At 42.3% G+C, this 144,179-nt stretch overlaps 4 protein-coding genes across 6 annotated transcripts in view; 2 read left to right on the forward strand and 2 right to left on the reverse strand.

The window, feature by feature from the left end:
- Window positions 1–244: 244 nt before the first annotated feature.
- NKRF (NFKB repressing factor) lies at window positions 245–17,400 on the forward strand. Its single transcript, XM_056808946.1, has 3 exons — window positions 245–1,172; window positions 7,692–7,822; window positions 15,087–17,400. The coding sequence occupies exons 1-3, from the start codon at window positions 934–936 to the stop codon at window positions 17,012–17,014; spliced, it is 2,298 nt and encodes a 765-aa protein (XP_056664924.1). The 5' UTR covers window positions 245–933; the 3' UTR covers window positions 17,015–17,400.
- A 4,154-nt stretch (window positions 17,401–21,554) lies between these two features.
- On the reverse strand, window positions 21,555–31,251 carry UBE2A (ubiquitin conjugating enzyme E2 A). Its single transcript, XM_001363047.5, has 6 exons — window positions 30,863–31,251; window positions 30,670–30,750; window positions 30,224–30,249; window positions 23,425–23,514; window positions 22,259–22,347; window positions 21,555–21,913 (listed from the first exon to the last, which is right to left on the reverse strand). Exons 1-6 carry the CDS (start codon window positions 30,904–30,906, stop codon window positions 21,785–21,787), a joined length of 459 nt encoding a protein of 152 aa, XP_001363084.1. The 5' UTR covers window positions 30,907–31,251; the 3' UTR covers window positions 21,555–21,784.
- Window positions 31,252–40,604: 9,353 nt separating this feature from the next.
- Window positions 40,605–66,804, forward strand: STEEP1 (STING1 ER exit protein 1). Of its 2 annotated transcripts, none has more exons than XM_001362876.5 (7): window positions 40,605–40,962; window positions 50,971–51,088; window positions 52,181–52,222; window positions 52,722–52,860; window positions 54,958–55,047; window positions 56,484–56,576; window positions 57,283–57,690. In XM_001362876.5, exons 1-7 carry the CDS (start codon window positions 40,839–40,841, stop codon window positions 57,343–57,345), a joined length of 669 nt encoding a protein of 222 aa, XP_001362913.1. In that variant the 5' UTR covers window positions 40,605–40,838; the 3' UTR covers window positions 57,346–57,690. The 2 variants fall into 2 exon arrangements, with proteins under 2 accessions (XP_001362913.1, XP_007507188.1); XM_007507126.3 differs by lacking the exon at window positions 57,283–57,690 and adding an exon at window positions 66,616–66,804 and having other exon boundaries at window positions 40,758–40,962.
- A 46,660-nt stretch (window positions 66,805–113,464) lies between these two features.
- SLC25A43 (solute carrier family 25 member 43) overlaps window positions 113,465–144,179 on the reverse strand; it is a 44,642-nt gene continuing 13,927 nt past the window's right edge. The window contains exons 3-5 of one of the 2 annotated variants that reach the window (XM_001362791.4): window positions 142,969–143,141; window positions 122,420–122,554; window positions 113,465–114,881 (exon numbers count right to left, since the gene is read on the reverse strand). In XM_001362791.4, coding sequence (XP_001362828.1) covers window positions 114,681–114,881; window positions 122,420–122,554; window positions 142,969–143,141 — 509 coding nt within the window. In that variant the 3' untranslated portion in view covers window positions 113,465–114,680. The remainder of the gene's footprint in view (window positions 114,882–122,419; window positions 122,555–142,968; window positions 143,142–144,179) is intronic. The other variant, XM_056809871.1, reaches the window with a different exon arrangement.

Raw genomic sequence — 144,179 nt, forward strand, 5'->3', positions numbered from 1 at the left:
TATATGAGTTCCTTAGCAATCCTCGGCTCCTCCTATAAATCTGTAAAAAATACCAAAAAAAAAAATCTGTAAAACGGGGCTCAGAATCCTTGCCTTAGCACCTCCTCCCTGGGGTGGTTGGGGGCGGGGAAGAAATCAAGGAGGTAAAGGTCTCTCAGTGTGTCGCATTTCGCAATACACACTGCGGCAAGTGTCAAAACGAAGCTGGAGGGTTTTAAGCCCCGCCCCACTGAAGGGCCAAGCCACCCACGTGATTGCAGAGATCTGGGGAGCTCGCGCCCTTGGACGGCCGCGACCACCGCCACCAATCCTATCGGTTGCAGGAAGACCCCCACACCAGATGACTCTTTTCCACAGGACAGGGGGCTCCCTTCTAGAACAGTCTCCCAAGTTTCTCGAGCCCCACTGTTTGCAGTACAGAGGTATCACAGCACTCAGTCGCATTGGAGTCCCCCCCAAGTAGTGTCGCGAGACTCTTGGACGAGAGTTTGGAAAACTGGGGAGGGAGGCACGCGTGCGCACAGGGACTTTCGGTCCGCATGCTGAGGAATAGAGGAAAGCGGATGGTCTCGCGCAGTGTGTGAGTTTGCGTGAGGCTGGGGGGAGGGGGGAGCTGAAGCCCAGTCTTCCCTCTTCCGGCGCACGCGTGTCTTCTCCCCGACTCCCCAGCGCCCTGCCCCTTTTTCCCCCGCCCCCTTCTCCCAAGCTGCCCTGCTCTCCGTCTCCCCACAGCCTGGCTCCTCTCCCCATGTGCCAGAGCCGTCGTCTCGCTCTGCGACCTCGGCTCGCTGGCCTCTGCTCCCCTCCCTGAGAGAGTGGTCTCTGGGGACCACCCCAGCGTCGCAGCCCTCGAGCCCCGCCTTCCATCCAGCCACCCACTCCCGCTTCGGTCGCTGGCTGTTGCGCGGGTGGCCGCGGAGACCCAAGTTGGAGATGGCGCAGGGTGGCGATGGGCTGCTGCGGGAGGGCGACTTGTTGCCGCCGCCCTCTTCCTCAGTGATGCCGCCCGAGGCCGTGGTGAGCCAGTGGCGATACAGCCATGAGAGCGATTGGCAGTGGGGGCTGCGGCGCACTTTCATCTGCCGCCACCTGCACAAGTACCCTGGGGCCGCACTCGATCAGCTGCTGGCACTCTCATCCGCGTGGACCAACCACATCTTCCTGGGCTGCAGGTGAGCGGGGACCGGGGCCGGAGCCCGTTGGGGGGGACGGGGGCACTCGTGCTTTCCTTCTCCCTCACTCTCTCCTTGGCTCCCCCGTCCCCCCATCCCTGGATTGTCCCCCCCCCCCGTCTCTCCCCAGCTCCCCTACTACGTCTCTCCCCTGCTCCCTCTCCTCCCCTCCCCCTTTCTCGCCCCTTAGGTCTCCCCCCTTTCACCCTCTCTCTGTCTCGCTCCTTACGTCGTTCCCTCTCTTCCCCCTCCCCCGCCTCCTTGGCTCACCCCTTCCTTCTTTCCCCCGCTCCCCCTCCTCCTGGCTCCTTGGCTCGCCCTCTCCTCCATTCCCCGCTCCCCCTCCCCTTCCCCCCTCGGCTCGCCCCCTCCTCCCTCCCCCATCTCTGGTTCGGCCCCCCTCCTTGTCCCCTCTCTTCCCTCACCCCTCCCATTTTCTTTCCACCTCCATCCTCCTTTCTTCCATTTTCCACTCTTCTTTCACTTCTCTCTCTTTCCTTCCATTTCTATCTTTCTCCTCTCCTTTTTTCCTTACACCTCCCATTTTCACCCCTCCCATTTTTCTTCTATTCCCATCCATCCCCCTCCTTTTTTCCCTACCACCCCCATCCATCCCCTCTCCTTTTTTGCTTCTATCTTCCTTTCCCATTTTCACCCCTCCCATTTTCCTTCCTCTCCTTTCACCCCTCCCATTTTCCTTCCTCTCCTTTCACCCCTCCCATTTTCCTTCCATTCCTATCCAGCCTTTCTCCTTTTTTCCTTCCATCTTCCTCTCCCATTTTCACCCCTCCCATTTTCCTTCCTCTCCCATTTTCACCCCTCCCATTTTCCTTCCTTCCTCTCCTTTCACCCCTTCCATTTTTCTTCCATTCCCATCCATCTTTTCTTCTTTTTTCCTTCCATCTTCCTCTCCCATTTCACCCCTCCCATTTTCCTTCCATTCCCATATATCCCCTCTCCTATTTTTCTTCCATCTTCCTCTCCCATTTTCACCCCTCCCATTTCCCTACCACTCCCATCCATCTCCTCTCCTTTTTTCCTTCCATCTTCCTCTCATTTTTACTCCTCACATTTCCCTACCACTCCCATCCATCCCCTCTCCTTTTTTCCTTTCATCTTCCTCTCCCATTTCACCTCTCCCATTTTTCTTCCTCCTGCCTTCTTTCACTCCTCCCATTTTTCTTTCACTCCTATCCATCCCTCTCCTTTTTTCCTTCCAGTTTTCTCTTCCTTTCTTTCTCAATTCCCATCTTTTTTCTTTTTCTTTCCTTGAGTTTCATTCTCTTTTCCCTGCCCTCCTGGTGGGCCTAGGGCCCTGGCTCTGACTTCATGCCCCCAGACCCCCCCACCCCTTTCCAGGGACCTTGGTCTCCAGCCACTCTTCTGGGCCTCTGTGGCCCTCCCTGGGGTATCCATGGCCCTGTCTTCCATTTGGGAGGGGGAATATATCTCTCCTTGCACTGCTTGGCCCACGTTCCTTTGCTTCTCTTGACTTTCAGTATTTAGGTAGGCTCTTTCTTTCCTCAGTATCCTGGGCCACAGTACTCCTTGCTTTTGCCAGTGAACCTGGCTGAGGAACTGGAAAGGTCTACTGTAGAAAAGGATTTCTTTCATTTTTGCCCCAAGTGAGCTTGGGTATCAGTAGCATTCTGCTTGGAGATTGGGATTTTGGGGTTTTTTTCCCTCACCTCCTTCCTTTTGGGACTTCCAGATTGAGGTATTTTGACCATTCTGTTCAATCCAATGGAAACTGCCATGTGGCATTTCATAAGTAGAGCTTTTCTTTAAACCAGCCATGGGCTATCCCCTCAAAATACTAAAACCCAATCTGTTCTAAATTGATCATTTTTCTGACTGAAATTTGACCTCCAGTTTCCTCAATGGAACTTTTTTTTTCCTATCGAAACACTGAGTGAATGAGGCATAGTTGTAACAAAGCTTCAGCTATCTTGGGTTAATGCTAGTGAAGTTTACCATTCTCCATGGTCTTTGATGGGGTTTCAATTTGCTTCTACCTTCACAAATCATTTCTTTTTTTTCCTGCTGTCCAATATAATTTCTGCCTTCAAGGGATAATCCAGATGAGAAACATAAACCAGATTTGCATGTATTCCATGTAGAAAATTTTACTGGATTTTTCTTTCCTCCACTTAGCTATCTGGCATCAGGGGTTCAGAGCTTCACAAATGTAGAGCCATATGGAACCTAGGAGGCCGTCTAGTCCAACCCCTTCATTTTGAAGAAGAGGAACCTGAGGTCCAGGGATACCAAGTTCCCACAAGGAATAAGGAGCAAAGGCGGGGCTCAAAACCCCATTCTCAGACTCAAGATCCATTGCCAGTGTACTTTATTGCCTCATATAAATAAATAGCTCTTCATAGGCTTGATTAACCTCCTAGCAACAATGAAGAGGGAATTCTTTTCCTTTCCTTATGAAGCACATCTTTGATTAAGAGTCCATTCCCCATGCATTTTACAGACATATATTTCAAATTTATTTATGAAAAATGAAGTTGGAAGTACCCCAGTGACATTCAAGGAGGCAGTAAGGTATATATTTTAAGTCCCCTCTCTGATTTATAGGTCTTACTAGTTTCCTTTGAATTTATCCTAAAAAGAAGCAAAAAGTTTTTTGTCTGATTTTTGACCCCTAATCTTCAAACCTGTATGGCTCATGCCAGATTTCATGGAATCTTTCAGCACAATTATGGTTTAAACGATTTAACACTCAAACTCCCATTCATGCAGAATCTGAACCACCAGGAAATTCAAATAATTGGAGCTTTCTCTCTGTATTCTCTTCTTTATGAAAGAGAAACAATTTACTCTAGATTTACTCTGGGAATCCCAATGTCTTGGTATGTTTCATTGCATTTGATTACTTTTGTATCAGCTTTATCTATAGCAATTGTGGTGCTGTGGAGAAAGCACTGATTCCAGAATCAAGACCAGGGTTCACCACATTTCTGACCTTGAACCAGTTCCTTCCCCATTCTTGGCCTCAGTTTCCCCCTCTGTAAAATGAGAAGGTCAGACCAGCTGGCCTCTGAGGTCCTTTCCAGCTTTAGATCTAAGATACTCTGAATGATCATTGGTGTTTATCTAATAAAACTCTTTGGAATCATGAGAGTAACAGTTGTGTTTAGTATAGTTTTAGTGTCATTTGGATTTTGGTTATATCCTCTGACTTTGAAAAATAGTATTTCTGTATGGGAACTCTTTTTCCCTGATCATTCAGTTAGCCAGAAGTTTGTTTTCCCCAGCATTATTGTTACATGCTCTCTAGGTACCAAGATGTCCTTTTTGGCCAGTAATTGTAAGAGATTTCTTGATATTGTGAAAGGATCTTAAAATGAAATTAAGTAGACTCTCCTGCCTTGGTTATTTCCCTTCTGCCTTAAGCTGAGACTGGTCCAAGGATGGTCTATGCTAGGGATAGGTTGTGAATTGAACAGTTGTTCTAGTGGGTGCATAAGTCACCTGCTAATAAAGTAAGTAAGGTTGGGGGGGGAGCTTTGGAAAGGATTTTTCCCATTTTGAATCTGGGGTTTCTTGATAATTGCAGGAAAAGGTTTAGGTTTATGATTTAAAAGACTTTCTGAATAACTCCAATGCCATTTAGAAGGTATTTGAAATTTCTGTCAACTCTTATCTTAGTAACAGTAGCTTGGCTACATCTGGTTCTGGCAGAAGTCTGAAAATAGTTCTGAACAAGTAATTTTGTAACTGCAAATCCTAACCTCTGCTTAATTTTCAAGTGCCAACTCTCATTTACTTGGTTGGATCTAATGGAGCAATTTAATCCTTTCTGCATTTCTTTGGTAAGCCATTACTAGTCACAGTGTTGGATCCTATATGCATCTTGTTTGTACCCTCATTTTTGCTTATGCCATTGACTATCAAAAGGACTAAATTCCAAGCACAATGTCAACTGCTAGGGTTGTTGAGTTTTGAACAATTTAACCATGATTTTAAAAAAAACCTCTTACCTTCTGTCTTAGAATTAATACTTAGTATTGGTTCCAAGGCAGAAGAGTGATATAGGCAATGGGGGTTAAGTGACTTACCCAGGGTCATATAGCGAGGTACTATCTGAGGCCAGATTTGAACTCCACAATTTAAAAAATGACAGTAGATTCTGTTTTTTCCCCAGAATCTCTCTCACCTTTCTTTTACTTTTACTGGCTTGTAAATACTGCCAATTGTGTGTGTCTTCCAGGTCCCAGAATGGGTGCTGCTTCAGGGCAAATGTCCCAGCTCAGCCAGAAAACTTCTCTACGTGTGTTTGTTTAGATGTGTGTCCCTTATTTGACTTAACAGTGCCTGGCAAATCTCCTTTTAAGACTGAGCTAAGGCCTTCATGGAGGTTTTTAGTTTGTTTTAAAGAAAAAGGGTTTCTATCCTGGTTTGAAAGTACTCTGACACAAACCAAGTAGAGTCACACTACTTGTTAGCAATACCTAGAGGTGACGTCACCAAGTACTTGAGTGAATGCTGAGGCATCATGGACAATAGAGTGGACCATAGCTTTTAGCACTAGCCCCACAGTTATTTTTGTAGGCACAGTGATTTGGTTTCCTGCGAAATTAAAAATAAGTTGCAGTGAGTTCTGGGATATTGTCATCTAAGAGGATGTGTGCAGTCTTCTTGAAATGATAAAGTTTGAAGGATATTATGCCAAGTGGTACTCTTGGGAAAAGTTTTGATTGGGCTCAGTTTCATTGGTAAGTAGTTTCAGAGGGAGCTGCTGGGGAAGGTGCTTTCTAATTTGGATGGATGAGCAGTTTGGGCACAGTTGCAACCACCCCCCTCAGTTATCTTCCACCCCCTACATACACACACACACACACACACACACACACACACACACACACTCCTCTATCAGCCTTGTAAATCAAGATTAACTGCATTCAACTCTGCAAATAAGGATGTGAACATAGTGCAAAAAGTATTTGAGAGGCAATCATTTGAGCTCTAAGGGCAGGGATTTGTTCCTTTCCCTCCTTTGATAGCTAGCTAACTGTTCTTGCCAAAACTTGGTAAGCTTTTAAATGCTATGTTTATTGAACTCTTTTGTTTTTACATCACCTTTGCTTCTAAATATATCCTCTACTCCCCAGGTTGTAACAGAATATAAAAGAAAAGGGTTGGGGCAAGACAAGCAGTTCTTTCAAATTATACAATCTTTGCTGTGTTCAATACTCAGAGTTCTCTCCCTCCCCTGTCCTGCAGAAAAGAGAGGGAAGCTCATTTTCCCCTCTCTTTCAGGCCAATTTTGATTATTCTCATTTCCATGTGTTAAACTCTAAGTAGCTTCCCATTAAAGGATGAAGAAACTGACTATAACTATCCTACACCAAGGTATCTTTTTATCTGATTAGAATGGTTTCAGGGCAGAGTGAATCAATTGGATTATCCTTGCTGGAAAAAAATACTAAATGGACGAACGTGTGTGGATGTTCCTATAATGAGCATGTGTGCGTTATTTATGGATGTTACACGTGGAATTGATAATTACATCCTATGTCTGGAATTAGACCTAAAGATCGGTTGTGAGGTTGTGTCTATTTAAGGCCCCGAGTTCTGATAGTGAATGTAAGTATAATAAATGTATTTCCTAGCCTTTTCAATATCCTCATTTGCTTTCCTCAGACCTTGAAAATTGGACACTAAAGTATCTAATCTGTTATTGATTCCACCATAACTTGGGGTGATTTCCCAAGTTCAGATTGAATAAGTGTCTTATCTTACATTTCTTGCTAGATGTGGGTAGTGAAGTAACAGTAGGTATAGAAGTGTGCCACCACCCCCACCATGGCCAACAGTAAGCAGTGCTGCTGGGTTTGCATCAAAACATTTTTTTCTAAATGCCAGAAACATTAATTAATATGGGGAGGGGGTATGCAAAGACTGGCATGAGGAAACCGAACAGCCTAATACAAGGGATGGGCTTTGCCAGTTTGGGAGCTCTGAGGTGTAGGCAGTAATGTTTGGACAGATCAGGGAGAGGACTTGGACACATAAAAGTGGTATTCCTTTGAACTTCAGGAAGAACTATTCAGAAAGAGTACATTGATGTGTGCTCTGATGGACAATTGCAGGCTTATCTGGTTACTGACTTCTCTGCTTTGCTTAGAAAAGGGGCTGTTGGGTCTGAGGAGCATACTATGTCAGGAATGAAAAGTTCTCACCCTCATTCAAATTTTGCACCTTCACTTGCCATCCATTAAAAAACTCCCCACATGGCAGCATTGGTTCCATGATCAATCGTAGGACCCCAAGGTAAGAGTGGGAAGCAAATTTGTATCATTTGTTCTTAAGTCATCAGGGTTATTTTTCATCAGTAAACTGACTGAACCAACACAGGCTTAGCCTTTTCTAAGAACTACTTCTTACGTAGTAAGACCCTCTTCATACCTGGAGTACAGCAGCTTATAACAGGAATAGCCTGTTTAGGAATTTTGGCGCTTGTTGAATTCACGCATGTTTTAACATCATCTTTTATTACTTCAAACATAGGTATAGCCCACAATTGATGGAAAAAATTTTCAAGATGGCTGAAGGTATTGATATTGGGGAGATGCCTTCACATGAACTGGTATTGCCTAATGCTCCCAAAGCTCAAAAACGTCCCCCCTCGCCTTGTGCTGGTGAGTATATTTCCTTTTCCTCGATGTGTGATCTGAAGAAACCTGAGGTGTCTGCTTCATTTGGTAAAATGAGGGTGATACTTAATTCTTATAAGTATAAACAATGGCTACTTTCAAATGTAGGACTTGTTAGTTGTGTTAACCTTTCATTTGCTAGATGAACAGTTTTATGGAGAACAGGCACTTAATAGAACTTTAAAAAAGTTATCATAGACATCACTAAGACCCCTGGCATGGGATCTGCCTTTAAAATGAAAATCCTGATGCCATACTCAAACCAGATCCCCCAAGATGGAGCTTGCTCAAGATGGCACACACACACACTCTGTTGATGCTCTTGAATTGTAGTGAGCGACCAGGACCCTCATACAGGCCCTAGTCTGGGCAGAGCACTGTGCAGGACAGGGCTGGGCAGGGCAGGGCAGGGCTGGGCTGGGCTAGGCTGGGCTAGGGAATACCAAGTTTTTAGGTATGGCAGAGTTTCTGGCTTCAGAGGGCTTCCCCACTGCTGTTGCCTTAGATCAAGACCCCATTACTTCCTGCCTAGATAATTGCAGCAGCTTTCTCCTGACCTCTCTCTGTGCCTTACCCCCTTCAGTCCAGCCTATCCATCACTGCCAGATTCATCCTCCTAATGTATAGCTCTAATCACTTAACTACTCCAAGACCTTCTGCCTGTCCAGTTTGAGTCCAACCTCTTTAGCCTGGCATTTACAATCCTCTGAATGGACCTGACCCCAGGCTCTTTTTCCAGCCTTATCTCTCTGTACTCCCCTCTTGTGCAAATTACTTCTCACATCTTTGGTTCTATTCAAGCTGAACTATTGCCCACTTTCCAAATAGGCATGCCCCATGATGCTCCTTTCCACATAGGCCCACCTGCCAGCCCCCTCAGGTGCCCGCTTGATGCTTGCCCTGCTCTGATCTGCCCAGCCTGATGCCTGTCACAGCTCCTGTCTCTGGACTTGAAGAGCATTTGCTTTCCACCTTTTTCATGCACTTAGCTTCTTAAAATGATCTCTCTACATGTGTAGGCTGTCTCCCTCACTCAATGCTCCTTTCCTTGAAGGCGGGTCTGGCTTGGCTTTTTTTGTATCTTCATATACTCAGCCCCTGACCCAGCACAGTGCCTTGCACAGACAAGGTAATTAGGATTTGTGCACAAAATGTAACATGTAATATGCTCTGTATCTATATCTATCTATCTATATATATGTATATAGATAGATCTTAGCAAATTCTTCTGGAGTTATAACTTTGGCACCCTCATTTTCCTAATCCAGTCATATTATTCTTTTTTCTCCTAGAATAAAGTGGATTCTGTTCATGTATGATGGCTCAGGAGCCAAGACCATTCCTCAAAGCAGACTTTGAGACAAGGGTTGGAAATTGGCAGTTTTCTCTTAAGAATTCTATTAGGAAAAAGATTTTCTTCATTCCAATGAATGATAAGTGATAACAGAGACTACTGCTCCTCACTTTTTCCATTTAAGTGGACCTTTGATCTCACTGATTTGGTGCTGCCCCCCAACAAAAAATACCGATTGTAACCTCTTCCCATGTAATTCTCCCAGGAGATAACTGAGAAGAGGACTGAGCCAATATACTCAACAGGAAGCCATCTTCTGGTTCTCTTACTATCTGAAAGGTACCAAGGTAGCTCTTGGGCTCTCTACATCTATTGTGTCTCATTCTCCTTAAACTGGCCCACATCTTCGAGACATATATATCCTTGATGTTGTTTTGTATACTACTTGTATAAGTCATTGTTGCAAATATTGCTGCAGCTTGCTTTCAACCTATTCTATTTAAAAATCAGCAGTTAAATGAAATTACAGTCTGTATGTAACGTTAGAATGCTTAAAATTCTTAGAAGACTGGCTGAGTGACTGATTAAAGGACAAAAACAATTCTTCTTGATCTCTAAAAAACAATTTAAATAGACAAACTTAGCAACTCTCGATGACTGATCCTGCTGATTTTTAAAAGATAACAGCCTAGAGTTCTTAAAAATGAATCTACTTCTTCAGCCCACAGGTTTCAGGCTGTGAAAATACAGACCTATATAGGGTCTCTGGATGGGAAATTGGTCCCTAACTAACAAACCCTTATTACTTACCTAGCCCTGGAATAGGAGAATTAGGCCAAATGTATTCACCGCAAATTCTAACTCAAGAACATTTTGAAGAAGGAAAGAACATTTTGATCTTCTTGGCTTCCTTTACCAGCTGCTTTGTGTTGTACTGATCGGCTTATCACCCCAGTAGACTCTGGGCTCCTTGAGAACTGGGACTTTGGCCTCTTCCAATATCTTGCATATTATAGGAGCTTAACTGACACTTGAATGGAAAGAACCAGAGCCAAGACTAGCTGTGTGGCCTTGGGGGAGCTCTGTGACCTTTCTGGGCTGAAAATTTCTTCATCTGTGAAAATGAAGGGATCTCTTTTCCAGCTCTTTAAACAATACCACAGATTGATTCTTTACCTTTCACATGTTGGTGAATTAGTCGTGAACAGAAAGAACAGAGCTGGAAGGCTTTGAACTTGGACATTGGAACTACTAGACATTATAGGAACTTGACAAAAGTATGTCTGTAAAAGTTGCTTTGTTAAATACTGGAAAAACTTCAGGCATATTTTCCCCATTGCTATTTGACTTAAGATTGCTTGTTTTTTCTTGGTGAAATTGGGAAATGTAGGTATTCTACTGCTACCATCCTGCCCAGACCCTAGACCAATAAGATAGAGAACAGGGTCCCAAGGTCTCAAATATTACAACTTCTCTACTTTGGAAAAATGCAGATACATTTTCAAATGGGGATCTGGATCTTTTTGCCCAAGCCAAATAAAATTAGTTTAATAGCTCATCTTAACCATTTAATCCTACCCTGTTAGATGATGAATTCCCAGGTGCTAGGCAAATGGTTGTCAGTTTTTTAGGTAGCAACAACCTGCATTTAAGAAACCATTTGAATATTGAAGGCTGAGTCTGTCCCTTTTAAGTTTTCTTAGTGTGCGGGACAGTGGCTCCTTGATTTGTGTGTGTGCACTGTATCTAGTTGTATCCAGATTTTCTTGTTGCCTATTAGAGATGTCCCCAGTCAAAAACAATCTCACCCTCTTCTTATCCACCATGGCATTTTCATTGGATGGCTGTGATGATATATGATTCCATTGGCATTATAGCTATCTGTGCATCTCTTCTCTTCTCTGGCAAGTTCCTTGAGGGTAGGATTTGACAGATAAAATTTGTTAAGCTCTTTCTGTGTCACTGGGAATACAGAAATGAAATTTTTCTTGCCCTCAAGTGGCTCCCAAAAGAAAGATGTATACAGATAAGTAAATATGAAAAACTACAGATCAAATAACAAAATAATTGGGGGAAAGGGATAGCCAACAACTATAGGAATCCAAAAAAGCCTTGAAGTTGCCAAGAGGTGGAGGTGAGGAAGGAGGAGAGCATTCCAAGAATAGAGGCATGCAACAGAGTGTCATTTGTGTGCATGGAACAATAAGTAGGCCAGTATGGCCAGAATGTAGTGTATGCCAACGGGGGAGTAATATTGAATCATCTGGAAAGATAGTTTGGAGCCAGATTAGGAAGGGCTTTAAATATTGATCAGAGGAATTTGTATTTTCTTCTTGAGGGCAGAGGGAGCCATCTAAGCTTCTTGAGCAAGTCACATGGTCAGAACTGTGATCTAGGGATATATTAGTTGGGTAGCCACTTTGGAGAATCACTTGGAATGGGGAAGGTCTGGAGGCCATTACAGTAATGCATGCAGAGGGAATTTGGGGGCCTGAACTAGGGTGGTGGCCATGCAAGTGGACAGATGTGGAAGGAGAATCTGATTCAGGGGAAATTGGGTGTGTGTGCTAATGAAGTGAGAAGGGGAATGACAACTCAAGAGTTGAAGATTCCCTTTCCCTCCCTCCCTCCCGCCTTCCCTTCCTCCCTTCCTCCCTTTCCCTTCCCTCCTTTTCCCCTCCCCCTCCCCCCAATCAGCTTGCCCCAGCACTTCTCCAGGACATGCTACTAGCAAGAAGGAGAAAGAACTGAGGATCTCACTGCCATCGAGCACCCAGCAAGAATGAAGAATAGGGAGAATTTTGCAGTGACCTGCATAGGGTATATATGATGTTTGTATTTCTGTCACAGCCAAGTGACTATGTCTGGTTTTTTGTGTCCCCATTAGTACCTGGCACAATACTGTGCTCTTAGTAGGTGATGTATCTTTGTGAAGTTAGACTGCCATTCACCAGTGAGGCTCCTGGCAGTCCTGCTTGGGCCCCTGCCCAAGGTCTTCCCTCCTTTTGGTTTTCTAGCTGCTAAAGGGCTTGTGGGCCCTGGAGAACATAGATTGTAAAGCCGGGTGGGGGTGGGGGCGGGGGTGCTGCTAGCACAACTATCAAGGTGGGGGCCATTATGAAGAGAACCCAGACCAAGAGTGGTGAAAGAGAGGAGGGCCAAAAAGATGGTAACAACCAGAGCCAACATTCCTAGATCACTCTTGAGGTGCATAAAGCACTTGCCATATGTTACCACATTTCACTTATACAGCCATCCCGTGAGGTAGGTACTACAGGCCTTTCTGACACATTTTAATATCCTTTACCATAAACACCCAAATTCCCCAACAAAGGATAGCTGATAAATCACACATCACTGCACATTTCCGTAGCTGTTGACAGAAAGGGTGTATCCTCTAACTTTGATAGTATGAAATCAATATTGTCTGTTAACATTTGATCCAAGGTGGTGGTTTGGTTTTGCTTTTTAATACTGGCTTTTCCATTACATTGGGTGATATTCTTCCCATTTTACAGGTGAGAAAACTGAGGCTTAGAGAGGCTAGTGACTTGCCCAAGGTCACACAGCTAGTAAGTGTCAGAGGCAGGATTGAAATCCAGTTCTCTTCTGATTCCTAAGGCCAACGTTCTTTCCACTCCACCAAGCTGCCTCTCTACTGGACTCTGAATTATCAGCATCCTCGAGTCTTCAGCAGAGGCAAAAGGGAATGATTCAAGTTGGGGAGAAGAGGGGGCCCACCTGATGGAACTGTGCTCAGGTTGGGCCAAGCTGAACGTGATGGAGCCATGCTACTCAGCTTCCAGCAGCTCCAAGGAATAGGCTTCCAGTAACTGTAGCACATGCAGACCCTTCCCCTGTGATTTTAAGAAATGCATTGGGTGATTTCTCAGGAGTAGGGGAAGAGAGAAGCCAAGGAAAAGCTGCCACTGAGGGGTGGGGCATGAGAAGGGTCAGCACACCCTTGAACAGAAACCAAGGATACTGGATGCCAGATTTTTGCCTAAAGGTTAGTCAGATGAAACTGTACATAGAGAGCTAAGTTTTCCTGTTTGGACCCACCCAGTGGTTCAGATAATCTGATTGAGTCTCGGGACAATTAGGCAGTTAAAAATCAACAAGTTTGTTCCAGATGTGTGTAAAATGCACAGGTAAAAATATGGTCATGGAAAAGAATGAGAGCAATTAAGATAAAACATTAAGTGGTGGACGTCTGTGTATCCAATGTTCCTCTCTGGAGGAGTTGGGCAAAAACCAGGATGAGAAAACAGGAAGGGGCTATGGTCTAAATTGCCCAGAGGAGAACTCCAACTAAGGAAACCATGGAGCCTTTGGAGTCATTTTGAAGGCACCTAGACTTCCTGTATATGGGTTTATACCAAGTAATAGTCCTTTATCAACCTTATCATCCCAGAGATCAAACATGGAAAATGAATGCTTTTCCTTATAAAAATGACCTGAAATCCATCCTTTTGTGTTAAATAACTTGTACCTCCACCTGAATTTATTTATTTTTTAATTTTTTATTTTTAAGGCAATGGGGGCTAAGGGACTTGCCCAGGGTCACACAGCTGGGACATGTCTGAGGTCAGATTTGAACCCAGGACCTCCTGTCTCTTAGGCCTGGCTCTCAATCCACTGAGCCACTCGGTTGCCCCCCCCCCTTGAATTTAAAGCCATCTAGCTCTTGGGGACAGGAGCTGGGGGTGGTGTTCACCTCATTCCTCTCAGCCCAGGCAGATGAAAGAGTCTCACAAGTTAACTTTTTTAGTCCAAAGAATGTTGCCTCTAGGCCTAAATGAATGGCCTTCCCTTCTGAGGTGACATTGCCTTCCTAGGCCAGAGATCCAGCATCTCCTGTATTTTACATTATAATTCTTTATACCAGTGAATAACCACTGGGTGTCTCCTTTCTTAATGCTTTACCATTTCTTCCCCTCTGTCAAGCCATGATTGGGTGCATGGTACACCATTGTCCTTTTACTTATTTCATTGGCTTCTGGTGGTATCAGATTAAGACCCGTTGTGATTATATCTCACATAGACAAATGTTCCATATATATGTATACTTTTTAGTTCATTAGTCATAGTGCCTCTTTTGTTACTATTCCACACCCAGACTGCATTAATGTTGGCCTCATCCAGGCTTCACCACTAAATTCTTATATATCAAATTATAGCAGTCAATAGAATGGAAAGGCCCTTAGAAACCACCTAGTCCAACTCTCTCATTTGCCCAATTAGGGTTCTGCTGTTAATAATGGCAACACTCTCGACCAGAATCCAGAACTCTTAACAACATTGAGTCTTTTCCTTTCATCGCTTTCCTTGGTCAGGACTCTTAATTGGAACATTTGGTGGTCTGGATTCTGGACTGGAGTGCAGCAGGCTTCAATTTCAGTGATGAGTTTTTTAAGATCAAGCAGGATTTGGATATTGGATCTTTTGTATTTTGCCACCGCTGTCATAAAATACAAAGCAGAAATTAGGTGATCCGTGGATGGAAATGCAGAAGAGATGTGGGTTGGTACAGGGTTTCTCCCAGCTTGTGATATTCTATGTATCTTAGTACTACTGCCTGGGCTGAGATGATAGAAATGGTCTCTTTAAGAACTGGGGTGTGTATATTGAGATTTTCTTTTAACTTGGCTCTACATTTTCATTCTGTTTTAATACGGAGTAGTGCCTTTTTAGATCAGCGTGTTGTTTTCTTGTTGAATTACCCCCTATAACTTGATAAATGCAACCCTGTTTCCCTGGAGTATTTTCAGCCATAAAAGTAAAGACTTTTTTATTCCAAATGATCTCTTAAGGAAACATCCATCTCCCAAATATGTTAAAAGTGAAAAGACCTGAACTATTGACAATTCAATTTTGAATCACAGTATGATGTTTGGGGAATGATATTTGAAATTCTAATTTTCTTTAACATTGTCACTGTCGCTCATTCTGTAGGTCAAATCCCTCCCAAAAAGCAAGCTGCTTCCAGACTCCAGGTGAAACCTCGTTTTGAACCTGTACACTTTGTAGCTAGTAGTAATAAAGATGAAAGAATGGAAGACCCTTCAGACACTCAAACACAGCCAGCAGACTCTACCATCCTGCCGTTAGACACCTACCACGATGATGATGTTAACAACAGTTCCCAAGATCAAAAGTCTCAGTATTCCGAAACAAGTCGTGCTCTCATTAATAACCAGACTGCAACAACCAGCATGTTATCAGATAGTGTGAACCCTGCCCTAAGTGGTACATCCTATCCTCCTCCATCCTCTCAGTTAGCTACTGTGTCTTCCCCATCGGTCAAATTTTCTGAGTCAGAGGTAGCTGGGAAGCAACAGTTTATTGAAAGACTTTCTGCAGTTATTTGCAAGAGCCTTTCAGGGATGAATCTTGGAGCTGATAAAATTAATTATACGTATATGTTAACACGTTGCATTCAGGCATGTAAGACAAATCCCGAGTATATATATGCTTCTTTAAAAGAAATCCCCCCTATTGACATCCCCAGAAGTAAAAAACTTTTAATTGATGGCTTTGCTTGTGAAGTTAGATGCCAGAGTATCTATCTGACCACAGGCTATGCTGGCAGCAAAAATGGTTCTAGGGACCGAGCTACTGAGCAGGCCATAAAGCTCTTGCAAAAATCTGTTGAAGTTCGAGTTGTTAGGAGGAAATTCAAACATATTTACCAAGATGACCTCGTGGTGTGTCAGATTGGTGTGTCCTATGATTTTCCTCCAGCCCTAAAAGCCCCAGAAGATCTCTCTGCCAAAAACGGGGCTGAGCAGTCGGACTCCGGCGCCAGCTCCAAACATTGGACTGATTTTATCCTCATTGAAAATGCAAATGATGCCATTGGAATCCTAAACAATTCTGCCTCATTCAACAAAATGACAATTGAATACAAGCATGAGATGATGCCAAATCGCACATGGCGCTGCCAGGTGTTTTTGCAAGGGCACTGCTTAGCTGAAGGTTATGGAAGCAAAAAAGTAAGCAAACATGCAGCTGCTTCTAAAGCTTTGAAAATTCTTCAACAAAACCAATCTGACTCCCCAGTTGTCAGGGCTACACAGGTTCAAACAGTAGGCTATTCACCTAAGGGATCTGGAAACAAAGATTTAAAGGATCTTGTCATTTATGAGAACTCTTCAAACCCTGTATGCACGCTCAATGACACAGCTCAGTTCAACAAAATGACTGTCCAGTACGTGTTCGAAAGGCTGACAGACTCTCGGTGGAAATGCAAGGTGATTCTGGAGGATGAATTCATTACCGAAGCAGTTGGGGTAAAAAAGTTTGTCAAGCATGCAGCTGCAGAAGAAGCTGTGAAAATCCTTAAGAAGACTCAGCCAACTGTCATCAACAACCTGAAGAAAGGTACCATCGAGGATGTGATCTCAAGAAATGAGATTCGAGGTCGCTCAGCAGAAGAAGCTTATAAACAAGAGATCAAAGAGGATAACATTGGGAATCGGCTCTTAAGAAAAATGGGTTGGACTGGGGGGGGCTTAGGGAAATGCGGTGAGGGTATCCGTGAGCCCATCTCAGTCAAAGAGCAGCATAAACGGGAGGGGCTTGGGCTAGATGTGGAGAGAGGAAATAAAATTGCCAAGAAAGATATCGAACAGATCATCAGAAATTATGCGCAGTCAGAGAGTCACACTGATTTAACTTTTTCTACAGAGCTTACCAATGATGAACGTAAGCAAATACATCAGATTGCCCAGAAGTATGGTCTTAGGAGCAAATCTCACGGAATAGGCCGTGAAAGATACTTGGTGGTAGGTAGAAAAAGGCGTAAGGAAGATTTATTAGATCAGCTCAAACAGGAAGGCCATGTTGGACATTATGAACTTGTTATGCCTCAAGCAAATTGAGACCAAAATGATCATGTAAACACTTGCTAACATTTTGTGACATGAATTAGAAAGAAACATTGCATTTTTCTGGTTGTAGAAAATACTCATTCTAAAGTGTTGTAAAACTTTGCTCTTCTTATCTTATGCTTTTGTAGGAAGGCTCCTGTCGAGTTGTACTAGTATAGTCCAGAAGACAAAATTGTCCTTGATGTCATTGATGTTACTAGTTATTTTATATTGTGATGTGATAATGTGATAAAATTACACCCAAATGTACCCTTTCCCTTTAAAATATACCTTGTATTTTGCCTTCAAAGAATTTTTAATTTGTTTAAAGAGCAAAGCCATTTGGAGTAAATGTGTTAATGATATCAACTACAATAAAACTACAACTGTCAACATCATTTTGGGTTTTCGTTCTTATTTTGTACTAGAGTACTTTTCATTTTTAAATTTCCTTAAAAGAGTAAATTCACACTTTATGTATGAAAAAGTATCATCAGCCGATAATCCATATCATTTAATCTAGTCACCACGTTGTCTAGAATGAGGCAGTCACCGCATCCTCTAAGTGTACAAATAAGTGAGGCTTTGAAAACTGACCCTTTTTTTGGGGGGGGGTAAGTGACTTGCCCAGGGTCACATACCTAGGAAGTGGTGTCTGACACCACATTTGAACCCAGGGCTTCCTGGCTCTAGGCCTGGCTATATCCACTGTGCCACCTCACTGCCCTTCATAGAAAAGATTTTTAAGTATCCTAAAATCAAAGTTCAAGAAAGGAAACTTGAATTATTTTATCTTACATATCCATAGATAGCCGTGAAGCAGATGGACAATTCTGGTAATTCTGGTTACAAGAACCGCTTCCTGGAAAAAAACCAACTTTGTGCCATCTCGCCCCCCCATTATTTTCCCACAGAGATGAAGTACCATTTAGGACAATTAGGTGTCAATGTAAGATACGTAATGGTCTGTAGTACTGCATGTACCTACTTCATGCTTCATCAGAAGTTGCTTATCCATTCTAGGGTGTTATCTCCTGCCTTGTTATCAATTCTAGAAGAGCGACGGGCTAGGCAATGTGACTTGCCTGGGATCACAGAGCTAGGATGAGCCTAAGACCAGATTTGAACCTAGGTCCCCCTTTCTCCAGGCCTGGCTCTCTCCACTGCTACCTAGCTGCCCTTGAAGGGTGTTTTTTTAAAAAAAACTTTTTTTTGCAGATGAATTTATTCAGTTGCTTTTCATACCTACTACATCCTGTGTGGGCTTTGCCTCCTACTAACTGCTCTCCTTCCAGAGGACCTGGCTGCTCTCCCTAATTTCCTTTCTGATAAGAAGAAAAAAATGAGTTTCATTGTTTGCTAAGGGCTGGTATTGCAGAAAGCAGGTGACTTGATCCTTTCTTAAAAAAAACCTCTTACTTTCTGTCTTAGAATCAATACTGTGTATTGGTTCCAAGGCAGAAGAGTGGTAAGGGCTAGGCAATGGGGGTCAAGTGACTTGCCCAGAGTCACTTTTGAACCCAGGTCCTCCTGTCTCTAGGCCTGGCCCTCAATCCACTGAGCCACTCAGCTGCCCCAGACTGGTGTTACTCTTTACCGCATGGCTTAGAATCTTGGAAGGCATCTTGTCTTTTTGTATGAAAAAGTATCAGCTTATAATAAAGGGGAATGAGGGTTCATTTAGTAAAAGTGCAACAAGCTTCTCTTTTTTACTTTTTGCTAAGATGTTGCATTTCTGAATCAAAGTTGCTAGGAATTTAGAAGAAACAACTTTTGAGTTTTTCCTTCCTACCCCAATGTTCTGAATATGGGACAGAAAGGGAGTCCCAAGTTGTAGCACTGAGTTTTGTTTCTAGGAATTGGGAACAGGAAGATCCTGGCAATTATTCAAAGTGTGCTTTTAAGTTAAATGAAACATTTTCTTGGTTTGTTTACCTCTTACCCCTCTTCTCTGATTGGTGCAATAGAAGCCATTCAGCAAATATTTATTAAGTGCCTATCATGTTCGAGGCACTGTGCTAAATGGCTGGGGCTACAAAAAGAAGCAAAAGATAGCCTCTATCCTTATGGAGCTCAGTCTAATGAGCTCCAGGCCTGCAATTGGAGGAACTGATTCAAATGTCCTGTAACTTCTGAATTAGTTTGTTCCTCTCCAGAATGGAGAGGAAAATCATCTCACACCTTCCCTCCCTCCCTCCTTCCCTCAGAAGAACACACCATATGAATGAGAGAAATTATTTGCAATGAGGAGGGGCCTAACTTTCCCCCAAAGCGGAATGCCAGCAGCAGCTCCCAGAGTTCACATAGAGATTCATCTGCCCATTTCGAAAGCATACTTGCTACTGACTTCATTTGTAACATGGCAACACTGTACGCCACCCTACATCACACCAAGCTTTGTCCAAGTCGGACCACCAGCCCATCCTTATTAGACATTTCTCTTTCTCCTAGTTTTTTTATGGGGAAAAACTTTTGCAAGAGAACATTTGGAAGAGTTTGGGGCTGTGAAGCTGCTGATTGATTGCTCCTGGTTCTTCAGTGTGGCAAAGGCAGTAAAAGACCAACTGCTTCCTTAATTTTACTTCCCTTTTATTTTCCATTGAAGTATTTGAAATAAAGTGAGAAGCAAGCTTCTGTTGCAACAGTATAATCAATCCTTTCACGTGTGCTATGAAGGATTTCACACTAGTGTGGCGTGGAACCCCTATAGGGTAGACCTTTGGAACAATAGCCTTTCTTGTTTATGGGGCTTTTTAGAGGTGCTGGGGCCTTGGCTTATGGTTTCCCGAGAAATCTGCAGACCTATTTCACTCAAGTGATGCCACTTATGATTGTGAAAATAAAATACAGTGAATTCAACTATTGAAGCTTAAAACTGCATGAAGCCTTTGGACACAGTCTGTATTTTTTTTACCTATTCTTTTTAACAACTCTAAGACAGAAGGGCGAGGGCTAAGTAAACAGGGTCAACCTAGGACTTGTCCAGGGTCACACAGCTAGGAAATGTCTAAAATCAGATTTGAACCCATGTTTACCTGGCTCTATCCACTGGGCCATTTAGCCTCCCTGCTCCGCCCCATGTCTTTTAATGTCAGTGTCCACGAAAAAGTCGCAAGATAAACAATGAGGAAAAGGTCTCCTTTCCTGGAATGATGTTCCTGTTGTCCCAGCTGTATGTAAGAATTCAAGTTTGCCTGTATTCTTAGCCTAGTAGATGGATTTCGCACACCCTCTCCCCACCTCCTGATATATTTGTTCTGCTGACATTTTATATTTCTTAAGATTCCCTTGTCCACATTTTAAAAAAATTGCTTTTACTTCTGCTCACATTACTTTTCTTTTCCAAGAGAACGCATTGCATTTTGATGTTGGTATTGATTTTAAGCAACAACTGGGCTCTTGGGAAGGTAACAAGTCTGCTAACTTTCTGATCCACTATTGGGTCCACTAATAGGTCAGAGTTAGCTAAAAAGGCAGGGCTGGGAGAGCTGGCCTGTAAATTTAAGATTACTTTTTATTTACAATTTCTAGAAAAATGTACACTTTTTTTTAAGCCCTTACCTTCCATCTTGGAGTCAATACTGTGTATTGGCTCCAAGGCAGAAGAGTGGTAAGGGCTAGGCAATGGGTGTCAAGTGACTTGCCCAGGGTCACACAGCTGGGAAGTGGCTGAGGCCAGATTTGAACCTAGGACCTCCCGTCTCTAGGCCTGGTTCTCAATCCACTGAGCTACCCAGCTGCCCCCAAATGTACCCTTTTTTACATGGACTACTTGTGCCAAATTACCTGAACAGCCTGAGCTGCACCAAAGCTGACAATGGATGTAAACAGAACATCTCTTTCTAAGCTGTGTTGGTCCCGCAGTATCATAGGCAAGGCATCACTTATCTTAGCCTGAAGAGTGTCTGGCCTTTGAACCAAAAAGCAGGGCTGAAAGCATACTTAGTGCTTGGTACCTGTACCAAGGACTGGGGGCACGTGAAGGGCCAAGGTGCTTTCTGCTGAGAGGCAAAGACCAAGGAAAGATCTCTCATTTTCCCTAACATAAAAACCAGAGTGGCAGTTTCTCTACCTCCCCACCTCCACACTGAGAGCTGTCATATCTGGTTCCCAGATCCCAGCTGTCGCCCTAGTTGATTCCTTTGAATGAGTAGGTATGGTCTGTTTGTCTTTTAAAAGCAATGCTTCTATTAAAGAACACTTTTCTTCCTGTCATTAACCTCCCATCTCCCAGGAACAGCCCAGACTTGCTTTCTGTATGGATACTTTCCCTAGGATCAAGTTTTCCATTCTAAGTGGGAAAATTCTGGAGGTGTATAGTAAGTGCTTCAAATTCACACGCACCCAAGAGCAGCCTGGATGGATGCATTCGCCGTCGCTTTAATCAGTGCCGCTTTTTTTTTTGAATGTGCATAGGTGAATCAAAACATGTTCTCAAGCTACATAAGTGAGCATCCCGTGTAGAACCATTATCAGTTCAAAAGCGGGGTGGAAAGTCCACTTCCTATATGATTCTATCCTAAATTGGAGATAAAATACCACAGAAAAGGAATTCGATATTAGTAATTCTTTTACAAGTAATCCAAGTACAATACATTTGACTTTGTAGTAGGTGTTCTCAGATGTCAGAAGGGGAGGGAGGAAAGAAAGCTTCAGCAAGGAAGGGTGGCAACAGCCCAAAAGCTGTTGTTTTCAACAAAATAAATGTAATGATGCTAATAGGAAGAGAAGGCAAGGGACAGACAGAATTCTTTCCAGATTGTTCGTTTGTATCGTCCTGGGTCAACAATCACGCCAGCTCTGTTCTACAATGGCCGAAACTCGCTTTTCATATTCTCGCTTGTTCTCCTGGTATAGCTGGGCAGCCTGGCTGTTTGCTGGACTGTTGGGATTAGGCTCATCCAATAAAGACTGGAAAACACGAAAAAGAAAAGTTCAACTGGACAAAGTTTAAAAAATTCAAAATAAAGCTGAACTAGTACCCACTTCTATTTAACTACAGGAAATGTATTAGTCTTGTCATAATTCTAGTAGAATATTTCCTAGTGGCCCGGGCCTTAATTTCATTTACAAACATCAGTAAAATTAAACAAGGAAAACTCAGCTATGGCTCCCCCTTCCCTTTTTTTTAACCCTTACTTTCTGTCATAAGACAAAAGGGCAAGTGACTTACTCAGGGTCCCCTTCCCTTATAACATTAAGCTAAATTATTTATGCAAATGCTCAACAGGCTTTAGTGAAACTAGGAAAATTCACCTGTATGGATGTCAAAATGGAGGAAACATCATAGGTTGGGCTCCAACGATTTTGAAGTATATCCAGGCATATACTGCCATCTGCATAGACTAAAAGCATAGCTGTATCAGTGTACAGACCGTGGACCCACTCCTATGATGACTGACAGTGTTCCTAAAGTTGGGGGGGCAGCTCTTCAGTAGACCATGTTTACAGGCACTCAGCCATGTGGTCTTGTCTTGGTCAACAAGCTGAGCAGTCTATCCTAGTGGCTATTCTACTCAGGGATTCTAGGAGGCCTCTGGAAGTTGTTTGCCAGTGATGATGAACCTTTTAGAGGGGCAGGTGATGTCCTCAAGCCCTCATGGAGAAGGGGAGGGGAGCAGCCCAGCCCCTCATCCCTCTGGCTTTCAAGTAATGAATTCTGTGTTGGAGTGATGGCATGTGTGCCCACAGAGAGGACCCCGAGTGCTCCTTCTGGCACATGTGCTATAGGTTCATCACTATGGGTCGAGGCTGTGTGACACTGGCCACATAAGAGAAAATATCTCGCCTCTATCTCTAGTTATCAAGAAGGTATCATCTAGCTTACTTGGAAAAATAAAAAGCCAGAAGCACAAGTGATGATACTCCATTATACCATCCGATAATTCAGATCCAAACAGAATGTTGTCAGAACAAAGAAGTTACAAGATGTCCTTAAAGGATCATCAAAATGAAAAAAAAAACTTTCTTAAAAGCGAAAAGAAATGGCTTTAGGTCAAGCTGGCTGTGCTTCAGAGGGGCTCTGAAAAAGAAGGGTTTGCTCTAAGCCATTTAAGGCCTTTTCCCAATTAAGTCCTCCCTCCACCCTGCACCCTGCCCATATAACACGCCCTCAGTTTATAGAGAACTACCGATCCTACTGTGCCCAAGAGGGAGCTTGCCCACTACTGGGGAGGCCTCATTTGTGAGTCATTTCACTGTTCTTCCTTTGGAGACCATCCCAACAGGTGATATGAACCTGCCCAGCACAGTCACAGGGCCTTTAGGGCGAGTTTGGATCCAAGATTGCTGGTCCGGGGAGGAATTTCACTACCCCCCCCATCCTGCCCCCAACAAAATACTTGACTAAACTGGCAGCAAGCTAAACCAATTCATAAGTACCCTCTCCCAAGAAAGACACGTGAAAGGATAAAGACACTTACCATTTGGATGAAACATTTTAGAGACAAATCTTACTGTAGGTGGTTTGTTTGGATATTCTTCTGTGAATTCTATTGTAAGTTTAAATGTACCTGTAGACAGAAAAGTTTAAACCACCACATTTACAAGCATTTCAGCTCCAGACTGATTTGCTTATTCTTAATAATGTACATTTGCATTCAGCTTTAGGAGCTGCAAAGCTCTATCCTTGCAGCAGTGTGGAGGTAATGAGTACAAAAGTCACGAGAAAATCAGACCCAGAGAGGTGAACAGATTTCCTAATATTCCTGGGGACATACAAATGATGCAGATGTGTCCAGGGGCATTATGGGGAGGAAGGGGTGTGTGTGTGTACGTGCGCATACATACATACATGCGGAGAGGGGAAAGGCTAGGCAAGAGGAGAGCCCAACATGAGACCCGTTTCCAAATGTACAATTTGGGTGACATCCCCCTTACAACCGTGTGTATTTTATTACTGTAAATGTTGGACTTGCTTAACCTGCTTTATTCAAACTTCAGAACAGTCCACAGTGGGCTCAGAATCACCGACTTTGGAATAACTAGCTGTAGCAAATGGAAGCTAAGACAAGTAGACTTTCCTTGAGCTGGCATTCATGGCCCACCCACCACAAAATGGCTGTTCTTCCTCCTTCCCCTAGAGGCACTCTGAGGAGTGAGGCCCGGTCATGAAGTTCCAGGTGTCTCTGGCAATTTTAGCAGAAAACCCCACTTCATTCTGCTCAGTCTTTCCTTCATGATCCAAAGCGCCCCAAACCTTAATGAGGGGGACAGGCCCTACCAGGCTCCCTTTTCTCCAACAGAGCCCATGCTATTCCCTCTTCCTGTGATGGCTCCCCTCCCCTTTCAACTTGTCACTCTAGCCACCCTTCTAGGCTGGGCTCCAATGGCCTTTGAACTGAAGCATCTTCTAATCGAACAATTTTCTAATTTTCTCATCTGAGAAGCTGACTAATAGCACACATCTGTCACCTTCAGGGCCAGGATGCTAGTTATACTGGCCTCTCCCCCCTTGTCTGAACAGTCTATGGTACACGCCGAATCCTTGACGTTTCTCTTTTTTCAACCAAAAGGAGGGAACAAAGACTGAGAGTCCTAAAAGTCCTTTAAAGTAGGAGTATCAAACCCAAACTGAAAATGGAGGGGCGGGACCAAGAAACTGTACATAAGGATCCCTGCAGGCTTCATATTAACTTAGAAAACCACACATTAATATTATCTATGCTTTATTTTGCCGTTGTTAAACATGTCCTAATGACTTTTGCTCTGGCTCAAGCTGCCCTGGGGAGTGTTGTGGGCAACTTGTTTTAACAGCTCGGCTTTAAAAGAGATAGCAGCCAGACTTGAGATTCATTTCAACTAAATAATAATAATAATAATAATAATAATACGACTCTCCGTTTTAAACCCTACTTTTCCAATAAGGAAGATTGGTTAAACAGTGCCCACTGGAAGTACAATTCCCCAAACAATTAAGCTTCCAGAAAACAATATCCTATTCCCAGTCTGGGGGATGGTCCATGGATAAACATGGACGGTAGGGGAAGCTATGAATATGCCCCCAAATTGACAATCAGGCTTGAACAAAGAACTAGTAAAAGGCACGGGCTATTACTAGTAGTTAGGCTCTACAATGAATTTTTTAAAAAATCCCAGCTCATCAGAGAATGTTGACAACAAACACATCACCAATTCTGATGACACGGTGCTTTTTGTAATTCTCTGTCCAAAACATGTAAATTGCAAAGTTGGAATTCTGTCCCCAGATTTTTCAGAGAAAAAAAATCCTTACCTAAACATTCAGCATCAACTAAGTGGTTTTCTTACACGTCAGTAAGGTGGAATTCCATGATAAGTACCATCGTTGGCAGAATTTAACTGGACACAGGTCAGGAAACTACCTGCCCCTTGTACATCCCCCACAAGTCAGTATCACACTGTCCTCAGCATTCAAATAGCCACTCAACAGTTGCCTTAGTTGTTCACACTAATGAGGGGATTGGTGGCAGAGGTCATCTAGAAATCATTCCTATTTGGTTCTGGAAGGCTCCATATGATTCCAACAGATGTATCTTCCTAATTATGTTTTCTTTAGGCCAATACACAATTGAATTGGCATTTGGCGGGCACTCACAGTAGAGAAGGCAACCCTTAATCAGGGACTTTGCCTGATTCTTCAAAAATTGGGAATCAATGATAGAAAGATTGGGTTCTGTTTATCAGGCAAGGATAAAGGCCTGCAAGTGTTGGGATTTGGAAAAGTAGTTCTAATAACCATTAAAAAAAGAAATTCAACAATACATGGATAACCCAGTGGAATTGCTTTTCGGCTCTGGGAGGGAGAGAACATGAATCATGTAACCTTGGAAAAATACTTTAAAATAAATAAGTTTAATAAATAAATCCAAGAAGCTTATCTTGGACCAAAATTCTTTTTTTCCCCAAAATTATGTTTTTTTCCACCAAGAAAAACCAATCACAAGCCGCATCAAAGCCTTCAGTGGTTCCCAAGTGCCTTGGATAAACTAAAATCTGCTCGGTCTGGCATTTAGAGTCTGACTCCAACCCATCTTCCTAGCCTCGTTTTATATTATTTCTTCATTACTATTTTAATACTAGTCATCCAAATCCTCATCATGCTCTGGAGATAACCCTGGCCTCCCAAAGGATATGCTCAGGCCCTCTACCACACTGGATGGACTTGGAGTATTCCACGATGGTCGATAGTTGATGAATTTTTCTTCTGCAACTCTTGTCAGCCATTTAAGCCATATACTATGTCAGAGAAAGAAAGAAGTGGAGTATGCACCCCTTGAAATGATGGATATTGGAAGGGGTTTTTCCTTAGACAAAGGAAACCAGATGTCACAGAATAAACTATTACCTTTCTTCTTACCACCTGGTCACAAATCATCTTTGAGATCTTTCTACATCTAGAGGATGTGGAAAAAACAGGTTTACACTCTTCTTCATTAACCAGAAATGTTATTAAGGCCCGAAAAATCGGAAGTGCTCAAGGAGGAGTTCTCCCTTCCGAAACATTACATGAATCCGATTTCAGAAATGAATTAAATTTCAATTATCTAAGATCCTCAAGCATGGATCTGACTATGTCACATTCAGAGGCACATTTTAATCAGAAATTCTGAAGGGCTCAGATGAAATTTTATAACCTCTTTTCCAGCCCCACTGGTTAGAAAGGGAATTTAACACTGAGGTTCTTTCTCTGATGACACTAAAAATTCCAGCTTTTTTGCAAAGAGATGACTGGGTGCTCATAAAATCACCTTAAACAGAGCTACCTCCCCAAAACTCAGCCTGCTAGGCGACCTACTCTATGTGACTGAAGCTGAGAGAGTTCAAAATGTCTTCAAAGACTCTGGGCAAGGATGTGCAGTGGAAAGCACTCAACTTAGGAGTCAGGAAAGCCCTGGGTTCAAATCCCATATGATGGGTAACCTTGGTCCGCCACTATAACTTGTCTGAGATTCCATTTCCTTTACATCCAGAAATCCTTAGCACCTAACAGCCAGAATTACTGCAACGCTCAATTTGGGTAATATGAGGCAAGCATTTCTATGTCAGCACTCCTTTAGATAGAATCTCACAAATTTAGCTTGTTTAAGCTTTAAAAAACTCTTGGACAACTAAAGCCATAGTTTGATCTAATCTACACTGCTTTGGCCTTCCAAAAGGTTCCAGAGAAAGCACCAATTAAGGCCCTGACAGAAAGGCTCTGTACCTGCTTTGGAGAAAGCTGATAACTAAAAATCCAAAGGAGGCAAACTGACAATCTTCGCTTTAAAGACGAGGACTGCAAGTTCCTCGAACCTGAGAACTCCCTGAGTACATCTGGAGTGGTCACATTTTAAAAAAAGGTTTTGTATAGGAACTTTGGAGGAACACATCCCTAAAATAAGAATGAGGGTTTTTTTCCCTTTCTAGGAAAGGTGAGATATAAGACTGCTGCTGGGCTGCTGCCTAAAAAGCTGCATGGATTCTGGGAGCGAGGCTCACCCTGGGAGGAAGGGTGATTTAAAAAAATGAGGAGGCAGCTGGGTGGCTCAGTGAATTGAGAACCAGGCCTAAAGATGAGAGGTCCTAGGTTCAAATATGACCCCAGACAGTTCCTAGCTGTGTGACCCTGGGCAAGTCACTTGACCCCCATTGCCTAGTCCTTACTGCTCTTCTGCCTTAGAACCAATACAGTATTGATTCTAAGATGGAAGGTAAGGAGTTAAAAAAATGGTTACAACCCTGGGCTGATCTCCTAAATTAGAGCTCAGTTACAATTTGCACAAGTAGGGGAACTGCCAGAGCCACAATGATGAGATAAGAGAGCCTCGATTTACTAAAGCTACTCTTGAGGAGTAGCTGAAGAGCTGATGTGGAGAGAGACACAATGGCATAGCAGATAGAACATGGAGGCATACAGAGCCAGGAGCTCCAGGTTCAAATCATGCCTAAAGATGCTTAGCTTTGTGGCCCTTTTAGCAGAGCCTCAGTTCCTTCAGCTGTAAAATGGTGATAATATCACTTAAACTACCTTCCTCACAGGATAGTTGTGCGGAAAGTACTTTGTGACCTTAAAGCACTCTACAAACATGAGCTTCAATTACTAAGGGTCCCTTGAAATTAGGATACTAGACAATCATTTCAAAATGCAGGCAAAATATCAAGGTTTCTAGTACTGGTCTTTTTTGATCTAAGGTATGGTCTCAGCTTTTGGGTTCTCTTCAACAATGAGGCATGGCCTCCCCATGTTTCATCTAAGCTCTTCACCTCTTTCCTTCAAAATAACTTCAACTGGTCTCAGATGCTTCCTAGCTGGGTGATTCTGGGTAAATCAACCAGTTGCTTAGTCCTTGCCCCTCTTTTGTCAAAACAAAAAGAACAAACAAACCCCCAAACTCCTTCAGTCTCTGTCTTCTGTTCCCTTTCCTTAGGGACTAGTGGTTCCAGAAACCTCTAAAGACAGATTTGTAAGGGTGGATTGTCCACTCAGAATAGTTGCTGACATTTCCTTGTTTTCCTAATATATTTGAAAGGGCCCAGGGTGACCCTGCACGTTGGCCGGGCTTTTCCACGTAAATCTTTTTGCCCCATAAGTGAGTATCCACAAAAGATTGCCTGCATAGCTAGTTAGCCACATGTGGTTAGTATCCTAAATACCCGAGGAAGTGCAGTATCTCCACAAGGAGAGACTGATTAAGCAGGGAAAACCAAACCAACCAGAGCTGTATGCCCAGCATGGGCAGTGCCGTCCTTTGGGCCCTCACAATGAGGTCAATATGCACTTAGGCCATCATCACAGACGCAGCTATTATTAAGGGAAGGTCCCCAGGTAGGTAAGACATTCATTCTTTCAACCCTCCCCCTTCCCCAAGTCAGACACAGTTGTGAAATAGCTAACCAATAGCCAACAATTATTCCAGTGCTTGCTGTCCAATAAAGCTGTGCCCAGCAGAAAGCTTTTGGAGTAAAATGATATGAGAAGCCAACCCAAACAAATCCACTCTGCTCATGTGCACATGGAGCTGAAGTTTCAAGAACTAGACACAAATCTACTAGAGAAAAAGGGAATCTCGGTACAGGGAACAACCCCTGTGGTTCTAGAATGAATAATTCAATGGATATTGCAGATCTGTGACTTTACTGGCAGAGGCAACTCAGGATGAAGAAACTACTTTCTACCAGTGCAGATCTGCAACTGATAAGATAGTTGCCTGGGGTGAAGTGAGGTGATGTGATTTATCCAGGTTTACCCACTTCAACTGGGGCCCTCTAGTCTCTTATCTATCCATTTAACCTTACCTGGGCAAACTGCCTTCTTAGGCTCTATCAGTGCTTTTTATTTAGTACTTTTATTTCACTGTACAGCCCGTGAAGAAGGATGGAGGCAGAGAAAGGAGAATCTCAGGATAGTCGGGTGGCCATTTACATATATATATATAGAGAGAGAGGGGGGGGGTACCACAATGGTGGATTCCACTAATTGGAAATTATTTTTGATGTTTAAGAAACCAAAGCTTTAATCACAAAAGCTTCAATAGTTTCAAACTGCCAGAAGCCTTCTGGGGCCATTAAAGGGCACTGCTGCACTATGTTTCCTTTTAGTCTGGCAAAAATCACAGAATTTAGTTGGAAGGAACCTGGGATTCCGTATAATCCAACCCCTACCCCTACCAAGAACCCCCTCTATAATCTTCTCCACTGAGGAGGAGAAAGCCTCCTAACCCTGTAAATGGCAAAAAGCTGGCCCACAAACCCACTCTAAATGTGGCCTTTCTAAAGTGTACCCTCTTTCTCTAGACGATCTTTCAGATACTTGCCTCCCCCCAAAGGTATCCCCTTTACTCCCTGCGAATTCGGCTGTTAGAAATGCCAGTCCTTTAAAGAGAGGTGAAGACAGAGAGAAGGGTCTGGGTTTGGCTCTTGCATTAGTGGGAGCACGAATTAGGATACACGGCCTTTATGGTCCCCAGTATCTTTCCCGATTCTACTTTAGGACTTCATTAGTGACAGAAGTGGAAAGGTCGCAAACTACCCAAAGAAACAGTTGTGATCAGTGCTCTAGTGCCCCCTTGACAAGCCCCGAGAACAGGTACCAAGCTGGAGTCAGGTGGTCAGCAGCCAGTACAACCTGCCATACAAGGGCAGCTTCTTCTCGCCCGCAGGAGGTAGAGAAGAAAGAGGGGGACTGGGCTGGCTGAATAGGGACCCACTCCTTGCCCAGCTCAACAGCCGGCTCTGAAAGGGAGGAAGGAGAGCGCTTCTTACCATCTTCGAACGGGGTCCCCTCGGGCCTGCGAGAGACAGGGGAAGGAAGAAGCAAGGCGTAGTCAGTGCCGGCTTGGCTGCCCCCGCATCGCGGGCTCCTAAGAGGGCGCGCGCGGCGGCCACTGTCGCTGTCCTCGCCCCCCCCCCCCCCACACACACACACACCCGCCTTCCTGGTCGCCCGCCCCCTAGACGGGAGGCCCCTGCTGCTGGCATCGCCCGGCGCGGGCCTCGCGCTCCGTGCGCGCAGCTCCGGCTTCCTTCCCGGTCCCGCAGGCAGCGGCTACTCTAGCCCCTGGCTCGGGTCGGCCCTGAGGCCGGCGGGCTGCCAGTCTCGATCTGTCCCACTCCAGCAAGGCACCTGGGCCCCCTTCTTCTCCCCTGCCAGACTGGCCTGGCCGCTGCCCTCGCCCGTGCCCGCCCCAGGGCTCCCCCGGCGGACTCACCCGAAAATGACCGCGTTCCACACCATAATGTTGTTCTCCGACGGGGCTCCGCTCACCCCTGCAGGGGGGTCCTCTTGCAGCCTGAAGAGGGAGCGCGAGCAGGCTCAGGCGGGCCCAGCCCAGCCAGTGCCCCAGGCTGGGACCCCACCCCTCGCCCCGCGCCCCTCAGCCGGCATCCACGGCCCCTCCTTACCTCTTGAAGTCCCGCATGAGGCGCCGCCGGGCCGGGGTGGACATGTCGTGGACTGCTGCGGACTCAGGGGTGGGGCATAGACCAGCGACCGAGCAGGAGAAGGAGAAGGAGGCGGTGGCTGTAAAGGAGGAGGAGAAGGAGGGGCGGAGGGGAGGAGAGGGAGGATCTGGAAGAAGAGGAGGAGGAGGAGAAGGAGAAAAAGGAGGAGGAGGAGGAAGAGGAGAATAAGCACCGAGTGCAGACGCAACCGGAGCAGAGTCGGAATCGAACTAGAAAGCTTGAGCCCCCGGCCCAGAGGAGGGTGGGCCGATACCAACCGAATGGCCCCAGAGGGGAGACAGGGGCGGAGGAGGCTGCACCACTGCTGAGGCGCGGGGGAGGACGGGCGGAAGACAGCGACCAGAGCTACGTGAAGTCACCAGAAGGGGCGGGGGGAGCGAGCTCCCGAGAGCAATAATCACCCATGCAACTCCCGGGAAAGGGAAAGAGGGCCAATACCGGGTGCTTTTAGGAAAAAATGCTTTCGGTTCTATACCAATCCCCCTTTCCTTCCCCGCCGTTGCCTCCAACCTCCTGCTCTGGGGCGCTCCCACAGATACACTGGGGCTGTACCATTCAGCGAAAGGCGTTCTCAGAGGGGAATGAGCCGCCCTGCCAGGCGAGCCTGGAGCTCTCCTTACACCCACTTGAGCCTAGAGGAGGGTTGTACCATCGACATCAAGGGGGACCGAGGAGAAGGGACGAACCCTGTCCCAGAATCCTAGTGGATCTACTGATCCAGCCCCCCGGGGTGAGGGATATTAAATGTACCCAGCAGTCCTAAGTATGGGGAGCCTAGGTGGGTGACCCTGTGAAATGATCTTAGATGGGGACAGGGAGGGCCAGGAACCATTCGGTCCCAGCCCAGTGACTCTGCAGCCACGTTTACAAACACCGGTAACCAGGAGAAACACCCTGGGCCCACACTCAGTAAGAGGAGTTATTGTCTTGTCCAAGATACAGAGGGATGCCTGAAGAGCAGCAGTCGGGGAGGCTAGCATTTATGGGGCAGAATTGTCTATAAAGGACCTTTTCTCACCACCTCTCCTTTTTAATTATTTTTATTTTCCTCCCTCCCTCCTTCCTTCCCTCCTTCCCTCCCTCCCTCCTTCCTTCCTTCCTTCCTTCCTTCCTTCCTTTCTTCCTTCCTTCCTTCTTTCCTTCCTTCCTTCCTTCCTTCCTTCCTTCCTTCCTTCCTTCCTTCCTTCCTTCCTTCCTTCCTTCCTTCCTGTCCATTTCTTTATTTCTCATGGCACAATAACATTCAATGACACAAATATACTACAATTTGTTTAGCCATTCTCCAGGAAGAGGGCACCCCTTTGGTTTCCAACATTTTTAGTACATATAGATCCTTCTTCAATTTCTTTGGAGTGCAGGCTTAGTAGAATCATCCCTGGGTCAAAGGGCATGCACAATTCGATAACTCAGGACATACTTCCAAATTGCATTCCAGAATGGCTGGACTGATTCACACCTCCACCAGCAAAGCATTAGAGTACCTGTTTTCCCACCTCCCCTCCAGCATTTGTCATTTTCCTCTTTGGTCATCTTTTCCAGGTAGAGCCTCAAAGTTACTTTCATTTGCATATCTCTAATTATTAATGATTAGTGAGTAGCACTTTTTCATATGGATTTTATTCATTAAGGAATGGCTCTTAAGCTTAGAAATTTGAATCAACAACCAAAAGGAGATTTTAAGCGAAAGTAAAACAAGGGATGAGTTACCCATTAAAAAAAAAAGAAGCTGCCTATGCAGAGGTAACAGTCAATTACACCAAGTAATTAACATTTCTAAGGGGCTTTCTGGTTTGCAAAGGGCTTGCACACACCCATCTCCTTTGATCTGACAGCAATCAATAAACATTTTATTGGACTCTAATTAGGCTTAAGGGATTAAAAAACAAAAGTGAAACAATCTGTGTCTTCAAGGGGCTTACATTCTAATGATCCTCAAAGACCTGGTGAGGTAGGTGCTATTATTATTCCCATTTTACAAATGGAAACATGGTTGGGGAGAGAAAGGGATAACTGCCTAGAGTTACACAACTCTGCAGGGTGCCTGAAAAGGTTAAAAAACAAAACAAAATAATTCAGTTACAATTTATCCAAAAGGGACCTGGAAGGTATCTTTTCTTTTCTCATAAATTACTTTTTCAGGAAATCTTACAGAAGAAAGGCTAAAAAGAGTTTGCTTGAGCTCAGTTTTAACTTTGTTAAAAGTTAAAAAGCTATTTGTAACTAGCAATGAACTATGGTGGCCAGCTCTTTGGGCTGGGAGGGGAAATGGATGTTTGGAAACGAAAGTGATTTCTGAACAAAAGCTACCAGCAAATAGGAAAAAGAAAAAGTTTTCTACAACCATTATCTCTTCAGCCTTCTTTCTCAACCGCTAGAAATCTGGCTCCTCTCTCTCTCTCCTTAACCAAACCCTCTCTAGCGAAATTGCTCTTTCTTTCAAACACAGGAAGACTTGGCTGGACTGAAAGAGATGGAAATAAGCAGAACCAGTAGAAGAATATAAGCGGTGATTAAAATAACTAAATTATATGTTAGAAATAATTAAGATAAACAAAAAGAACCAAGCCAGCAAAGGTCAGTCAGCCCTGGAAATGAGGTGAAGAAGAAACACCTCACTCCATATAGGAAGGGGATGGGGGTGGGTTTGAGTATGAGGAACCACTATGGATGTTGGGATGTTGCATACAGTCACCCCGGTGGTTGGTTTTCCTTGATTTTTTTTTAACCCTTACCTTCTTTTGCCTTAGCATCAATTTTAAGACAGAAGAATTGTAAGGGCTAGGCAATTGGGATTAAGTGACTTACCCAGGGTCATACAACTTGGAAGCAGCTGAGTTCAGATTTGAACCCTGTGGCACTCTAACCACTGTGCAATGGAGCTGTGTCTCCCCCCCCCCCCTTAAATGTTTTAATATCTTTCTTGGTAACATCATCAATTTAATGATGAGGTTTTAATGATTAATTTAATGATTTCAGTATGTACTGAAATGACTGTGATGTAAAAAAGAAAAATTATAATAAAACTAAATTTTTATTTATTTATTAAATACCTTAAAATATTATTTCTTTATTATTTTAATTTATTTTTAAATCATTACTTTCCATCTTAGACTCAGTACTGTGTATTGGTTCTAAGATAGAAGAGTGGTAGGGCTAGGTAATGGGGGTTAAGTGACTTGCCCAGGATCACACAGCTAGGAAGTGTCTGAAGCCAGTGTTGAACCTAGGACCTCCTGTCTCTAGGGCTAGCTCTCAATCTACTGAGCCACCCAACTGCCCAATAAAACTAATTTTAAAAATAAAAGAAAATTAATTTATTCTCAAAGGTCACTGCTGAGTTCCCAAAACTGATGACATTCTTCTTAATCTCTCTGCAGCATTTGATACCCCTTCCCCCTTCCTTTTTCAGCATGGATCCTACATCTAGAAATGGAATGGTCCTCAGAAACCATCTAGTCCAATCGTCTCATTTTACAGAAGGGGAAACTGAAGTCCAAGGAGTAGAAGCCAGTAAGGGCAGAGCCTAGATTCAAACTGAAGTCTTCTGATTCCAAAACCAACCTTTTCCTCATTCTGCCTATGTCAAAGTATCTTCCATGTGCCCAATTCTGTCGTCAATGCTGAGCATTCAAAGCCCCAAACGAAACAGTTCATGCCTTAAAGGGGCTTCCAGTTTTCATGCTGTCTCCTCCCTAGAGATCTCGGTGGCTCCTAAACCCTTTGGGCTCTTCAATTCTTCTTGCTCTCTTTTGCACTTTAATTTCCCCCAAAGAACAAAAATCACTTTTCTCTCCCTCTCAACTCTCCCCACTCCCCTTGTGAAGAAAGAAAATCAAACCCCTGGGAATGACTATGTAAAGGCCAGCCCGACACATTCCGGAACTGGCCCTGGCCAAAAAGACTGTCTCGGCCCGCCTGCTGAGTCTGGCGCTGGGGCAGATTTTAGCCCAAGTCCTCTGGAACAGGGGCCAGCCATGGAGGCGGGTAGAGATCTAAAGGCTGTCAAGGGTTTTTAGCTTTCTATTGTTATGGTGCCTGTTCTGCTCTCTTCTCCCAGCATCCCCTCATACCAGACCTGTGAGCGTCCTGGGATTTTCTCAGAATTGCTCTTTCTTCTACCCATATTACTGCAGCTCCATTGAAGTCATCATACTTGTCCTTGGACATCCGATTCCAATGTCCTCTTCTCCAATTAACCTTCCTTCCTTCCCTTTTTTCTTCCACCCTTCCTTCTTTCCTTCCCTCCCTCCTTTCTTCCATCCTTCCCTCTCTCTTCCTTCATCCCCCCTTCCACCCCTCCCTTCTTCTCTTCCTTTCTCCCTCTCTCCTTCCTTTCTTCTTCCTTCCTTCCTTCCTCTTTTTTCATTCCCTCCTTCATTCCTCTCTTCCCTTCCTACCTCCTTCTCTCCCTCCCTCCCTCCCTTCTTCTTTCCTCCCACCTTTTTTCTTTAATCAATCAATGGACATTTATTTTTTAAAATAATATTTTCCCCAATTACAGGTAAAAATAATTTTAAAAATTTCCCTCAATTTTGAGCTCCAAATTCTCTCTTCCTCCCTGCTTCATGAGCCTCTAAGCCACCTGATGGAGATTTTACAGAAGCATTCATGTAAAACACTTTTTCTGCATCAGCCTATTTGTGGAAGAGATCTTGAACGAAAAACAAGTTAACTGTAGTGTATTTGGGTTTGCATCCAGGCTCGACAGGCATGTAGTCAATGTGTGCTAGTACCTGGTTTAGGGCCTGAATATACAAATTAAACAACAACAAAAGCAAGCCCTGCCTGCAAGGAGTTTTCGTTTTCTTGGGGAGAAACAACATATATACATAGATACACAGAGCATACACATGTCTATTATGCACATATGTGTATGCTACAGTCCTTTTTGGATCCCTGCTGGGGTAAATGGTTTCTTCCTTCATCTTCACTTCATACTTTTGACCTTTTTTGAGGGAAATGATGCATTGGGACCTGAGATTTTATTTGTATTAGGGAGGGAACTTAAGACCCGGTCTTAAGAGAGTAGCTAGAGAGCAGTTAGAAGTTAAGTGACTTGCCCAGGGCCCCACAACCAATATGAAAGAGAAGCTGGACCCAAATGGTTTGCACTCTGAGATGGGTTCTCTATCCTCTTGGCCATGTGACCTGTTGTACATTTTTCTCATTGGCTCTGCAGTAGAAGAGAGAACTGGAATTCAAGTCCTGCCTATGATACCACCTGCTGAGTGGCTCCCTTAGCCTAGCTTCCAGGTCTCAGAGAGAGTTAGATCAGAGGGCCTCCAAAGCTTCCCACTGTGTGGGAATGTGACCTTGGGCAAGTCACTGCAACTCCCTGGACTTGTTTCCTGACCTGTAAAATAAGAGTCCTGGATTCAGCTCTGAAAGTCGGTCTCTCTTAGGCTTGGCCATAGCCCTGTGATCTTTACTTGTCCTCCACGAAGACAGAGCTGAGTCTGATATCTCCCCTGGCATCTTCTAAGGAGCATTTCACATTGCAGGTGGGGAATACAGATCTGCTGAAATAAACACTGAGGGAGAGTATCATTGGGGAAGGTTTCCTAAGCCAGGTATTGGTTAGAGTTCTCAAAAAGTGAGGGCCAGGGGTAGCTAGATAGAACAGTGGAGAGGGGACCAGGCCTGGAGTCAGGAGGACCTGGGTTCAGATTCAGCCTCAGCCATTTCCTAGCTGGGTGACCTGGGCAACTCAGTTAACCGCTGTTGCCTAGCCCTTCCCTTTCTGTCTTAGAGGTGTTTCTAAGACAGGAAATAAGGGTTAAAAAATAAAAGAAAGATAAGTGATGGATGCTGATGAATAGAAGAAAAAAAGACAATCCAGTTGAGGAACATGGCTTATACAGGGGAATACAAGGAAGATTGGCCTGACAGGGCCAGGAGAACATCCTTGGGGAGAAATGAGAGTTGGACTTTGAAAAGTACCTGGAAGGAGAATAGAGTTAGGGAAGGTATGCGGATGGTTGGGAATAGGCCTTAGAATGCTAGGCTGCGAATTTTGGCTGCAATAGGGAGCCACTGCAGGTCTTTGGAAACAAGGATGAGTGCCATGACAAAAATAGGATGTTGAGGATGGACTGGGGTAAGGGGGGGTGCCAAGAAATCGTGGAGGCCTAGTGCCTGGCTAATAATAGTGCAGAGTGATTTGCATGTTTGTCATTTCTGGTGTTTCACCTGTGTCTTTGTGAGCCTGGTCCATGGTTACTAAATGCGATTTAGTGATCGACTCTTGTCCATGGTGCATTTTTTCCTTCCTCCCTCAGACTACCTGACAAGCTCCCCCCAACCCCCAACTCAGAGACATCAGCTAAAGTTGTTCCCAAAGCCTCTGTGTGTGGCCTTTCTGTGTGTGTGTGTGTGTGTGTGTGTGTGTGTGTGTGTGTGGCCAGCAGAGCAGGATTTACACAAAAGGACTGTGCCTCAGGAAGACTGTGCCCCCACGCTCCTCCCCAGAAGCAGGGTTGCCATAGTGAATGGGCCCATGGCAGAACTCTCTCAGGCAGACAATCGCCAGGCGGGAACAACCTAACTATAGTTCTGTTGGCTGCGAAGCCCCTACCACCCCCATCCCACCTTGACATCTCTGTGCCCATCCAAACAGCCTCTTGTGGGTGCCCCCTCCTTTGGAGGGGGCTGGGGAATGACATCATTTTCCATTCTAAAAGCATCCCTGTCATTTCCTCTATAGCTTCCAACAGGCCCCTGGCAGACACCCAGGCCGGGGCCGACTCCAAATCGTCTTTCAGTCCCCAACATTAAGCTTCTCTGAGGGGCCTTTCTCAGGTTTAGAGTGAATGCTCAGGCCAAGATGTGAGATGCAGCTTTGTCCTAAGTCTTCCGCTCAAACCTGATCTGAACACGAAAGTGAGGATTTTGAAATGTGGCTGCAGATAACTGTGGGAGCCTGGGGGATTTCTTAAATTTAGGGTAGAGTCTAATCTTCACTGGGCCTGGCTCATAAGTACCCAACTGGTTCTTGGATGGCATTAGGCAGCAGAGAGAACAGAATAATTTTAGGATATTATCATTGAGTATCCTCTAAGTCTGTGATTTTGTGATTCTGTAGGCTAGGAATTCACCAGCCATTTAGATCTTCAGAAGATGTGGACAGAAAGAAGATGGAAACAAGAGCAGATAAGAGATGAATTCAAGAGTGTATTCCAGGGGGCAGCTGGGTGGCTCAGTGGATTGAGAGCCAGGCCCAGAGATGGAAGGTGCTGGGTTCAAATCTGCCCTCAGACACTCCCTAACTGTATGACCCCATGGGCAAGTCACTTGACCCCTATTGCCTAGCCCTTCCCACTCTTCTGTCTTACAACCAATACTCAGAGGGGGCAGATAAGTGGCTCAATGGATTGAGAGTCAGGCCTAGAGATGGAAGGTCCTAGGTTCAAATCTGGCCTCAGACACTTCCCAGCTGTGCGACCCTGGGCAAGTCACTTGATCCCCATTGCCCAGCCCTTCACACTCTTCTGCCTTGGAGCCAATCCACAGTATTGACTCCAAGATGGAAGGTAAGGGTTTAAAAAAGTATTTATAGAGAGGGCAGCTAGGTAATAGAGTGGTTAGAATATCAGGTCTCTTGTGATAATAAGGGCATGAACTGAGATGGTAGCTGTGTGATCTTGGCTAAGTCACTTAGCCCCCATTGCCTAGCCCTTGTTGTTCTTCTGTATTAAAACCAACACTAAGCCAGAAGGTAAAGGTTTAAAAGAATGAAAGTATCAGTAACAAGCAACTTTGAAAGATGTACAGAATCTGAGCAATATGCTAACCAACTACAATTCCAGAAGGCTCATGGTGAAGCATTTTATTCACCTTCAGAAAGGAGGTGATAGGCCAAGAGTAAAAATGGAAGCACATTTCATTTTAGTTTTGAAATGGCTAATGTGGGAATTTCTTTTAACTGTGCATGTTTGTAATGGTTTTGAAGGTTTTTTGCTCTTCACAATGCAGGTGGGGAAGGGGAGGTGAGAGGGAGAGAAGGGGAACTGAAAAGAAAATTGAAAAATAATAAATAAAAGTGATATGCCAAATATCAGTGTCAGTCTGTCAGGAGTGAAGTTCCCATAGAGTCCACACTGACAAGGATTGTCCTTGTTGGACAGCAAAAATGGTTTGTTTTTCCCCAGGGAGGACCCACTCAAGCGCTTGGGATGGTTGGGTAAATCAGACATTACTTTAATGGGATATGGGATTTCACAGATGTGAGTACTCCCTCCATTCAGGCAGACTGCAACCCTTCTTTGATCTGGGAAATGGTCTTTGGGAGTTGCTGCTGTCAGATCATCTTGTATGTAGTGGGTCTGATGGTGAGCTGCTCCCTCTTAGCTAGCTGGGCTCTCTGGTTTCAGACTAAAGACAAATATAGTACTCAGAAGAGGTAGGACCCCTCTCCTCTTCTGGTTTCTCTATGGAGTAGAACAAATTATCTTTGGCCTGGAAAGACCAGGACCAAAGCTAAAAGGGAACTGAAACAAAGGAGAGGAGAAAAAAGCACTGGGCTGCCCTGGAGGAACTCCAGTTGTCAGACCCAGAGAAACATCCTGCTAAAGAACTGGCAGGTGTGGTTGCCCAAGCTTTGAAAAACTGGAATCAATAAGAGTAGTTGCCGCTAGTACTTATATAGGGCTTCCAAATTTGCAACGAGCTTTATAAATCTCATCTGATTCTCAAAATGACCCTGTGAAGCAGAAGCTATTACAATCTCTATTTCCAAAGCTGATGAAATTGTGGCAAAGAGAAATTAAGTGACTTGCTTATGGTCACCCAGCTAGTGTCTTCCCCAGGGTAGGATTCAAATTCAAATTGGCTTCATGACTCCAAATCTTGCACTCAAGAAGGGCAAATATTGTTCTGATTATTTTATTTATTTATTTTTATAGCTTCTAAGACAGAGGAGCAAAGAGTTGGAGTGAAGTGACTTGCCCAGGGTCACCCAGCTAAGACATTTGAACCCCAGTCCTCCAGACTGGAGGCCTTGCATTACCTAACTGTTGCCCTTGGGGCCTAGTTCAAATTCGTGTAAAACAGGTAGCCATGTTTAACTGGGAGAAGAGACTTGTCTTCAGGTATCTGGTATCTACCTGTTTCTCAAATGAGGGATGAGACTTATTCTGATTGGCCTCCTAGGGTACACTTGGGGGGAGGGGGGAGGCTGAAGAGAGGCAGAGGGCAAAAACGTCAGGGTAAACACTACCATTACCTACTGCTACCACCAAGAATTCCCAGAAAGAATAAGACTTAGGGGGCAGGTAGGGACCGCTTCTGATTGGATGTTATCCAGCCGAAAGGGTGGGCTATGTTGTGGAGAGGATTTTCTGTGGAGAGATTTGTTGGCCCTATTCCCCGGGGTAAATCATTCCCACTTCCTGTGCCTCGGTTTCCCCCTCTGTAGGAGAAGGAAGTCGAAACCTGGGGAGTCGAGATCCCCTCAGGCCCTAACTGTCCTGTCGGGCCTTGGGGGGTTCTTTCCCTCGGGGTCTTGGTGTCTGAACTGCATGGAGGGGTGGCGGGGTTGTATGGGTCTTACGGATTACCCGGGGTGTGGGGTGAACATCTTTAGCTGGGACTCAGCAGCTGCCATTTGGGCCTGTGGTCGGGCGTCCTCACAGACCCTCTTCCTCAGGCTGAAGGAGAGGAGCCAGGGCGATCCCCTGGATAACTCGGTAACACCGGGTGACCTGGGGCTCAGGTGCAGGGTGGGTAGCAGGCTCTAGGAGTCATCTAGGGGCCGCCACCGCCTGGGAATGGTAAAGTGCAGGCTTTACAGAGGGATCGGGCAATGTTGTGGGCCCGCGCATATGACGTCACTTCCGCCCATCTTCCGGCTCCAGTTCGGGCCTTCCGGCGCTCGGGGCGCAGCTGAGGCTTAGGCTTTAGCGGAGGCCTGGGCAGAGCAATGCCGAAGGTAGTATCGCGCTCGGTAGTGTGCTCGGACACCCGGGACCGAGAGGAGTACGATGACGGCGAGAAACCCCTTCACGTCTACTACTGTTTGTGCGGCCAGATGGTGCTAGTCCTGGGTGAGCTGCACGGGCCTGGCCCGGCCAGACCGGGACGGGGCGGGGAGGAGGGGTTCGGGGGGAGGGGAAGCACGTGGGGGCGGCGGGGGCGGGGGCCCTGGCCGCCCGCGAACGAGAGTCCGCGACGCCTTGGCCGCCCTAGTGCTCCGAGCCCCTTCCTAGTGCTTCTGAATAGGCTCCTCCTCCCCTTTCCCTAGCCCGCCTCCTCTCGTGCTCAGCGTGTCATCCATCCTGTGAGCTGCAAACTCTCCCCTCTGTTTCGTGGCCCCCTGGAGACGTAGTGGCACAGATCTAGAATGAATTCGTGCATGCATGCATGAATGAATGAATGAGCATTTGTTAAGCATTTACTGTGTGCCAAGCCCTGTGCAGAGTGCTGGGCAATGAAATATATAAACAAGAGGCTTCCTGTTCTCGTGGAGCTCCCTTTCTAGGAGGGGGAAGACAATGTCTAGGGCTCACGAAGGGATCTTCGGGATCACCTGGTGCAAAACTTTCGTTTTACCACCTCCCCATCTCTCCAGTACTGCCAAGGAATCCTCTCACGTTTGCCACCATGATGCCATCCTCCATTCCTCACACTCCCACAACCCACAGAGCCTGTCTGTTACCAAAGCTTGTCATCTTCCCCAGTCTTTACCACAGGTCAGCCAATAGCAAGCATTGTAGGAAAATTCAGTAATTCCATTCAATAAGTATTAAGCATCCACTTAGGTACCCTAAGGATGGGGCTAGGTGCTGGGGATACAAGTAAATAGAATGAAAGGACTTCTGCCCTCAAAGGCCTTATACTCTAGTGTTAAAGACTCATAAAGTGCATAAGTACAAATACACACAAAGTAGTTAAGGACAGGGCAGTGATCTGGGGGATCTGAAAAGGCTTCTTGCCCTTAGTGCTCCAGTTGCATCTTTTTATTTTTATAACCCTTACCTTCTATCTTAGAATTAGTACTGTGTGGGGGCAGCTGGGTAGCTCAATGGATGTGGATTGAGAGCCAGGTCTAGAGATGGGAAGTCCTGGTTTCAAATGTGGCCTCAGACACTTCCCAGCTGTGTGACCCTGGGCAAGTCACTTGACCCCCATTGCCTAGCCCTTACTGCTCTTCTGCCTTGGAATCAAAACCCAGTATTGAGGGAAGGTAAGGGTTAAATAAAGAAGAATCAATAAGTATTATTTGTGCTAGGTAGGCAGTAGGGGTTAAGTGACTTGCCCAGCATCACACAGGAGTTGCACAGGAGGAGAAAGTCTCTACCACAAAGAAATAGGGAACAAAAACATTCCCAAGAATGGGCCAGTTTGGATGGATCCAAGAGTGCCAGAGGGGAATAATGGCCAGAGGCTGGAAAGACAAGTTGGACCCAGGTTGTAAGGGGCATTAAAAGCGAAACAGAGGTTTATATTTTATCGTAGAGGCAATAGGAAGCCACTAGAAGTGATTGAGTATGGAGTGATGTGGTCAGAAAGGAAAGGAAAATCATTTTGGCAACAGTGTGGAAGCTGGACAGAAGTGGTGAAAAACCAAGGCAGAGCCTAATTAGGATGCTGCTGTGGGGAGAGATGATGAGACTGAATTCCTTGGCGACCTTAAATTAATATATATCAGTCTTTTAAAGTGATTTCCTTGTCACAGATTGGAGAGAAAGGGGTCCCATCCAGGAACATGTTTCAGAGGTAGAAACAACAGGGTTGGCAACTGATTGGATATGTGGGGTGGAAGAGGGGTTGAGGAGTATTCCAATGTTCCAAACATGGTGGACTGAAAAGATGGTGATGCCTTTGATAAAAGTAGAATGGTTTGGAACAGAGAAGGACTCGGAGTTAGACAGAATAAGGTCAGTTTTGGCCTGTTGAGTTTGAGATGTCTCTAGGACATTCAGCTTGAAATATCCAAAGCTCTGAGGAGAGACTGGGACAGGGACCCACCGGAGTTGATGAGTTTATGCAGAGAGAAAACATGAAGAGAAGAAGACCTAGGACAGACTCTCAGGGAGCACCCACAGTTAAAGGGCCAGCAGAGGAAATGGAGAACAAGTGGTCAGACAGATAAGGAGTAGGGGAGGGCAGGGAAAAAGAATGTCCCTACAGAAGCCGAGAGGGGAGGAGTGAGTATACAGTAGAGGGTGGTCAGCATTATCAAATGCTGCAGATAGATCAATAAAGATTAAAGACCATTGGCTTTGGCAGTTAAGAGATCCTTAGTAAATTTGTTTTGTTTTTTAATTTCCATATTGTTTGCTTTTATGTCAGAATCTTATAAAGACAAAACCCCCAAACAAAAACCCAAATAAACAAGTGAAAAATCATGTTTCCATCTGCATTCTGACTCCAACAGTTCTTTTTCTGGAGGTGGAGAACAAGTTTTGCTTGAGTGATTGGAGGCCAAAACCAAAGGTTGAGGAATGAGAGAAATGGGAATAGAGGCAACAAGAATAGACAGCTTGTTCTAATGTGAGAAAGAGAGAAGGCAGCTTGAGGGGAGGGGAACCTATAAAGAAGATTTTTTTAAGGATGAGTGAGATTTGGGGGGTGTTTGCAGGCTGTAGGGAAGGAACATAGGGAAGCTGGAGATTCAGGGAAGCCTGGATACAGGAAGATGCAATCTGCTGGAGGGTTGGCCTTGGCCAAGAAAAGGGACACCTCAACAGCAGAGCCTAGAGGAAAGGAGGAGAGACTGGGAAAAGATGCCAAGCATTTTTGAGATAAAGAGAATGGGAGGAGAGTAAGCTTATATCAGAGGACCTCCATTTTCTCAGCCAGAGATGGGGAGGGAGAGGCTTCTCTCCCTTTGAACATTTGAACTCCCTGTTCCAGTTTAGGGCCTTGTAACTTCCTGACTGGACCATTGCCATAGACTCCTATTGGTCCTGTCCCCACTGTCCATTCTCCACTCAGCTGCTAAAGTGATCTTTCTAAAGCACAGGGCTGACCAGCTTGCTCCTTCTACTCAGTAAACTCCAGTATCTATTATCTCATATAGAAAATCCCATTTAGCTTTTAAAGCCCTTCCCCACCTGGCCCCTTCTTGCCTTTTCAGCCTTCTTATGTCTTCTTCCCTTCCGTGTACTCCATGATCCAATGGCAAGGGCTCTCTGTTCCTCCAACCAGACACTCCATCTCTCTGTTGGGCCTTTTCACTGAATGGCCTGTATGGATGGAATGATCTCCCTTCTCACTTTGACCTCTTAGCTCCTCTGGCCTCCATTAGGACCTAGCTGAAGGCTTTTCTTGGTCCTACAGTTCCTAGATCTTTCCTCTATAAGATTACTTTCCATCTACTCTGGACATATATATATATATATATATATATATACACACATATATATGTTGTCTCCCCAATTACAGGTAAAAACTGGCCTCAAAGCCAAGAAGATCTGAGTTCAAGTCCTGCCTCTTGACTTATTCAGGCAATTAACCCTGAGTAAGGTTATTTAAATTGTCAGTACCCTAGGTTACTCACTTTTTTTTAAACCTTACTTTCTGTTCTAGTAACAACTTTATGGTAGAAGGACAAATGGGGTTAAGTGACTTGCCCAGGATCACACAGGTAGAAGTATCTGAGGTCAGATTTGAACCTAGATCCTCCTGATTCCAGCATGCTGTATCCACCATGCTGCCTATGCCCCCACCCCCTTACTTTCTATGTCTATACATTACAGAGAAGCTGTAGGCCTGAATTAGGAGCGGGAGTTTCCTCACCTGGGTGTTTCTGATGCCAGTGATATATCAGGGCTAGTCCTTATCCTTCACCAATTAGATTGTAAGCTCTTTGAAGGCAGGGATTGTCTTTTGCCTTTCTTTGGACCCTTAGCACATAGCATCGTGTCTTGTACACCATAAGTGCTTAATAAATGTTTGACTGACTGGTTAGAGAGGAAGAAACTGAGGCCTGGGGAAGTGGTGATTTGTCTACATAGAGAATCCTTGATCTAGAGCCGGAAGTTATCTCAGAGGCCGTCTAATCCAGTCCCTTTAATTTACAGATGAGAAACCTGAAACTCAAGGGGCTGAATGACTTGGCTAATAAGGTCACTCAGGACTTGGGTATATATCAGAGTCAGAACTTGAACCTGGGCCCTTGAACTCCAAATCCAGCAGCACTTCTGCCCCTTTGTCACTTGACCTCATTGTGTATTTATTTGCTGATGTTACTTTGTAAGTTGCTTAACTTGTCTTCCTATCAGGGTTTCAAGCTCCTCCAAAATGGGGACCGAGTCATTTGTTTGCTTTTTAAATCCTTCTTCTGCACGACAGCTCTTCAGATATATGAACTTGAGATCCTTCCCCAACCTCTGTCTAGTCCTTTGATTTCCAAAGCAGGCCTTGGTTCCTATGATTCTGTTCATCTTCCAATGTTTAGCACAGTGCTTCAAGGTAAATTCATCTGGTTTCTTCAACCAGTCCTCATAGTAATCAAAAGATAATGAAGTGGCTCAATGGATAGAGAGGCAGGCCTGAAGTTGGGAGGTCCTGAGTTCAAATGTAACCTCAGGCATTTTAGCTCTGTGACCCTGGACAAGTCTCTTAACCCCCATTGCCTAGCCCTTACTGCTCTTCTGCCTTCGAACTGATGCTTACTGTCAACTCTTAAGACAGAAGGTAAGGGTTTAGAAAACAAAGATAATGGGTTAAGAGCAAGAAGGGACCTTAGAGGCATTCAGTCCAACCTTCTCATTTTACAGATAAGGAAACTGAGACACAGAGCTTTGAAGTGATTTGCCCAAGAATACTCAAGCATGGCATACTTTGCACCCCACTTTCTTTCCTCTGGCAACATATTACAATGGAAAAGTGTTCAAATCCTGGTCCTACTACCCTCTGTAACTTGTCTGACTTTGGACAGATCACTTAAATCTCTTTGGGCCTCAATTTCCTTTTCTGTAGAATTTGGAGAATTAGACTTGATAGTTTCTAAGGCCTCTTCCAGCTCTGGGCCTATGATTCTTCATTCCAGAAGAATCATTGTTCTTCCTAAAATATGGTATCCATAAAGGAAAATAGGCCTGCCTCACGTGGCCTTAAAGGGTTGATGGGTTCAGCAGGTGCATTACCTGTCAGATTTGTCAACAGTGCCCCTGTTGATGCAGATGTAGATGAATGGAGCAGCATTTTGAAGAAGCCATTTCACTTGAGAATTGCCTTCCAAGTTTACTTAAGCTCAGACTCCTTGGGTTGGGTCTGAGCTAGTTGTGAAAAGCAGACAAACCCAAAAGGCAGCTTTGGAATGCTGCCTGGAAGGTTCAGAACCTGTCTCTGATACTTGAGGCGGATAGAGAGAGGGGAATGGAGTCAGGTAGACCTGTTTCAAATCCTGTTTCTAACATTTACTAGCTGCTTGACTCCGGGCAAGTCTCTTTACCCCCATTGCCTAGCCTCTACTGCTCTTCTGCATTAATTCTGAATTAATATTTAGTATTGATTCCAAGACAGAAGGTGAGGGTCAAAAAACCCCCCAAATGGTGAAGTCACTTAACCTCTATTTGTCTTTGTTTCCTTGTTTGTAAAATGGGGATAATAATAGTACTTATCCCCCAAGGTAGTTGTGAGTATCAAATGAGTGAATATTTGTAAAAAGCACTTAGCACAGGTCCTGGCACAGAGTGGAAACCACAGAAATGATCATTCCCTTATGGTCTCCCTCCAGGCCTCAGTTTCTTTCTTTGAAAAGTAAGAGGGGTTTGGCAACTAGATAGCATAGTGAATAGAAAGCCAGGCCTGGAGTTGGGTTCCAATCTGGCCTCAGACACTTCCTAGCTGTGTGACCCTGGGTAAGTCATGTGTCTCCTTGCTACTAGCCCTTGCTATTCTTTTGTTTTGGGATTGATACTAAGACAGAAGGTAAAGGAGAGAGGGATGGATGGATGGATGGATAAAGGGGTTAGACTAGTTGGCTTCTGAAGTCTCTCCCTGCCAGTTCTAGGGCTTTGATCCTCTTCAGCCATCCATCTCAACTGTATTATCTAGGCCACATCTTTCCATTGTGTCCCCCAACAGCACATGAGAGCCTCAATCAAATTTGGGTACATTGTGTCTACTCCAGTCCTCTGATGTACCTGTCTTATAAGGAGTGAAGTTAATCTGGCATGACTTCATGGCACTAGGTGATCAGAACCTCCTACATGCTTACAAGATGTTCCTTTAATAATAGACTTGACAGTCTTGCCAGAAATTCAGATCAACCTATAGTCCCTTCCCCTAGTCCCCCAATAAAAAAAATGAACCTTAGGACATTTATCTCTAGGCCTTCTCTTGGTTTCCACGCATTTTCTGAAACTGCCAACATTGACTCAGTGGTAGTGCCTGCCAGATCTTGCAGTACCGTACTGTAAGATGGGACTGAGCCTGGCAGTTTCAGCTTGGAGATGATCTCTTGCCTTACTCAATGTTACCAATTTTTGTTCAATTCTTAGAAGATGGAAGAAAAAATGTTGGTAGGGAAAGCAGAGACAAGATAAAAACTGAGTAACAACTTTTGTCTCTGTGCTTTGTGGAAATTATCTTCTCTTATCTTAGCCATGGTCTTCTCCCTTCCTGGACCTTCCTCTCACCCTTAGCAAAATGTCTTTGTTTTGTTTTTTAAATACTTTTTATTTTGTATTCTACAATAAAAAGATACAAGTAAACAAAAACTTCATTGTACAAAGAATAGAAAAAAAGAAAAATATAGAAACAGTGAACTTCTGTTTTCTACATGGTTTTAAAAAATTGATATTAAGTATAACTTGATAGTAACTCAACTGTTCTGCTTGCCTGTCTGCTTCAGCATTTTTCCTTCTCTCCATTGCTATTTTTTAATGTTTCATCCACCTTCTTTCCTCTTTTAATCAAGAAATGTAGTCAAGCAAAATAAAATGCACTTGTTAGGTCCCTAAATGTATGTCTTATTCTGTACCCATAGTTCAGCACCTTTCTGCCAAGAAGTGGGAAGCAGTCTTCCTCATCAGTCTTTGAGAGTCACCATCAGTCAGAGTTCTGCAATTTCTCAAGGTCATTTTCCTCCTTTCTGTCACTATCGTGGTTGTGGCAATGATGCCCCTATTCTTCATTTCAGTCAGCCTTTGTTCATACAGGGTTTCTCAGATCCCCCGAATGCATCATATTTATAATTTCTCACCACTCTGATACCTCCATATATTATGATTTGTTCTGCCATTTTATGACCAGTGGGCACCCTCAAAATAAAAGGGTTATTGTACCTGTTTTTGTCCACTGTCTTTGATCTCCTTCAATTATACACTCAGCATGGTTTTTCAAATGCTTTCTCTATTGACATTCAGTGTTCATTGTCAACCACTGTTCATTCTGAGCACCGACCCTGGCCACCACCAATTTTTTACAAGATGTCATTGATTTTTGAGTTTTCTGAAGTTAACTTCCTTCTGCTTTCATCCCCTGTACATCATTGTTTTTACTTAAAAATTTTACCAGTGCCTTTGTTTTTCGACACCAGACACCCCCAGAGTACATTTCTCTGAAATGGTTAAGTAGAGTGGCCTGATAGAGTGAGTGATTAGAGGTGATGATAAATCACACAATTGCTAATCCAAAGGAAGCCTGTGTGCTTGGATTTGTTCTGAATTTTAGCACTTTCCTTTATTTTGTATCTGTGTTGGCTTCACTTTTTCTACCAAGTATCCATTCATACAAATTCCCTTCAAGTTTAGCTTCCTCTTTCCTTTTGGTGCAGTAATGTCCTATTATGTTTGTTTATATGCCTCCTTTTTGTTGCATCCACTTCCTGCTCCTTGGAAACTGATGCTGTTTTCAGCTATTTATTGATTTTGATCACACATAATACTTTGATGCCTCTTTTCATGCACACACCCTTTTCATCCTGCCATGAACCACCTTGGTTTATAGTGCCTAGTGGTGAGATCCATGGATCAAAGGGGATGACCAGTTTGGTAAATTTTCTTAGATAGTTCCAAATTGTTTTCCAGAATGGTTGGAGTAAGCCAAAGTTCCCACAGGAGTGAATTAGCATAAACTGTCTTCCAGCAGCCCTTCCGACATGGAATTCTCTAATCTTTTTTGCCTTTTTTGCCAATTTGGCGGGCATATATTTTATTTTATTTTATTATTTTATTATTTTATATTTTATTTGATCATTTCCAAGCATTATTCATTAAAGACATAGATCATTTTCTTTTCCTCCCCCCCACCCTCCATAGCCAACGCGTAAATCCACTGGGCATTACATGTTTTCTTGATTTGAACCCATTGCTATGTTGATAATATTTGCATTAGAGTGTTCATTTAGAGTCTATCCTCTGTCATGTCCCCTCAACCGCTGTATTCAGGCAGTTGCTTTTCCTCGGTGTTTCCACTCCCATAGTTTATCCTTTGCTTATGAATAATGTTTTTTTCTCCTAGATCCCTGCAAATTGTTCAGGGACATTACACCACCACTAATGGAGAAGCCCATCACCTTCGATTGTAACACAGTGTGTTTGTCTCCTGGTTCTGCTCCTTTCGCTCTGCATCACTTCCTGGAGGTTGTTCCAGTCTCCATGGAACTCCTCCACTTTATTATTCCTTTGAGCACAATAGTATTCCATCACCAACAGATACCACAATTTGCTCAGCCATTCCCCAATTGATGGGCATCCCCTCGTTTTCCAGTTTTTGGCCACCACAAAGAGAGCAGCTATGAATATTTTTGTACAAGTCTTTGTGTCCATTATCTCTTTGGGGTACAGACCCAGCAGTGCTATGGCTGGATCAAAAGGTAGATATTCTTTTGTTGCCCTTTGGCGGGCATATATTTTAAAGTAGAAGTTGGGGGGGGCAGCTGGGTGGCTCAGTGGATTGAGAACTAGGCCCAGAGATGGGAGGTCTTGAGTTCAAATGTGGCCTCAGACATTTCCCAGCTGTGTGACCCTGGGTAAATCATTTTACCCCCATTGCCTAGCCCTTACCACTCTTCTGTCTTTGAACCAATACCCAGTATTGATTCCAAAACAGAAGGTGAGGGTTTAAAAAAACAACAACAAAAAACCAAATAGTTGGTCAGTGAGTTCTTGGTATGCCCACTTTGCTCTCTGGATAGTTTCTTTTTATTTCTCAGTGGGATTGTTTGTGCTTGTGTATATATTGCTGCATTTTAGATTCTTGAGAGCATCTCATCCAATTGCCCCAATTTTCCTTTTAGAATTCTGTGCTACAATTGTAATATATGATGATAATGGAATACTATTGTACTATAAGGAATGATGAACTACTTGATTTCTATAAGAACTGGAAAGACCTCCATGTAGAGTGAAATGAGCTGAACAAGAACACTGTATACAGTAATCGAAACATTGTGGGACGATCAAATGTGATAGATTTTGGTACTAATAGCAACTCAGTGATCCAGGACAATTCTGAGGGACTTATGAGAAAGAATGCTATCCACGGCTAGAGAAAGAACTGTGGGAGCAGAAACACAGAAGGAAAACATATGACTTGTCACTTGTTTATATGGGTGTATGATTTGGGGTTTGGGTTTTAAAAGATTACTCTATTAGAAAAATGAATAATATTGGAAATAGGTTTGGAGAAATAATACATGTATAACCCAGTGGAATTACTTGTCAGCTCCAGCAGGGAGGAGAGAAGAAGGGAGGAAGAGAACAGGAATCATGGAATCATGGAAAAATATTTTAAAAAATAAAATTATATTAGAATTCTGTGCTTCCTCCATGGTTTCAGGCCGCATTTCTGATATAGTATTTGTGGGGGCACTCACAAAACACTGTATTAAGCATGGGTAGATAAAATACTCTTATCAGCCAGTTCCTGTTGCTGAAGTTGCAGGCCAAGAAGATTCCCCCGCTGCCCACGGAAATATTTTAGCTGGAAGCAACATTTGTATCTTAAAAAAAAAAATACAGTGCCAAATACCAGCAAAAGTGAAACATCTTAGATCTCAAAAGTGGTGGGGGTGGAAAACAGTGTTACAAGGACCTTCCTCAAGTCTTTCCCTTGAGCCTTGACCCTTAGTGACCCGTCTCCCTTTCTTTCTTCAGATTGCCAGTTAGAGAAATTACCCATGAGGCCCCGGGACCGAGCCCGGGTGATTGATGCAGCCAAACATGCTCACAAGTTCTGTAACACAGAAGAGGAGGAGAGTGTCCATCTCCGGAGGTAAGATGCTGACTCTCTCTAGAAGAGATTGCCTGTGATTAGGAGGATTAGGACAGAGAGCATCCCAGCAAATGTGGGTGACTACTGGGCTGCTCTATAGCTTTCTCCTTGCTTTGTGGTCAGGCTGGAATTCTTTCAACTTTGGATGGACCTAGTAGATTGCTTCTTTTGATTTGTTGTTTCCCAGGCATGTGGTGATGTTGTCTGTTGCTAACAATTTTCTGCTCATTTGTAAGTTTTGGGGGTGGTTGGCTTTGTCAGTAGAATCCAGAGGAATTGAAAAAGTAGTCACTGCAGGAAAGCAGAGGATGGGTCTGAGATTAAGAGGAGGCAGTGTGGTGTGGTGAGAAGAGCACTGGTTCTGGAGGCAGAGGACATCTAGGTTCAAATCCATGCCCAAAGCTTACTGTCTATTTGCTCTTGGGTAAGTCCTTTCCCCTCTCAGCCTCAATTTCCTAATCTGTCAAAGGAGAGGGCTGGGCTAAATGGCCTCTAAGGGTCCTCTCATTCCTGCTTCTGTGATACTCAAATCCTATTTGGGGGAATTATATTTCATATGATTTGAATTTCTTTGTCGTTTCATTAATGGATTCCTTCCTGCATTAATGAAAAGAGTTGGAACAGACCAGTGGGGGGGGGGGAGGGATATGTGTGTGTGTGTGTGTGTGTCTGAGAGAGGGAGAGAGCAAGTGCACGCGCGCGCGCGCGCGCGGGCGAGAGAATGAGAGCGAGACAGCTGGGGTCTAGCAGCTGCTCTCAGAGGGGCTCTGTCCAGTTGCTAAAGAGAAACTGTTTGTGTCAGGAGAGCAAGGTACAAACTGGCATTCACAAGGGGAGGCAAATCACTGGCCCATGGGAGGCGGCAGCAGAAATCAATTGTAGCTCTCTGCAGGTGGGCTAGGGGAGGTTTAATGACCTTGTCCCTCAGTCTATAAAGTGAGGAGGCAGAGGCTCCCCTCCACCCCCTAACCCCCCCTACTGAGGACAGCAGGTGATGTGGCTGAGAACGGTTGGTCGGCTGGTCAGTGGGGGGAGCAGGGTGGCACCAGTCAGACTCTTTCTTCTCTGTGACCTCTCCCTTTGTCTTTGCAGGCCTGAAGGCATAGAACGGCAATTCAGGAAGAAGTGTGGAAAGTGAGTATTGCCATTGTCGTGAACCTCTCCTACTATATCAGGGCTCTGATTGTTTGGGGCTATTTTTCTTCCTCATCCTATTCTTCTGCTTATAGCTTTCCTGCCTCCCAATTCTCCTTATTCAAAATACCAGGCTTTTTCCAGTTATATGCTTGACTACCTGAGAACAGTGATGACTTTTTAGAAGCGTCATATCATTTGGTGGGACCTGTTTCTAATGCCTACTGGACTAGGTTTAAATCTTCGCTCAGGTACTCAATAACCCTAGAGTCCTGGCAAGGCCTCAGATCCATTCTCTGTCAAATGAGCTTGTTGGACTCAGTAGCTTTGGAGGTCTCTTCTAGCTCAAGAACTGGGATCCTACGGTCCTACTGAACAAAAGGCATGGCTGATTCCAACCTGAGTCCTCTGACTCCTTCGACTCCACCGTGGCCACCCTCTTTTCTTTGCACACCATGAGAACTGGTGCTGCCAAGATCTGAATCTTTGCTCCTTGCAGGTGTGGTTTGCTGCTCTTTTACCAGCACCAGCAGAAGAATGCCCCAGTGACCTTTATTGTGGATGGAGCAGTTGTCAAGTTTGGCCAAGGCTTTGGGAAGACCAACATATACAGTCAAAAACAAGAACCTCCTAAGAAGGTAACTGCTGTTGTGTAAGAAAAATGACACTCCCATAGTTGGTGCTGAGAGCTAAGGCTCCAGTTACGTGATGAAGCCAGGGAGGATAGGTGGAACACGTCCCATTTTTATCTGTCTCTGCTACAGTTTCCCGGTGGGACAGGATGAATGCCCTTTCTAGATGCACTTATTTATTTGTTTTATGGGATCTCCTTTAAAGCTTAAAAACCCAGGGCATCATCAACTTGGTATCAACAGTGAGCAAATAGATGGGAAAATAGGGAGGAAGATCTTAGCTAAAACCCTTAGCATTTGACAAAGTAATGGATACTTGGGTTTGTGTTTCTTTTTGGGTCTCACCTAAGGTCTGCTACTTCCAGCTTTGCTCTCTGCCTTTAAAAATAGTTGTGTGTGTGTACGCATGTGGGGTGTACACACATATCACACACGACTACAAACTATACATGCTATACAAAACATGTGTATACATATATGCAGAGATAGACAGACAGATGAAAAAAAGAAGGGGAGAGACAGACAGGAAGAGACAAAGAGAGGGTCTGGAGTCAAGTGAGAGCACAATTCTAGACATGCTGATTTTCTTCTATATCACCTCTTCCAGGTCTCTCTTTCTTTCCTTATACACTCTGAATTTATGATTGTTGGAGTTCTTGTTATTGTTGACAGCACCACATGGTTCCATTGTGTTCATTTGGCTTCTGTCATTTCACTGGTACATAGGACTCCTTGTGTGGAAACTACCTTCAACTATATATTGGCAATTGGACCGTAGCTTCTAGTCTTAGACTGACTATAATTTAGGTCCAATTAACAGTGAGCACCTGGCAGGTAAGAGCTTAGGTGACTTTGCCCAGAGTAATCTGGGGTGTGAAGGAAACAAGACTTGGCCTTAGTCTTCTTGACACCGAGACTGGCCCTGATCAAGGACAGCAGGTTGCCGGGCCGTGAATATACTGCGATTTAGCCAGCCATTCACCAAACATTAGTATACGAGCAGTTCAAACTTTTTGCTGTTACAAATAGAACAGCTATGACTATTTTTGTCCAGATAAGTCCTCCTCCTCCCTTTATGATATTCTTAGGACAGAGTTCTAGCCAAGAAATTGCAGAGTTGAAAGGGTTTTTTCTCCTCCAGTTTCAGATTGTCATATGGCTCTCTCTCCAAAATGTTTGCAGCAGCCTACACTTACACCAGCAGCATATTAAAATTCTTCTGGCCCTGCAGCCCTGCCAACATTGGATTTTCTCTTCTATTTTAATAATATTTACTTTTCAAGTTATTAGAAGGGACGTGTCCTGGCTGAGCTTCTTAACTTCTCAGTCTCTTGGACAGCTTTCTAAGACTCTAAACTGCAGATCTCTGTTGGGAAAGGGGCTTTCCCTACTGAGAGCTCGCCATCTCAAGGAAATCATAGGGCTGGTGAAGTCCCCAGAATCCTAGCAGGGAGCTTTTCATTTCCCCAAAAGGAGGTTTGAGCATGTGTGAGTATACGTTATTTTACACTTAAGAGCCTTGTTCAGTAATTGTGATCTCGAGGAGATCCCTTTCACTCCTCTGTACCTGAAGTTCCCCATCTGTAAAATGAGGATAATTAATAATAATAATAATGGGAATCCGAATCATCATCATAATGGTCATAGAAAATATGATATGAAGATAACTCCTAATAACAGTAACAGGTAATGAGATGATATGGGGATAAATCCTAATCATTGTCATAATGATCATAGGAAATGAGAGATGAAGATAATTCCTAATAACAACAGTAACGGGTAATGAGGCTAATTCATAATCATAATAGGAAATGAGATAATCTGGGGATAATTCCTAATAAGAGAAATGGAGATGAAATCTATCAAATGCTTTGTAACTCTAAAGCTCTATATAAATCGAAACTTCTTATTGCATATTCCTTCCAAAATATCTTCATTTTCAGCATTTAAAAAACCTGTTTTTTTCCCATCAGTTTTTAAAATTCTTGCTGAAAAAATGGTGAAAAGTCAAAACTTGTGGCCTTTCAGACTACTGGTCAGGTGTGGCCTTCTAGTGAGCTAGTTTGAACCAGACACTGGACTCTTTGCTCCCTATACTTGCAGGTAATGATGACCAAGCGAACGAAGGATATGGGCAAGTTCAGCTCTGTCACTGTCTCCACCATTGATGAAGAAGAGGAGGAGATTGAAGCCGTAAGTGCTCCTTTTTTCCAGAGGAGTTGAAAAGGGGCCCCTGTCTGGGCTCCTCCCAGATCCTGGGCTCTAGTGGAAAATGTGATGTAGCAGGAATTAAGCCAGCCAGCTCTCTTCCAGGCCTGGCTACAGCTCACCAGCTGTCACTTCCCCCCCCTCACTGGAACTGAGTGTCCCTCCCTAATTCATCAGGAGTTCCTGCTAAGTGAGAGGCACTGGGTGAGGTACTAGGAGCACAAAGGATGAAACGAGAGAGAGACAGAGAGAGAGAGAGACAGAGAGAGAGAGAGACAGAGAGAGAGAAAGAGAGAGACAGAGAGAGAGACAGAGAGAGAGAGAGACATAAAGAGAGAGACATGCTCATAAATTTATTATCATCCCAATTGAGTGAGATCCACTCAAAGAAGGTGGCCAGACAAGTGCCATAGGAAAAAGGGAAGGATACCAAGGACTTAGCAGGAGAGGGACTGGAGCTGATCCTCCAAAGAAGAGGAGTTTCTCAATAGGTGGGGAGAGAGAAGCATGGCCTGCATGAAGCTAAGGAAGGTAGGAAGGAGTGAGCCCAGAGGACATGAGTAGGAAACTGTCCTCCAGTTTGCCTGGATTGGCACTGTGAAGGGAAGTAAAGTCAAATCAGACTAGAAAGGGAAGCTGGAGCCACAATGTGGAGGGCCTTCAGTGCCAAGCTGAGGAGTTGAGCTTTTATCCAATAGTCAATAGGATGTTTTCTAAGCAGGAGAATGATTGGGTCCATCTGATAGCTGTCAATATGGAGCTGATGCTCTGGGGAGATATTGGGGGATCATTTGCAAGGGGGAAAGGAATGAACCATGGGAGGGAAAAGAAATAGGAAGAGAGGAGAGGAAAGGAGACTTCAAAGCTGGTCAGTTGCAGCTGCTCTAATGAGCTTGTTTGAGAAAATAAATTAGACCCTGTTCTTCTTTCTCAAGGTCAGGTCTTTCCATTTTTGAAACTTCGCTTCTCTCCCAACTGGTCTGACACTATTAGTAACAACAGTTGTCTTTCTGGTATTTTAACATGAGCTGCTTACTGGAAAATGTGTTGCATGTTATCTTACCAATGGGTGAAGGTGAAACCCGACCTCTTAGGATTATTGGAAAGATGAGCTGGAGGGGCTTGAGCTTTTTTCATCTTTCCTGGGGAGCAGCCAGATTCCTGGCAGTCAGCATAATGATCTTATTGCCCAGGTGATGTTTGGAGCTCCTCATAGTGAGGCTGTTACTGTTGAAAGTCTAGTGGATAGAGAGTTGGCGGGGGGGGGCAGGGTTCAGTCATGTGACCCTGGGTGAGTCACATAACCTCTATTGCCTAGCTCTTACAGCTCTTCTGCCTTTGGTCGATTTTTAGTTGAAGACAGAAGATAAGGGTTTTTTTAAAAGCCATCTAGTGATTGTGTGTTGAACTTTTTCTCCCAGAGAGAAATCGCCGACTCATATGCACAGAATGCCAAAGTGATTGAAAAACAGTTGGAGCGTAAGGGCATGAGCAAGAGACGGCTTCAGGAGCTGGTGAGTGATGGTGGATGTGGCCAGCAGGCAATTTCACCCATAGAGGTGGGGAGGGAACCACGGAAGGCAGTCACTCACTCAATCGCCAGTCAGTCAGCAGGCACTGGATGAGCATTTAACTGTGGCCCAGGCACTGTGCTAAGTGTGGGAGGTACAAGAAAAAGGCAAAAGTAGTTGGCACCCTCAAGGTGCTTACAGTCCAATGGAGGACTGGGCCTTATACCCAGGGCCACAAACATGAGTCTTGGCTCTTGCCTCTGAGCCTACTCTGTCTGATCACATGCCTCCATCTGCTCAGTAGGTTGGGGGTGCCCCATTCTCTCTTCAGAGGCTTGAAACACTGACCCTTCTAGGCTCCATTGGGACCCTTTATTGTGTCTCAGAGTAGTGCTTCTGTAGACAAGAGCTGCTTCGCCATTTTTTGACCATGGATCCTTTAGGCAGTCAGTAGGAAGAAGCCAAAGGCCTCTTCCTCAGAAGATGGTTTTATATGCAACCTTAAAACACATTGGGTGTCAAAGGAGACATGATATTGAAATACATGTTTATTTTTTCAAAATACTAAAAAACCAAGGTTATAGACCCTCTATCTATGGGGCCTGCTTTGTAATTGAGCTCGAATTCCAAGCCAGGGTTTGGGGAGGCTGGAGGGGGGGGTGGGTGCAGAACAAAAGAGCTCACAATGGGTACTCCGTATTCTTTCTAGGCTGAGCTAGAAGCCAAAAAAGCCAAGATGAAAGGGACTTTGATTGACAACCAGTTTAAATGACAGAAGACCTTGCTTGAGGCCAGTTTGTCAACCTCCTTGGCATGGGCAAGCTGATCACTATCACCACAACTTGAGAGAAGTGGATCTTGATTTCCCAAATCTAAAGAGTTCTCCTCACTAAGCTTACCATGCTCTGCCCCGGTAGTTTAATAGCACTAACCCTATCCTAGAGAAGAATTCCTAACCTCTTCCTCTGCTTGGTTTTTGTAGGCGATTTTTTTGGTCTAGTGAATGTTTTCCCTCTCTTTCTCTGCTGAAATTATGAGAATGGAGAACAATGTTTGAATTCATTTTTACTTTCTTCCTTTGAACTGAATGAATACAAAATAAAAGTCTTTAGAAAAACTCTGATGTGTCATGAGGTGGAACAAGTCTAACAAGTCTAGTCTATGGATGGGGTTTTTTTCTTGGGACAACGTTCTAAGCAGGAACACACACCACAACCAGACTCCTGAATTCAAGGGCTCAATCACCAGAGGTGTTCAGGTCCCTGCTGATCTGTGGGCCACTGGATTTGGGTTTGGGTCCAGGTTCCAATGAGCAACCTGAATGAGCTGCCATTCGACCACGTGGTCTAGGGAACCAAAGCCATCAAGGCAGGGGTGAGAAGGGGGCAGTGTAACTCAGTGATTCCCAATCTCTTTAAGTAGGAGGACCCTTTTTGAGGGCAGACACCTCCCCTCTCCATGTGAGAGCAGTTTGTGCTATCAATGAATCCTTTTGAATGAATCCTTAGACTCATCAGATCTTAAACTTGCTCAGTTAGTCCCTGCCGATGGGGGAGCTGATGAGAAAAAGCCTCTAGGAATTCAATAACACAGATGAGTCTATCAAATCAGAAAGGTACATGGGAATAGCATTTATTTATTAAGAACTTATCTTGGACAAAGTGCTTTGCTCAGCACCAAGGATCTGATATGTGCACCAGGGTTAGCCGCTGCACCCTGGGCCATCAGTAGTTGTCCTGACTTTGTCTTACCACTAGCTTTGGATGACTGGAAAGAGTGAGGCTGACAACTTTGTGCAACTGCCTCAGTTCAGTCCAATTCAGGCACTGTTACTTGTGATGCCATTGACCCTCTTTGAAAACAAAGGCCAAGGAGGCAGCTGGTTGGGTCAGTGGACGGAGAGCCAGGCCTAGAGATGAGAGATCCTGGGTTCAAATCTGGCCGCAGATACTTCCTAGTTGTATGAGTAGTGACCTTGGGCAAGTCTCTTAACCTCCATTGCCCAGCCCTTACTGCTCTTCTGCCTTGGAACCAATATTGATTCTAAGATGGAAGGTGAGGAGTTAGAAAAGAAAACAAAGGACTAACAACAGTAGCAAGGTCATCTCCTGCCCTTGAGAAGCTCAGTTTCTAATAGAGGGAGACAGAGCATAGGAAAACAGTGCCCGGGGAGGGATAGTTTGGCTTGGCAGTTGCAGGAATGCTGAGTATTTATCGGATAGAGCCTTTGATCCGGCTCCCCCTTCCACTAGTAATAACAATATTGATTTGATTATGGTTCTAGAATGGGAGATGGGCAAGCATGGCAGATAGTATGAATGTGGGAGCAATACACTTGGCAAAAAGGTGACTGGGGAGTAAACATTGATTAAATACCATTGCCTAGTGTCAACTGGAGGCTTAGGAGCCAAGAGAGCCCAAGGGCTGTTTGGCCAGTCCCTATTCTTTGGGCTCCCACTGGTTCTGATTCTTTGTATGGAAGTCAACTATCACCCCATTTTACAGATGAGGGATCTGAGGCTTAGAGAGAAGTACCTTGTCTGTGGTCATACAGTTAGTAAATGGCAGAGGCACGGGTCAAAGGTAGGTCTTTGCTGACACCAAGCCCAGCTACCCATTACAACTCAAACTGGCTGGGTGACTCAGTGAGCAGAGAAGAGAGTCTCTTCTCCATCCACACGGGATGAGTCTGACTTTAGCCCTGAGTATTAAAGACCTAGGAAGCAGGGTGGTATGGCACACAGGACAATGCTCCAGGTTCAGATCCACCCTCTCCCTCCTGCTGTGACCCGTGCTGAACAGGAGCACCTGCCCCGTTTACAGTGGTGAGGCCAAGCTGGTGAGGGCAGGCTCCATCTTTGACTGCTCTCCCTTCCTTTGGCTGGTGGCCATTAGGGAGGGGGGCCTAGCGGCTGCTGCTGCACACAGAGGTTCTTTGTGACTTGAGGGAGGGATGGGGAGGCTTTAGCCCTTCTGGCTAAGTCTCTGTCTCCCTCTCAGTCTTGTATGTCTCTTCCTTTCCTTAACCCACCTCAGGCACTGCCTGGGAACTGCTCTTGGCAGCTGAAAAGCCTCAGGACATTGTGATTCGCAGGAAGTTTAATCAACTATACTTTTCTATTAAACGCCTTCTATGTTCTGGGCCCTGGGAGCACAAAGACAGAAAACAGGCCAGCCCCTTAAGGAGGTTCCATTCTAGCAGAGGAGACCACAGGAACATCTCTGGGTGTGCTCACAAAGCAGCCAGCTGGGATCTCATTGGGACAGGCATACTCCAGCTGAGGAAAATGCCTTTCCCAGTGCACTGGGGCACCTGTAATGGAGGGGCTTAGAGTGGCCTGGATCAGGAGAGCTTAGGTGATTTGCCCGGCTCAGATAGCTAGCATGTGTCAGAGGCAGGACTTAAACCCAAGACTTGCTGGCCTGGAGCTCAGCTCTAACCATTCTCTGCCAGGCTTAAACTCCAAACCCGGCAAAATGAATGGGCAAATATTTATAAAGCGTTACTTCCAGATGAGCCCCAAGTGAAGCACCAAGGATATACATAAAGAAAGGGCCAAACAAGGTCATTGGGGGCAGAGTTGGGGGTCAGTAAAGCTTTCCTAGAGGAGGTGCTCCGGGGGCAGAGTCAGAGCTGACCGAACAATGGTAGCTGAATTTTGCAGGGAAGTAGGGACTCGAAGGCCAGGGAGGGGAGAGCCAGCATTCTAAGAATGGGAGAGAGACAGACAGAGAGGGGGAGGGAGGGAGGGAGACAGAAAAAGGGAGGGAAGGAGACAGAGACAGGGAGGGAGACAGAGGGAGAAAGGGAGGAACTGACAGACAGGGAGGGAGGAAGAGAGAGAAGGAGGGGGGAAGAGAAAGACAGGGAGGGAGAGAGGAGGAGAGAGGCAGAGACAGAAGAGGCAGAAAAAGAGAGGGAGGGACAGGAGAGAGAGAGAGAGAGAGAGAGAGAGAGAGAGAGAGAGAGAGAGAGAGAGAGAGAGAGAGAGAGAGAGAGAGAGAGAGCTCCTTTTGTGAACCTGGCACTCGGGGCCCCCCCAAATCCTCCCCTTCAGGGCAGCCTGTTTCCCTCTATTTTTTCCCTTTGTTCGGGCTCTCCCCATAGAAACCGCCCTGGGAGGTCTTGGGAGAGGGGGAAGGGAACGCTGGGCTGACGTGCCTGGCAGCCCTGCTTTGTTCCTCTTGCCCACTTGGGAGTGTGTGCGAGAGTATGAGTGTGTGAGCACGTGGGAGTGTTACTTTGTGAGTGTGAGGGTGCGAATTCCTCCTTTCCCAGCTGCCATTGTGCCGCCGCTGTGCCGGCGGCAGCGGCGGGAGCGTTACCAGGCTGCCTTCCCTCTCCCCTCCTCCCTGAACAGAGTAACCCTTGAACTTTCTTCTTTAGCTGGGAGGCCCTCCACCTCTTTAGGCTGGAGCTACAGGAAGCCCCCCTGCCCAGGGGGGCTTAGCCCTCTGCTGGGATGGAAAAATGGTGCTCATTCCTTCCACTCAGTGCTGGGGCAGCCCCACAAGCGGAATAATGGGGCCCAGAGCAGCTGGAGGGCTTGGGAAAGCCCTTCTGACCCCGCCCCCCCCATTCCCAGCTGTGAGGGAAGGAGCTGGGGGGCCCAGGCTGGGGGGAGAGGCCCTTTCCAAGCTCTCCAGCTGCTCTCTGAGCTCAATGACTTCATCCATGTGGAATGGAGCTGGGAGAAAAGTGAGGCTTGGGCTGCTTCCCCCTCTTCCCTGCCCCTCACTGCCTTAGACTCTGGCAGCATCTGAACTGTTCACTTCAATGACCTTGTGCTAGATACCTCACAGGGCTGCTGGGGGCACATGTATGTCGAGAAAAGGCTCTTGCAGAAACGTAGCACTATTTTCTGATAGTAAGAACTGAGAGACCAGGTAGTTCTGCTCTTTCATTTTATAAAAGTGGAAACTGAGGCATTGAGAGTTTAGGGGACTGGCCCAGGGTCACACAGCTAGAATGTGTCTTCTACTCCTCACCCCCCTTAACCATCCCTCATAAAAAAGAATTAAGAAAGGAGGGGGGAACCCAGCTGAGCAAAGTTAAAAGAGCTGAACCTGCCATAAGTTGGCACAGAAAGGGGGCTGAATTTCGAACATTTCTTCATTGGGACCAAGCTTGGGAATTACCAGGTCTCTTATAGAGGAGGGAAAGGAAGATCAGAGAACCCGAGACAGGGATAGTGGCAGTGCTGGCTCTCGAACTTAATTTTTATTTATTTAGTTTTTTAGATTTTTGGAAAATTGTATTTAATTAGTTAATTTAGAATATGTTCCCATGGTTACAAGATTCATGCTTTTCTCCTTCCCTCCCCCTCCCCCCCTCTAGTAGCCGACACACAATTCCACTGGGTTTTTACATGTGACACTCAAGCTTAAGTCCAGTGACTCCAGAGAAATCACTATGGCTCCTGGTTCTGCCCTTCCACCATAAGACTCCTCCATCTGTCCTATTTTTCCTTAAAACCACAAAGAAACACTACTGGCTAAGTCCCTGGAGGAGAGAGAAATGGCAAACCACTCCAGTATCCTTGCCAGGAAGAAATCCCATGGATAGCCGTGGTCCATAGGGTGTCAAAGAGTTGGATGTGGTAGAGCGGCAGAGCAACCACAAAGGCCCTGTAAGCAGATGAGGGAGGGAGGGTGAAGAAGGGCCCCTCACTCTGTGAAGATATATGGAACCTTGGACCCGGGGTCTTGGCCCAGCCGGGGACAGAACTTGGGAAATAGGGGTCACGAAAGTGGATTTCATTGGATTGGAATTCATGGAAGTTGGTTCTTGTTTTTCTTTTTTAAACCCTGCCCTTCCATCTTAGACTCAATACTTTGTATTGGTTCCAAGGCAGAGGAGTAGCAAAGGCCACACAATGGTGGTTAAGTGATTCAGCTAGGGTCACTAGCTAGGAAGTGTCTGAGGTCACAATTGAGCCCAGGACCTCCCATCTTTAGACCTGGCTCTCAACCCGCTGAACCATCTAGCTTGGTTCTTTCTCTGGTTATAGTTGCCTTGTCAGACTCTTAGCTCCTGGTTTGTCAAGAAGCAGGGTGAGTGGACTCAGAAGCCCTGGCCTCAGCCAAGAGAAAGACACCTGATGCTCACGTTGCTGCCTTGGTTTCCTTTTTCAGCCTTGATTTCTGGCAAAATCTCTTTAATGTTATTTCTTCTCTTTCCCAAAGTTGCCCTCATTTTATGGGAGTGGTAAGGGAAGTGGAGAGAGGGGCAGCTAGAAAACAAAGGCCATTACGCATAATTAGCCCCCCCCCTTCTCAGAAAGATGGCTCTTCGGATTCTTTCTCATCTCCCAAAGTACAATCTCTGCCCATTTCCTGGGCACACAGGCCAGGTATCATTGGAAAAGACAATGTGGGTCTAGGTGGAACTTTCTGTTCAGTGTTCTATCTCATTGAAGACAAAGGGATAATGAGTAACTGAATTATCTGTCCTTTCTAGAGAGAACAGTATGTTCCATTCCTCTGAATTTCAGATACAAAACACAGTTTCTGGTCCCTTTTACTGCTGATCAGAAGAGCAAGCTTTAAATAGTTAAAAGGAGAGTGAGAAGTGATTTTCAAAATAAAAGTCAATGGGAAGATTTACTTAAATGAAGTCAAAGAAAATTAGGAGAATATATATATATATATATATATGTATGTATACATACACACACATATCTATATATATCTCATGACCCTGGTAATGTAAAGGAAAACATCATTGAAAGACTTAGGATGCTCTGATGAGCAATAGTGATCAACAGAGACTTCAGAGGGCCAGCGGTAGAATGTCTCACACCTCTTGTCAGAGAGGTAGTGGAATACAGGGACAATATGAGGTATACACTGCTTGACATGGCCAATTTGGGGATTCATTCTGTCCAGCTAGCCCTCTTTGTTATAAAGGAGGGTTCTATGCCAAGAGAGGGGGGCATGGTCATTGGCCATGATAATGGTGTCCAAAGAAATCAATAAGGAGTAGAGAAGACCATCAGCCAGGTACTAAGCTCATTAGGAAGGAGCAAGAGTGGTTCAGAGGTCCATAAGTGATATAGACAGGATGAAAAGGACTTTCAAGGTGGTTTCTGGATGATGTTGGCAGAGGGGAGGTCTTGAAAGTGGCACTGGGGAAAAGGGAATGTGTCAACTGCTCCTCCAGTCCTGGGTGTCATGGGGTACAAGAGGAACAACTAGCCATATCATCCAGGCCAATTCCCTAATTTGATAGGTGAGATCGAGGCCTAGAGAGGTTCAATAACTTGTCCAAGGAAGCACAAAGCTGATTTTAAACTCAGATCACAGGATCCTAAATTGAGAACTGGAATAAATCTCAGAAGGTAGACTAGTCCAACCTCTTTGTTTTTTTTTCAAATAGAAAAAATTTATTTAATTAATTAATTTAGACTAGTTTTCCATGGTTACATGATTCATGTTCTTTCCCTCCACTCCTCCCACCCCCCTCCTATAGCCAATGAGCAATTCCCCTGGGTTTTACATGTGTCATTGATCACGACCTATTTCCATATTATTGATATTTGTACCAGGTTGATCGTTTAGAGTCTACAGCCCCAATTGTATCCCCATCAAACCATGTGATCAAGCAGTTGTTTTTATTCTGTGTTTATTTCTTTTTTTAAAAATTCATTTATTTAATTAATTAATTTAGACTAGTTTTCCATGGTTACATGATTCATGTTCTTTCCCTCCACTCCTCCCACCCCCCTCCTATAGCCAATGAGCAATTCCCCTGGGTTTTACATGTGTCATTTATCACGACCTATTTCCATATTATTGATAATTGCACTAGGGTGATCATTTAGAGTCTACATCTCCAGTCATAGCCCCATCAACCCATGTGATCAAGCAGTTCCAACCTCTTAATTTTACAGATAAGAAAACTGAGGTTCAGGAATTTGAAATGATGCACCCGGATCATGCAGAAAAAGAATCCTGGATCTAGAGAAGCAAGAGGCTCCTGGCCCATTTGATCCAACTATAGAGGAGGAAGGTGAGGCCTAGGGAGTTGAAGTGACTTGTCCAAGGTTAGTGGCAGAGCTAGGATTTGGGTCCCCCAAATTCACTGTACCATGCTGCTTTCTGGGAAGGGAGGAGAGATGTATTTGGAAATATGAAGGTAAAAATGAAACAAGAGCAATAAGAAGAACATTAAAAGTATAGCAGAAGTCTACTTTCTCCAAGAAGCCTTATCTGATTACCTCCTTCCTACTTTGGATCTCTGGTGTATTTTGACACCATTTTCTCTATTCAGATTTTATTATTGTTTCCATTTTTATGGAATTTTAATGTCAATAAAGTCCTCTCTTCCCAAGGATTCTGTGGGGGAAGTAGCCCAATTATTGTTCAATTCATTTTAAAGATGAAGAAACTAAAGCTCAGACTTATCCACAGTCACTGAGCTAATAAATAACTGAGCCAGGACCCAAATCCAGCTCTTCCTGTTTCCAATTTAGCTACATTTGAGGAACCAGTTTCTAGTTTTAGTTATGCCTGCATCACCTTGGATGAGTCCCTTCCCCTCCTGGGCCTCAGATTCCTCTTTTGTTAAGTGAGGAAGCTGGACTAGATGACCTCTGAGGTCCCTTCTAGATCTAGAGTTATGACCTTATAATTGGGGATAATAATTCCCAATCTGTAAAATGAAGAGTTTGGACTTAAATGAGACTCTAGGATAATCCAGTGTGAGGGCTTGATCCATGGTAACTAACAGAGAGAGCTCATGTTGCATGAGCTTGGCAGGTCTCCTGACCTCAGGGCCAGATCAACGAGAAATCAGAATTAGCTCCTCTCTCTTGGCAGAGAGAAGTCAAAACATTGATCTGGCAAGTAATGGGAGGGAGTGTTCTGCAGAAGCAACAACCACAGGCATTTAGCTGCTTTCAGTCTTGTGGTCACAGAGCGAGCTGTGGGTAGATGGGTCTACCTCAGGCCCTGCTATGCTTCCAGATTGTACTCTGTTGGGTGAACATGGACAAAGTCAGTGCTCAGTTCTTGTTCATTTTAGCCAGAATCCATTAGTAGTACTGGGGAGTGTTCAGGAAGAAGGGAGGATGGATCTTTCCTCTCTCCTCTTTCCAGCTCATATAACTCTGCCCTATGGTGCCACTAGGTAGGTGCTATCTGCTTATAAAGAATGCATTTCTTTATTATTCAGATCTAAATCTGTTTCTACACACACACACACACACACACATACACACCTACATGTACACATATGATATATAATATAGTATATACACACATAATAAAAGAAAAATGGTCCATGTTGGAGGGACTGTGGAAAGACAGGCATAATAATTCACTGTAGACGGGGCTGTGAATTGGTTCAACTCTTTTGGAAAGCAATTTAAAACTATACTAAAGAATAATAATATCAGCTAGCATTTCTAGAGTGTCTCCTATGAGCCATTTGATCCTCCCAACAGCCCTGGGAGGTAATCACTCTTATTGTCTCCATTTTACAGTCAAGGAAACTAAGCCTGAGAGAAATTATGTGATTTGCCCACAGCCACCCAGCTAGTAAGTGGCTGAGGTGAGATGTGGACTCAGGTTTTTGTGACTCTAAGTCCAATGGTCTATTTTCCATGCCACTTAGCTGCCTACCACATGAGGAAAGAACGTGAGGAAAATGTCCATACCCTCTGACCCAAAGATCTCATTCTTATGGCATATATGTCTCATATACAGAAAGAAAGACCTCACATATGTGAAAATACTTATCGACATGCTCTTTGTGGTAGCAAAGAAATGGGAGCATGGATCAGGGTAGGATTAATTAAACGAATTGTGGTACATGAATATAAAGATGTGAGAAGATTTCTATGAACTGATGCAAACTGAAGAAATGGGACCAGAATGGTTAACACCATGACTACAGTTATGTAAACAAAAGGAACAAGAAGAAGACAAAAAGGAAAATTAACTCTGTATCCATGATGACAAAGTCAGCCCCAATGAAGAAATGAAAACAGATCTCTCTCCATGTCTGGGGAATATTGTCATTTTTTTGCATATGTTGCAGGTTGCATATAATGCAGATTACAGAAGAGTTGCTGGGTCAAGAGAGAAAACTCTTGGTGTAGGAGATGGGGAGAGATGCGTTTGGAAAAGAAGATGATGTAAGTTCAAAAGAGAAGAGATGGAAATGAAAAATGCATTCATTTATTTAAATTTGTTTGTTTAATAAATTTAGACTATTTCCCCATGGTTACATGATTCATGTTCTTTCCCTTCCCTTCTCCCTCCCCCTCTCGTAGCCAATGAGCAATTCCACTGGGTTTTTTACATGTATCAAGAAATGAACATTAAAAAAACCAAGGAGCATTAGGAATTCATTCAGTGAAGAGTGGAAGATTTCTGTGAAACAATGTAGAGGGAAGTGAGTAGAAGCAGACAAGGTCTCCACCAGTGCAAATGAAAAGAATGACAAAAACCCCAAACTGAGTGCTGGGTAATTATAATGACCAAACTCAGTCCTAGAGAAAAGATGATGAAATACAGACAGACCCTCATTCCCTTCTCTGCAGACATGGGGGATTATGGGTGTAGACTACTTAAAAACTGTCAGAATTTGCTTTTGTTTTTCCTTTTGTTTTGACTTTATTTTAAACAAGAGATGGCTTGCTGGAATGGGGGCTTGGGGGTGGAGCAGGTCCTGGGCTTATGATTTCTGTACTAAAGGGAACTACTACACTAGTAAAATCTCTACCAGTACCCATAAGCAAATTCTCCCAAATTTATTATTTGGGACATAGAGAACTTAAATGACCTGTCCAGGATCACAAGGCTAGAATAGGTCAGAGGTAGACCTTGAACTCAGGTCTTCTTGGCTTGGAAGCCAGCTGTTTATCCATTACACCATGCTTAGGTGACCTCCTGAACTCCAGCCTTCAATAGTGAGAAAAAGAGTTTGTTGGCAGTGACATCTTGGAATCTAGGCTGAGAAGGAGTGTAGAGAGAGACATTTAGACATGAAGGTGATGTGAAACCAAAAGATCACTTTTTTCCAAACAGACGTTCATAAAAGCCTACTTCTGGAAAGTGAGGCCAGTTGATAGGAGTTCCTGCGCCAACTCCCGTGCACCCCTTCCCACCACCACTATGGCCACCCAAAGCCACAGTCAAACAGTTTTGAAGTTGGAAGGGACCTTTGTGAAAATTTCCATCAAATCCTCTCTGTTCCATGGCTTCTAACCTAGCAGGGAGCCCAACATTCCTGGAGAGCAATGAAAACAGAGAAATGGACATCTGTAAAACAGCCTCATCAATAGAGACTAGCAAAATGCTCTGCCTCTTTGAATCCCTTGTTGACTCCATCGCAGTGATTTCCTTAGCTTATTCTCTCCAATCTGGGAAAAAAGGCAACCACAACTACCTCAAACTCAGAAAACAATGTTTCAATTCAAATAAACAGAAGGCTCTCTCTGAGCCTTGATTTCCTTGTCTGTAAAATGAAGAGGTTGGATTCAGTAGCTTCTAGGATCCCTTTAAGCCCTATATCAAGGAACGTATGATAGATTTAGTTTTTGTAAAGAGAAAGAAGAGCCTAAAAGAAAGCCAGGAAAACAGTTACGAAGCATTTTTATAGCTTTGTAATATGGGCAAAGCACATATACTATCTTGATCGCTAATTTATATTATCAGGGAGTCTGGTAGCCAATTGTTTATGGAAAGTACTTTTAGTTTGAAGCAGGAAGATATTATTGGGAGAGCAAGAACCAATCTCCATCCTTGTGTCAGTGCTCCTGACTTTTTTTTAAAACTCTTACTTCCATCTTAGAATCAATATTGTGTATTGGTTCTAAGGCAGAAGAGCAGTAAGGGCAATGGAGGGTAAGTGACTTGACTTGTCCAGGGTCACACAGCCAGGAAATGTCTGAGACCACATCTGAACCCAGGACCTCCCATTTCTAGGCCTGGCTCCCTATCCACCGAGTCACCCAGCTGCCCCAGCCCATGACTTTCTGCAAATCTGCTTCACTTCAATCTAATTCATGCACAAATCAAGATATCCCCCCATAATTTCATTGGTCCTCTTTGTAAACAAAGGACCACCACCACCACCACCATTAATACCAACACCAATTGTCCTATATAGATGGAAAAGCTTGTTTATATATATATATATATATATATATATATATATATATATATATATATATATATAGAGAGAGAGAGAGAGAGAGAGAGAGAGAGAGAGAGAGAGAAAGAGACTGGGAAGAGCTTGTTCCTTTTTCAGTACATAGATTTCTCAAATATAGAATGCAATCATTCTGCTCCTCATGGGGGCCAGACCAATCCAGCTCACTTCCCATTTAAGCCACCACCAGCTTTTGACTTTTCTTCAGCTATACTCTCTCTCTCTCTTTTTGTTTTTGCTAAAAAATTTAATTAATTAATTTAGAATATTTTCCCATGGTTACATGATTCATGTTCTTTCCCTTTCCTCTCTCACCCCCCCCTCCCATAGTGAACACACAATTCAACTGGGTTTTACATGTGTCATTGATCAAGACCTATTTCCATATTATTGATATTTGCACTAGGATGATCATTTAGAGTCTACATCCCCAGTCATATCCCCATTGACCTGTGCTATCAAGCAGTTGTTTTTCTTCTGCGTTTCTACTCCCACAGTTCTTTCTCTGGATGCGGATAGCGTTCTTTCTCTTATATCCCTCAGAATTGTCCTAGATCATTGCATTGCTGCTAGTAGAGAAGTTCATTACATTTGATTGTACCACAGTGTCTCAGTCTCTGTGTACAATGTTCTCCTGGTTCTGCTCCTTTCGCTCTGCATCAATTCCTGGAGGTCGTTCCAGTTCACATGGAATTCCTCCAGTTCATTATTCCTTTCATCAGCTATACCCTTATAGCACTTGGAACAGTGGCAGCTGAGGATGCTTGGAGTTTTCTTTCAAATCCTGCCAGGATTAAATTTCTGTCTACCCTGGGAAAATTATCTGAAGGAATGAGACTCTGGAGGCTGGTGTGTACCCCAAAAGGAAACCACTCATCTATTGACTCCCTTATTGAGAGTCCAGGAAAGAAGCCAAAGAATGATTTGTTATCTTTGATTTAATGCACTGTTTGATCTCAAAGGGAGGTCCATAAAAGGAGCTTTGCAACCTGTTTGCTGAATATTATTGGCATTTGTTGTTGAGACTCTGACCAAGAATTCATTTACCCCTTTGGGTAAGAAGAGAACTATTAACTGGGTCCTGTTCACCTATCTTCCCATAAAGCAAACAAGAGCAAATAGCATGCAGGTGTCAGTTGCATAATATTTTGTTTTGAAACAAAATTTGCGGTAAAAACCCAGCTAAATTTTTTATTTTATTTTATTTTATTAAAAATATTTTTTACAGTTTTTGAATTAATTAATGTAGTCAATTTAGAACATTATTCCTTGGTTACAAGAATCATATTATTTCCCTCTCTCCCCATCCCCAACAATGCTATGGCTGGATAAAGAGGCAGACAGTCTTTTATCACCCTTTGGGCATAGTTCTAAATTGCCCTCCAGAATGGTTGGATCAATTCACAACTCCACCAGCAATGAATTAGTGTCCCCACTTTTCCACATCCCCTCCAGCATTCATTACTTTCCATAGCTGTCATGTTAGCCAATCTGCTAGGTGTGAGGTGATACCTCAGAGTTGTTTTGCTTTGCATTTCTCTGATTATAAGAGATTTAGAGCACTTTTTCATGTGCTTGTTTATAGTTTTGATTTATTTAACTGAAAATTGCCCATTCATGTCCCTTGCCCATTTATCAATTGGAGAATGGCTTGATTTTTTTGTACAACTGATTTACTTGTTTGTAAATTTGAGTAATTAGACCTTTGTCAAAGGTTTTTGTTATGAAGATTGTTTCCCAATTTATTGCTTCCCTTCTAATTTTGGTTGCATTGGTTTTGATACAAAACCTTTTTAATTTGATGTAATCAAAATTATTGATTTTACATTTTGTGATTTTTTTCTAGCTCTTGCTTGGAAAAACCCAACTAAATTAAAAAAAATTGACATCCTTCATTTTTACATCAGTTTTTTTCCCAATGCATTGTCCCTCTCACCAAATCATCTCTTCTATCAAAGAATGAGAAAATGGGGGGAAACCAGTTGACCAAAGTAAACTAACACACTGAAAAAGTGATGTTCTCTCCAGTGTTCCAAAGCCATGTTTCCCTACCTTTGCCAAGAAGAAAGGGAAATCCCTTCTCCTAACTCTTTTTTTGGGTTAAGCCTGGGCCTTATAGTCTTGCAGTGGCAAGTCTAATTTGTTTTGCTGCTTTTCTTTCCAGGAATCTTGTCAGAGTCATTGTGCATATAATTTTTCTGTTTCTTCTGACTTCACTCTGCATCAGTTCACATAAATCTCCCCATGTTTCTCTAGATTCATCACATTCATCATTTCTCATAGCACAATAGTATTCCAGTACATTCATGAACCATAACTGGTTTGTCCATTACCAAATTTATTTGCCCAATTTTTGATGCATGGAGGTGTGCTTAGAACATATGCAGGACAACCTAGAGGAGCATTCCCATTACCCCTAGTCCTGAGGCAGTGGATAGAGCCATGGGCCTTAAATCAGGAGGACCTGATTCTATAGGACAACATATACTTTACTAGCTCTGCGACTTTGGGCAAATAGTCTAATTCTCTATCTACCTTGGTTTTCTCAACTGTAAAACAGGGACAATAATAAAACCTACCTCCCAAGGTTGTTGTCAAGATCAAATGATATAATATTTCTAAAGTCTTTGGCATAGTTCCTGATACATAGTAGGTGCTTAATAAATTTCAGTCTTCTTACTTACCAAGGAAAAGGGAAAGGTCAATGGAAATGTTTTCCCAAGATATGCCCACAACCCTAGCCCACAGTCTATGCACACATTTGACTATACATAAGAAGATGAGAAAAAAGGTGAACAATTGTGATATTTTAGTGAATCTCTTCAGAAGTGTTGTTATTTCTTCTAATGGCATAGACTGTAACCTATCCATACCTTCTCATCCTGTGTAACTCCTGGCACAGATGCCTTCTGGGACATCCTCCACAAGCAGTCCAATGTGTTAAGGGCCTTCCTCTGGACCTCCCCAAACTGTTCAAATACCGATGAAGCACACAGACTGGCTATTAGTTAATCCCTGGCTTTGGCTACAATTAACCTATTGCTTTTTCTGGTCATATATATCTATCTGATGATAACCTTCATTCCTCGTCTTCCTACTCTGTTCTTGGTTGACAGCATGCCTCTGCCTACTCTTACCCACCAGGCACATTTCCATTACTTTCTAGGCTAATTATATAAAAGTCAAATAAGATCAGGTATCATTGTATTCTTTTCTTTACTCATTTTTAATTTTTAAAAAAAGCTCCAAATTTAAACCCCAAAAAGGATGCTTCCATACACCTAGCAGAGCATAAAAAGGTTCTCTATGAAATTGTGAATTTCCATTCTATACCACATGCTTTTAAAAATACATACACAAAGAATTTTATATGTTACTTTCAAAACTGGCCTGCTTGTCTGTGCTCCCTTCTGAAGTTCCTTCTGTGCATTTTAAGAAATGTATCACTTAAATAGAATAATAGCAAAAGACTCCAGCAAGTGATCACAAGGGTTATTCATTATGATCAGGTGGGATTTATACCAGGAATGCAATGATGGTTCAATATTAGTAAAAGCATCTACATATTTGACCATATCAACAAGAAAGCCAACAAAAATCACATGATTATCTCAATAGATGCAAAAAAAGCCTTTGACAAAAATACAACACTTATTACTATTGAAAATACTAGAAAGTATAGGAATCGATGGGCCTTTCCTAAAAATAATAAACAATATATATCTAAAACCATCATCAAGCATCATCTGCATTGGGGATAAATTAGAAGCCTTCCCAATAATATCAGGAGTGAAGCAAGGATGCCCATTATCACCACTATTATTTAACATTGTACTAGAAACACTAGCAGTAGCAATTAGAGAAGAAAAAGAAATTGAAGGTATTAAAATTGGCAATGAGGAGACCAAGCTTTCACTCTTTGCAGATGATATGATGGTCTACTTAAAGAATCCTAGAGAATCAACTAAAAAGCTAGTCGAAGTAATCAACAATATTAGCAACGTTGCAGGATACTAAATAAACCCGCATAAGTCATCAGCATTTCTATATATCTCCAACACATCTCAGCAGCAAGAATTAGAAAAAGAAATTCCATTCAAAATCACCTTAGACAATATAAAATACTTAGGAATCTATCTGCTGAGACAAACACAGGAACTATATGAACACAACTACAAAACACTCTCCACACAATTAAAATTAGATCTAAACAATTGGAAAAAACATCAATTACTCATGGGTAGGATGAGCTAACATAATAAAAATGACAATCCTACCCAAATTAATTTACTTATTTAGTGCCATACCTATCAAACTACCAAGAAACTTTTTTACTGAATTAGAAAAAACTATAAAAAAGTTCATTTGGAAGAACAAAAGATCAAGAACATCAAGGGAAGTAATGAAAAAAAAAATGTGAAGGGAGGTAGCCTAGCAGTACCAGGTCTTAAACTGTACTATAAAGCAGTGCTCATCAAAACAATATGGTACTGGCTAAGAGACAGAAGGGAGGATCAGTGGAATAGACTTAGGGTAAGTGACCTCAGCAAGACAATCTATGATAAACCCAAAGATCCCAGCTTTGGGGACAAGAACTCACTACTTGACAAAAACTGCTGGGGAAAATAGGAAAACAGTATGGGAGAGATTAGGTTTAGATCAACGTCTCACACCCTATCTACACCATGATGAATTCAGAATGGGTGAATGACTTGAATATAAAGAGGGAAACCATAAGTAAATTAGGTGAACACAGAATCGTATGCTTGTCAGATCTTTAGGAAAGGAAAGATTTTAAGACCTAGCAAGAGTTAGAAACAATTACAAAATGTAAAATAAATAATTTTGATTACATTAAATTAAAAAGGTTTTGTACAAACAAAACCAATGCAACCAAAATTAGAAGGGAAGAAACAAGTTGGGAAAAATCTTTGTAACAAAAACCTCTGACAAAGGTCTAATTACTCAAATATGTAAGTAGTTAAATCATTTATACAAAAAATAAAGCCATTTCCCCAATTGATAAATGAGCAAGGGACACGAATAGGCAATTTTCAGATAAAGAAATCAAAACTATCAATAAACACATAAAAATGTTCTAAATTTCTTAGAGAGAAATGCAAATCAAAACAACTCTGAGGTACTACCTCACACCTAGCAGACTAGCTAACATGACAGCAAAGGAAAGTAATAAATGTTGGAGGGGATGTGGCAAAGTGGGGACACTAATTCATTGCTGGTGGAGTTGTGAATTGATCCAACCATTCTGGAGGGCAATTTGGAACTATGCCCAAAGGGCTTTAAAAGACTGTCTGCCTTTTTATCCAGCCATAGCACTGTTAGTTTTATACCCCAAAGAGATCATAGGGAAAAAGACTTGTACAAAAATATTTATAGCCATGCTCTTTGTGGTGGCAAAAATTAGAAAATGAGGGGATGCCCTTCAATTTTTGAATGACTGAACAAATTGTGGTATCTGTTGGTGATGGAATACTATTGTGCTCAAAGGAATAATGAAGTGGAGGAATTCCATGTGAACTGGAACAGTCTCCAGGAATTGATGCAGAGTGAAAGAAGCAGAACCAGGAGGATACACTGTGGCACAATCGAATGGAATGGATTTCTTTACTAGCAGCAATGCAATTATCCAGGACAATTCTGAGGGTCTTATGAGAAAGAATGCTATTCACATTCAGAGGAAGAACTGTGGAAGTAGAAACATAGAAGAAAAACAACTGCTTGATCACATGGTTGATGGGGATATGATTGGGGATGTAGACTCTAAACAATCACCCTAGTGCAATTATCAATAATATGGAAATAGGTCTTGATTGATGACACAAGTAAAATCCAGTGGAATTGCATTTTGGCTATGGGGGGGGGGAGCGGAGAAGAACATGAATCATGTAATCCTGGGAAAAAATTCTAAATTAATTAAATGAAAATTTTCAAAAAAAAAAAAGAAATGTATCAGTGGTCCTCTTATTTTTCTCATCCCTGTTAATAACCCTCCCCTTCTACAATTCCTGTTACTAGCCTTCAATTTGAAGAAAGAAAGTAGAAACATCTTGTAAAAAATAAGCATAGTCAAGAAAAAGGTATACATGTAGCAGCCCTGTCCAAAAGTGTTTGTCACTTTCTATAGTTTTTGTCTCCTCTCTGTCAGGATGTGAGTACCATACTTCATCATAGGTCCTTCAGAGACATGGATCATCACTGCCTTGATCAGAGCTCTTAAGTTTTCCAGACTCAGACTTAGTGTTATCTTTCAGTCTTGGGATCCCAACTGCCGCTGATAGGCAGATAAGCCCAAGAGCCCCAAGAACATGCCCCCAGACCACCAAACCTGCTTCTGGCATGGTCCTAAAAAGCATTCAATATTCAGGAGTGTAAGGCTCAGGCTCCAGGATCGGCCAGCCCTGTGTGACCTTACTTGGGGTAACGAAAATGAAGAGTAATGAATGGACGCTATATGAAATGCATAGCGACAAAGTTTATTGGATTCAGACAAAGCATATATAGGTTAAAACCACAGGAAGATATGACGTTACCGCCCAGCAACAGCAGGAACCAATAATTGGGCAACTTCATAGGAATTCATGACGTTACCAGCCAGGCACCAGGAGGAACCAAGAGGATTCCAAAAAAGGGCAGAAAAACAAGTTTCTCACAGTCATTATCAAACCTCCCTCATGCTGACTATTCTAACCTTGAACATGCAGCTGGGCAGGTCGTACACAGTTCAATCCACGACCTTGACTATGCAGCCCAAGCGGGGAGAAGAAGAGGTCTCCTGCCTTTATGGCAATGCCTCGACTACACAGGAGGAGCAACCCTTACAAAGAATGCGCCAGCCATCCTCATCATCACCAAAAAGGCAGGTAAGACCAAGATCTTTGGGAATGGTGGCTAGATCCTAGATCATCTGCTTCTGTCCTTATAGCAGTCCAGCCCATAGGTATTGTGGAGAGACAAGGATTGTGAGTGAGCACATGGCCATTCTGCGCATGGCAATGAACTCTATTCCCAGCATGGCTGAAGTTAGGGCACGAAACTTTGCTTCCCTTTGTCTCACTCACCTGAGGATAATAACCCCACCTTCACCTTGTCATAATTTGCAATTATCCAATGGCAATACACTATGTATCTCATCTATATGTATTGGAGGCATCATGTAACTTATCAATATGTATTGAGTTCATTTGTGTATCAAAGAGAATAAAACGGAGAAACACAGCCAGCTCCACCCACTTCGAGGACATCGACAGGTTTGCCCTACAGACTAACTTCTCCCCTTTCTCTCTCCTCTTTTTCTTTCCTGAGGCCTGGCCCTTCGGTCAGGTCTCTCTCTCTCTGTCTCTTTCTCTTTTCCTATGCTAATACCTAGCATTGTCTAACTCTTTCAGTCTCTAATCTCTCTCCCTACTGAGCTAGTATTATCCTCTGACCAGTGCAGTGTTGAATTGGGATCACTGGATGGGAATAGCCTTAAAAGTAACGTCTAGTGGTCGGAGCATGGCTGTGGCTCCCGAATATTAATAATAATTGATTACTGACTCATTATTCATATCTCAAAGGTCGGCTCTTTCATGCCCTTGGCGGGATTCAAAAACTTCTATCCTGTTTCTATTTTCCTACCATAAAGCTTCTCGCTGGCCGGGAGGCTTTAGTCCTGGTCTCCACAGCCATCATTGAGCAGGGCAGCCTCTGTGGTCATTTCCACAAGTACCAGCACCAACTCCTAGCCAACGGCTACCAATAAGGCCAGCCAGTCAGCCTAGCTGAAGCAAACAGGCACCCTAAGGCAGGGTGTATGTAAAGACAAGAAGTGGTGTATGCCAAATAGACTGAACCATTTTGGACTCCAGGAGATAACCCAAGAGCCCTTGACCACTAGTCCAGCTACCAGCCTGACCCCTTCAACCATCATCCAGGGGAGCGAACCTTGTGGAGACTAGACCTGGAAGCCACCTGAGTCAGAGGCTGGATTGGAATTTAGGTCTTTCCCACTCTAGGCCCAGAGCTCTATCCTCCATGACACCCAGCTGCCTCTTCTACTTGTTATATTGTGTTACAATGATAATATAATTGCATCATATATTTTATATTAGATACAATTGTATTCTAAATTAATTATATTTTCTTTATTAAGTACTTACAAAGCACCATGTTAAGTGCTGCCTGTCTTGTTTTTCTACTTGTTTCCCCAGCACATTATATCATTAATAAAATATCAAATCATGCCATGTAATGATATAATATGACTATTTAATAGTATAATTAATATAAAGAATAATAGAAGCAGGTAGGTGTCACAGTGGATAGAGTGCTAGGCCTGTAATTGGGAAGATTTGAATTAAAATCCAACTCCAGACTGCAATAGATGATATTTGGAGGTATATTTGATAGATACTAGATAACTAATAGATCAGGTAGTTACCTTCTTTTTGCCTATCCTCCTCCCTTTATACCTCCTTTCCTCCCCTCTTCCAATTTCCCTTCCTCCCCTCTTCTTCCTTTCAGTTTCCCCTTCCCCCTTCTTTTTCAGCTTCCTTCTAAGTCACTCAGGGTGAGCTATGATGTTTCAGAGTAAATACTCTTTTCTCTTCTTTATCTCAAGTAAGGGTTTATTGGGGAAAACAGGAACCATGGAGGATAAGGTAAGAGGGGTGGGATTTCCTTATTATCTACAATGAGTGTTAGGTTGGAGGGTATTGAAATAAATGACAATTCAGACACTATTATGAAACAGAGCCAGTCAGAGAGAGATATATGGACTATTATCCTTCTTCTTCTGCCTTCAAATCAATCAGGCTACCTCCAACTTAATTATCCCAAGTCCCAGAGATAAAACCAGCTTCTTCCTTCAGTCAGCTAGAAAGCCTAAAGACCAAGAAAAAGTCCAGCAGTTGGCTTGGCTCCAAACTTCTTTTCCTGGTCACATTACAAAAGGAATCTTCATTTGACTGACAGCTGACCCATCTCCAGCTTCTGTCCTTTGCATGCATTTTCTTATAATTTCCCTTTTCTCCACAAGACTTACTAGCTGTGTGACCCTGGGTAAATCAATTAACCTCAGTTCCTCAATTGTAAAATAAAGATGATAATAGTGTCTACCTTACAGGGTTGTTCTGAAGATCAAATGTGATAATATTTATAGAAGTACTTAGCGTGGTGTATAGCACACAGTAGGTCCCCTATAAATGCCTCTTCCCTTCCCTTCCCCATAAATGGTATGTCATTCATTCAAAACTGACTATGATTTTTCATGACTAAATCAAAAGTTTGCAGGTGACTCTTATTTGGGGGTAGAAAACATTCAATGGTAGTTACATTACAAATTGGAAACTGTACACAGGAAGAATGAAATCACCTAGTCGTGATTCTGTCATTGTGACTCTTAAAGAATCCACTTGACTTTTTCCCCCAAATGTGATCAGTTTGAAACATAGTATAAACTCTGCCTCCCCCCCCCAAAAAAAACCCAACTGTTGGAAAGGATGTCAATGAATCAATAAACATTAATGGGGCAGATAGAGAGCCAGGCCTAGAGTCAGGAGGACCTGGCTTTAAATCTGGCCTCAGTGACTTCCTAGATGTGTGAGCCTGGACAAATCATCTAACCCCAATTAAACATATTAAATATTAATGAAAAATAAGCATTTATTAAGCCCTGCTGGGTGCTAAACTGGAGATATAAAGGCAGAAGTGAAACAGTCCCTTCTTCTTCTAATTGGGGAAACAAGGGAATGGGGAAAGGGAAGGGAATAAGCATACTCCAGGCACTGGGCCAAATAAGTGCTTTACAGATCTTATCGTGGATGACAGTCGGTTAGAATGTAAGCTCTGTGAGAGCAGGACCTGTGTGTTCTACTGGTGTCCTTTTGATGTCGAGGGAAATCACGTAAGTCCTGAGAAGCGTTTGACTGACTTCCTGTGGTGAGTATTTGGGAGAATTTGGACAAGAGCTGCACAGGATGGGCAGGCTGGGATGGGCTGAAATTTATGGCACTGGAGGAAGTGCCAGCATTGATGTTATTCCAGATCCATTTGCATAGAAGACTTAATAGAGCTGGGAAGGTCCCTCTAGCTCAATTCCCTCCTTTCACAGGGAAGAGGACATTAAGGCTCCTAAAAGAGGTATGTCAAGGTCAGAGTCAGGATCAGGGCCTAAAAGGATAATGTTGGCCAAGGCTTTTGGAAACTATAGCCAAAAGGCATCGGGGCATTGGGCTCCACAGAACCAGAATAGCCTGCAGTTTTATTCTGATGCCAAGTGGTTAGCACAGAGTTCAGATAATACAGATCAATACCATTATGGCAAACTCCAAGGAAGGAGCTGTCAAAACTGGCTCCTATGAATGGATCACTCGGTAGGGCTCAGAAATCTTTTTTTTTTTTCTACCAAAAATTTATGTGTAAGCTTAGTATTAGCTAATTATAAAAATAGCATTTTGCATGTTTTATTCCTACAATAGGATTGATTTGTAATTTGTCATTTATCTTATAAAAGCTAATTATGAGGAAATATTTTTGAATGGGGAGATTAATAGCTTTTTCTCCGCCCAGATTGAAGTATAACAACTTAAGATGATATACAATATCTCGATTTATACCAGGGATTCTCAGCCTCTTCAGAAAGACTCTAAAATTAAGTGGCTTTGCAAAAATACTTCCTGGGTAAATTTGGTTCTTATGAAAAGAAATCCCCTAGTGGAATGGTCAGAGTTAAGAATCTTACTCCTTTTACCTGTATATGAATGGTATTGAGGCAATGTGGAAAAATTAGGAAAAGCAAGACAACAACAACAAATTTAATTTGCCGTAAGATTAAATAATGGGAATCTCTGTAACTAATTTTTATTTTTTCCCTTTTAAACATTATTTTATTTGGTCATTTTCTTTTCTTTTTTTGAACATTATTTTATTTGGTCATTTTTCAAACATTATTCATTGGAAACAAAGATCATTTTCTTTTCCTCCCCCCTCCCACCTCTCCCATAGCATTGGAATTCTAAAGCATTGGAAAAGGCTCCCTGGAGATGCACATCAGCTTTGTTACATTGTCTTTGTCATCTGGATGATGTTAACTGTACAAATTTTATTTTTTTAGATTTAAACATTATTCATTGGAAACAAAGATCATTTTCTTTTCCTCCCCCCACTCCCACCACCCTCCCATACCTGCCGTGCAATTCCACTGGGTATCACATGTGTCCTTGATCTGAACCCATTTCCATGTTGTTGGTATTTGCATTAGAGTGTTCATTTAGAGTCTCTCCTCAGCCATATCCCTTCAACCCCTGTAGTCAAGCAGTTGCTTTTCATCGGTGTTTTTACTCCCACAGTTTGTCCTCTGCTTTTGGATAGTGTTTTTTCTCCTAGATCCCTGCAGAATGTTCAGGGTCATTGCATTGACACTAATGGAGAAGCCCATTACCTTCGATTGTTCCACAGTGTATCAGTCTCTGTGTACAATGTTCTCCTGGTTCTGCTCCTCTCACTCTGCATCACTTCCTGGAGGTTGTTCCAGTCTCCATGGAATTCCTCCATGTTATTATTCCTTTTAGCGCAATAGTATTCCATCACCAACATGTACCACAATTTGTTCAGCCATTCCCCAATTGAAGGGCATCCCCTCATTTTCCGATTTTTGGCCACCACAAAGAGCACAGCTATCAATATTCTTGTACAGGGCTTTTTCCTTATCTCTTGGCTGGGTCAAAAGGCAGAGAGTCTTTTAGCACCCTTTGGGCATAGTTACAAATTGCCCTCCAGAATGGTTGGATCAATTCACAACTCCACCAGCAATGCATTAGTGTCCCAACTTTGCAACATCCCCTCCAGCATTCATTACTTTCCTTAGCTGTCATGTTGAACAATCTGCTAGGTGTGAGGTGATACCTCAGAGTTGTTTTGATTTGCAGTCTTTCTGATTATAAGAGATTTAGAACACTTTTTCATGTGCTTATTAATAGTCTTGATTTCTTTAACTGAAAATTGCCTGTTCATGTCCCTTGCCCATTTATCAATTGGAGAATGGCTTGATTTTTTGTACAACTGGTTTAGCTCTTTGTAAATTTGAGTAATTAGACCTTTGTCAGAGGTTTTTATGAAGATTGTTTCCCAATTTGTTGCTTCCCTTCTGATCTTAGTTACTTTGGTTTTGTTTTTTGTACAAAAACTTTTTAATTTGATGTAATCAAAATGATTTATTTTATATTTTGTGACTCTTTCCAAGTCTTGCTTGGTTTTAAAATCTTTCCCTTCCCAAAGGTCTGACATGTATACTATTCTGTGTTCACCTAATTTACTTATAGTTTCCTTCTTTATGTTCAAGTCATTCACCCATTCTGAATTTATCTTGGTGTAGGGTGTGAGGTGTTGATCCAAACCTAATCTCTCCCATACTGTCCTCCAATTTTCCCAGCAGTTTTTATCAAATAATGGATTTTTATCCTAAAAGCTGGGGTCTTTGAGTTTGTCATAGACTGTCTTGATGAGGTCATTTACCCCAAGTCTATTCCACTGATCCTCCTTTCTGTCTCTTAGCCAGTACCAAATTATTTTGATGACCACAGCTTTATAGTATAGTTTGAGATCTGGGACTGCAAGTCCTCCTTCCCTTGCAATTTTTTTCATGATTTCCCTGGATATCCTTGATCATTTGTTCTTCCAAATGAACTTAGTTATGTTTTTTTCTAATCCAGTAAAGAAGTTTTTTTGGTAGTTCAGTGGGTATGGCACTAAATAAGTAAATTAATTTGGGTAGGATTGTCATTTTTATTATGTTAGCTCGTCCCACCCATGAGCAATCAATGTTTTTCCAATTGTTTAGATCTAGTTTTAACTGTGTGGAGAGTGTTTTGTAGTTATATTTATATAGTTCCTGTGTTTGTCTCAGCAGATAGATTCCTAAGTATTTTATATTGTCTAGGGTGATTTTAAATAGAATTTCTCTTTCTAATTCTTGCTGCTGAAATGGGTTGGAGATATTTAGAAATGCTGATGACTTATGCAGGTTTATTTTGTATCCTGCAACTTTGCTAAAGTTGTTGATTATTTTGAGTAACTTTTTGGTTGATTCTCTAGGATTCTTTAAGTAAACCATCATATCATCCACAAAGAGTGATAGCTCAGTCTCCTCATTGCCAATTTTAATATCTTCAATTTCTTTTTCTTCTCTAATTGCTACTGCTAGTGTTTCTGGTACAATGTTAAATAATAGAGGTGATAATGGGCATCCTTGCTTCACTCCTGATCTTATTGGGAAGGCTTCTAGTTTATCCCAATTGCAGATGATGTTGACTATTGGTTTTAGATATATACTGCTTATTATTTTTAGGAAAGGCCCTTCTATTCCTATACTTTCTAGTGTTTTCAATAGGAATGGGTGTTGTATTTTATCAAAGGCTTTTCCTGCATCTATTGAGATAATCATGTGATTTTTGTCAGTTTGCTTGTTAATATGGTCAATTATGTGGATGGTTTTCCTAATATTGAACCATCCTTGCATTCCTGGTATGAATCCTGCCTGGTCATAGTGGATAACCCTTGTGATGACTTGCTGGAGTCTTTTTGCTAGTATCCTATTTAAGATTTTTGTATCTATATTCATTAAGGAGATTGGTTTTTGGTGTTCTTTCTCTGTTTTTGACCTGCCTGGCTTTGGGATCAGTACCATGTTTGTGTCGTAAAATGAATTTGGTAGAACTCCTTCTTGGCTTATTCTGTCAGATAGTTTATTTAATATTGGGATTAGTTGTTCTTTGAATGTTTGATAGAATTCATTTGTGAATCCATCTGGACCTGGGGATTTTTTCTTAGGGAGTTCTTTGGGCTTGTTCAATTTCTTTTTCTGATATGAGGTTGTTTAGGTAATTTATTTCTTCCTCTTTTAGTCTAGGCAATTTATATTTTTGTAAGTATTCATCCATATCACCTAGATTGCCATATTTGTTGCCATATAATTGGGCATAATATTTTTTAATGATTGCCTTAATTTCCTCTTCATTAGAGGTGAGGTTTTTTTCATCTTGGATATTGTCCATTTGGTTTTTTTCTTTCCTTTTTTAAATTAGACTAACTAGTACTTTGTCTATTTTATTTGTTTTATCAAAGTACCAGCTTCTAGTCTTATTTATTAAATCAATAGTTCTTTTACCTTAAACTTTATTAATTTCTCCTTTGAGTTTTAGGATCTCTAATTTAGTCTTCATCTGAGGATTTTTAATTTGTTTGCTTTCTAATTTTTTAATTTGCATGCCCAATTCATTGACCTCTGCCCTTCTTAATTTGTTTATATATGAGCTCAAGGATATAAATTTTTCCCTGAATACTGCTTTGGCTGAATCCCATAGATTTTGAAAGGATGTCTCTTCATTGTCATTTTCTTCAATGAAGTTATTAATTGTTTTTATGATTTGTTCTTTAACTAACTGGTTTTGGAGAATCGTATTATTTAATTTCTAATTAATTTATTATTTATATCTCCATGTTCCCTTATTAATTATTATTTTCATTGCATTGTGATATGAGAACGTTGCATTTATTATTTCTGCTCTTTTGCACTTGTTTGCAATGTTTTTATGCCCTAATACATGGTCAATTTTTGTGAATGTACCATGTGCTGCAGAAAAGAAGGTATATTCCTTTTTTGTCCCTATTTATTTTTCTCCACATGTCTATTAACTCTAATTTTTCTAAGATTCCATTCACTTCTCTTACCTTTTTCTTATTTATTTTTTGGTTTGATTTATCTAGTTCTGATAGAGGAAGGTTCAGGTCTCCCACTAGTAGAGTTTTTCTATCTATTTCATCCTTGAGCTCCTCTAGTTTCTCCTTTAGAAATTTGGATGCTATGTCATTTGGTGCATACGTGTTGAGTACAGATATTTCCTCATTGTCTATACTGCCTTTTATCAGGGTGTAATTACCTTCCCTATCTCTTTTAACTAGATTTATTTTTACTTTGGCTTTGTCTAATATCATGATTGTGACTCCTACCTTCTTTTTATCAGTTGATGCCCAATAAGTTTGGCTCCACCCTCTTACTTTCACCCTATGTATATCTACCTTCCTCATGTATGTTTCTTGTAGATAGCATATGGTAGGGTTTTGGATTCTAATCCACTCTGGTATTCGCTTGTGTTTTATAGGTGAATTCATTCCATTCACATTCAGAGTTATGATTACTAGCTGTATATTACCCAGTAATTTGATTTCTACTCCTGTTCCTGCCTTTTCTTCTTTCTCTATTTCCTTCTACACTGTTTGTTTTTATCAGTCCCCCTATTTCCCAACCTTATTTTTCCCTTTCTACCCCCTCCCTTCTTATTCATTCCCTTTTTTTCCCTGTAGTTTTTCTAAAATTAACCCCCCACCATTCCCTCCCTTGTACTGCTTCCCTCCCCACCAGTCCATTTGTTACCCTTCTACTCCCCTATAGGGCACAAATCTATTCTCTGCCCCAATGGAGTGGATTGTTCTTCCCTCTTTGGGTCAATTTCAAAGCATGTAAGAGTTGAGTATTTCCTATCTCCAATCTCTTTACCCTTCCAGTGTATTGAAATTCCCCCCCTCCCATCATGAGCTTCTTTGTGACATATAAATTTACCCCCATTTGTTTCTTTTCCTATTTCTTTTAATAGTAACCTATTGTATGCTCTAGTTATACATTTGTATATATATACACATACACATGTGTATGCATTTATGTGTGCATCTCTCTATATACCTATTTATGTCTCATCCTTTCATCCTATACAGTTTGTCACTGTTCCCTCTAAGTGTACTTCTTTTTGCTGCCCAGGTAATAACAACAGTTTTTAAAGGTTACCAATGACCTCTTTTCTTATAGGGATACATATCATTTTAAGTTATTGAGTCTCTTAAAATTTTTTTTGTTTTGCTTTGTTTTTCTTTTTTCCCTCTTTTTAAATTACCTTTTGATGATTCTCTTGAGTTCTGTGCTTGGACATCAAATTTTCTGTTCAGGTCTGGTCTTTTCTTTATGAATTCTTGGAATTCTTCTATTGTGTTGAATGACCATACTTTCCCCTGTAAGAATATAGTCAGTTTTGCTGGGTAGTTGATTCTTGGTTGTTGACCTAGTTCCCTTGCTTTCTGGAATATCATATTAAATGCCTTTTAGTTTTTCAGTGTGGATGCAGTCAGATCCTGTGTTATCCTCACTGTGGTTCCGTGGTATCTGAATGACATCTTCTTGGCAGCTTGTAATATCTTTTCTTTGGTCTGATAATTCTTGAATTTGGCTATAACATTCCTGGGTGTTGTCAGTTGGGGATTAAGTACAGGAGGTGATCTGTGGATTCTTTCAATCTCCACTTTTCCCTCTTGTTCTAGGATATCAGGGAAGTTTTCTTTAATAATTTTCTGTAGTATGATGTCCAGGCTTTTTCTTTTGTCATGGTCTTATGGTAGACCAATGATTCTTAAATTGTCTCTCCTCGAACAATTTTATAAATCCTCTGTTTTGTGAATGAGATGCTTCATATTTTCCTCAATTTTTTCATTCTTTTGGTTTTGTTTTATAGTGTCCTGCTGCCTTGTAAGGTCACTTAATTCTAGTTGTTGTATTTTTGTTCTTAAAGACTGGATTTCATCCCTGGCTTTTTGGTCATCCTTTTCATTCTGGTCTAATTTTCTTTGGAGGTCATCTTTCATCCTCTTTACCTCGTCTTTCATCTCCTTTTTCTCATCCTTCATCTTCTTCACCTCATCTTTCATCTCCTTTGCCTCATTTTCCAGCCTGTTGATTTTGGCTTTCAAGATACTATTTTATGTTTCCAGATGATTTATCTTAGTTTTTAAGTTCTTTTCCCAATTGTCTTCAGCCTCTCTTAATTGTGTTTTGAATTGCATTTTGAGTTCTTCCAAAGCCTGTATCCAATTCACTAGGATCCCCCTCTGTTTCATTCGCTCTTTGCTCGTTACCTGTACAGAAGCTGTCTATTGTAATTTCTTTCTTCTTTTTCTGTTGTTTGCTCGTGTTTACCCCTTATTTTCTCCATGTATTTGTCTGTGCTCTTGCTCCTCTCATTTTTTTTTGTTTGTTTTGGGGCTGTCAGTTTCCCCTCTTGGAGCTTTGTCAGATCTCTTGGTACAGTCTCTGGGGGAGGAATGTTGGCTTCCCTGTCCTCTGGAGGCTTTTGATTGGATTAAGTTCCACTGGGTTGGGCTGTATGTGCTCTGAGACCTAAGACTCTTAGAAGGCTGGAGCCACCCAGGCTCTCTCCAGTTCTCTCCAGCTGCTTCTCCACTGCCTGTGTTCCATGCTCTGAGCCTGGCACAGCACTGTCTGCAAGGTACACCAGTGCCTTTGCCTGCCCAGTAGTTCTTGTCCTTGTGGGAGGCCCTGTACTCTAGGTGGAAGGGGTCCTGGCTTCCCTGAGCTCTCCAGCTTCCTTCAGAGCAAGCTTCTCAGAGCACCTCTCCAACCACTCAGAGCCAAAACTCTCCAACCCACCACCACCTCAGTCCTCAGACCCCTCTCTCTTTAAGCAAACCATCCAAGTTCCCTCCCCTCAGTTCTCACATCTACCAATCACTGTCCATGTCTTCCCTGTGCCAATAGTGGCTCTACCTTAACCCAGGACCGCCCAGAGGTCTGTGGCTTTGCACATGTCTGTTGAAGGTCATATTCTCAAATAATTAAATCTTGATCCTTTGCTACAGCCCTTCCTAAATCCTGTTACCCTGAGTAGGGTAGAGATTGGAATAATTAAATTTTGATCTATGCTGCAGCCCTTTCTAAATCCTGTTAGGACTGAGTAGGGTGGAGATTGTAATTTCCAAGACCTGGTTCTGTCATTCCAAGTATCTCTATTGTATCAATTCTAAAATCAATCATGACTCAAAGAAATTCCTGTTCTATGCTTAAGCATAGGTCAAAGCCCTTTCCATTGTCCAGCAAAAGGTTTCTGTCCTAAAGTAATCTTAAGAAGGGAGGAGGAGGTACCTCCCATGCCAATGGGGTTCACATTCCAATAGAGTTCCCACTATCAATAGGAAATTTTTCAAGTATGAAATTTCCCAATGGTGAAATTTCCAACATTTATAAGTCTAAGAAATTTTAAGGTTTACAATTCCAAGTAGGGCCCCATCCATTACCCAGGACTGGCCCATTAGGTCAGTTAAACACGCCTTCTACCTGTGTCTCACATACCACCAATTTCAGTCACTTCCATATGATTTTAGACAAAATAAAAGATAAAGCCTTTCAGGAAAAAAGGCTAACATTTACTTTTTTAACTGATAACTTTTGTTCTCCCCATCCCCTTTATATACACTGTTCTTGATATAATAATAAATGCTTAATAAATATTTCTTGCCCATGCCCTTCATTTTCAGAATTTCCCTCTTCTGTGAAATGAAGAGGTTGGATTAGATGGCTTTGGGGTCCCTTCTAGCTCAAGATCTAGGAGCCTATGTGTACAGCCTTTTAGGAAGAAAAAGAAACCTCCCTTTAGGTTTTTTAAAAATTCTCATCTTGGTTGCTATTTTTTTTGTTTTGTTGCCATCTTCCTTTCTAAATATCACATGACTCAAAAGTCTTAGTTCAATCTTAAGATTTAATCCCTCTACAATCCTATACCCCCCCACCCCAACCCAATTACCCAATAGTCATCTCCAATAGATGAGTGGTCAAAAGATATGAACAAATAGTTCTCCAAACAGTCACGTGAGAAGGTGCTTCAAGTCATTCATAACAAAAGAACTAAAAATGAAAACCACACCAAGGTTTCACCTTATACCCTGAAAATTGGCAAAAATGACCCAAAAAGGGCAGCAATGAATGTTGGAGGGTTTATAGAAAAATAGGTATGCTAATACATTGTTGGTGGAGCTGTGAAAAGGTACAACCATTTTGGAAGACAATTTGGAATCATGCAAATAAAGTGCCTAATATGTGCTTACCTTTGGAACCAGCAACTTCATTACTGTGCTTATACCCTGTGGAAGCCATTGATAAGAAGGAATCCATATACACCCAAATATTAGTAGTAACACTTTCTGGGATAGCAAGAATTGGAAACAAAAGAGATGACCATTGATCGGGGAATGATGAAACAACTTGTGGTACATAAATATAATGGAATATTACTTTGCCGTAAGATACAATTTGTGTGAAAAATACAGAGAATTCTGGAAAAATCTACATGAAGTGATACAGAGTGAAGTAAGCAGAACTAAAAAAAAGATATATACGGTGATTACAATTATATGAATAGAAGGAACACCTGTACACCAAAAAATTTTTAAAAAGTAACAAAATTATAAAGATCAAGCAGGCGAGGACTCCCCCAATTTACTCTTTTGTGGAGGTGAGGGGTCCATAGATGGTTACATTTTGCACAGGTTGTCGAACTTTTTTTTAACACATTGATCAATTGTGATGACTTTTTTTTCTTCTTTAAAGAAATATCATTTGTTATACAGGATGAAGTCCAGGAGGACAGGGAGGGATACTGGAGATAATTATGATGATGTAAAACCCCAAAAACATCAATAAGAACTTATTAGAAAAATCTCCCTTCTGGCTCAAGCATAAAATATGATGAGATCATTATGTAACCAAGGTATCCCTTGTGTCCCATTGAACAGTTTTTAGAAACTGAAATGACAATATTATCTTCATCTCAGAAGCTATAAGGTTTACTAAGGTTAAAACACTTTTTTTTAAACCCTTACCTTCTGTCTTGGAGTCAATACTGTGTATTGGCTCCAAGGCAGAAGAGTGGTAAGGGCTAGGCAATGGGGGTCAAGTGACTTGCCCAGGGTCACACAGCTGGGAAGTGTCTGAGGCCAGATTTGAACCTAGGACCTCCCGTCTCTAGGCCTGGTTCTCAATCCACTGAGCTACCCAGCTGCCCCCAGGTTAAAACACTTTTAAAAAGTACCACCCAAAGACAATTAGTTCAAATCTTTCATTATATTTTTAAAATAGCAATTTAATAGGAGTGCTTGAGTCTTAAAAAATATAGAGTTCTGTCATTAAAGGAATGGCTTCAGAGAAAACTGGTCATGTGAATGTTACTATTTCCACCCAGTAGGTTGATGCCAGTTGCAATTTATAAAAGAGTGGCTTGAGAGTCCATTTAGAACATTTGAAGCGGTACATAAAATATGCCAATTCCCAGGAAACAAACAAAAAAGCAGCTTGGAAATAGCTCATGTGAACCTCTTAATTTCATCACCTAACATGGACACAAAGGCACTAACCATGCCTCTGAGGACACGAGACCATGCATCCTTGACAAAAGCCTCAGATTCTTCCCTGCATGAGCAGTCTTCCTCCTGTAGTCAGTTGTTCCTGTCTCTATGATATATAGACAGCTGGGTGGCATTGTGGATAGGGCACTGGGCTTAGAATCAGGAAGCCGCATCTTATTGAGTTCAAATCTGACCTCAGACACTTAGCGCCTCTCTGAACTTACCCTCGGTTGTCCTTCCGTCTTAGAGTTGTTACTAAGACAGGAAGTAAGGGCTTTAAAAACCCCTTGTGCCTTTAGCTAAATTTCAGCTGATATGCAAATCAAGCTAAAAATTTAACCCAAGATGTGAATATGATCTCATTGGTGTCTCAGCCTTACATGAAGGCTATTACTCATCCTTAGAATATGGCAATAGAAGTATAATATGCCACAGGTAAAGATGGGGGCGTGGGGCAGGGGAAGTTCCCTGTAAGGCCTTTGGGTTAGGCTGAACGGAGAGAGAAACAAAATAATATTATTGTTGTGGGTGTATGCTATGCACCAGGACTGCAGAGGACATGGTTGCTATTTCCCAAAGCAGATAACAATTGGCATAGAGGTAGATAGTGTGTGTGTGTTCACATGTGCATATGTGCAATAGAGGATGGAAAGTGGGAAATGACTTTAGGCATCATCCTGCTAAGAGTGGAACATCTGATTAATCCTTGCCTTGTTAGTAATTAATTTCTCAGAAAGCAGAGGGAATGAGGGGAGCCTCTTTTCTAGACCTCGTTCCAAACAATGAAATAAAAACCATGTGGTGGAGAGAAAGGATTGGGAACTGTGGGAGAAGGTGTCCATGTCATCTGAAAGCTCTCAGCAGCAGGCAAAGAACAGACATAGCCTGATTTGGATCCTAAGCTTTAGAGCGGATTTCAGAGAGCTTGGATAAAAGACTTTCCTTTGGCCAGAAATTCTACAAGAGGAAACAGAGATCACGCCTGCCCAAATTCTCACCTGGCAGCCATACCACCTGGGTATGTGTGGCGAAGGTGGCAGAGAGAAAGGAAGGTTCCATGGATCCCGAACTGGTCACAGTATCACTTTTCATACTAGACAACAAAAACCAAGCAAAAACCAAAGGGGAATGTCCCACTGCAATGCGAATGGCTATACAAGTTGTTATAGAGGAATATAATGGAATATTATTGCCCCAAAGGGAAAGCAGTTGTGATGAATGCAGGGGGCGTCTTAGGCAGATTTGTATGGCCCAACCGATGCCGAGGAAAGCAGAGACAGGAGAACAGTCGTGCATGTAGACTACATTAATGTACAGGAAAACAAGAGAAAAAAAGCAGCTGATCTCAGAAGAGATGATCAGGATGGAACCCAAAGGGCAGATAACTAATTAGAGATACCAAATGAGGCAGATAGGGACACAAATGCACTATTGGTTGTTTTGGCCTGACTGATTTTCTGTTATGAAAGAGGATTCGGAATGAGGGAAAGAAGGCTGGGGACTGAACCAGTAATTTCATTGTCATAGGGAACTCCCAGGTATGGAAACTCTTTCAATCAGTGTATAATAGAACGTTCTCTTCAACTTATAGTCCTAGAAAGTGGCCTTTCTGCCAGGCCTGGAGACAGAATATCCTGGGTTCAATTCTGACCTCAGACACTCCCTAGTGTTATAACTCTGGTCAAGTCATTTAACTCCTATTGCCTAATCCTTACCACTTTTCTGCGTTGGAACCAATACTCAATATCAATTCTAAGACAGAAGGAAAGGGTTTTTGTAAAAGTGGCCTTTCAGCATTGAGACATTAAGTGACTTGTCTAGAGTCACATGGTCAGGATATGTTGGAGGTGGAATCTGAACCCAGATCTTTTTGGTTTTGAGGGCACTTTTCTATGAAATATGGCATGCTGCCTTGGAGAAGGGGTATGAAGAGAATAGAAGAATACAGTTGTGATGTAAAGAGTATTTATATATATTTAAAAATAAAAAAGGGGAGGGAATGAGAGGGAGGAGGGTACTTAATAGACCCTAAACAACAAGAAGGGAGGGGTCAGAAAGGGGAGCATATCAAGGGAAGGGAATAGGAGGACTGACTAAAAGTAAACCACTGGACTAAAAGGACATAGTACAAGAAGAAAGGTCAGAACTAGGGAGAGGATATCAAAATGCTAGGGAATTCAAAAGTGACAATCATAACTTTGAATGTGAATGGGATGAACTCACCCTTAAAACGTAGATGAATAGGAGAGTGGATTAGAATCCAGAATCCTACCATATGTTGTCTACAAGAGACACACATGAGGCGAGTAGATACTCACAAGGTCAGAATTAAAGGGAGGAGCAAGACCTATTGGGCCTCAACTGACAGAAAGAAGGCAGGAGTTGCAATCATGATATCTGACAAAGCCAAAGTAAAAATAGGCCTGATTAAAAGGGACAGGAAAGGTAAATAAATCCTGATAAAAGGGAGTATAGATAATGAGGAAATATCAGTAATCAACATGTATGCACCAAATGGTATAGCACCCAAATTTCTAATGGAGAAACTAGTAGAATTGAAGGACAAAATAGATAGTAAAACCATACTAGTGGGAAACTTGAACCCACCACTATCAAATTTAGATAAATCAAATAAAAAAATAAATAAGAAAGAGGTAAAAGAGGTGAATGAAATCTTAGAAAAATTAGAATTAGTAGATATATGGAGAAAAATAAATAGGGACAAAAAGGAATACACCTTCTTTTCAGCAGGACATGGCACATTCACAAAGATTGACCATATACTAGGTCATAAAGATATGGCATACAACTGCAGAAAAGCAGAAATAATAAATGCAACCTTTTCAGATCATAACACAATAAAAATAATAATCAGTAAGGGTACAAGGAGAGCTAAATCAAAAACTAATTGGAAATTAATATGATTCTCCAAAATCGACTAGTCAGAGAACAAATCATGGAAACAATTAATAATTTAATTGAAGAAAATGACAATGGTGAGACATCCTTTCAAACTCTATGGGATGCAGCCAAAGCAGTACTCAGGGGAAAGTTTATATCCTTGAGTTCACATATTAACAAATTAGGGAGGGCAGAGATCAATGAATTGGACATGCAAATAAAAAAAACTTGAATGCATATAAATTAAAAATCCCCAGAAGAAATCCAAATTAGAGATCCTAAGAATTAAGGGAGAAATTAATAAAATTGAAAGATTTTAGCAAAGTTGCAGGATACAAAATAAACCCATACAAGTCATCAGCATTTCTATATATCTCTAACACATCTCAGCAGCAGGAATTAGAAAGAGAAATTCCATTCAAAATCACCCTAGACAATATAAAATACTGAGGAATCTATTTGCCGAGACAAACACAGGAACTATATGAACACAACTACAAAACACTTTCCACACAACTAAAACTAGATTTGAGTAGTTGGAAAAACATTAACTGCTCATGGGTATGATGAGTCAATATAATACAAATGACTATCCTACCCAAACTTATCTACCTATTTAGTGCCATACCCACTGAACTACCAAAAAACTTTTTTATTGAACTAGAAAAAACCATAAAAAAGTTCATTTGGAAGAACAAAAGATCAAGGATATCCAGGGATATCATGAAAAAATGCAAAGGAAGGTGGCCTTGCAGTCCCAGGTCTCAGACTATATTATAAAGTAGTGGTCATCAAAACAATTTGGTACTGGCTAAGAGACAGAAAGGAGGATCAATGGAATAGATTTGGGGTAAGGGACCTCAGCAAGACAGTCTACGACAAACCCAAAGACCCCAGTTTTGGGGACAAAAATCCACTATTTGATAAAAACTGCTGGGAAAATTGGAAGACAGTGTGGGAGAGATTAGGTTTGGATCAACACCTCACACCTTACACCAAGATAAACTCAGAGTGAGTGAATGACTTGAACATAAAGAAGGAAACTATAAGTAAATTAGGTGAACACAGAATAGTATACATGTCAGACCTTTGGGAAGGGAAAGATTTTAAAACCAAGCAAGACTTATAAAGAGCCACAAAATGTAAAATAAATTATTTTGACTACATCAAATTAAAAAGTTTTTGTACAAACAAAACCAATGTAACTAAGATCAGAAGGGAAGCAACAAATTGGGAAACAATCTTCATAACAAAAACCTCTGACAAAGGTCTAATTACTCAAATTTATAAAGAGATAAACCAGTTGTACAAAAAATCAAGCCATTCTTCAATTGATAAATGGGCAAGGGACATGAATAGGCAATTTTCAGTTAAAGAAATAAAAACTATTAATAAGCACATGAAAAAGTGTTCTAAATATCTGATAATCAGAGAAATGCAAATCAAAACAACTCTGAGGTATCACCTCACACCTAGCAGATTGGCTAACATAACAGCAAAGGAAAGTAATGAATGATGGAAGGGATGTGGCAAAGTAGGGACATTAATGCATTGCTGGTGGAGTTGTGAATTGATCCAACCATTCTGGAGGGCAATTTGGAACTCTGCCCAAAGGGCGATAAAAGACTGTCTGCTCTTTGATCCAGCCATAGCACTGCTGGGTTTGTACTCCAAAGAGATAATAAGGAAAAAGACTTGTACAAGAATATTCATAGCTGTGCTCTTTGTGGTGGCCAAAAATTGGAAAATGAGGGGATGCCCTTCAACTGGGGAATGGCTGAACAAATTGTGGTATCTGTTGGTGATGGAATACTATTGTGCTAAAAGGAATAATAAAGTGGAGGAATTCCATGGAGACTGGAACAACCTCCAGGAAGTGATGCAGAGTGAGAGGAGCAGAACCAGGAGAACATTGTACACAGAGACTGATACACTGTAGTACAATCGAATGTAATGGACTTCTCCATTAGTGTCAATGCAATGTCCCTGAACAATCTGCAGGGATCTTGGAGAAAAAAGCACTATCCAAAAGCAGAGGACAAACTGTGGGTGTAAAAACACCAAGGAAAGACAACTGCTTGACTACAGGGGTTGAGGGAATATGACTGAGGAGAGACTCTAAATTAACACCCTAATGCAAACACCAACAACATGGAAATGGGTTCAGATCAAGGACACATGTGATACCCAGTGGAATTGCATGGCAGGTATGGGAGGGTGGTGGGAGTGGGGGGGAGGAAAAGAAAATGATCTTTGTTTCCAATGAATAATGTTTGAAAATGACCAAATAAAATAATGTTTAAATCTAAAAAAAATGTGTACAGTTAACATCATCCAGATGACAAAGACAATGTAACAAAGCTGATGTGCATCTCCAGGGAGCCTTTCCCAATGCTTTAGAATTCCAATGCTTTCCTTCCATTGACTATCTTCAATTTATTCCCATGTCTACATCTTATTCATTCATCTCCCCTCTTTGACTTGGAGCTTCTTGAGGGAAGGGACTGTCTTTTCCCTTTCTTTGTGTTCTGAGAACTTAGCACATTGCCTGGCACACAGCAGTCACCTAATTGCTTAGTGATGCCAACTGATGTGAGTTTCTAAAGAAATCTGATAAGGATGCCTCCCATGAGTTATAAAGAAATCTGTGGGGGCTCTCTGATGAGTCTGAATGTTCAAAGTATACATATAAAAGATAGAAGGAAGGGCAAATTCCCAAGAAGGAATGCAGAACCACAGTGCATACTTGTAAGAAAAGGAAGGTCAAGCTCATAATGAGGTGGGGCTTGCAAAAATGCTAACAGCAACAAAAGGAGAAGATTTAGGTATGTTCAAAGCTAGGAGGTACAGATGTGTTTGCTGTGGATGATACCCTATTAAAAGACCACAGAGAGGAAGCAGGACATTAACAGTCATTGTCTTTTCTATCGTCTCTATCTAGGAAAATGAGCCACAACTAGAAAAGGCAAAACAAACATGGTCAAGAGGGAGTCAAATCTGCCATAGATGAGGCAAGGAGAGAGCCCCTGGCCATTTTCAAAAAGTTCACATCTCCTAGTTTTGATACTTTAGAGTACCGGAAGAACTTACTGATGTTATCCTGGACCCTGGGGGAAGTGCTCCAAAGACTTAGGGAGGGATGAATCTGGACCATCTGAGAGGGGAAAAGTGGATTCATGAAACAATCAGCAGCTGAGGTTGGTGTTGATTCTTGGCAAAATTCTAGGGCAGTGGGAAGCAGCAGGTTCATGAGGCCTTAGAAAGGGGAGAGATGAGGAGGAGGAACCAATTCATGATAAACTTCATTTCCATTCTTGCCAGGGTTACTGGACTGGTAGACTAGAGTAGTGCCATGTAGTAAAGGATTGAATTGGCAAGCTGAATGCAAAAGATGTTGCAAACCAACATTCCGCTCAGAACTCCCAGGAACTGGGATTAAATACAGAGGCTGGCAGTTGGTGGACTCTGGATGAGAGAGAGAGAAGCTGCTTTGGCTCTAGCTGTCAAGATACCCAGAGGGTAGCTGTTTGGTGTTTCTGGGGTGGACCCAGAAAAGCCATTGGTTCCTTCTCTTTGGCTGTCCTGATATTCTGCCTGGATTTACTGTTGCTGATACAAAGAAGTGGATTCTGTTGTTGCTGGTGACATCTTACTGGGATTTGCTGTTTGGATCAAAGAAAGGACTCCTGTGTTGTGAGATTTCTTTGGGCCCCTTTGTCCTTGCCTCTACCAATCCTTCCTTAACTTGAGTGAATTAGTTAGTTTTGTATAATTATAGAGAGTATAGGATTTTAATATCTGGGGAGTGTTAGAAGTAAATTATTCCTTGATTCCCTTTCTCCCTTTAGGTAAATAAATTTTTATTTTATATTTATAGCTAGTTTGAACCCTTCTTTTACACACCCTATAACATTTGGCGAGTCAGTAGGTACTAACCTACAAAGTAATTGACTTTGGCCAGAATAAAAACAGGGGAATTAGTAGTTGGCAGTTGGGCTATCTGGGAACATTCCATTCACCCTCTCCAGCACTTGGTTGCTCTCCAAGGTGCTAGTGCTGCTAACCCTGAGGGGCATGGAATTCTGACTCTTGACATTGAATGGGATTTAATTTTTAAAGAGCCCAAAGGCACATGTGTTAGGAAGCCATTTTTTTATTTTTTCTTGTTCTGTTCTTTGGTGTTTATTAATACTAATCAAAGAGGATAATAATAGAACATATCCTGTGTTGTATAACAATTTTGGGGGCATTTTTATTTATTTTTATTTTATTTGGTCATTTCCAAACATTATTCATTGGAAACAGAGATCATTTTCTTTTCTTCCCTTTCCCCCTCCCCACACCTCTCCCATAGCCGACGCGCGATTTCACTGGGTATCACATGTGTTCTTGATTCGAACCCATTTCCATGTTGTTGGTATCTGCATTAGAGTGTTCATTTAGAGTCTCTCTTCAGTCATATCCCCTCCACCCTGTAGTCAAGCAGTTGCTTTTCATCAGTGTTTTTATTCCCACAGTTTATCCTCTGCTTGTGGATAGTGTTTTTTAGATCCCTGCAGATTGTTCAGGGACATTGCATTGACACTAATGGAGAAGTCCATTACATTCAATTGTACCACAGTATATCAGTCTCTGTGTACACTGTTTTCCTGGTTCTGCTCCTTTCGCTCTGCATCACTTCCTGGAGGTTGTTCCAGTTCCCATGGAATTCCTCCACTTTATTATTCCTTTGAGCACAATAGTATTCCATCACCAACATATACCACAATTTGTTCAGCCATTCCCCAATTGAAGGGCATCCCTTCATTTTCCAATTTTTGGCCACCACAAAGAGCGCAGCTATGAATATTTTTGTACAAGTCTTTTTCCTTATTACCTCTTTGGGGTACAAACCCAGCAGTGCTATGACTGGATCAAAAGGCAGACAGTCTTTTATTGCCCTTTGGGCATAGTTCCAAATTGTCCTCCAGAATGTTTGGATCAATTCACAACTCCACCAGCAATGAATTAGTGTCCCTACTTTGCCACATCCCCTCTAGCATTCATTACTTTCCATAGTTGTCATGTTAGCCAATCTGCTAGGTGTAAGGTGATACCTCAGAGTTATTTTGATTTGCATCTCTCTGATTATAAGAGATGTAGAACATTTTTTCATATGCTTATTAATAGTTTTAATTTCTTTGGCTGAGAACTGCCTGTTCATATCTCTTGCCCATTTATCTTGTATAACAATTTTATGTACACTGTAAATATCATGTCAGGGTACATGGCAAATGGTGTATTGAATTTTCTATGGTATTGTTTCCTATACATCCCTTATAGGAATTTTACCCTGTTTCCCCAGTGTTACTATATGGCTTTAGGATATGAGTGGATGGAACCAGTGATGGCATTGACTATAGGAACTGTGTTATCCCATGTACCATTGATTTGCATATGTTTACTAGTATTGTATAAATATAAATTTGTGTTTTTTGGTGTTGGCTATAGAGTAAGAGCAATTGTATTATGGATAACAAAAGATTCTAAGATGAAACAGATAATAATGATAATGAAAGATAAAATAGAAGCAATAGAGTTATGTATGAAAGAGGATGATTTTAGCCAATGATACTGTGAATGATTTAAAAGATAATGATATAAATAATGAAAATAATTATGGAAAAAATAAGAAATTGTCTAGATTGGAAAGGGAAGAGGCAGAATGCAAGAAAAACTAAGCACCACCATTTCCTCTAAGAGACATCCCTGTTGTGACACAAGATGAAATATTTAAGATGAAAACTTATAAATTGTTTACACCTGAAGATTTGGAAATGATTAGATGTAGGACCCCATGTTTTTATGATGAACCAAACAAGGTGGTGAGGGAATTTCAGAGGTCTGTAGATATTTTTGACCCTGATTATATGGTTTTTTATTTATAAATGAAAGAGTTATTAACTAAGAGGTAAAGGAATCAATTCATAGAGGAAACAAGGAATGATCCATTATTGATGCCATGGCCATAAGCTTTTGGAGGTTTGGATATGAATTTATCCCATGATTATGAAATGATGAAACAAGCCAGAAGGCCAATAATGGATGTGATGAAGAGACATATGAAATGCCCTAATGCATGGTCTAAATTGGAAAATATTAAACAGAAACTAAATGAGTCACTTACAAATTTTCTTGAGAGAATAACAGATGCAGTGGAACTAATTTTAGGCCTGGATGTATTAGGAGATGACACAATTGCACACATTAAGAGTATATTTGTAAAGAATGCATGCCCTAAGATTAAATTATTTTTTAAAAATAATTGCCTTGATTGGGAAGAGATGGGTCTGGAAGAATTAAGGAGAAAGGAGAAACTTTAAGGAGAAACTTATGTGTGTATGGACAATGATGATAAATATGAAGACAGGGATACTGTAATAGAGGACTTGAAAAAGAAATTGAGGGATGCAGAAAATAAAGCAAGGGGACAGTGAAATAAAGGAAATAAAGGCAGTGGCAGCACTTAGATCTGTGCAACCAAACAATCAATACAAGCCAAGAGAAAGGAGATCTGGACCTCAGAGGTGTTTCTTATGTAATCGTGTTGGACATTTTGTTAGGGAATGTAGGTTCAGAGGGCAATTTTCTAGACAATTAAATAGGAATAATGGATATAATAGACAGTACAATAATAATTGGAATAATAATTATCAGAGAAGAAATAATGTAAACAATTGCCAAAATGGTTGCTGTGAGTGAGCTCAAGCACCAGATTTAAACACTGTGCAAGAGTGGGTAAAATCAGGAGCAACACCCAAATATAGTCAAGTAGTGAAGGGGCATAAGGGTGATAAGAACAAAGGTGCATGTTCATTATGAAGGTGTACCCAGAGTTCTAAATTTTTTGAAGTATCGAGGGAAAATGGAAATAAGGTTAATGAATTTATAAATAATGTGATTGATAAAAAGGATAATGTAATTAGTGTTAGTAATTGCGAGGAAAAAGAAAATTGTAATGTAAATTTAGTGGAAAATTCTAATGTTCGAGAAATAATGGAAAATAGAGAAGAATATAAATTGGATAAAGATAATGTGATTGTGAATGAGAACAATGATACCAAAGTAGAGATTATAAAGACCAAAGAGAGTAGTGAAAAAGCTGATGATGATGTTAAAGATGTGAAATCCTGGGAATGTCATGCAATTCAAGCAGATGTAAATTTGAATGGACAGGAAATGCCTGAGCTTTGTAATGATGTTACGGTGCTTGCACCAGTGTTGGAAACATTTCAACCACCTAATAGTACAGAACCATATGCTTCTGTAACTATTGGAGATCATATTTATGATTTTCTGGTTGATATTGGACCCAGAAAATCAGTTTTGCAAAGTTTTCCTAAGAATTGTAGAGCTGTTGGTACAATGGAAGTAATAGGTGCTACTGGTAAACTGCAGAGAGTAGCACAATTACAATCCAAAATGATTACTTTAGGTCCATTATCTGTGGAACATGCATTTCTGTGTATACCAGACTTTCCAATGAATCTTTTAGGTAGAGACTTATTATGTAAATTAAGGGCAACAATCCAAGGTACTGATACTGGTGATAACTCATTACATCTACCAGAAGAATATCTGAAAGCTTTTCCATTGCTGTTTTTAGATTCAGTCAGTACAGAGGGTGACTTAGATTCAATCTATCCAATACCTGAGGTTATCCCTGAAGATCTTTGGTCAAAGTCTTCCATAGTTGTAGGTCTACTGAAATCAGCTACTCCAATAAGGATGAGGACTAAGGAAGGACCAGTTCTTTGTGTACCCCAATATCCCTTGACTAAAGAAGCAATTGAGGGTATATGACCAATCATTGAATCCCTAATCTAGCAAGGGATCATAATACCTTGCTTCTCAGTATTTAATACCCCTATTCTTCCAATCAAAAAGCCAGATATATCAGAATGGAAAAGTTGTATATCATTTTATACAGGATTTAAGGGTAGTCAATGATTATGTAATAAAGACTCATCCTGTTGTACCAAGTTCAGATGCTATAATTTCTTCCATTCCAAATCAGGCAAGATATTTCACTATGGTATATTTATGCTCAGCTTTTTTCTCAATTCCAATTCATGAGGATTCTCAAAAGATCTTTGCTTTACCTGGGAAAAAACTCAAGAGGATGTGGACTCATTTGCCATAGGGTATTACTGATTTGCCAGGCCAATTTTCACAATTTCTGAATAGAGATCTAAAATCTATAACATCCAAAGAATATAAATTGGTGCATTTTGTGGATGATATTTTCCTTGCATCCCCAAATGCTAAGGTGTGTCTAAGATATAGCAAGATTCTTTTGTTAGAGTTATATAATCATGGGCATAAAATCTCCAAGGCAAAATTACAATGGGTTTTGCCTAGAGTGCAATATCTTGGTTTTGTGTTATCAGAGGGTTCCAGAAGTATCACACAGAAAAGAATAGCAGATATCCAGAAATTGAGTGCTCCTAAGACCAAAAAGAAACTCAGAGCTCTTCTTGGAACAATTGGTTTCTGTAGACAATGGATACCTGGATATAGTGAACTAACAAAATGTCTACCAGATTTAACCAGGAATACAGAACCAGAACCTCTGAAACTAAAACCTGAACATCTGCAAGCCTTAAGTAAGCTTAAAGAAGCCATTTTATCTGCTCCAGCTTTGGGTATCCCAGACCATACAAAACCATTCCAACTGTTTGATAATGGAACCAAAGGTATTGCTTCTGGAGTATTGACACAGACTTTAGGACAAAGTTATCATCTAATTGGATATTATAGTTGTCAGCTTCATCCAATAGCTGCAGGTATAGTTTCCTGTCTAACAGCTGCTACATTGTTAGTCAAGAAGTCAGCAGATGCAGAGTGAGAGGAGCAGAACCAGGAGAACATTGTACACAGAGACTGACACATTGTGGTACAAGAGAATGTAATGGACTTCTCCAGTAATGGCTTTACAATGTCCCTGAACAATCTGCAGCAATCTATGAGAAAAAAAAAACTATCCTCAAGCAGAGGACAAACTGAGGGAGTAAAAACACCGAGGAAAAGCAATTGCTTGACTACAGAGGTTGAGGGGACATGATTGAGGAGAGACGCTAAATGAGCACCCTAATGCAAAAACCAACAACAAGGAAATGGGTTCAGAGCAAGGACACATGTGATACCCAGATGAATCGTGCGTCGGCTAGGGAAGGGGTGGCTGGGGGGGGGGGGAGGAAAAGAAAATGATCTGTTTCCAATGAATAATGTATGAAAATGACCAAATAAAATAATGTTTTAAAAACTAAAAAAAAAAGGAGTCAGCAGATTTAGTTTTGGGATGCCCATTGACTATATATTGTTCACATCAAATAGAAGCACTAATGAGGAAATTTCGTACTTAAGCTTATTCATATCAACAAATTTATAAGTATGAAATTATTCCCCTGGGTAGAGAGAACACCCAGTTGAGGAGGTGTAGTGTATTAAATCCAGCTGCTCTTCTTCCTGATTTGCCAAAGAATGCTGAACAATTACATGAGTGTGTAGAAGTAGTAGATCTAGTAGATATGCTGAGGATGGATTTAAAAGACACTCCTATTGAAAATTCATGCTTGGTATTATTCACCGATGGTTCTTCATATTTGTGTGATGGAATTCGATGTATTGGTGCTGCAGTGGTCACATAATTTAAAACACTGTGGCATGACTCATTACCTAGTAATCTTAGTGTTCAAGGAGCAGAGTTGGTGGCATTGAAGCAAGCATGTCTTCTAGCTGATGATAAAAGTGCTAATATTTTTATAGACTATCATTACGCATTTTCTGTATGTCATGCAACAGGGAAGATCTGGAAAAAACAAGATTTTATTACTGCATTGGGAAAACCAATTGCACATGCAGAAATAATAAACAGCTAGTGGTGATCCATTGTAGAAGTCATACTTGTGGCAGAGATTCAGTTTCTTTTGTTCCATTCTTTTTCTTTTAAAAAAATTAATTTATTTAGTCAATTTAGAACATTATTCCTTGGTTACAACAATCACATTATTTCCCTCCCTCCTGTAAAAATGAAGATTTGAAACCTGGACTTCAATCCCCAGAAGTCCTTGCTCTACTTGCCAAGATGCTTTGTCACCTCACCTGAGTTCCCACCTGGGATGAGAAGAAATCATTATTTAAGGGTCTCCACCTACATCTCACTCTCTTCCTACTTCCGCTTCCAAGGAGACAGGTCTCTCATGATGTAAGTGAAATTGAATGATCTTCTCGGCCCTCCTAGGCACATGCTTTCTTACTTGTACTTTCTTTAAATTCTTAATCTTTAATAAACCTCATAAAATATAATACTCCTAGCAGAGAAACTAATTTTTACCTGCCACAGTTTGGCAATTTTAACTGTTACACTCCCCACCACCCACCCTTCCCGCAGGCGACGTGCAATTTCATTGGGTATTACTTGTGTCCTTGTTCAGAATCTATTTCCATATTGTTCATTTAGAGTCTACATTCCCAGCCATATCCCCTCGACCCATAATTCAAGCAGTTATTTTTCTTTTGCGTTTCTGCTCCCAGTTTTTCCTATGAATGTGGATAGTGGTTTTTCTTGTAGATTCCTTCAAGTTGTTCAGGATCACTGCATTGCCACTAATGGAGAAGTCCATTACATTAGATTGTGCTACAGTGCATCAGTCTCTGTGTACAGTGTTCTCCTGGTTCAGCTCCCTTCGCTCTGCATCACTTCCTGGAGGTTGTTCCAGTTCCCATGAAATTCCTTCACTTTATTATTCCTTTGAGCACAATAGTATTCCATCACCAAAATATACCACAATTTGTTCAGCCATTCCCCAATTGAAGGGCATCCCCTCATTTTCCAGTTTTTTTGCCACCACAAAGAGTGCAGCTATGAATATTTTTGTACATGTATTTTTCCTTATGATTACCTTGGGGTACAAACCCTGCAGTGCTATGGCTGGATCAAAGGGCAGACAGTCTTTTATCACCCTTTGGGCATAGTTCCAAATTGCCCTCCAGAATGTTTGGATCAATTCACAACTCCACCAGAAGTGCATTAATGTCCCAACTTTGCCATATCCCCTTCAGCTTTCATTATTTTCCATTGCGGTCATGTTAGCCAATCTGCTAGGTGTGAGGTGATACCTCAGAGTTGTTTTGATTTGCAGTCTTTCTGATTATAAGAGATTTAGAACACTTTTACATGTGCTTATTAATAGTTTTGATTTCTTTAATTGAAAATTGCCTATTCATGTCCCTTGCCCATTTATCAATTGGAGAATGACTTGATTTTTTTGTACAATTGGTTCAGTTCTTTATAAATTTGAGTAATTAGACCTTTGTCAAAGGTTTTCATTATGAAGATTGTTTCCCAATTTGTTGCTTCCCTTCTAATTTTGGATGCATTAGTTTTGTTTGTACAAAGACTTTTTAATTTGATGTAATCAAAATTATTGATTTTATATTTTGTGATTTTTTTCTAGCTCTTGCTGGGTTTTTTCCCTTTTAAACATTATTTTATTTGGTAATTTTCAAACATTATTTCTTGGAAACAAAGATCATTTTCTTTTCCTCCCCCCGCACCCCCACCAACCCATAGCTGACGCATGATTCCATTGGGTCTTTGATTCGAACCCATTTCTATGTTGTTGGTATTTGCATTAGGGTGTTCATTTCTTGCTTGGTTTTAAAGATCTGATGTGTACTATGTTCTATGTACTATGTTCTATGTACTATGTTCACCTAATTTGCTTATAGTTTCCTTCTTTATAATCAGGCCATTCACCTATTCTGAGTTTATCTTGGTGTAGGGTGTAAGATGTTGGTCCAAACCTAATTTCTCCCATACTATCATCCAATTTTCCCTGCAGTTTTTATCATATCCTGGGTATTGGTCCCCAAAACTGGGATCTTTGGGCTTATCATAGACTATCTTGCTGAGGTCATTTACCCCAAGTCTATTCCACTGATCCTCCTTTCTGTCTCTTAGCCAGTACCAAATTGTTTTGATGACCACTGCTTTACAGTATAGTTTGAGATCTAGGACTGCAAGGCCTCCTTCCTTCCCAGTTTTTTTCATGATTTCCCTGGATATCCTTGATCTTTTGTTCTTCCAAACGAACTTTGTTATGTTTTTTTTCTAATTCAGTAAAAAAGTTTTTTTGGGGGGCAGCTGGGTAGCTCAGTGGATTGAGAGCCAGGCTTAGATATGGGAGGTCCTAGGTTCAAATATGACCTCAGACACTTCCCAGCTGTGTGACCCTGGGAAGTCACTTGGCCCCCATTGCCTAGCCCTTACCACTCTTTTGCCTTGGAACAAATACACAGTATTGACCCCAAGACGGAAGGTAAGGGTTTTAAAATAAAAAAAAAGTTTTTTGGCAGTTCAATGGGTATGGCACTAAATAAGTAAATTAATTTGGGTAGGATTGTCATTTTTATTATGTTACCTCGTCCTACCCATGAACAATCAATGCTTTTCCAATTGTTTAGATCTAGTTTTAATTGTGTGGAGAGTGTTTTGTAGTTGTGTTCATATAGTTCCTGTGTTTGTCTCAGCAGATAGATTCCTAAGGATTTTATATTGTCTCGGGTGACTTTAAATGGAATTTCTCTTTCTAATTCTTGCTGCTGAAATGGATTGGAGATATTTAGAAATGCTGATGGCTTATGTGGGTTTATTTTGTATCCTGTAACTTTGCTAAAGGTGTTGATTATTTCAACTAGCTTTGTGGTTGGACTCTCTAGGACTTTTTAAGTAGACCATCATATCATCTGCAAAGAGTGAAAGCTTGGGCTCCTCAATGCCAATTTTAGTACTTTCAATTTCTTTTTCTTCTCTAATCACTACAGCTAGTGTTTCTAATACAATGTTAAATAGTAGAGGTGATAATGGGCATCCTTGTTTTACTCCTGATCTTATTGGGAAGGCTTGGAGTTTATCCCCATTGCAGATGATGTTGACTATTGGTTTTAGATATATACTGTTTATTATTTTTAGGAATGACCCTTCTATTCCTATACTTTCTAGTGTTTTCAATAGAAATGGGTGTTGTGTTTTATGAAAGGCTTTTTCTGCATCTATTGAGATAATCATGTGATTTTTGTGGATTTTCTTGTTAACATGGTCAATTATGTGGATGGTTTTCTTAATATTGAACCATCCTTGCATTCCTGGTATGAATCCTATCTGGTCATAGTGAATAACCCTCATGATGACTTGCTGGAATATTTTGCTAGTATCCTATTTAAGATTTTTGCATCTATATTCTTTACGTAGATTGGTCTATAGTTTTCATGCTTTTTTTTTTGACCTGTCTGGCTTTGGAATCAGTACCATATTTGTGTCATAAAATGAATTTGGTAGAACTCCTTCTTTGCTTATTCTATGAAATAGTTTGTATAATATCAGGATTAGTTGGTCTTTGAATGTTTGATTGAATCCATTTGTGAATCCATCTGGACCTGGGGATTTTTCCTTTTTTTCCCCTTTTTTCCCTTCCCTTTCCTTTTTTTGTTTTGACATTATTTTTTTATTTGTTCAATTTCAAACATTATTCCTTGGTTACAAAAATCATTTTCTATTCTTCCCTCCCCTCTCCCAATCCCTCACATAGCTGAAATGCCATTCCACTGGGTATATAACATGTGTCCTCAATCAGAACCCATTTCCATGTTGTTGGTATTTGCACTAGGATTTTCATTTAGAGTCTACATCCCCAATCATATTCCCTTTAAACCATGTCATTAAGTAGTTGCTTTTCTTTGGTGTTTTTACTCCCACAATTTTTCTTCTGAATGTGGATAGTGTTTTTTCTCCTATATCCCTCCAGGTTGTTCAGGTGCACTGCATTACCACTAATGGAGAAGTCCATTACATTCAATTGTACCACAGTGTATCAGTTTCTGTGTACATTGTTCTGGTTCTGCTCCTTTCACTCTGCATCTCTTCCTGGAGGTTGTTCCAGTTCCCATGGAATTCCTCCACTTTATTATTCCTTTGAGCACAATAGTATTCCATCACCAACATATACCATAATTTATTCAGCCATTCCCCACCTGAAGGGCATCCCCTCATTTTCCATTTCTTTTTGCCACCACAAAGAGCACAGCTAAGAATATTCTTTTTTCCATTTGAATTAGTTTATTTAGTCAAGTTAGAACATTATTACTTGGTTACAATAATCACATTATTTCCCTCCCTCCCCTCCACACACCCTTCCTGCAGCCCACACGCAATTGGATATTCATTGGGTATTACTTGTGTTCTTGATCAGAACCTATTTCTGATCAATTTGTTCAGCCATTCTCCAATTGAAGGGCATTCCCTCATTTTCCAATTTTTGGCCACCACAAAGAGTGCAGCTATGAATATTTTTGTACATATCTTTTTCCTTATGATCTCTTTGGGGTACAAACCCAGCAGTGTTATGGCTGGATCGAAGGGCAGTCAGTCTTTTATTGTCCTTTGGGCATAGTTCCAAATTGCCGTTGAGAATGGTTGGATCAATTCACAACTCCACCAGCAATGAATTAATGTCCTGACTTTGCCACATCCCCTCCAGCATTCATTACTTTCCTTTGCTGTCACGTTAGCCAGTCTGCTTGGTGTGAGGTGATATCTCAGAGTTGTTTTGATTTGCATCTCTCTGATTATCAGAGATTGAGAACACTTTTTCATGTGCTTATTAATGGTTTTGATTTCTTTGACTGAAAATTGCCTATTCATGTCCATTGCCCATTTATCAATTGGAAAATGGCTTGATTTTTTTGTACAACTGGTTTAGCTATTTATAGATTTGACTAATCAAACCTTTGTCAGAGGTTTTTGTTATAAAGATTGTTTCCCAGTTTGTTGTTTTCCTTCTGATTTTAGTTACATTGGGTTTTTTTTGTACTAAAATTTTTTAATTTGATGTAATCAAAATTATTGATTTTACATTTTGTGATTTTTTTCTAGCTCTTGCTTGGTTTTAAAGTTTTTCCTTTCCCAAAGATCTGACATGTATTCTATTCTGTGTTCACCTAATTTGCTTATAGTTTCCTTCTTCATATTCAGGTCATTTACCCATTCTGAGTTTATCTTGGTGTAGGGTGTGTGATGTTGATCCAAACCTAATTTCTCCCACACTGTCTTACAATTTTCCCAATAGTTTTTGTCATATACTGGGTTTTGGTCCCCCAAACTGGGATCTTTGGGCTTATCATAGACTGTCTTGCTGATGTCATTTACCCCAAGTCTATTCCACCGATCCTCCTTTCTGTCTCTTAGCCAGTACCAAATTGTTTTGATGACCACTGCTTTATAATATAGTTTGAGACCTGGGACTGCAAGGCCACCTTCCTTTGCATTTTTTCGTGATTCCCTTGGATATCCTTGATCTTTTGTTCTTCCAAACGAACTTTGTTATGTTTTTTTTTTCTAATTCAGTAAAAAAGTTTTTTTGGGGGGCAGCTGGGTAGCTCAGTGGATTGAGAGACAGGCTGGGATCTTTTTTCCCCTTAAACCCTAGTGTTCTTGAATTCCAGCTTTTTTGGGGGGTGGCATACCTTTTTAATTGAGTCCAGCAGGAGGGTTCCTTGGCCCTGTCTTGTTAGGTTTGATTTTCAGGCCTGAGCATTTAGTTTGCAATTGGTAAGGAAGGGTTTTCAGTGGTCTGAACTTTTGCTTCATCTTTGCTGCCATCTTGACTCCCCAGAGATTCAGTTTCTAAAGGAAATCATAAAGCTGATATAACTGCTAAGTTTGCAGCCAGGAATGCTCCAGTGTATGTAATTAATTTGTCAACTACTGAGTCTGATGATTTGGAAAGAGCTTATATAGACTCAGAAATTCAGAAGTGGAAGGAGAAATTTGAAGCAAGGAAAGGACATGGAATATTGGCTGCAGACACTGTAAAACCCCTGTTACCAAAAGATTTTTGTACTTATTTGCATCAAGTCATTCACACAAAAGGTTATTTTTGTACTGAAGCTATAGTAGACTCTGTCAAAAGGCAATGGGTAGCACTGAGAATAAATACTGTTTCCAATAAGATCTGTACAAGTTGTTCTGTTTGCCAAAAATTCAATCAAGGGGCATTCAGAAAGAAAGGTTTGGGTGGTAGACCTTTGGCATATTGTCCATTCAAGAGTTTGCAAATAGATTACATTAGCATGCCAAAAGCTGGAAGATACAAGTTTTGTCTTGTAATTGTTGATAGATTAACAAAATGGCCTGAAGCTTTTCCATCTAATACTAATACAGCTAGATTTGTGGTGAAAGTGTTGCTTAAGGAAATGGTCCCTAGGTTTGGTGTACCAGTCACCATAGATTCTGATAAAGGATCTCATTTTACACAAGATATCCTGAAGAGTCTATGAGAATCTAGGAATAACACCTAAATATCATGTTCTTTTCATCCACAAAGTTCAGGTCAATTGGAGTGTGTGAATAGGGAACTCAAGGCTATGGTGGGGAAAATTTGTGCTAAAACTCACCTAAAATGGCCAGATATTCTTCCCATAGCTTTGTTTTACCTATGTACAAGACCAAGAGCAGATTTACATACATCATCTTATGAAATGCTCTTTGGACATGCTCCATTGCAGGCAAAAACTTGTATACATCTCTTTTAGGAGGAGATTGTCAACTTGCTTCATATTTAAGTGCATTGCAACAATGGCTTAGAGAACTGCATGATATGGGAGTATTGATCCAATCTGGTCCATTGGATTATTCTCTTCATAATTTTCAACCAGGTGATATGGTGTATGTGAAAAATTTTGCAAAAACATCAGCAACTAAAGAGAGCTGGGTAGGTTCTTATACAATTGTGTTAGATTCACCTTCTTCAGTGAAAGTATTAGGAATAAATTCATTATATCACTGCTCACATATTAAATTAGCTCATGGAATTGATAATTAAAGTGTACAAATTGTTGAAGAAAATGAAGAAGAATAAATTGTGGGAAGTTGAGATTCATCAGTCAAAGAGATTCTGCAGTCAAAAAATCAGTAAAGAGTGGACAATTCCAGGGGAAAAGGACATTCATATGGAAGAGGACATTGCAGATGAAGAGGAGGATTCAGAAAATTGATGGACATTGTAAAAAGACTAAAAGGCTTATAAATATTAAGCAGATAAAGACTTTGAAGGGAATTTTCAATGAAGAGAATCAAGTGATTAATGGACTAATGGTTCTAAGGAATTTGGGTAATATAATACATAACATATAGTCACAAGCATTCATAAATACATTTTACTACCATGGATTTTGGAGAGGAAGAATTCTTCAGACAAGTTGAGAAGAGAAGGAATAATCTGAAGTTGTGGTAAGTATATTGCATGCAATAATAACACTGGCATAAAACTCACAAAACAACATAACATAGCATAAATAACAACATAACAAAAACATATACACAAACACAGAATGAGTGAAACAATGTATAGTTAGATACTAACAATGGTATAGTTAGTTATAAAGTAATTAGTTACTAACAAAAATAGCTACTTAGTTTAGAATAGTAACAGTATAGGTAGGAGAGATTAGTTTTAGGAAATTTTATTGAGATAGGGCTATAGTTAGATAGATTAGTGTTTAAGGTTGATAAGATAAGATACTGAACTACACTACAAAGTACATTGCAACATACATCACATAGCATATATGACATGATATCACATATCACACAAAAATATAAATACATATGTAAATATATGTAAATCATGTGTATTATAGTTAGGATCATAAAATTAATTCTATTATAGTGTATATATATATGCAACATATATGTAACCATGAAGTATAGATATATATATTGTATGTATTATATGTATATATGTAAAACCTATGTAAACAGATCACTTATGTTTAATTTTTATCTATTGTTAAATGTATTTTGCATGAGTAAGTTTGATGGTTTGGCTTAACTTTTTTGTAAAACTTATGCAATGTTGTGTTTATTGTAATTTTCAAAAATTTTTTGCCTAAGTTTGATGTTTATGCATTGCAATAGAACTTTCTGTATTAGTTGATAAGAGTAGACTTTTATGATTTTAATGTTTTGCATGAATTTGTGTTTGTATTTTTATTTTGATGTTATTTGATTGTTTTGCTTTTGCATATGTTTGATTTGTATTTTGAACTTTGTAACTATTCATTGTATACTTTCCCTTTATACTTTCCTTGATTAAATCCCTAGAATAGGATAGTGTTAGATAGGATAAGATAGTTGAGTGTAGGTTGTTTGTTATTTTGGGTAGAAATTGTAGGTTATAGAAAATTTAAGTATCTTAGTGTACAAATGCCAAAATAGTGTTTTCAACACAATTTCAGCTTTGTGCAAAGGAGGGACTGTAGTTAAGTGCTGAATCAGGGCAAGCTGAATGCAAAAGATGCTGCAAACTAACATTCCACTCAGAACTCCCAGGAACTGGGATTGAATTCAGAGGCTGGCAGTTGGTGGACTCTGGATGAGAGAGAGAAGCTACTTTGGCTCTAGCTGTCAGGATACCCAGAGGGTAGCTGTTTGGTGTTTCTGGGGTGGACCCAGAAAAGCCATTGGTTCCCTCTCTTTGGCTGTCCTGATATTCTGCCTGGATTTACTGCTGCTAATACAGAGAAGTGGATTCTGTTGTTGCTGATGACATCTTACTGAGATTTGCTGTTTGGATCAAAGAAAGGACTCCTGTGATGTGAGATTTCTTTGGGCCCCTTTGTCCTTGCCTCTATCAATCCTTCCCTAACTTGAATGAATTAGTTAGTTTAGTATAATTATAGAGAGTATAGGATTTTAATATCTGGGGAGTGTTAGAAGTAAGTTATTCCCTGATTCCCTTCCATTCCTTTCTCCCTTTAGGTAAATAAAATTTTTATATTTATAGCTAGTTTGAACCCTTCTTTTACATACCCTATAACAGTCAAGAGCCAGTTAGCAAAGCCTGGCTGGATACAGTTACTTGGATTCAAAGTTAGTTGAACAATAGTACCCAAAGAAACCTAGATCAGTAGGATCTAGAAGAAGGCTTCTGGTAGGGTGCTGTAGGGCCCTATCCCTGGCACTGGTTTTTTTCCCCCAACAGATTTATCAAGGACTTTGTTTAAGTCAGACATGAACTGGAATGGAATCATATGTGCTCGTGACCCAACCAGGGAAGGAAATTCAATGTCAGAGGCCAGAATTGAGATTTAGGTTGGAACGGTGACCTGAATCAGTGAAAATCACATTTCTTAAGAACTCACTTTTCCATTGTGTTTTAAGGTGGGTAAAAGCTTTGCTTCACAATCACCCTGTGCAGTAGGTAGTGTAAATTTTTAAAAAAACAAAAGTTATTGGGGGCAGTTGGGTGGTTCAGTGGATTGAGAGTCAGGCCTAGAGATGGGAGGTCCTAGGTTCAAATCTGGCCTCAGCTATTCTCAGCTATGTGACCCTAGGCAAGTCACTTAACCCCCATTGCCTAGCCCTTACCACTCACTCTCCTGCCTTGGAAACAATATACAGTATTGATTCTAAAATGGAAGGTAAGGGTTTTTTAAACTTATTCTTCCCATTTTGCAGATGAGGAAACAGGCTAAAAGAGATGAAACAACTTGCAGGATTTGAAGTGGCTTTTCTGACTCTAAGCATGACACTGTATCTGACTACAGACTCAATGAGCTGAGAATATAAACAAAGAACCCAAGCAAACTCATAAGTGCCATTGTTACATTCTTTCTGATTAAATCTCACCTCATTAGTATGTGCTTTTCAATTATGCTCTAGTTATGACATGCTTCTATTATGTTTCCCCATCTAAATTCCAAATTCCTTAAGGGAAGATTCTATTTCTTCTACTTTTTTGGTATCAAGCAGTAGGCTTTAATCATGTTTAAGTTTGCATAAGAGAAGGCTCATTCTAACATGAGATACATCAGGGTGAGAGCATGAAGGGACTGGCCTGACCTGGGATAGAAACATTGAGGACACCCAACTTTGGGTATGATAATCTTCGTGCCAAAATGTCCTGAAAATAAAGATATAATTTTTCCTCCTTACAAAATCCCCTGAATCTATCCATGAATGCCTTGTGTTAAGAACACCTAATATTGGGGTAACTAGGTAGCACAGTAGATAGAGCCTGGAGTTGGGGGGAACCTGGCTTCACATCTGTTCTTCTTCTTTTCTTAAAAACAACCACTTTCCATTTTGTAAAGTACAGAGAGACACCCCTATTAGGCCACAGTAAACGCTTGTTGAATAAATACAGTTTCCAAGGATGAAGCAGAAAACTATTGTTTCCAGTAAAATAACATCAGTTGAACCCATTTCAAGAACAAAATTAGGCTTTCTGTCCCATCTTCTCAAAAAGTCCCCCTCTATCAGTCCCCACTCTCTTACTGATCTTCAGTCCCTTCCACTCTACTGGCTACTTCCCTGCTGCTTAAAAGTATGCCCATGTCACCTACATCCTCCAAAAACCCTTGCTTGATTCCTCTATCCCTGGTAACTATCTTTCTTTCTTTCTTGGCTAAATTCCTTGAGAAGACTCTCTACAAATGGTGCCTCTATTCCTTATCTTCCCATTCTTTTCTTAATTCTCTGCCATCTGGCTTCTAACCTCATTATTCAACTGAAACTATTCTCTGCAAAGTTACTAATAATCTCTTAATTGCCACATCTTGTGACCATTCCTCAATCTTCTTCCTTCATCCTCTTTAGCTTCTACCATTGCTGATCACCCTCTTCTCCATGATGTTCTCTTCTCTAGTTCTTGGGACACCACTCTCTCCTGGCTCTTCTCCTCACTCCTCACTCCTTCTCAATATGGATCTTCATCCAGGTCATGACCCTAGTGGTAGGTATCCTTCAGGGCTCTGTCCTGGCCCTCTTTTCTTCTCCCTCTATAAGTTTTCACTTGGGGATCTCATGAGCTGCCATGGAATCAATGAACATCTCAGATCTACTTATCCAACTCTAACCTCTCATCTAACTTCCATTCTGGATCTCTTCAACTGCCTTTTAGGCATCTTGAGGACTGGAAATCCCACAGACACCTCAAAATCAACATATCCCAAACTGAACTCATATGTGACCCTGGATGAGACCCTTTCCCACCCTGGGTCTTAGTTTCCTCCTGTGCAAAATGAGAGTTAGACTAGTTGACCTCTGAGGTCCTCTCCAGCCCTAGATCTAGGAACCTATGTGAGACCTTGGACAAATCACTCCCTCTCCCTGGGTCTCAGTCTCCTTCTCTATGAGAGGATTAGACTAGATGGCCTCTGGGGTCCCTTCCATCTCTAGATCTAAGATTCTCTGTGTGACCTTGGCCAAGTCCCTTCTCCTCTCTGGGCCCCAGTTTCTTCTTCTATAAAATGGGGGGTGGGGATGAGGTAGGCTAGATGACCTCTGAGGTCATTTCTAGTGATAGATCTAAAAGTCTATGTAGGACCTCAGGCAAATGATTTCCCCTCCCTGAGCCCCAGGCTCCTCCTGGGTAAAACGAGGGTGTTAGATTCTATGGTCCTTTTAGCTCTGGATTTTAGAATCTTACTAACCATTGATCTATATCATTGCTGAGTAGATGCTTGAGGCCACATAAAGAAGGAAACAAATAAGTAAATAACCCATTAGGAACTTTAATATACAATATACCTTCCAAATATTGAAAAAGAAGAGAAAAATTACCCAACCACAAAGACATGGCCATTAAATGAACAACTAGATATTATTTTTGGAACAATGTAAGTGAGCATTATTTCAAAGGTACAGTCATATGCCCTTAGTGTTGACCCTCCAAGGTATTTTGCTCCTGAAAAACAATTCTCCACTTGGTTATGATTAGCTCAAAGTTCTTTTCAGTTCTGTTCTGTTTTGGGGTCATTTGGAGATCATTTCATGATTCATATAAGATTCAAACTTTATGACCTTCTAAAATTAAGCTAAGGCTCTTGGACTTTCCTTCTTTGCAACTGGGCCATGGTATAAAATAAACGGAGCTATCAAAATTATGCACTAATTCTTGGCTTTGCTAGGGAAGAGTGAAATTATGATGGTCGGAGGCATTGGTAAGTCACTTTTATAGACTATAGCGTCTGTCAAGGGCAGTTTGGAGTTTCTTGACATCATGAAATGGATCTAAATAAAAACGTGTTACTTAATGGATGTCCCAGACTTCCAGAATATAAAAGAAAATATTTGGGAAGTACTTTCTCATGCCTTTTTTCTTTGGAAACTTGACCTATTCTATGATACTAAATAGGGCAAGGATAAAGCCATGATCCCTTAATCTAGGAAGGTCTGGGCCAAACTATTCCACCTGGGTCTGTGCCACTCTGGGTAAATTTTGTAGTCTTTGCAAGTTGCTGTAAGCTTCAGATACTGGCAAGCAAAGTGCAAGCCGGCATGATGCCCACTCTGTTTATGCACATTTAAGCCTACATTCTGAGCTCTTTTTTAAGGTTAAGAGCCCAGAAAATCTGCTTCTTCTGGTCTTTATCATCTATTCACTAAAGAGATGAGTTTGATGGTTGCTTTGGCGAACTGACCTTGGGAAGCTGTGAACTGGGACCAACTGCCCAGTCTGGGAAATCCCTGGGTAACTGGGTGTCATTTACAGGACAGTGATGGACAGCTCCAGGCACTTTAATCTGTTGGCCTCCAAGTCTGCAGTGGTTCAGCCAAGAAATGGGGCAGTGGTCCACAGATCAGATGGTGCTGTAAAGTTCCAGCTTCTCATTTTTTCAGGACAGTAGATGGAGGCAGCCACTTCTGACCACACATATATATGCTTTTAACATACCTTTAAGCCATATAGTCTCAGCTTTGTTCAGTTTTACAAGGTGGGTTTTCTTGCCCCCAATTTGCCATTTTTGAGTAACTTCTGAAATTCCCGTAACTCTTGTGGCTGTAAACTCTGATCTACCCCTGGGGTGAGCTTATAGCTCAAAGGGGACACAGTGTAGCCATTCTGATAAAGGCAGATCCTCTTGCAAAACTCAAAAGTGCTAAACATAACTCCAAAATATGGAACTATCTGTAAAAAAATAGAACAAAACATCAGTTTAAAATCCAGTTGAAGAATTAAAAAAATGTAAATAATGCTTTTAAATGCTTTTAAAATACTTTTAAACAGGCAGAGTCAAGATGGTGGCATAGAGGCAGCAAAAATTCAGACCTCTGAAAACCCTTCCTTACCAATTACAAACTAAATGCTCCTAGGGGACTGAAAATCAAACCAAACAACAAGACAGAGCTAAGGAACCCTCCTGCTGGACTCAACTTAAAAGGTATGCCCCACCAAAAGTTAGAATTCTAGAATATTCTGGTTTAAGTGGAAGGAAGAAGTAAGGGCTCAGGACCCCTCCCCCACCTAGAGTGCTAAGCCTCCAGTGGCAGCTGGAACCTCTGGGGGGCAAAGGCATTGGTCTGGAGGGAGTACCTTGTGGGCAAAGCTGTGCTAGGCTCAGAGTGTCCAACACAGGCAGTGGGGTAGCAGTTAGAGAAGAAAGGCAGAGTACAGAGCTGGAGGCATAGTTGTAGCAGTGGAGACACTCCATATTGCTCCCCCCTTCACAAGGTTTTGTCCTCAGGGAACATTCAGCAACCCAACTGGACTTAATCCCATCAAAGTCTTCAGATGGCAGGGAAGCTTAAGTTCCAAAACCCCTCCCACACAGACTGCTGGACTTAATCCCATCAAAGCCTCCAGAGGGCAGGGAAGCTCAAGCTCCAACAAACCTCCCCCACAGACTGCACTGAGAGATTTACTCACAAAGCACCAAGGGTGAAGGTGGAAAGAAGAGCCCAAAGCCACACACAAAAAATGAGAGGAGCAAGATCTCAGGCAACATCATGGAGTAAAGAAGGGGTAAATATGAGCAAACAACAAAAACAAGAAAAAAGAAATTACAATCGATAGCTTCTATACAGGCAATGAACAAAGAGCAAATGGAATAGAGAACAACGAGGGAACTCCAAGCAATAAAACAGAAACCCCAGCAAATTGGACACAGGCTTTGGAAGAATTCAAAATACAATTCAAAACACAATTAAAAGAGGCTGAAGACAATGGGGAAAAGAACTTAAAACTAAGATAAGTCATCTGGAAACGGAGGCACTTGAACTAAAACAAGAAAATAGCGTCTTGAAAGCCAAAATCAACCAGTTTGAAAATGAGGCAAAGGAGATGAAAGATGAGGCAAAGAAAATCAGACCAGAAGAAGGATGACCAAAAAGCCAGGGATGAAATCCAGGCTTTAAGAATCAGAATACAACAACTAGAATTAAGTGAATTCACAAGGCAGCAGGACACTATAAAACAAAATCAAAAGAATGAAAAAAATGAGGAAAATATGAAGCACCTCATTCACAAAACAGAAGATTTAGAAAATTGGTCCAGGAGAGACAACTTAAGAATCATTGGTCTACCAGAAGACCATGACAAAAGAAAAAGCCTGGACATCATACTACAGGAAATTATTCAAGAAAATGCCCCCAATATTCTAGAACAAGAGGGAAAAGTGGAGATTGAAAGAATCCACAGATCACTTCCTGTACTTAATCCCCAACTGACAATACCCAGGAATGTTATAGCCAAATTCAAGAACTATAAGACCAAGGAAAAAATATTACAAGCTGTTAAGAAGAAGTCAATCAGATACCATGAAACCACAGTGAGGATAACACAGGAACTGGCTGCATCTGTACTGAAGGACTGAAAGGCATGGAATATGATATTCCTGAAAACAAGGGAACTAGGTCAACAACCAAGAATCAACTACCCAGCAAAACTGACTACATTCTTACAGGGGAAAGTATGGTCATTTAACAAAATAGAAAAATTCCAAGCATTTGTAAAGAAAAGACCAGACCTGAACAGAAAATTTGATGCCCAAGAACTCAAGAAAATCATCAAAAGGTAATTAAGAAAGAGGGAAAAACAAAAACAAAAAACCTCCTTTTTTTAAAGAGACCCAATAAGTTAAATTGATATGTATCCCTATAAGAAAAGAGGTCATTGGTAACTCTTAAAAATTGTTATTATCACCTGGGCAGGTAGAAGAATTACACTTAGAGGGAACAGTGACAAAGTGTATAGGATGAAATACCAAGACATAAATATGTATACAGATATATGTAATCATAAATACAAATATATATAAATATATATATACAACTAGAGACAAAAAAGAGGTTAATACTAAAAGAAATGGGAAAAGAAACAAAAGGGGGTAAATTAATATATCACAAAGAAGCTCATGGAAGGAGGGGGGAGAACATCAATACACTGGAAGGGTAAAGAGGTTGGAGATAGGAAATACTCAACTCTTATGTGAATTGATATTGACTCAAAGAGGGAAAAATAATCAAATCCATTGGGGCAGAGAATTTATTTGCTCCCCATAGGGAAGTAGAAGGGTAACAAACAGACTGTTAGGGAGGAAAGCAGTACAAGGGAGGGAGAAGTTGGGAGGTAGTTTAAAAAGACTGTAAAGAAAATAAGGGGGGAAATAAGAAGGGAGGGGGTTGAAAGGGAAGTAAAATAAGGGTGGGAATTAGGGGGACTAATTAAAAACAAAACATTGGTGTAGAAGGAAATAGTGAAAGAAGAAAAGGCAGGACTAGGAGTGGAAATCAAAATGTTGGGAAATACACAGCTGGTAATCATAACTCTGAATGTGAATGACATGAACTCACCCATAAAATGCAAATGAATAGCAGAGTGGACTAGAATCCCAAACCCTATCATATACTGTCTACAAGAAACACACATGAGAAAGGGAGATAGGCATAGGGTAAAGGTAAGAGGATGGAGACAAATCTATTGGGCATCAACTAATAAAAAGGAGGTAGGAGTTGCAATCATGATATCTGACAAAGCCAAAGTAAAAATAGATCTAGTTAAAAGAGATAGGGAAGGTAATTGCAACCTGATAAAGGGCAGTATAGACAATGAGGAGATATCAATACTCAACACGTATGCACCAAATGACATAGCATCCAAATTTCTAATGGAGAAACTAGAGGAGCTCAAGGATGAAAAAGATAGAAAAACTCTACTAGTGGGAGACCTGAACCTTCCTCTATCAGAACTAGATAAATCAAAACAAAAAATAAATAAGAAAGAGGTAAGAAAAGTGAATGAAATCTTAGAAAAATTAGAATTAGTAGATATGCGAAGAAAAATAAATAGGGACAAAAAGGAATACATCTTCTTTTCAGCAGCACATGGTACATTCACAAAGATTGACCTTGTATTAGGGCATAAAAACATTTCAAACAAGTGCAAAAGAGCAGAAATACTATATGTAACCATCTCAGACCACAATGCAATGAAAATAATAATTAGTAAGGGTACATGAAGAGGCAAATCAAAAATTAATTGGAAATTAAACAATATGATTCTCCAGAATTGGTTAAAGAACAAATCATAGAAACAATTAATAACTTCATAGAAGAAGATGGCAGTGATGAGACATCCTTTCAAAATCTATGGGATGCAGCCAAAGTAATACTCAGGGGAAAATTTATATCCTTGAGTTCATATATTAATAAGAGAGGGCAGAGGTCAATAAATTGGGCATGCAAATTAAAAAAACTAGAAAATGAACAAATTAAAAATCCTCAGATGAAGACTAAAATAGAGATCTTAAAAATCAAAGGAGAAATTAATAAAACTGAAAGTCAAAGAACTATTGATTTAATAAATAAGACTAGAAGCTGGTACTTTGAAAAAAACAAATAAAATAGACAAAGTACTGGTCAATCTAATTAAAAAAAGGAAAGAAGAAAACCAAATTGACAATATTCATTACGAAAAGGGCAGTCTCACCTCTAATGAAGAGGAAATTAAGTCAATCATTAAAAACTCTTATGCCCAATTATATGGCAACAAATATAGCAATCTAGATGATATGGATGAATATTTACAAAAATATAAATTGCCTAAACTAACAGAGGAAGAAATAGCCTACCTAAGCAACCCCATTTCAGAAAAAGAAATTGAACAAGCCATCAAAGAACTCCCTAAGAAGAAATTCCCAGGTCCAGATGGATTCACAAATGAATTCCATCAAACATTCAAAGAACATCGAATGCCAATATTAAACAAACTCTTTGACAGAATAAGCAAAGAAGGAGTTCTACCAAATTCCTTTTATGACACAAATGTGGTACTGATTCCAAAGCCAGGCAGGTCAAAAACAGAGAAAGAAAACTATAGACCAATCTCCCTAATGAATATAGATTCAAAAATCTTAAATAGGATATTAGCAAAAAATTCCAGCAAGTCATCACAAGGGTTATTCACTATGATCAGGTGGGATTCATACCAGGAATGCAAGGATGGTTCAATATTAGGAAAACCATCCACATAATTGACCATATTAACAAGGAAGCAAACAAAAATCACATGATTGTCTCAATAGATGCAGGAAAAGCCTTTGATAAAATACAACACTCATTCCTATACAAATCACTAGAAAGTATAGGAATAGAAGGGCCTTTCCTAAAAATAATAAACAGTATATATCTAAAACCATCAGCAAACATCATCTGCAATGGGGATAAACTAGAAGCCTTCCCAATAAGATCAGGAGTGAAGCAAGGATGCCCATTATCACCACTATTATTTAACATTGTATTAGACACATTAGCTGTAGTGATTAGAGAAGAAAAAGAAATTGAAAGTATTAAAATAGGCAATGAGGAGACCAAGCTTTCACTCTTTGCAGATGATATGATGGTTTACTTAAAGAATCCTAGAGAATCAACCAAAAAGCTAATTGAAATAATCAACAACTTTAGCAAAGTTGCAGGATACAAAATAAACCCACAGAAGTCATCAGCATTTCTATATATCTCCAGCAAATCTCAGCAGCAGGAATTAGAAAGAGAAATTCCATTTAGAATCACCCTAGACAATATAAAATCCTTAGGAATATATCTGCCGAGACAAACACAGGAACTATATGAACACATCTACAAAACAGTCTCCACACAATTAAAACTAGATCTAAATAATTGGAAAAACATTAATTGCTCATGGGTAGGATAAGCTAACATAATAAAAATGACAATCCTACCCAAATTAATTTACTTATTTAGTGCCATACTCAGAGAACTACCAAAAAACTTTTTTACTGAATTAGAAAACACCATAACAAAGTTCATTAGGAAGAACAAAAGATCAAGGATATCCAGGGAAATCATGAAAAAAACTGGGAAGGAAGGAGGACATGCAGTCCCAGATATCAAACTATATTACAAAGCAGCAGTCATCAAAACAATTTGGTACTGGCTAAGAGACAGAAAGGAAGATCAGTGGAATAGACTTGGGTAAGTGACCTCATCAAGACAGTCTATGACAAACCCAAAGACCCCAGCTTTTGGGACCAAAACCCACTTTTTGATAAAAACTGCTGGGAAAATTGGAAGACAGTGTGGGAGAGATTAGGCTTGGATCAACATCTCACACCCTACACCAAGAGAAACTTAGAATGGGTGAATGATCTGAATATAAAGAAGGAAACTATAAGCAAATTAGGTGAACACAGAATAGTATGCATGTCAGACCTTTGGGAAAGGAAAGATTTTAAAACCAAGCAAGAGCTAGAAAAAAATCACAAAATGTAAAATCAATAATTTTGATTACATCAAATTAAAAAGTTTTTGTACAAACAAAACCATTGATGCAAAATTAGAAGGGAAGCAACAAATTGGGAAACAATCTTCATAACAAAAACCTGACAAAGGTCTAATTACTCAAATTTACAAAGAGCTAAACCAATTGTACAAAAAACATCAAGCTAACTGATAAATGGGCAAGGGATATGAATAGGCAGTTTTGAGTTAAAGAAATCAAAATTATTAATAAGCACATGAAGAAGTGTTCTAAATCTCTTATAATCAGAGAGATACAAATCAAAACAACTCTGAGGTATCCCCTCAGACCTAGCAGATTGGCTAACATGACAGTTATGGAAAGTAATGAATGCTGGAGGAGATGTGGCAAAGTTGGGACATTAATGCATTGCTGGTGGAGTTGTGAACTGATCCAACCATTCTGGAGGGCAATTTGGAACTATGCCCAAAGGGCACTAAAAGACTGTCTGCCCTTTGATCCAGCCATAGCACTGCTGGGTTTGTACCCAAAAGAGATAATAAGGAAAAAGACTTGTACAAGAATATTCATAGCTGCGCTCTTTGTGGTGGCCAGAAAAAATCGGAAAATGAGGGGATGCCCTCCCATTGGTGAATGGCTGAACTAATTGTGGTATATGTTGATGATGGAATACTATTGAGCTCAAAGGAGTAATAAATTGGAGGAATTCCGTGGGAACTGGAACAGCCTCCAGGAATTGATGCACAGTGAGAGAAGCAGAACCAGGAGAACATTGTACACAGAGACTGATAAACTGTGGTACAGTCGAATGTAATGGGCTTCTCCATTAGTGGCAATGCAGTGATCCTGAACAACGTGGAGGAATCTACGAGAAAAACCACTATCCACACCCAGAGGAAACACTGTGGGAGTAAAAACACCGAAGAAAAACAACTGCTTGATTACGTGGGTCCAGGGGTTGTGGCTGGGGATGTAGACTCTAAATGAACATCCTAGTGCAAACATCAACAACATGGAAATAGGTTCTGATCAAGGACACATGTAAAATGCAGTGGAATTGTGCCTCGGCTATGGGAAGGGTGGGGGGAAGGAGGGAAATAATGTAATTCTTGTAACGAAGGAATAATGTTCTAAATTGACTACATAAATTAATTTAAAAAACCTCCTAAAATACTTTTAAAGCTTTTAAAGCTATGACACAACAAGAGGTGTCTCGAAGTGCCAGGGGAGGCAAATGCAGCAGCTACTGTGACATTAGAATGGCAGTTCCTCGAGGGCAGAGGTTGGCATTTGGAGAGTGCTTAATGAATGCTTATACATTGATTGATCAGGGAGCACGGCATGGAAACTGGCACAGAGGAGAGGGGGAAGGGAAAGAAGTGATTTGTCCTATAGAATGGACAGGAAGCCAATGGCATAAATATGAGGTCTGGTGTTAATCTGTGAGCAGATGAATCTACCCCACTGAGTTTTGTTTGATTATTTGCTCAGCAAGAGACACTTTAATTGCTCAAATGTCTTGGAATGCCATCCAGTCCCAATAAAGGTTCATGCTTATGTAGCATTCTGGCTTCCACAGAACTTTTCTCCCAACAGCTTTGTGATGGGCAGGCACTATTAATCCCATTAGATAGATGAAAAGACAGAAATTCATGAGATTTTCGGCAGCTCTCATATTCACTCAGTCAGGGAACGTCAGCCCCGGGACTCAAACTTGGGGCTTCTGAATAGCATCCTTGCAGAGGGAAGGAGTACCCATGTCAGTCTGATCAGGGCATTGTTTCCCTCTGCAAGGGTACTAGTCTTCTTTTCCCAGTCCTCCTCATGCTTTGGGACCACTGCTATTACGGAGGAGCCTCGAGCACTCGTTGTGAGGCTGGAAGGTTTTCAAGAGAGGACAGAGGAGAAAGAGTCTTCTGAACATACGACAAGGTACCTAACCTTCTCACCTTTAGCAAGTTGGCTGTTAGTCCATTCCAGAGGGCTGGCACACCCTGGGTCTTCACTATCTGCCGGAAGCAGTCCACTGCCCCTGAGAAATTGGGATCTACTCTACCATAAGGAGAGAAGCAGTGACTCTGGGCCTGGGAGGGAAGAGATGGACAGGTTAATCACTAGGAGACATAGGGCCCAATAAGTATAGATGAGAACTCCTGTTGGAGCTCTGAATTCTGTCCTTAATGACAAGATTATAAATAAGGAAGGAGGGGGAAGCTAGGAGACTCAGTGTATTGAGAGCCAGGTCTAGAGACAGGAGGTCCTAGGTTCAAATCTGGTCTTATACATTTGCTAGCTGTGTGATCCTGGGCAAGTCACTTCATCCCCACTGCCTAGCCCTTACCACCCTTCTGCCTTGGAACCAATCAATACATAGTATTGACTCTAGGTAAGGGTTTTAGAAAAAAATAATAAAATCAACAAGGAAGGACCAAGCAGTCACAGAATTTACCTACTACCAGAGAATGTACCAGCAGCAAGTTTTCTACTGATTATATTCCCTGAGTCTTTTAAAATTTTTTTTTAAATTAAAAACTTTTCCTTTCTATCTTAGAATCAATACTATGTATTAGTTTCAAGGCAGAAGTGCAAGTGGTAAGGATTAGGCAATGGGGATCAAGTTACCTGCCCAAGGTCACATAGCTAGGAAGTGTCTGAGGCCAGATTTAAATCCAGGATCTCCCGTATCCAGGCTTGGCTCTCTATCCACTGAGCCACCTAACTGCCCTGACCCTGAATCTGTTTGTAACAGATAATAAGGGATCAGGGATCATCCCATTTTATTAAGCAACAGCAAAAAAAAAGAAATTTAAGCACAAGTATCTCATGCTTAATCACAGTAAGATTCTTATTCTACCTTTGGAAGCTTCCAGTTTTTCCTGCCACAATTTAAAGCCTTGGCGAGTCTATATCCCCAATCATATCCCCTTTGACCCATGTCATTGGGGATGGAGACTCTAAATGAACATTCTAGTGCCAATAACAACAATATGGAAATAGTTTCTGGTCAAGGACACATGTAGTACCCAGTGGAATTGTTCATCGGCTATGGGAGGGGAGGGAGGAATAGAAAATGATTTTTGTAACCAAGGAATAATGTTTGAAATTGACCAAATAAAAAAATGTCAAAAAAATTAAAAAAAAAATAAAGCCTTGGGGAGCCCTCTACTCTTGTTGTCTCCAGACTCAGAGCTCTAGAGGCCACATGTATCTCAAAGTTGCTGGTCTGGCTGGCACTCACTTTGCTGGAGGGGCCCCTTTTCCTATTGACTGTGGCCTCCTGGCAGTTTTTTGGTGCAATTCTGGGATGGGAGAAGTCATCTTCTATAGTTTCTTGATCATCATTTTGTCTGCTGCGAACGTCAGGGTTTTTTTGGGAGTAGATACGGGGAACCTGCATGATCTCTCTCCCAGCCTGGCACCCATCTTGTCCAGAAGTCTCACACTTAGGTAGATCTCAAAGCCCAAGTCATCCTATGGGATGGCAGTTTCATATCGTACAAATGCATTAAATTAATAGAAACAGATCACTGCAGACCATATGTTGACTTAGAAAATCACAAATTAACATTCTCTGTTATATTTTATTCTTATTTATTTCATTAGACATTTTCCAATTACATTTTAACCCGGTTTGGGCTGCATGTTTGCTGGCATTTGCTAGAACCTTTGATGTAGTGGTTAGAGTGCCGGATTTGGAGTCAGGAAGGCCTGAATTGGGAGCTTGTCTGAGATATCAGCTGCATGACCTTGGACAAATCCATTCCCTTCCCTGGGACTTGGTCCTCCTCACCTCCATTGTAAAATGAAGGAGTTAAACTAGATGAATTCTGAGGTGCCTTCAGCTCTAGAGTTTGGATATGCTGTGTGACCTTGAGTAAGTCTCCTCATCCCTAGCTTCATCCTCTTCCTCTATCAAATGGGAGAGGTGGACTAGATGGCCTTTGGAGTCCTTAGTAGCTCTAGATCTAAGCTCTCCCTGGGCCTCAGTTTCCTCCTCTGTAAAGTGGAGAGGTTGGACTTAATGATCTCCAAAGTGTCTTTGAGTCTTAGGGTCCTCTAATATTTCAGTTTTTTAAATTTTTGGGTTGCATGCCCGATATAGTTAGGCCCATCCAAACAGGACCAGAATTCTACCACTGTTGCTTAGATGGCTGTGAGCCATAGAACGCAAGAGTCTCTCAAGAAGTGAAAATGAATCTCCACAGAGGCCAAAGGGATGCTCATGGTGGGTGTGTGAACAGGCTGGCATTTATACCTACTGAGACCTCTGGAGATTGGGAGCTAAAAGTACATGAGAAGGAGAAAAGGTGGGCTCAGATCTTGCCAGGCCAAGGGATGATGGGCTGCCATCTAGAGTGGTCCACTGGTACCTTTTGTACACCAGGAGAAAGCAGACATTTCAGTAGACGTGGACAAAATGGGCAGTTGTGGATCGGCTGCGATATTCGTCTTTGGATGGAACTTCAGACACAGGAAAGTCCAAGTCCATTGTGACTGGTGAGTACGGCTGGGTGTACATGAGCAATTCCCCTAAAACCAAGCTCCAAAGCCAGCCCTCGTTACTGGTCAGGGAGGATTGGCGCCTTCCCGATGTCATGTGAAGTACACTGCCTCTGATTTTTTTGGCTCCCAGCAGGCCCAAATGATTGTCTTATTCTCAGCTGGCAGAAACATGGCTTGGAATCGGGTTACTAGTCCATGGTTGCTGCAAGCAGCTTTCCTCAGTATGGAAGCCATTCCTGCTGCTGCATGCTACGTGTACCAGAATTAGTCACGCTTTGAGAGCCCCCAAGAGAAGCGAGGGGCCCCAGACACCCTGTTACATCTGCTCCTCAGCAATTGCGGGACATGGTACAGGAAGGGAACATAGGCCAGGCCCTTGCTTGAGCGAGGTATAGGGAGAGATGGATAGGGAATGAAGAGATTTGCTCCCTACCCTCAGGAAGCTTAACAATCAATGAAGCAAGGCAGCATGGTGCAGTGGGTAGAAGACCTGGGTTCAATTCCCATATTGGCTGTGGGACTGCTGGCAAGTCACTTAGCCAGCCCAAGCCTCAGTTTCCTCATCTGTAGAATGAGGATAATAATTGTACTACCTGCCTCACAGGTCTCATTGTCAGGAAATCACTCCCAATACAATCTAAATGTGAATTCATATCATACAATAATGGCAAGGCACCAATAGGAGCAGAGTCCATACAGAGGGATATGCAAGGAGAGAAAGAAAGATCCTTTTCAACTTGGAATGGGCTGGGGGAACGACATGGGAAAGGGATGGGACACACATAATGGCAATATATAACCTAACAGAGTTAATGTTTTTGGAGTGCCTTAAAGTCTGTGAAGCACTTTACACATGTGATTTCATCTGCCTTTCACAATAGCCCTAGGACATGTACGGTATTATTGCCCCCATTTTACAGACGAGGAAACTGAGGCTAACTCAGGGTTACATAGCTAGTAAGTGTAGCCTGAGGCAGAATTCAGATACAGATCTTTCTGGTTCCAAGTCCAGAACTTTAGCTCTTAAGTAACTGATGGCATGTTGTAGGATTGTTCTAAGGATAAAATGAAATAATATTTGTAAAACTCCTCGCGAAGCCTAGAGCATTGGGTACATATTAGCTCTTCTTAGAGGGACAGACAGCTAGGTGGCATGATAGAGATAACCCTGGAACTGATGTTAGGAAGACCTGAGTTCAAATTCTGATTAGATTCTTCTAGCTGCATGACCCTGGGCAAGTTATTTAACCTCTGCCTCAGTTCCCTCATTTGCAAAATGGAGGTGATAATAATAGCATCTAGTTCCCAGGGTTGTTGAAAGGAGAAAATGAGATAAAGTTTATACAGTACTTTGCAAAGCAGATAAACACTAGTTAGAATGATAATTCTTCTCAGCCTCATCAGGGGAGACTTCAGAGAGAATGTAGCATTTGGGCAAGGCCACAAAAGATGGGCAAGATTTTAGGTGAACCAAGGGTAGGAGTAGGGCCATGCCAGGAAAAGAGAACTCAGAGAAAGGCAGGCACAGTGTCCTTTTCACTCATTGGAATGTCAGCTCATTTGTGTTTTTGTATCTTTGGCACCCGGGACAAGGTCAGGCACCTAGATAGCCCTTTGTAAATGCTTGTTCTGCCTTTCTGGCCCTCAGTGGGAGAGCTGGAGAGGAAGAGAAAATGTGATGCCATGATGGAAGGAAGCAAGTGAGAGTGATGCCCCCAAAGAGGGGCATGGATGATGGGCTGCTGGGAGGAGCCAGGGAAAGAGGGAGCATCACAAAAAGTTAGGAGTTGCTGCTTCTGGTCACTGACAGACTCTTTCATCTTGGCACAGGAAAAGCTGTGCGCCGAGTCCCCAAAGCAGTTAGAAGAAGATCCATAAGGGAAGAAGCAATTCAAAATGCTCAGTTTATAGTGATGCTTGGCCAGCCCTGTCCATTAAAAGTGGGGCCTTCTGTGGCTTCCTAGACATATCTTAAATGTCCAACTTTGATGTTTAAAGGACTGGGAGGAAAACCAGAAAAGACAGTGTATTTGCCTTGCAAAGAAGACCTGCCAGGTTGAAAGGAGCAGAACCAGGAGAACATTATACACAGAGACTGATCCACTGTGGTACAATCGAATGTAATGGACTTCTCCATTAGCGGCAATACAGTGATCCTGAACAACTTGGAGGGATCTATGAGAAAGAACACTATCCACATCCAGAGGAAGAACCGTGGGAGTAGAAACACAGAAGAAAAACAACTGCTTGATCACATGGGTCAAAGGGGATATGATTGGGGATGGAGACTAGACAGGGGACCTTTAAAATCACTAAGCTGTTAAAATGTGGATGTGTTGGAATATGGGGTGCTATGGAATAGGGGAGGGAAGGTTTGAGATTAAGGTACATTTTTCCCACCCCTCCTTCCCTCCCCACCCACTCCTTTCTACCTAAAGCTGACAGCAGGGAATACACCAGTTGGAATAGCTTCTCAGTTCTGCTGGAGAAGAGATACTTTAGGCCCTATGGGATAGGGTCAGCTCTCTTCATCAAGGGAAACCAGACCAGGTCTATAGCATCCCCCTCCTTCCTGACACTTGTAAATTATTGGGGATGGGAAGGGAAGGAAACAAATCTATGAACTGTCCCTACCTCCACTCCCACCCCCACCCCATACTCAATGACCATACAGTTTAAGTTTGTAAAAAGAACAATACAGCCCATTTTGAAAGGAAAAAAGGGGGCAGCTGGGTAGCTCAGTGGATTGAGATCCAGGCCCAGAGGTGGGAGGTCCTGTGTTCAAATGTGACCTCAGATACTTCCCAGCTGTGTGACCCTGGGCAAGTCACTTGACCCCCATTGCCTAGCCCTTACCACTCTTTTGCCTTAGAACCAATGCATAGTATTGATTCTAAGATGCAAGGTAAGGGTTAAAAAAAAAACCCTAGTGCAATTATCAATAATATGGAAATAGGTCTTGATCAATGACACATGTAAAACCCAGTGGAATTGTGCCTCGGCTATGGGAGGGGTGGGAGGAGGGGAGGGAAATAACGTGAATCATGTAACCATGGGAAAATATTCTAAATAAATAAACTTAATGAAAAAAAGAGCGCCTTCCAGCTCCCTATGGCCCTATATTGACACTGATGAGGCCTGGGAAAGGGGTGGGACTTCCATATGTAAGTCCCCTCTGAATCTGGCCAGTGAGAATCAATTTGGTGGCAAAAAGGTAGAGAATGCATAAGCCCAATGGATAGCAATTGGCCATAAAGTTGGGAATACCTGAGTTCAAATCCTGCCTCTGACTTATACTGGCTGTATGACCCTGGGCAAGTCAATTACTTTCTCAATGCTCAGACAGCTCTCAAAGATGCTAGGGTGCAAAGCAATGACTTGGGGGCTAATCGGCATTGGTGGATGGCATTTCATCATCGAGAGTTCTCTAAAGTAATGAAATTCTCAGTCTGGTCTCTTCTTCCACAAAGGTTAGAGAACTGGAGAGAAAGAGTAGGAGGGATCGCCAAGGCCCCTCCATAGCAAGCTCAGCTGACACCTCCCAATGATTGTTTTCAGTTCTCTAACATTGTATAATGTCCTCAAACAGGATGAATGGAGCCACCCTTTGAGTTTGGGGCTCCCCCCTCTGTCTTGGCCCAATGTTCGCTCTCCCTGGGCCCAGAGTGACTGTAAATCTGCCTATGAGGATGACAGAATCCACTGGGTGACATTTCAAATGATGCAGCTTGTCAGCTTGGTGGCAGCATTTACTGATGAGTGCCAGCAGAGGCTGGGAGAATCCCAAACAACATGGAATGACAGACTGCTGGAGACACGTTTGTGTTATTAGGAGCCGAGGTCTTTATGGGGGATGTGCTACTGCTCTTTCCCCTCTGGAGGTATCACACATGCCCCCTTGCAACCAGGACTGATTCATAGGCTGAGACTAGCTCTAGAGCTCGACGGAACCTTGGAGGCGTAATAATCCAACCCTTGCATTTTACAGAGAAGGAAAATGAGGCCCAGGGAGGGGAAGAAACTTGCTTAAGGTCACACATAGGATCCTAGATTTAGAGCTAGCAGGGACCTTCAAGGCCATTTAGTCTGGCCCCCTCATTTGACAGGCTGAAACTGAGGCCCCAAAGGGGAAGGGACTTGCCTAACATGACACATAGAATCTTAGAGATGAAGGGCCCTCAGAGGCCAGATGGCTTTATTTTATAGGAGGAAATTGAGGCCCAGAGAGAAGCAGAAATTTGCTCAAGGTCTCACTGGCAGTTAATAACAGAGTCAGAATTTCAGCTGAGTCCTCTGCCTTCAGATTCAATCTACTTTCCTGCTACTGGAACAAGACTGTTGATGACTTAACCAGACATACTCGATACTGTAGAATATCTAAAGCAAGATGGGGCCATTGAAATAGAGGGCGCCTGTCATCTACAAAGGCCTTTGTCCAAGTGACATATGCAAGTCACTGTGCTTTCTTCCACTTGACCTTGGCCTCTTTGAACCCCTCACTCCCTCCAGGCGTCAGGTCAAATGTCACCTCTGATAAAAGGCTGGTCTTCACTCCCCCATTTTCCCTAGCCCCAAGATTGTGATGTACTGTCCTGTATTTGTTGATCTGAGTAGAGCCCCCACAGAGCATATTTTGTTTACCATCTTCATGTCCCCAGGGTCCAGCAGTGCCTGACACATACTTCATTAAGAGTTCATTGACTGATTGATCAAGATGATTTCTCCTTAGTAGAAAGTAAACTCCTTGAGGGCAGGGACTGTCTCATTTCTGTATTCCTGAGCCCTGACCATTCTGCTTATTAACCAGTGAACTAGCATTGAATCGAATGGAATTTTGCTGACTTCTACGGGGGGCGAAGAGGGAAAGGCAGGCATTCTTCACATGTACACATACACTCTGGACTCGACAAAGACAATGCAACATCATCGAGTCAGTTTCCTCTAAGTGCCCAGAGCTGTGCAAAGGCCAACCCAATGCAGGGTATGCAGGACAGAGCTGGATTTCTCTTGTGGGTGGGTGGAGCACACAGCAACATCTTTGATACAATTACTGCTTAGCTAGGGATCAAAGAGGCTGGACTGGTTTAGGGTGCAAGAAAGGGGCAGGGGGACCTTTAAGTTCCTTCCCTCTTCTTCTAGGCACTTAATAAATACTTGCTGATGGAGTAGGAATCTCTTGGACACGTCATAGAAGGAAGTTTACTCAGTCACAGCAGGGGAAGGCAAAGGACAAGATACTTATTCAGCCAACTGGGTTGGTTGTACCTCCTTTGCCTCTCTGTTGCCCATGATGATCTGCCAGTCAGAGGAAGCCTGAGTGGAGAGAAGTGAGTCCTTGTGCCCTGGATATTTTGGCTCCTAGGCCACTAGGAAGGCATGCCAATAGCCTGAGCCCTTGGTCCACTGAGCCAATTAAGTCTGGAGGATAACGACTGGAGGATAAGTCCATGTTAACTCTTGCCAAGACTATTCCATTTTGTTTTGCACTTAAAAAGTCCAAACTCAATAAGATTGTTTGTTAATTAATCATAAAGAGTGCCTGAACTTGGCCCCCTATACTAGTCTGACTAGTCTCTCGGGTTTGTAGCATCAGTATTAGCCTCAATTTCTCACTCTTCCTCAGCCCACATATCCAATCAGTTGCCAGACCTTGTCATTTCTCTCTCTCCATCATCTCTTATGCCTGACCTCTCTATTCACGCATTGCCACCCTTATGGAGGTCCATGTTACCTCTTGCCAAGACTACTGTTTGATTTCTGGTGGGCCTCCCTGCCTCAAGTCTCTCCCTACTCTAGCCCATCTTCTACTCAGCTGCCAGTGACCTCCCTAAAGTCTGCCCATGTTACCTCCCTACTTAAGAAACTGCAGTAGCTCCCTATTACCTCTAGGATCAAATAGAAATGCCTCTGTTTAGCTTTTAAAACCATACTCAGAAGAAGCTAGCTAGCACAGCAGCTAGAGCGTCAGGAGTCCCTGGGATCAAATCTAGCCTCAAATACTTCTTAGCTGTGTGACCCTGGGCAAGTCATTTAACCCCATTTGTCTGGCCCTTTCTGCTCTTCTGACTTAGAATTGACATACAAAATAACATAAAAACCCTTCTCAACTTGGCCCCAACTTACCTTTTCATCCTCACTGGCCATGACTCTACTCCCCACCCTCAACACATATCCTCTATGATCAAGTCAGCCTGCTCTTGTCTATTTCTTACACATGAGCCCCCATCTCCCATGTCCAGAGTCCCAGGAAATCAGGGAATGCAAAGACAAAAATGAGAGTGTTCTTTGCAATCCTGATTCTCTGATTCTGCCGCTCAGCTCTGGGAAGGAAAGAGTGGCTCTGTTATTCCCCAGATCCAGCCTACAATAATAGTTATTTATTTTTTCTTCTATCCAAAGACACGCTTGCCTTGCTAATGAACAGGCATCTTCTATCGTGGCACCAATGGGGCCCTGACTTACTGAGCCAAGAGGTCAGGCCCAGATCCTCCAGGAATAGCTTGTCAAGGAGAGTGCTTTCCCGTTCTCCCCCAATATGCTTCTATGCAAAGGAAAGGATGTCTGGGCTTTCCTTTAGAAACTCAATCTTGGGTTCAAGGCTGCTCTGGCAGCCCCTGGGAACAGCAGTGCTGAAATATCAGACTCCAGGTTTTACTGCTATGTAAAGAATAGAAAGTCCTTGATGTCAGAGGGGAATGAGGGGAGCAAGCCTGGATAATGAAGCAAGATTTCCTCCTGGTAGAATTATGGGAGCCTTTCCTAGATGTTAGCAGGGTGGGGTCCATAAAGACCACACTGCCGTGAAGGAGGGTCATCCATACGAGGCAACAGCATTGTTTCTATGGCGCTCACCACTTCTGTCTCACTCACCAATTGTGCTGCTTGCTGGGAGCCCCAAATGCAAGCGGACATGAGAATACCAAGGAGAACTGAAGATGCCAAAGATGATGAATTCCGTTCCTAAGCTTAGAGAATCTGTGCAGCTGGGAGAGTCCTTGGCGAAGCCCATTTGCTATACTAACCATGGCCAAATGGCCCACATGAAAGGCTGAATTGACATCTGGGGTCTGTTGGACTGGAGCATCTATCAATGTGATCTATGGCAATTGGTGCTTTCACTGCCAAAAAGAATGAGAATGATTCTGCTAGGGGAAGCAATGGCATTTTCTCCAAGGCCAGGCCTTTTCCTGGGGGTTTTGTGAAAATCAAATGTATTGAACCATTTCTTTTTAAAGAAAGAAGGACATTCTTTGGCTGCCCTAACGGTTTGAGCTGAGCTTCAGATTAACCTCTAGCGAACGGGCCTTCAAATTTGGATTTGCTCTCCCTCCGTGGGCTGTCCTCCCCCTCTGGAGCTTGTTCCCTCGGGCCTCTTCTCCTGGACTCTGCCAGCCACAGGTTTTGGGGTGCTGATGAAACAGTGACTTGTGGTTCAGTGTTCCTTTTCCCATCTGGGGGGCCCTAACTTGAAGCTGCCAACACAGCCTTCTACTGTGTGGTTGCCAAAAAGCAACTGCTTCCCAGAAAGGCGCACTGTTCTAGCTTGACTTAGAAAGTCCTTTTAACTATTTCTTGCCCCAAAGCAGGCTCCAACTTGCAGAGGCTTTACTTAGGAACTCATCTATCACTCAGCTCTGAGGCCCCTGGATTTCGTCATCTTTTCCCCCATACTCTCTGTGATACCATGCAGCCCATCCTGCCTGCCTGCCTGCCTGCCTGCCTGCCTCAGGACTCAAGAGGATCTGGCTTTCAATCTCCCTCTGATGCTTGCTAGCTATGTGACTCCAAGCAAGCTACCTTACCTCCCCAGCCTCGGGTTTCTCCTCTGTAAAGTGAGAGGGGCAGATTAAATGGCCCCAGAGGCTCCTTTCGGTTCTCTATCTCTGTGTGACTTTAGACAAGTCCCTTCCCCTCCCTGGGCCTCAGCCTCCCACCTCAGCAACAAGAGGGGGTTGGATGTCCTGGCCTCTGAGGCCCTGTCAGCTCTAGATGGGGGCTTCTGGGAACTTGCCATCCATAGCCCCTTTCTCTCCACCAACTGACTTTCCATTTCTCTGGTTATCTTGGCTGGAAATGCCCCCATGGCTGGTCTGGACTCTGGCAGCAGGAGACGACTGACGTTTGCCGTGGCTTGCCAGTCATAACATTTTTCCAAGATAAATGGGGCACAAATGGCAAATTTGAGTCTGTATTCTGCTACCACTCACTAACAGTCTAGTAACGGCGCCAACTAAAGCATGTGTACAAACACATCTATGGTCTAGCAGAATGGGACAAGGGACCCAAGAAAAGCAGTTTCGATGGGAATTCAAAGAAGGGTTGTTGGGGAAGGGACAGGAGAGAAGTATTTGGGGAAGGCTTCCTGGAAAAAGAGGCAGTTACAGCTGAGAGGATGTCAACAGGTTAAGACAGCATTTGAAGAAGGGAGACCAGGTTAAGCAAAGGCACCAAGGTGGGCAAACACATGGCATTTGGAGGAAGGGGGTGTTGTCTAGAACCGAGACCAACAGAAGATAGGTGTTTAGATGTAAGCCTAGCCATTGTGGGACCTCCACCAAGTTCATTTCTCTGAGACTCAGTCTGCTCATCTGTAAAATGGGGATAATGATAACTTGTCTTGCTGAAGTTAAGTCAACAATGATTTAGTAAGTTCTTATTAGATATCAGGCACTGTGCTAAGTGCTGGGGAAACTGGGAGAAAAAGACAAGAGATGGGTCCTGTTCTCAAGGAGCTCTCGGTCTCCTGGAGGAGATGACACATGTTAAAACAAGATGGAAACAGGATAAACTGGAGGTAGTCAAGGAGGAAAGGTCCTAAGATTAAGGCTAACTGAGAAAGGTTTTCTAAAGAATATGGCATTTTGGCTGTGACTTGAAGTCAAGGAAGCTTGACTTCCCCTAAGAAGGGAAGATAAGGAAAGAGAGAATTCCAAGCATGGGGCTGGGCCAGTGAAAATGCCAGAGGTCATGAGATGGAGTGTGCTAAGTGAGGAAGAGTGAGGTGGTCAATGTCTTTGGATCTCAGAGTACATGGAGGCAAGTGAGGTGTAAAAAGACTGTAAAGGTAGGGCAGAATTGAAAGCTCTATAGAAGATTGTTTTGCTTTATCTTGAAAGTAATAGTGAGCCACTGCATGTAACTGAAGGTGGAGAGGGTGACATGGTCAGACCTGAGAATGAGATCAGTCTGACAGCTGAGTGGAGGTGAGAGATATGAGGCAGACAGCCCCAACTGCAGGCTATTGCCATAGACCAGGCAGGAGGTGATGAGAGCCTGCACTAGAGGTGGTGGCTGTGTCAGAGGAGAAATGTTGGGAAGGTGACAGCTGACTAGATATGGGGGCGAGGGGTGACACTTGGGTGTCCAGCCTGGTGATCCCCTTGGCTGCATTGGCAAAGGCAGGAAGAGAGGAGGATTGGGGCAGGGGGAAGATGTTGTGTTATGGTTCCCAGGAGAATCAAAGGTTGTAAACTATATGGACACTGTCGAAGAAAAGTTGCCAAGCAGGTGCCCACTTGTATCACGTGAGGGACTTTCCCTGAGAGTTGCCCCATGCCAATGAACTCACAGGTACATCCCCCCAAACCCCAAGGTATTCTGGAGTGGTGAGTGAAAAAAGATGGAAACTTTTCAACCAGAATTACTGAAAAAAGGGGGAATTCTTAGAATCAGTGCTCATTAAATGGGTAAATATATGAATGAATGAATGAATATAGTTTAGTGGCCTATTAAAGTCATTGCCTAGATCTTATTCTTTATATGATTGAGCAAAGAAGGGACTTACTTCAAAATCTGCCTTAGATACCAGTTGTATGATTCTGAGGAAATCTCTTCCCCTCCCTGGGCCTCAGTTTTCTCCTCTGTAATATGAGGGGATTGGCCCAGGTGGCCTCTGAGGGCCTTCTAGTTCTAGAGCTAAGATCCTAGAAGTGACCTTGGGCAAGTCTTCCCCTCTCTGGGCCTCAGTTTCCTTCTCTGGACTAGAAGGCTTCTAAGATTCCTTCCATTTCTAAATGTAGGATCCAATGCACATGACCTTTTCCTCCCTGGACCTCAGTTTCCTCTTCTTTAAAACACCAGAGCTGGACAAGATCTAGACCTCTGTGGTCTCTCAGCTTGAGATCTAGGATCCTCTGCTCCTCTGAACCTGGTCAGTTATGCAGTAGAACTACCAAGGAATGAAACACAGGGAAAGTAGCTTTATATCATCAGGTGCCACACAGCAGAGCCTAGGGTGTGGCGGGCATAGGAGAAGGTTTTAAATGTGAGTATATGAGACTACAGTGGTGCCATTAACCGAAACAAGGAAAGTCAATCACCAGTAATCATTTGTTAAGCACCTACTATGTGCCCATCTACCAAGGCTCCCAAGACAAAAGCCACCAACATCTCTGCTCTTAAGAAGCTGAAGATCTGGCATCAGACACTTCCTAGCTGTGTGACCCTGGGCAAGTCCCTTAACCCCCCATTGCCTAGCTCTTACCACTCTTCTGCCTTCGAGTCAATACACAGTATTGATTCTAAGATGGAAGGTAAGTATTAAAAAAATAAAAAAGAAGCTGAAGATGATGAGGAAGGAGTTCAAGACTGAGGACAATTCGGTTACCCAAGTGGCGTCCAAGGGGCAGTACAAGAGATCAAACAGAAACTCTAGGGCTAGCACAAAAGAGGAGGAAGTCCTTGCTTTCCTGACCAGGACTAGCAAACACACGTGTAATAACTGAGGTCGACAGGTGTCACAGAGGAAAGAAGGCCATGCCTGGAATCAGGAGTCCTGCATTCTAGCTCAGCTCCATTATCTATGCCCCATGAGTCTTCAGGGCCTGGCATTCCCCATCCTTTTAGGTGCCAGTCTCCTCATCTGTAAACTAGGGAGAATAATCCTTCCCCTATCTACCTCATGGGATTTTGGCAAGACTAAAATTGAGTCAGTGTATGAGGACCATTTTGTAGATGGCAAGACACTATACTCAAAAGAGAGGGATTATTATTCATTCAGCAAGATGGGCCAGGAGCTGCGTCCAGTCTACTCTGGGCCAGGCTGGGCATCCCCATTCATAACACACTAGGCTCTTTGTTCAGGCCTGATTCACAAAGAATTTTCTTTGTATTCAGTCAGTGGCACCACTTGGAACGCTACCTTCAGCCCTTCATTTTTGTCCTCAGTTCAAACACTGAGTCTGACTGCATTTAGTCTGTGAATCTTAATGGAGCCAGGCAGCAGGGTATCATAGAAAATGCACTGGATCTGCAGGCAGGAAGGTTTGGGTTCAAATCCCGCTTCAGGTGATTCTCAGTCTGCCTCAGTTTCCCTTATAGCTCCAAATGTTGAACGCTCCAGAGGCTGACCTAATATGGGAAACCACAGCTGATCTTGGACAAAGCTATGTGGCAGGCCAAACTTAGCTTTGGTGCTTGCTGCCTCCCAGCATTCTTAGCCTTCAGATACTCAGTGATCTAGTGCTACCTCCCAGAACACCTACTTTGGCATTCAGTTGAGGCCAGAACCTCTTTTAACTCCCTTTGTGCCACCCTTCCCTCCCAAAAAATCCGGTCCATTACCCTAATCTTAAAATTAAAAATTGAGATCTTGAAAAGATGTTGGAGGCCATGTGTTCCAATACTGTCATTTGAGAGATGAGGAAACAGAGGCCCAGGGAGGTTAAACAATTTGCCTAAGGCCACATAGCTCAGATTCAAGGTAGCATGTCCTAATGGTTAGAATAATGGATCTGGAGTCACAAAGACTTGCGTTTAATTCCCAGCTCAAGTATTTACTAGTTGTGTGATTCTAGGCAAGTTGTTTCCCCTCCCTGGGCCTCAATTTTCTCCTCTGTAAAATGGGGAGATTGGATGAGATGGTTTCTGAGGTCCCTTGCAGCTTTAGATCTAGGATCCAGTGTGTGACCTTGGGCATGCCACTTCCCTTCTCTGGGCCTCAGTTTCCTCATCTATCAAATGAGGGAGCTGGACCAGGCCTCTTCCAACCCTAAACTGATGCCCGTGTGAACCCCGATTTCAAGTTCAGCAGTTTGGCCACTGTGTCAATGCTGTCTCTGAGCATTCATTCCTTCTAGGGGCTGCATGGCTCTCTCGGGAGTGGGGTGGGGTAAGAATGTTTTGAGTCAAAGTGCAGGGTTCAGGGGCAGCTAGATGGCTCAGTGGCTAGAGAGCCAGGCCTGGAGATGGGAGAACCTAGGTTCAAATTTGACTTCATATACTTCTTAGCTACATGGCCCTGGGTGAGTCACTTGATCCCCATTACTTAGCCCTTACCACTCTTCTGCCTTGGAACTAATACTTAGTCTCGATTCTAAGATGGAAGGTGAGGGTTAAAAAATGCAGGCTCCATTGCCAAAAGGCTTTTCTGAGTAGGAATTCCAGGCCCCAGCAGGGGCCCAGGAAGGACTGGTTTGGGATGATGGGAGGCAGCACCTCATATACCATGCAGGTACAGCCTCCTCCTCCTCCTCCTCCTCCTCCTCCTCCTCCTCCTCTTTCTCCCAGGGCCCACCCAGAGCAGCCACGGTGAACTAAGCCACCTTCCTCCCCCTGGCTTCTGGAGAGGCTGCCAAAAGCATGCGCACGCATGCGTACTTGGAGCCTGGGCTCTCTAAGCGGAAGCCATTGGGGAGGGGCTAAGAGGCAGACAAAGAGAAGCAAGGCCCAGGGTTACTGTCAGGACTGCTGGGAGGATTTCCAGCTGGGTTCGCTCTGTCCTGGGTCTGATCTCCTCCCTTTCTGAGGCCGGTAAAAGGTCCTAGCTGGAAACAGAGCCAGCCTCAGGCAGGGGGCAAGATGGAGGGGATCTGAGTGTTCCAAGAGATACAGTAACTCCAAGAGAAGACAGTAACTGCTTCATAGCTGGGGTGCAAAGTCAGCTGAAACCAGGCTTCTAAGGGCAATCCCTTCCCCTCCTTAGCTGCTAGTAGCCCAGGGGCTCTGAAAAACCAGCCTGGAAGCATTGGCAGCATTGGCCCTAGCCCAGAACAGAACCAGAGCTCCAGGAAACTCTACAGAGAGACCATCTAGTCCAACTTCCCATTTAACAGAACAAACTGAGGCCCACAGAGGGAAAGTGATTTGCTCAAGGTCACACTTAGAATCCGAGAGCTAGTGCTAGAAAGGCCCTCATAGATGCTCTAGTCCAATCCCCTTATTTTACAGAGAAGAAAACTGAGGCTCAGGGAAGGAAAGGGACTTGTTCAAGGTCACACCTAGGATCCTGGATCCAGAACTAGAAAGGATCTCAGAAACCAGTTAGTTCAATCCTTTCATTTTACAGAGGGGGAAACTGAGTCCCAAGGAGGAGAAGGGACTTGCTCAAAGTCACACTTAGAATCAGAGAGCCAGAGCTAGAAGAGCCCTCAGAGGCCTTCTAGTCCGATCCCCTCATTTTATAGAGGGGGAAACTGAAGCCTGGGGAGGGGAAGGGACTCATTTAAGGTTATGCAGGTAATAAGTAGCAGAGCTGGGTCTTGAACTTGGGCCTCTGATTCCAAATGCAGGCACATCCCACTGAACCACTCTTTTTACAGAGCTAAAAGATTCATACAGAGTCCACATGGCACTTAAACTTTGGGGGCTTTTCACATTGCTGGGAGAGACCTGAGAGAACACCTGGGCCAGACCCGTCCTCTTACAGCTGAATCAAGGCCCAGAAAAGCCAAGGTCCCCCAGGCGGCAAGCAAAGAAACCAGGGTCTTCTTGTATCTGACTCCAGGGTCCCGTCATTTCCACCTCCAACAGGCTGCACGAGCCTGGCAACCTGGCACCCACTGAATTTGTAATAAATGCTTGTGGCTCACCCTAATCTGACTAACGGGCCCATCCCAAATTGAGATCTTTCTAGAAAAATCCCACTCACCGACTCCTTCTGCATTGACATGAGCACCATCTTGTGGCCCAAAGAAACAATGTTTCCCCTGAATTTAAAAAGCAGGTTGAGATACTCCCTTCCTGGATTTAGAATGGGAAGGGGTCTCTGATGCTGCCTAATGCAAGCCCTGAGCTGTTCAGGAAAGGAAACTAAGGCCCTGGAAAGCCAGATGACTTTGTCTTAAGCTGCCATGATAGGTCTTCCCTATACAACATTCCATCTCTTGTATTGTTGTTCTTTAGTCATCTTCAGTTGTGTCTGACTCTCTGGCCCCCCCCCATTTGGGGCTTTCTTGGCAAAGATGCTGGACTGCTCTGCCATTTTCCTTCTCTGGTTCATTTTATAGATGAGGCAAACAGGGTTAAGTGACTTGGTCAGGATCACACAGCTAGAAAGTATCCGATCACACATTTGAACGTGGGAAAAGGAGTGTTCTTGACTCCAGACCTGGTCCTGTATCTATCCACTGAGCCACCTGGCAGGGATTCTCATCATCTCAGCCTTGGGGGAAGTCACCAGCTTCCTTCCTTCTGCACAAGGCCTTTAGTGACTTCCCACGTCAGCTCTGGCCTGTTCTCCCTCCTAAAGTAATTTCTCATCACTCCAAAATAGCCTTCTGAGGACTTATTTGGCTACCCATTGTACAAGCCAAGCTTGGTGAAATATGGGTCCTTGAACACAGGAGGTGATTCGTTATCATTGACTTGTTGGCACGTTTTAACTAAGCACTTTGGAATGGGAAAAAAAGAAGCCCTTCCCTGAGGTCACACAGATAGCAAAGGTCACAAATTAATGTACTTATTCAGTGCCATACCTATCAAACTCCCAAGAAACTTTCTTACTGAATTAGAAAAAGCCATCACAAAGTTCATTTGGAAGAACAAACGATCAAGTATGTCCAGGGAAATCATGAAAAAAATGCAAAGGAAGGGGGCCTTGCAGTCCCAGATCTCAAACTATACTATTAAGCAGTGGTCATCAAAACAATTTGGTACGGGCTAAGAGACAGAAAGGAGGATCAATGGAATAGATTTGGGGTAAATGACCTCAGCAAGACAGTCTATGATGAGCCCCAAGATCCCTACTTTGGGGACCAAAACCCACTATTTGACAAAAACTGCTGGGAAAATTGGAAGACAGTGTGGGAGCGATTAGGTCTGGATCAACATCCCACACCCTACACCAAGATAAACTCAGAATGGGTGAATGGCTTGAATATAAAGAAGGAAACTATAAGCAAATTAGGTGAACACAGAATAGTATACATGTCAGATCTTTGGGAAGGGAAAGATTTCAAGACCAAGTAAGAGTCAGATAGTGAGGGTTAGAGCCTTGGCCTGCCTCCAGGCTATGAGCTGCTCCACAAACACTAGCTAGCATGAGCCCCATTATCCAGCAAGGATAAGGCCTTGGCTCTCGTTCTCAGAATATTTCACCGTCTGTTGGTACAGGTGACCTTTCTATTTATTATAACAAAAACAATGTTCTGGACTGGGATCTCCTCCTACTGAGACAGGCTGACACATCCTCTACAACTTCTGGTCTCAGGTACCAGGCCCATTGAAAACCAGATTAAAATGGAACTGGGCAACATGGAACAACAGAAATCAAAATACAACAGAACAGAGCTGACGTTCAGATGTGGTCCACAGGGATCCTTATTCAGGTGAACTCCATTTTATTTGTGGGCCACACCACTGGCCTAGGCCCTAAGATGTTAGAGGACTGGCACAGGGTCCCACATCAATATATCCAAGTGGTAGGCCAGCTCTTTTTTAAACCCCTATCTTCCATCTTAAAATGGATACTAGATATTGGTTTCAAGGCAGAAGATTGGTGTGGCTAAGTGCCTTGCCCAGGGTCACATAGCCAGCAAGTGTCTAAGGCTAAATTTGAACCCAGGGCCTTCCATCTCCAGGCCTGACACTCTATCCTCTGAACTACCCAGCTGCCCTGCCAGGCCAGGCCACCTCTTTATCCACTCTACTGGCTTCTCTACTAGTAGCAATGCAATGATCCAGAACAATTCGCAAGGACATGTGCCCCATTATTTTTATTATGGCAACAAGGTGGTACAGTGGAGAGAGCACTAGGTCTAGAATCAGGAGGACTCAGTTCAAATCTGGCCTCAGATACTTACTTACTAGCTATGCAACCCTGGGCAAGTCACTTCACCCTGTTTGCCTTAGTTTCCTCATCTGAAAAATGAACTGGAGAAGGAAATGGCAAACAACAACAGCTAACATTTATATGGCCGCTTAAGGTTTACAAAGCATTTTACAAATATTCTCATTTCATCCTCATAACTCTGTGAGTTATCTTATAGATGAGCAAACTGAGGCGAACAGAGGCTAAGTGACTTGCCCAAGGTCAACATAGCTATTAAATGTCTTGAGGCAGGATTGAACTCAGATATTCCTAATTACAACTTCTGTGCTCTACCTACTGTCCTCTCTAGTAATGAGTCCTTCTTTATTCCAATTATAGTAAAATGTATAGAAATAATAACCTAGGGAATGTTAAGACTTACTCTTTGGGGGAATGACTAAATTGAAGCCCAGGGAATAGAAGGGACTTACTTGTCCAAGGTCTCACAGGTAGGAAGTTGCAGAGCTGGGATTCAAACTCGGGTCCTAATTTCAAATGTAGCTCTTTTTCTATTGTACCCTTGGGTACAGGCTGACCACAGACTCTATGTTTGTTGCCTAAGGACTAGCCTAGATACACAGGGAGGGAGGCTCACCACCAGAAAGTTGATCACAGGCTGTTGAACTTTGGGGGCCACAATAACTTCTGACGGTTATATACTAAGGTGATGAGGTAATTAGAGCAGACAACTGGGGCAATAATTTTGAGGGTAGCCAGTGGATAGAGCTCCAGGCCTGGAAGAAGACTCATCGTTCTGAGTTCAAATCTGGCTTCAGACACTCCTTTGTTCTGTGACCCTGGGGCACGTCACCTCACCCTGTTTGCCTCCCTTTTCCTCGTCTGTAAAATGAACTGGAGATGGAAATGGCGATCCACTCCAGTATCTTTGCCAAGAAAACCCCAATCAGTGTTACACAATCTGGTCCCAGATGCTTCTTTTTCTTAGTTGTGTGATCCTGGGTAGGTCACTTTATCCGACTTGCCTTAATTTCCTCTGTAAAATGAACTGGAGAAGGAAATGGCAACCACTCTAGTATCTTTGCCAAGAAAACCCCAAAAGGGGCCATGAAGAGCTAGACACAATTGAAAAATGCCTGAACACTACTGTATTATGAAGGGATACTTCTTCTCCAGATGGTGGCAGCAGTAACAAAGCACTGGGTCTCCAATGACTTCTCCCGCTTCAGCAGCTCAGAAACCTCATGCTATCCAAAGGCAAATTCTTCCCATTACCCGGTGGCTCTCTAGCAGATGCTGAAGTAGCCAGGGAGGAGACAAATGGCTGCCCATAGTTCAGCCAGGCAGATATTGTTTACCTCTGCCAGCATCTTTCACCCTTGGTCCATGACTTAACTTCTTTTTGTGACTTGGACCCCTCCGGCACAGCCCTTCTCAGAATGTTTTTAAAGGTATCAAATAAAAAATATCGAATAACAAAGGAAACCAGTTAGATTGAAATATAGACTATGGATGGGCAGATAGAGGCAATTGTGTTTTGTCTAGCAGCGGGCCCCCAAACTACAACCGTTTTGAAGTTGTGACGAGAGGAAATGGTATTCTGAGATCTCTGCCACAACAGTAGTGTAATAGGACAACATCGATGATTTCTATTGGGGACAGTCGCCAGTGCTACTGATGCTTCTGGGGTCATGTGACGCCATCCACATCAGAAGGAAATGCTCAATTTTGGTTTGAGATGAATGAAAATGAAGATGTCAATGTTCTCCCACCCAAGTTGAGAGAGCCCTGAGATCTAGCTGAGGACACCAGAGGAAGAAACATTTTGGTGGAGAGAGTGAGTCAAAAATGGTAGGGGGACCTTCCGAGAACAGTGACCCTTCTGGAAAGCTCTGGCTACTTTGGAATCACTTGGATCTACATTTCTTTCTCCTGGAAACCAGCATTTGTAGGGGGTTGGAATCTGGGTCCTAAGACTGCTCAAAGAGACGTCCCCCTCTGCCCCTTTACCTGCATCTTCCTCTTTACTGTATCAAAAGGGTAGGAGATTGTCTGGGCCACTGCGGCGGCGAGACAGCTGTTGGCAAAGTTCTGGAGTGGGGAAGACCGATCTCGAGGACCTTTCCAGAAGCGATTCAGGTTCACATAAACTAGGAAAGAGCCAGCAGAGAATGGCAGAGCACCTAGATGGTAAGGTTGGAGAGAGAGGCAGGTGAGCTCATGGACAAACAAAAGCCAGCTTCAAGACAAAAACCTGCCTGGGGGAAGCCACATAGAGGAGTAATGCTCTGTGGCAGGGTGGGGTAGGATTCATATTAGACCCCTGAAAATTCCACTGGGAAACAACTCATCTAGTCTAGTTAAGAGAGGATGAGAATGGAGGAACAGGCAATCACACCTTCAAATGAGGAAATGGACATATGCTTCCACAGTGGGTCAGAGGATTTAAAGTTTCAGGCACTAGAATGGAAATTCATCTGATGACAAATCTAAGGCTAGAAGGGACTGCAGGTGTCCAGGCCAACCTGCTCACTTTACAGAGGGGGAAACTGAGATCCCAGTGGTGAATAACTTACTAACAGCTACTATTTCTATGAGACTTTAAGATTTGCCAAGTGCCTTACATATATTTGCACACTTGGTCCTCTAAGGCAGGTGATGTTATTAGTTCCATTTTGCACATAAGGAAACTGAGGTTGACAGATCTGTCCATTATCTCAGAGCTAGTTAGTGTGATGTAGGATTTGAATTATGGCCTCCTTGACTCTAGGAAGGCAGCTAGTTAGCTCAGTGGATAGAGCAAGACTTGAGTTTAGATGAGGCTTAAGACACTTACTAGTTGTATGATTCCGGGCAAGTCATTTAACTTCGGCTTGCCTTAATCCAGTAGAGAAGGAAATGGCAAATCGTTCCAGTAACTTGGCTCCTGCCAAGAAAAGCCCATGGACTGGACTATATTGGTATGTTATGTATGGTCCATGGAGTCACAAAAGAGTTTGATAAGACTGAACAATAACAACAACTCCCTGACTCGAAGTCTAGTGCTCCATCCCCTACCACCAACTTGCCACATGAGATGCTAGATTGAGAAGGAACCTTACAGGCCATCTAGCCCAACCCCTTCACTTTACAGGCTTCAGGAAGTGACTTGTTGGAGGTCACACAAGTAGCAAGCATCAGAGGTTGAATTTGATCCCAGGTCCTCTGACTCCAGAGCCAGA

Source organism: Monodelphis domestica, chromosome X (genome assembly GCF_027887165.1).
Source record: "Monodelphis domestica isolate mMonDom1 chromosome X, mMonDom1.pri, whole genome shotgun sequence".
Taxonomy (NCBI): domain Eukaryota; kingdom Metazoa; phylum Chordata; class Mammalia; order Didelphimorphia; family Didelphidae; genus Monodelphis; species Monodelphis domestica.

Coding starts and splice junctions, on each gene's coding strand:
- NKRF (XM_056808946.1), top strand. CDS start 934: ATGGCGCAGGGTGGCGATGGGCTGCTGCGGGAGGGCGACTTGTTGCCG. Junction 1,173..7,691: donor CACATCTTCCTGGGCTGCAG/GTGAGCGGGGAC, acceptor CTTCAAACATAG/GTATAGCCCACAATTGATGG. Junction 7,823..15,086: donor TCCCCCCTCGCCTTGTGCTG/GTGAGTATATTT, acceptor CTCATTCTGTAG/GTCAAATCCCTCCCAAAAAG.
- UBE2A (XM_001363047.5), bottom strand. CDS start 30,906: ATGTCCACCCCGGCCCGGCGGCGCCTCATGCGGGACTTCAAGAG. Junction 30,751..30,862: donor CTCATGCGGGACTTCAAGAG/GTAAGGAGGGGC, acceptor CTCCCTCTTCAG/GCTGCAAGAGGACCCCCCTG. Junction 22,348..23,424: donor TAAAATGTTTCATCCAAATG/GTAAGTGTCTTT, acceptor CTATGCTTTTAG/TCTATGCAGATGGCAGTATA.
- STEEP1 (XM_007507126.3), top strand. CDS start 40,839: ATGCCGAAGGTAGTATCGCGCTCGGTAGTGTGCTCGGACACCCGGGAC. Junction 55,048..56,483: donor AAGAGGAGGAGATTGAAGCC/GTAAGTGCTCCT, acceptor TTTTTCTCCCAG/AGAGAAATCGCCGACTCATA. Junction 56,577..66,615: donor AGAGACGGCTTCAGGAGCTG/GTGAGTGATGGT, acceptor CATATGTTGCAG/GTTGCATATAATGCAGATTA.